The 115490-nt window shown below is 39.8% G+C and overlaps 1 protein-coding gene across 1 annotated transcript; it reads right to left on the bottom strand.

The window, feature by feature from the left end:
• Positions 1-38256: 38256 nt before the first annotated feature.
• On the bottom strand, positions 38257-103953 carry SPTLC1 (serine palmitoyltransferase long chain base subunit 1). The gene is made up of 15 exons (NM_001034749.1): positions 103857-103953; positions 100926-101033; positions 97956-98050; positions 82017-82110; positions 81050-81122; positions 72005-72137; positions 60831-60960; positions 57462-57551; positions 52283-52390; positions 50017-50112; positions 49557-49653; positions 48256-48310; positions 43412-43529; positions 41255-41328; positions 38257-39544 (listed from the first exon to the last, which is right to left on the bottom strand). Exons 1-15 carry the CDS (start codon positions 103911-103913, stop codon positions 39451-39453), a joined length of 1422 nt encoding a protein of 473 aa, NP_001029921.1. The 5' UTR covers positions 103914-103953; the 3' UTR covers positions 38257-39450.
• Positions 103954-115490: the final 11537 nt, after the last annotated feature.

Genomic DNA, 115490 nt, shown 5'->3' with positions numbered 1-115490 from the left:
ACAGACAATAGAAAATTGATAAAACCAAGTCTTTGAGGTCAATAACACTGATGAATCTCCAGCTAAAGTGACACAATGCGACAGCACTAGAGATTATATAGACATTAAAAGGATACTAATGGGATATTTTAACAACTTTATGCCAATAATTTCAACAACTTAGATGTAACAGGTTAATTCCTCAAAAGACATAAATTACCAAAGCCCACTCTGAAAGAAACTAAATAACCCTATATCTATTAAAGACATTGAAATTGTAGTTAAAAACTTCCTCCCATTGAAAATGCCAGACCTAGATGATTTTATTGGTGAATTCTGAAAATTATTTAAGGAAGAAATAACAGCAATTCAATACACAGGCTTCTATAAAATCAAAAAGGAGGAAATAATTCTCACCTCAATTTCTGAGGCCAGCATCATCCTGATTACCAAAACAATATGCATTACAAAAACACAAAACTATAGATGAATACCTCTCAAGAATTCAACGTAAAACATTCTAAGTAATATTTTAGCAGATCAAATCCTACAGGTATCAAAAGGATTATAAATCATGATCAAATGGAATTTACCCCCAGGAATGCAAATCTCATTATGGAATACATTGGCTTTTAGTCCCATAGAGCTTCTTGGTCTTCCATGCCATCTTTTCCTGAAGGTCTGTTACTTTCTTCCAGTTCCTTATTGCAAAATAACAAACTACAGCAAAACTTGGTGGCTTAAAAGAACCATTTGTTTTTAAGCAACAATTTAAAAACAACTGTTGTTTTTAAAACAAAGATTTCATTTTGCTCACAATATTGTAATTCACAATTTTTGGAAGAGCTCAACTGGATACTCACTCTCTGAGCTACATAGGGTCAACTACGGTCCCTGGGGCTGAGGCATTCCTTCCAGATGGCTTCTTTATTCAATGTGTTTCAGTGGTCACTGGTCTTTCTTGGCCTTTTTCTCTTTTCACATAGTATCTTACTCTCCAATGAGTCTTCTCATAGTTGGGCTTCTTGTAATGGCCTTAGGCTAGTCAGACTTCTTACATGGCAACCCAGGGCACCAAGAGGACAAGATAGTAGGTAATGGTCTTAAAGGCTATGCCTAGAACTGGCATAGCTTCATATCTGTCATACTCCATAGGACAAAACAGGCACAGATCAGCCCAGATCCAAAGGGAGGGAAAAGACACCCAGTTCTGTGGGAAAGGTATCAAAGAATTTGTAGCCATCTTTAGCCTGCCTTATACGTTTACTCCAGGGGCTTCCCTGGTGGCTCAGATGGTAAAGCATCTGTCTGCAATACAGGAGACACTGTTGTGAGTTGAGGGGAAATAACTGATTTTTTAAAAAAATACCTTTATTAGGTTATAATTTATACACCACACAATTCACCCATTTAAAGTGTACAAGTCAGTGTTTTTTAATATATTTAAAGTTGTGAATATATCATCATCACAATCTAATTTTAAAACATTTGTCTCCACTAAAAGACAGATTTCCCAGCCCAATTTTCCCTAAACCTCCCAGACTTACGCAGTTATTAATCTACTTTCTGTCTCCAAGGATTGGTCTATTCTAGACTTCTAAGTAAATGGAATACAATATGTAATCTTTAAGACCAGTTTATTTTGTTCAGCAAAATATTTTCAACATCTCTATGTGTTGGAAAAAAATCAATTCTCCATTTTTATTTTTATTGCTGAATAAATTTCCATCCAATGACTAGACCACATTTCATTTACCCATTCATTTATTGACAGACACTTGGGTACTTGTTAAAATTTTTTAAATTAACTTCTAGGTTACATTTAAAATTTTTTGACCAGCAAGCCACATTCTCAATTACTTTTTAAAAATCCTGTAGTAGTTTTGACATTCTGCATTCTTATTTCAGCTCCTGCTGAAAACAGGTGTCCTGTTTGTGGTCTACTGAGCACCACGTTTTTCTCATTTTTGTGCACAACACTGAAAAGCTGTCTGGTGTCCTAAGCACAGTAAGGCTGTGATGTGTCATATAAGCTTCCTTCACCCATGAGTTACAGTGCTGCCGGTTGTGAGTTCAATGTTCATGAATCAACAATAAGTATTAAATACAGTGTCTTTAAATAGAAACACACATAAAACAAGGTTATGTATAAAGTGTGTGCTTGTGTGGGCTCACTCAGTCATGTCCAACTCTTTGCAGCCCCATGGACTGTAGCCTGCTAGGCTTCTCTGTCCATGGTGTTTTCTAGGCAAGAATATTGGAGTGGGTGTCCATTTCCTCCTCCAGGGGATCTTCCCAACCCAAGGACTGAATTCATGTCTCCTACACTGGCCGCCAGACTCTACCTGGGAAGACAACACCTGGGAAGCCCTTATGTACTAAGCAGTTGGTGAAAATGCGACTAGTTTCACAGGAACCTAACTCTGTATTTCCCTTAGGAGCAAATGGTTCAGGATTTGTTAATTCACTGTTGGAGGTGACTTCATAGAACATTATTATAATAATGAGAATTGACAGTATATGTAAATGCACATATAACTTTCAAATTTGCATCATATAATGCATTGTTTTCCAACTCGATTCTCTTAATGAATGCATGATGGAAACATTTTCATATCAGTGCATTATATCAAATGAAATCTTTTAAATGCATGGCAAACAACCTATAGTCAAATCTGACCTGCTGCCTCTTTTTATAAAAGAGTCTTATTGAAGCACTGCCTTGTTCATTCATTTCATTATTGCCTATGACTACTTCTGCATTCCAATAGCAGAACTGAGCAGTTGAATCTGAGACCATGAGGCACCCACAATCTACAACATTTACTTACTGCCCCTTTACAGAAAAAGTCTTAACGAAACTCTGCTTCAAACTGTTGTAGGAGATTCTGTGGCATAGCTATTCAACAATTCAGTCATTCCTTTATTCGAAGGATTATAGGTACTTTATTTATTTATGTTATTTTAAGTAATTCTACACGGATCACTGTCAACATTTATTTGTGTGAACTAGTGCAAATATTTCTTAAATTTTCTTAGAAGGGGAATTGCTAGTTAAGTGTGTACATGTATTTGAATGCTTGAGAGATACTAGTAAATCTCCTTCCAGACAGCTTGTACATTTACACTTCTACAAGAGTATATTTCTCTTTACCCCTACTAAAACTCAAGATTATCAAAATAATTGTTTGCCAAAATGATGAATGAAGACATTTTTTCTCCTTGTTGTTTTATTACGCTTTCCCCTAATGATCAGTGAGGAAGAATTGCTCTTTCTCTATATTCATAATTATACCACTACCACTTGGGAAAATATATATACTTTATAATTTGGAGTATAAACATATGTGTTTACTCTCCTACTTTTTAAGATTAACTCACTTCTGTTTTTGCTGGCTTTTAACTATCTTCACTCTTCTTTTTACTTCTTTCTTCCGTATTTCACTGAAATAATCGGGAATTGCAATTCCAGGCTATGGTTCGCTTATTTAAAAAACAAAAACAAAACAATATTTGCTCCTACTTTTTAAGGAATCCTTATTCAAAAACAGAAGTCCACTTTATAGCCATATCATTTACAACTGTTGATATACATGTATGTTTCTTTGCTTACCATTCTTCTTTGATTTAGGCATCATCTTTTTCCTGAAAGTTTTTTTCCTTTATATTGGAGTATATCCTCAAATTATTTGTTTTGGAAGAGATATAACAGTGTGTATCAGACATTGTTATTTGGCGATCCAGTACCTTTCTTTCCTTTTTTCTTTCAAAGAAAACTCTTGTGAGGTATTCACACTCCTCTTCTGCTTAAACAATATGACTCAGGGTAAGTGATCCCCGTTCCCACTTTATGGATTAATTTAAGATAATCAGCACATCACCGACTCAATGGACATGAGTTTGAGTAACCTCCAGGAATTGGTGATGGACAGGGAAGCCTGGTGTGCTGCAGTCCATGGTGTCGCAGAGTCAGACACGACTGAGCAACTGAACTGAACTAAATCAGCATATATTATATTGTTTTCGGGACACACAGCCTGAGTCAGTCCCATTAGATTGCAGAGAAGGAAATAGTTTCCACTCTTTCTCTCCCAATGTATATAATTTAGGAAACTTGACATCCTAATGGAAACGAGTCATAGAATGAAATGGATGCTTGAAATGGTAGAATAGAGAGATGGACAGACAGTAACAGGCTTTCTAGGGCCATCATTAAGCCTTGAAGCAATCCCATGTGACCTCAGCCCTACTTCAGGGTTCCTGCTGCTGCTGCTGCTAGGTCGCTTCAGTCGTGTCCAACTCTGTGCAACCCCATAGATGGCAGCTCACCAGGCTCTGCGGTTCCTGGGATTCTCCAGGCAAGAACACTGGAGTGGGTTGCCATTTCCTTCTCCAATGCATGAAAGTGAAAAGTGAAAGTGAAGTCGCTCAGTCAGCCCACCAGGCTCCTCCGTCCATGGGATTTTCCAGGCAAGAGTACTGGAGTGGGGTGCCATTGCCTTCTCCAGGGTTCCTGCTACCTGCAATCAAAAGCTTACCTTTTCAAGTCCAATGTTGTCTTTGTCTCTCTTCAAATTTCACTGATATTTTGGCTGTGTCCTGGAATCTAAGATCAAAATAGTTTCCCCTGAGAAGGAAAGCACTGTCTCTTTATCTCCAAGTGTCAGGTAAAGCACGAGATAAAGACCTTAGTCTAAATCTCATTGTTCATGAAATACACTGTTTATCTCTTTGAAAGTTTTAGGATTTCCTCTTTATCCTTGATGTTAGGAGTTTCTCCAAATTGTACCTAACTGTGTGTCTTACAAATTTTTGGGGTACTTGTTGGCCTTTAAATCTCAAAACTTGTTCATCTCTAAGAAATATTTGTACATTTTTTTTAATTGTTCCTTATCTGCCTATTGACCCCAATCTCTTCTTCAAGGAATCTAATCAATTTGTTTGGCTTATATACATATTTTGATGCCTTAAGTTTTCTCTCACTTGTAATTTCCTTGATTTTACCTTACAGACCACAAATAATTCCTTCCTTACCTACTTTAAGTCAATAATTTAAAACTTCAGATGAAATCTCTAGTTATAATAATAATACATATGCTTAATTATATATATATATATATATATAAAACACATAATTTTTAAAACTTCTAGAAACTTTTGCTCTTTTTTCCCTAGCAGCCTTTTCTTGTTTTATTGATGCAGTATGCACTTAAATCTATCTAAGGATCATGATGGCAATTCATGTTGGCAAGATGATTTTCTTAGAGATATGTATATAAAATAATGTGTATTTTCAAGATAATAAGGCTTTTAATATAAAAATTTAGGGGCTCATACAACTATTAAAAGGTGAGGGAAAAGCTAAGTGAAGCATCCATTAAAATTTTACACTGGGTCCCCCAAAATGGGTGACTCTCAGAAGATTCCCAGGATGCTGCTGCAATTCTCATCTATCTTTGGAAGCTCCCATCAACTTTCACTCTGCCATAGTGAGGTGGGTGGTTCTGCACAGTAATCTGGGAAAATGTTCTGAGTTCAACATCTGTTCATATGTTTAATTATAATTGCCACCTCTAATGGTCTCTCCTCTTCCATCTTCCTAATTTCTTACCCATGTCTTTCATGAGCAGACACTATCCCAGAACCATCCAAAAAAGGAGATTCTGGATGTGGTTCCTGGCTCTATTGCAAATGTGGAGGCCATGAATAGAAATGTTGTTGATAATACACTGTCAAGCCCATGCTCAAACTACCACACAATTGGACTCATCTCACACACTAGTAAAGTAATGCTCAAAATTCTCCAAGCCAGGCTTCAGCAATACGTGAACTGTGAACTTCCAGATGTTCAAGCTAGTTTTAGAAAAGGCAGAGGAACCAGAGATCAAATTGCCAACATCCGCTGGATCATCAAAAAAGCAAGAGAGTTCCAGAAAAACATCTATTTCTGCTTTATTAACTATGCCGTAGCCTTTGACTGTGTGGATCACAATAAACTGTGGAAAATTCTGAAAGAGATGGGAATAGCACACCACCTGATCTGCCTCTTGAGAAACCTATATGCAGGTCAGGAAGCAACAGTTAGAACTGGACATGGAACAACAGACTGGTTCCAAATAGGAAAAGGAGTAGGTCAAGGCTGTATATTGTCACCCTGTTTATTTAACTTCTATGCAGAGTACATCATGAGAAACGCTGGGCTGGATGAAGCACAAGCTGGAATCAAGATTACTGGGAGAAATATCAATCACCTCAGATATGCAGATGACACCACCCTTATGGCAGAAAGAGAAGAAGAACTAAAGAGCCTCTTGATGAAAGTGAAAGAGGAGAGTGAAAAAGTTGGCTTAAAGTTCAACATTCAGAAAACTAAGATCATGGCATTGGGTCCCGTCGCTTCATAGCAAATAGATGGGAAAACAGTGGAAACAGTGGCTGACTTTATTTTGGGGGGTTCCAAAATCACTGCAGATGGTGATTGCAGCCATGAAATTAAAATACGCTTACTCCTTGGAAGAAAAGTTATGACTGACCTAGATAGCATATTAAAAAGCAGAGACATTACTTTGTCAACAAAGGTCCATCTAGTCGAGGCTATGGTTTTTCCAGTAGTCATGTATGGATGTGAAAGTTGGACTACAAGGAATGCTGAGTGCCAAAGAATTGATGCTTTTGAACTGTGGTGTTGGAGAAGACTCTTGAGAGTCCCTTGGACTGCAAGGAGATCCAACCAGTCCATCCTAAAATCAGCCCTGGATATTCATTGGAAGGACTGATACTGAAGCTGAAACTCCAATACTTTAACCCCCTGATGAGAAGAGCTGACTCATTTGAAAAGACCCTGATGCTGGGACAGATTAAGGGCAGGAGAAGAAGGGGACGAAAGGATGAGATGGTTGGATGGCATCACCGACTCAATGGAAATGAGTTTGGGTGAACTCCAGGAGTTGGTGATGGACAGGGAGGCCTGGCCTGCTGCAGATCATGGGGTTGCAAAGAGTCGGACACGACTGAGTGACTGAACTGAACTAAACTGAACTGAACTGCAAGCCCATACTGCTGTCTGTATTGTCTGTTTCCTTCCAAGTCTGTTGTGTTTGCTCATCTTGGTCCTTCTCTTTCATGCATGCTTCACATGTTTTAATGACAGAAGGCAACTGAGCAAGCCTTCTGTGTGTTTCCTTAACAACTTCCCATCAGTCTCCTTTCCTGAAGGTGTTCTGGGGAGAAGGTAGGCATAGCAGGGAGCCATATAACTGTCGATGGCTCTTATTCAGGGCATGGTGTAAGTTCATATACCTCTTACCCTTGGGGTGAGATAACTCTATTTCCTTCCAGTTTCCTGTCAGTCCAAAATCACCTCACTCTCTCCCATGCTTCTCTAAGGGAAAATCATCCACTCTGTCATTTCTCTACATTGTTTAGATCCTTGGGTAATGAATGAGGGGCTTTAATTTTCAGATAAACATCTCTGTTGCCAGCTAATCGTTTGTAATTAGGCACAATGTTCAATTCCCTGATACACCCTTTTGCTGTTTTTCAGCAAGCTGATGAATTTGTCATTTAAAAGTAAATTTTATCTCATTTTGTGGAATTTTTAAGGGAAGAAATACTGTGCTCAAGACTCCATCTTGAAGTGGGAACCATAAAGTAACTTTACCAACATGTGGATTCTCTAAGTCTTTCCTGTGCTTGGCACAGCAAGCTAAGGGGGAGACGTGGATGTGGGGGAGGGTCAACTGAACTTATTAATAGAGTTTCCTTGGGAAAAAATAAGAAAAAGTCTTGTTTATATTTTTATTGTCATATCTAGAGAACATCTGGAAAACATCGTTGTCACTAATTCACTCCATTTGTATCATTTCATAAAGAAGTAAAAACTAAAAGGAAATCCCAAATAAGTGTTTTCTTTTTCAGGGCCAAACATTTTTTGTTATTATAGACATGTTTGATTATAGCTCCTGATAGAGCTCTCAACATTTGGTAAGCCAGGATTATAGTGAGTATACACTGTTACAGATTGCTGATTATAACAGTTGCTACTGTTGTTAATAAGAAGTATTCAGTAAGTACCTCCTATATATGCAGTGTGATGCTCCAGAGTACAGGAGATACAAGCATTTATATGTGGCTTCTGCCTGCAAAGGACATATGGTTTGGTTGAAGGGATAGTATTAATGGCCCTAGTGTAGTCTGAAATCATGAACTGTGTGGTTCTGACAATGAAGGATCAACAGAGACTCAGGGCATTAGGGTGCTAAAGCATACTAAAGTATTTAAGCTGGTCCTTGAAGACTGATTAGGCTTGAAGTATGGAATAACAGTATGTGGGTTGTAGTCATTATCTATTGCTATTTCATATATCAGTTTAGAACAATATACATTTATTATCTCATAGCTCCTGTGGGTGGGGAATCCCTGTGGAGCATAGTCGAGTGATCTGACTCAGGGTCTCTCATAAGATCAAAGTGTTAGCCAGGACCAGGGTCTCAACTGAGGCTCAAACAGGGAAGGAATCAATTCCAGGCTCTCATGACTCTTGACAGGCTTCAGGTCGTTGAGGGCTGTTGGACTGAGGGCCTTATTCCTCCTGGCTGTTGGTGGAGACTGCGCTCAGTTCTTTACCACATGAACTTCTCCAACACGGCAGTTTGAATCATCAGTCAGCAAGAGAGAATCTCCTGGCTAGATGGAAGTTACTGTTGTATGTAACCTTATCAGGCCAGTGACCTTCCTTCACCTGTGCTGTATTTCACTGGTCAGAAGCAAGCTCCAGGTCCTGTCCACATACAAGGGCCATGCTACTGTGCTTACTACTGTGGACCAAGCCTACAGGAGAAAGATGAGCACTGAATAGAGCATAACACACACAGAGGCATGGAGGGGACCATGAGATGCTTCAGATCAGGTACAGGGACAGTGTGATATGGGCAAGAAGGGGAGGCACAAGTCCAGTGGCTGAGAAGCTTGCCTGCAAATAAAAGGTGGCTCAGGGATCTATGTGACCAGAAAACGCCATGAGAAATACCCACATGGATCTCCTACAGTGTTCTTGCTAAAAACATTTAAACTCAAATCTCATCAAACCTTTAGACATAACTCCAGTTATAGGAAATACAGGGACAGAGGACCAATAAAATAATGCCAGCAGGAAACAATCTGGCAAAATCCTTGCTGCTTCTGCTGCTGCTATGTCACTTCAGTTGTGTCTGACTCTGTGTGACCCCATAGACGGCAGACCACCAGGCTCCCCCGTCCCTGGGATTCTCCAGGTAAAAGTACTGGAGTGGGTTGCCATTTCCTTCTCCAATGTATGAAAGTGAAAGGTGAAAGTGAAGTCACTCAGTCGTGTCCGACTCTTAGCGACCCCATGGACTGCAGCCTACCAGGCTCCTCTGCCCATGGGATTTCCAGGCAAGAGTACTGGAGTGGGGTGCCATTGCCTTCTCCAGGCAAAATCTTTAGAGTGAGAGGTTTCTCATAACAAGTGGTCTGGTCTCTCCGACAAACCAATATTATGCAAATATAAAGGTTTAGGAAGGCTAGTTTAGATAAAAACAGAACGCAATACTTGGATCATGGTTCTAAAAAACAGCTATGGGAGACATTCGAGGTGGACATTTACATTTGGAAATTATTAATTATGAAGCATTGAAGGGTAAAATGTCATGAAAACCATAACTTATTTTAAAATGGTTCAGAAAATACACATACATAGCCTTGTGTTGGAGAAGGCAATGGCACCCCACTCCAGTACTCTTGCCTGGAATATCCCATGGATGGAGGAACCTGGTGGGCTGAAGTCCATGGGGTCGCTAAGAGTCGGATACGACTAAGCGACTTCACTTTCACTTTTCACTTTCATGCATTGGAGAAGGAAATGGCAACCCACTCCAGTGTTCTTGCCTGGAGAATCCCAGGGACGGGGGAGCCTGGTGGGCTGCCGTCTATGGGGTCACACAGAGTCAGACACAACTGAAGTGACTTAGCAGCAGCAGTAGCAGCTTTGTGCTGGGAAGTCATAGCAGAAAAAGCAAAATATTATGAGACTTGGGAAGATGACAACACCCTCAAATAGGCTTTGCTATAAAATTTCAAAAAAGCATCTTCCTTGATGCCTTGTCTTGGTGAAAAGGCATCTTTCTCCTCAAATTAACAGTGTTCTGCTCAGAGCAATTGTTCCATTATTTCTTGTTACATGGAAATGTTCAAAGACATTAAGCCACCTCTGTGCTCAAAATGCCTTCAAAAGAGAAGGACTTCTTACAGAACAAGTCTGGAGATAGCCATCGCTGTGCAGGTTCAGCTGCTCTATGATGTTCGGTGAGATCCTGGATCACTCTGTCTCCCTGCAACTCCATGATTAGTGATGGATTTCACATTCACGTTTGCTGCCCTGTCTGCAGGTGGCGGCAGTGGCCTTCAATGCAAGAGGAAAGGGAAGCTTCCCATGGAATCTTCACTGACTTATCTTTGGCCATAACTGCTCCCATGAGCTGCAAGGGAGTCTGGGAAACCAGTATCGAGCCATTTCCCAACTCCTCTCCCAACTGAAATATTGTTGAATTGGCTCTGTGGTAAAGAATCTGCCTGCCAGCAGGGGATGCTGGTTCGATCCCTGGGTCGGGAAGGCCAACTGGAGGAGGAAATGGCAACCCACTCCAGTATTCTTGCCTGGGAAATTCCATGGACAGAGAAGCCTGGCAGGCTACAATCCATGGGGTGACAAGAGTCAGACACAATTTAGTGGCCAAACAACAACACATCAATAGTTGAATTGTAATGTTGTGTTAATTACTGCTGAACAGTTCATTCTTTTTCATGTTCTTTTCCATCACGGTTTGTCAAAGGGTATTGGATGTAGTTTCCTGTGCTTTTCAGTAGGACCTTGCTGTTTATTCAAGTATTAAGCCATTCTAAACTCTCTTAGCAGGAAGCTAAGGAGTTGAGGTTATGAACTGGATTCTGGAGGAGGAGCTAACAAGCAGGTTTGAGCTCCAACTCTTTCCTACCAAGTCTACAAGTATCTTCTTAGTGGATTTCTTTAGCAAGTATCCACACACAAAGGAAAACAAAAAATTGGAAAAAAAACTAATTTGACAAGTTATTGCATTTAGTGTGGATAGAGCATGAATTCTTTCCATAAACATTTCAGAAGGCCCTGGCTACACACCAAACACTGGGCTGAAATCTGTGGAGACGGGGATGAATGAGGGATGTGCCATATCCTCAGAAAGTTTACAGTGCAACTGTGGAAACAGGCCTGTAAGTGGATTATTACAATATAATGTGGGAAAGGTCCTGTAAAAGAAAGTCTAAACAGACAGTGATAAACTAGCCCAGAGACTCAGAAGTGTTCAAGGGAAAATTTGGCTCAAGTGAAGGCCTGGTGATGAGGACAACTTGGAGCCCGAGAGCTGTGAATAGCATTATGTGACCACTCTTGTGAGGACTTGAGTGTGTTCTAAAAATTTTCCTCTTTCAGCTTTGCAGAAAATGTGCAAGATGTGGAGTCAAGAGTCTCCTTCTAGTCCTGCTACTGATGAGCTGTGGAAGCTCAAGCTTGAAACTCAACTCAGGGAGTCCCTTCATTTAGCACCTCAATCCTAGAATGATTCCCGTCCTGTAAGAACACCGGTGTTATGTGCTGGTTCTTAACTGCAGAGCTGCTGTGGTGGTTGGAATGGCAGCCATCTGCCAGCACTGGGTAAATTTTGGGGGTAGAACAAGCCAGACAGAACTTACTATGGCAAATCTGTACCTGGAAATCACGGCATTGTGATGGCAGACAAGCCCTGTGGTCTTGGAGGAGTCTCACCAAACTGCGAAGTAAAACCTGAAGGATTTCCTGGGACAGCACTGGCTTTCCGATGACTAGCAGCACCAACACCAACCATGACCAGGAGGAAAACACTTTAAATCAGGAAATACTGAAATAACTGTATCTGCCAAATCCAGAGAGAGAGGAGAGAGACTGCATGCCATCATCGGAGCTCTAATTTCATTTATTTATTTATTTTCAGATAGAAAGCCTTCACCTCTCCTTTTTTGGCCCTTTAAGCTTTCCTTGCTGGTGGTTTGAAAATGTCTTTTATTCCATGACATTATAGGAAAGGCGCTTTTGGAGCCATAGTTTAGTTATAAATGACTCTCACACAACTGTTTTTTATTTCCATTTTGTTTCACTGACTGAGAATGTAAATTGAACTTTAGTGCTATTGTGCTTTGTTCTGCCTCTCTTTGTGGAAATGTGTTCTGAATTAAACCCCACGAATAAACCAGAGCGGTCCCAAATATTGCCCTTCAGCTTTTGACTAGCCTGAGAGCCAAGAAAAGATAGAGAATGTGGTTTTATGAGCCCCAGATGGCGTAGTGGGTGTCATGATGTCTTTATGCAGAGAGGTCACGGGTTCAGTCTCCATCTGGAGCCCGCTCAGAGCTACTTTGTATCCAGAGGAGTCAAGATGGGATCTTGGGAAGGGGATGTGGTGCCCCCTCCACCTCCCCACGCGACCTTGATCAGGGTCCATCATCTGCGCCTTTGATGTAGAGCAAAACACTATCCTGAATGATTTCCCCACAATCTCTTGTCTCCACCGACTTTATCTTTGCTACGAACCCATGTTAGCTTCTTCCCTGCTCATTCCTGGGAAACTCACAGCATCCTTTTATTTACTCACTCCTGAAGCAAGTATGAAACTCCAAAGAAATACTTTCTGGACATTCTTATGCTATAGTGCTTGGGGAAGGAATAGCTAAAAGAAATTTTCTGAGACCATTTTCTGCTTCTCTCCAGAGCAAACATAAATCTAGACATAGTGATGGCTTGGTTCTTAAATAAAACTGATATGGTAAAATCATAATTGATTTGTGTCATTGTTATTAATTAGTATACCTTTTTTCATTTTTAATTAAACATTTTTTTAATTGTGGTGAAATACACATAATGAAATTTACCATCTTAACTATTTTTTAAGCATATGGTTCTATGGCATCAAGTACATTCGCACGGCTGTGTTACCACCATCCCTCCACAGAACTCTTTTCACCTTGCAAAATTGAAACTCTGTCCCCATTAAACACGAAGTTTGCATTCACCATTCTCCCCAGCCCTGGCAACCTTAATTCATGTACATTTGCTTGACTTTCAGGAATAAGCTGCAGGGAAATCATCTTCCCTCCTATACTCACCCACAGCATTCTGAGCTTAGCCCAGAAAAAAAGGGATCTCTTCCCCTTCACTTCAGTCACTGCAAGGGAAGAGGGAGACTTCTCTGATGGGTGTTTGGAGCGCGGGGGAGCTGAGGGCATCTGGATCATGCATGATTTGGGAGATAACAGGCTCTCCAGATCTGGTCATTGGGCTCCACAAAATCTGGTCATTGGGCCCTGCCTTCTCAGGGACTGTAGTGGCTCAGCTCTGCCCGTGTCTGGGGGTGGGGGAAGACAGATATTAAGAAAAAGTCCTTAGAAAGTAGAGGAAAAACCCTTTTCTTCAATCTAACACTCGTGAAACTAATATTTTGATCACTGATTGTCTTATTTGTCAATTTGTTCAGAATTCAGGAGAAGAAAAGAGAGGTGTTAATTTTTGCTCCCTCCCAATCTCAACACAAGCTTGAGAACATTGAGCATGTCTTCCATTTTAAACTATGAACAAATTTAGTCAGTTTGTAGGCATATCTTTAAGATTCCTTTAATTCAACTTTCTGCTCAAGTCATACACCAATCTTGGTGAGAATGAGCCAGTTTCTCTTATTATTAATAACTCGCACCTTCCCATTTTGCACAAGACTAAATAAATCTTGGCCTCAATTCTCCTGGGACTGTTACTGCTGCTCATGAGAGAAGCAGTCAGGTCACTGATCAGAAATCCATGCCAGCCATGGAGAGCAACCCCCCATGGGACTTATGATCTGGTGCTCAAGTGGGAGGAAATCATTCTCTCTGCTGCCATGTTTCTTATCTTTATATTTTGACATATTTTTAGTTTTGCAGAAAAGATGCACAATAGGGCTGAGAGTTCCTACGTACCCTCACCCAAGCCCTGCTATGTTAACACCTTCCAAAGGATGGTGATCAAATCCAGGAAATAAGTGTTGATAAGAGGCTACTAGACAAACTGTTCAGTTCAGTTCAGCCGCTCAGTTGTGTCCGACTCTTTGCAACCCCATGGATCACAGCATGCCAGGCCTCCCTGTCCATCACCAACTCCCGGAGTTCACCCAGACTTACGTCCATTGAGTCAGTGATGCCATCCAGCCATCTCATCCTCTGTCGTCCCCTTCTCCTCCTGCCCCCAATCCCTCCTAGCATCAGAGTCTTTTCCAATGAGTCAACTCTTCGCATGAGGTGGCCAAAGTACTGGAGTTTCAGCTTTAGCATCATTCCTTCCAAAGAAATCCCAGGGCTGATCTCCTTCAGAATGGACTGGTGGTAGACCTTATTCAAGTCCCATGTTTTCCCACTATGTCCCATCTCTGTTGCAGGATCCCACCTGGCATCTAGTGTCAAGACTCCTTAGTCTCCTCTGTTTTGGGACAATTCCTCAGTCATCTTTATCCTTCATGACCTTGACACTGTTTTGAAGAGCCCTGGTCAATTCCTTCTATAAGATGTCTCTTGATTTGGGTTTGTCTGATGCTTTTTCATGATTAGACTGAGGTTACATTTTCAGCAGGCATACCATCCAAATGGTGTTGCGCCTTTCTCAGTGCAATGTCCCCTCTCTGGGTTCATCATGTGGGTCTGTCTAATTGTTGATGAGATTACCCTCAGTCCCTTGGGAAGGTCATCTGTTGGGGTCCGCACTGTGCCGTGTCATTGTTAGAAGGGGGATATTTTGAGATAATACAAATATCCTGTTGCTCCTCAAACTTTACCCCAGTAAATTTCACATCCATCAGTGGATCTTGCCTATGACAATTATTATGTCGGTATCTGACCCCTCCCAATCTCAAGCTTGAAAGCTTAAGAACATTGCTAATTTTCTATTTCCCTCATTCTTTATACCATTGTTAATTGGAATTCGTCTGAAAGAAAGAGTTACCACTACTTCCCCACTTATTTACTTACTCAAGATTTTATTTTGTATCAGTATGAACTTTCAGATATTTATTTGTTCAAAGAGTTAGATTTCATTATGTAGTTGAGTGCTCCATTTGTCATCCCTTGGGTTCAAATTCTGATGCCCTGTCTCCCTCATGGCATGTGTGTAATTGATGCAAATTGGTCCTAAAGTCAGAGGCAGCCTTTGCTTTATGTTAGTTAGTATTGCAATTGGTGCTCCATGCCAAAGGCACTGGACTTTTTATAATATCTTAATATAATATCCTGCCAATTAATCTGGATTTAATGATTAAATTTTTAGTTATAAAAAGTTTGTTATTCATGAGGTTTTGCCAGGTTTTTTAGGGAATCAAATAAATCCTTGACAAAGTATAGGGGTTCATTAAATGCTAATTGTTGATTATGGTTATTGCTCTGATTTCTCAGGAACAGTATTATGCAAGCAGAAAAAAATTTTTTCTGAACTTCATTCAGAAAAAAATTCCTCATTTATATATCAGGGAGAAACATAGAAAGTCGCTCAGTCATGTTTAACTCTTTGAGACCATATGGACTGTAGCCTGCCAGGCTCCTTTGTCCATGGAATTCTCCAGGCAAGAATACTGGCGTGGCTGCTGCTGCTGCTGCCAAGTCGCTTCAGTCGCTGTGCGACCCCATAGACGGCAGCCCACCAGGCTCCCCCGTCCCTGGGATTCTCTAGGCAAGAACACTGGATTGGGTTGCCATTTCCTTCTCCAATGCATGAAAGGGAAAAGTGAAAGTGAAGTCGCTCGGTCGTGTCGGACTCCTAGCAACCCCATGGACTGCAGCCCTCCAGGCTCCTCGGTCCAAGGGATTTTCCAAGGCAAGTGTACTGGAGTGGGGTGCCGTTGGCTTCTCCACTGGAGTGGCTAGCTATTCCCTTCTGTAGGGAATCTTCTCGACTCAAGGATCAAACCCCGGTCTCCTGCACTGCAGGCAGATTCTTTACCATCTGAGCCTATCAGTATCAGTATCGTGTTCGACTCTTTTCGACCCCATGAACCACAGCACGCCAGGCCTCCCTGTCCATCACCAACTCCCAGAGTCCACCCAAACCCATATCCATTGAGTCGGTGATGCCATCCAACCATTTCATCCTCTATCATCCCCTTCTCCTCCTGCCCTCAATCTTTCCCAGCATCAGGGTCTTTTCAAATGAGTCATCTCTTTGCATCAGGTTGCCAAAGAATTGGAGTTTCAGCTTCAGCATCAGTCCTTCCAATGAATATTCAGGACTGATTTCCTTTAGGATGGACTAGTTGGAGCTCCTTGCCGTCCAAGGGACTCTCAAGAGTCTTCTCCAACACCACAGTTCAAAAGCATCAATTCTTTGGTGCTCAGCCTTCTTCACAGTCCAACTCTCACATCCTTACACAACCACTGGAAAAACCATAGCCTTGACTAGACGTACCTTTGTTGGCAAAATAATGTCTCTGCTTTTCAATATGCTGTCTAGGTTGGTCATAACTTTCCTTCCAAGGAGTAAGTGTCTTTTAATTTCATGGCTGCAATCACCATTTGCAGTGATTTTGAAGCCCAGAAAAACAAAGTTAGCCTATATAAACATATAATTTTGCTTTTAAGTGTTACATGGACCATCTTCAAACACGTCTTCTTTAAAGGTTATTCCCCTCTCCCCTGAGCTAACTATATCACTAATCAAGTTACTCTTTTCATTGTTACCTCTGTGGAGAAGATTAAGCGTGATTTTTGTCCTTGTCGTTCTCCTGAACATTTGAAGTTTTTATACAATGAACACATATTTTTTTTCTATTATAATAAAATGTCATTTAAAAGATTTTATAATGTAATCCTTAAGCCCTGCTTGAAATGAAGTAGAAACCTCACTTTTTTGAAGAGACAAGACACCTTTCCTGTTCTGCTCCTTGTATTGAAATGCTCAGTTGTTTTTCCCTTGGGCACACACACTTGTTAATTTATACATCAGAATGGTGTTAGGGAGATTATTTTGTTAGCTTGTAACATACACACAATTGGATTCATCGTTCTCCTTTTGAAAGCAGTACCACCAGGAAAATGTGATCTGTTCAAATTTCCCCAATACAGTAAAGAATTTTAATTTACTTATGTTTTGGCTTTAAGAAACAGGATTGCTTAAACAAACTCCCTCCAGACCTTGGAATGCTGTGGGCCAAGTATTGGATTAAATTCAACAAGCGCGTTTCCTTACCTAACTGTAACTGTATAGGCATATTAGCCCTGCTTTAAAACAGTATTTGATCAACAATTTCTGTTACTATCTTGAACGGAGTTTTAACCTAGATGGATTTAATTCAGAAAACTCTACGGAAATAAACCTCGAAAGCATTGTTATTCAAGAAAACCTTTGAGATACAGCTGCCTAGGCTGAATTCCAGGTGAGGTGGAACGAACTAAGCTTCTGTAAGCAGTGTCCCTGATGGTTCAGGAAACACTGGAGGGGCAAGGGAGGCCCTGGCTCTGGGAAGGTTCCCCCAGGGACCCAAATCCCATGGCCTCACAACTTCTGGTCACTGAGCTGATCCAAGTCCCCAGAGCAATTATTTGTATGAAATATCCCTCTGGTTAAAATCTCCAGGCTGTTTGCTTGTTTAATGAAATTGAATGACCCTGTCCTGGGAGAAGGCTGGTGGGACAGAGAAGGTGGTGTTGGTAGTGGTGATGGCGACATCTCTCACGGGAAAGACTCTGATCTTTGACCCGCTGATTATTTTGAACTGAAACATTTGAGAAACAGCAGATGAAAGCAGGGCTCTGACCTTCTGCTTCCCACCTAAAAACAGGTCATCGATTTCCAGTGATAAAGTGCCCTCTCCATACGAAGTAGAGAATATTCTTATTGCCTGAGACAGAGTCAACACAGAGATGGATCCTTACAAACAAACCTTACTAAAACTACCGTTATCTTCCATTCGTTTCCCTCATAGATTTATCTTCTTGCAATTCACTGCCCTAGAAGCATAAATGTCTTTCCCTTTGTCCTATTTCCATACTCTTTCACTCTTCATTAAAAATGGTATATAAGCTCCCTTAAAAGTGGCCTAACCCCATTGGGTTTGGGGTTTTCATTTTATTTCTGTGAGGCTCCCTCATATGGATATAAAATAAACTTTTATCTCCTCCTAATATGTTTTTTATTTGTGTGTGTGTTGGTGGGGGGATGGTGGTGGTGTTACTTTAATTTGCATTGTCCCAGGAACAGAACACAAGAGGGTGTGGAAAAGGATTTTTCCCTCTCCTTACAACATCTTTTTTTTTTTTTTACAGCATCTATTGACTCTTCTTTATCCACTTGAGTAAAGCTTGCTCGTGGAGCCCCTGCAGCTCAGGGAAATTCGAGCTCTTGTCATTGTAAAAGTAAAAAGAAGAAAGCTCCATTTGTTAGTTTTTGGGGGGAGCTTAAGATTTAGACTGGTAAGTTTAATGAGTAAATTAACCTTGTTTGGGATGATGGGCCCTTTTGAGAATCTGACGGAAGCTACAGACTGTCTTCCCAGAAGAACCCGGTTGTGTATAACGAGGGTGGGTGGTCCCTCCTTATTGCATTCGAAGGCATTTCTTGCTAATTTATGGGAGATGATCAGGGAACACTCCCCAGGGCACTGTGGGCTTGGGAGGAGGACTCTAGCTGACACCTCATGTCTGGGTCCATGGCTCCTCATATGTTGGTGTGGGCCTCAACCAGTAGTTCTTTAGAAACTTGAGATGTCCCTGCAGTAGCTAAGGAGTGGTTATCAGTCCTTTTCAAATGATCTCTTGTCTAAACAACATTTCTTCAAAAAACTGAATTGTTGTGAGCACTCCTCCCAGTAGATAAAAGAGTAGAAATTGTAACTTCACCTTGCCTGCCCACTCCAAGATGTCTTGGGCAAGTGTCCTAGTCTCTTTGTTTCTCAGTTCTCTCATTTGTAAAACTGGGGTAATAATAGTATCATCAAATAGCATTGTTGGGAGGATCAGATAGGCTAATATGTGTAAAACTCAAAACTGTCCCTAGTACCTGGTAAGTGTTGTCTAAATAGCATTGATTTGATGGTCAATGGACTCAGCGATTTCTAAGGTTCTTTCCTGCTCTAAAAATCAGAAAAGCTACCTCTGTATATTAATCTACTACCCTGTTGACATACTTTGTTTCACTTAATTTCCTGAATAATCCTGAGTTGGATTATATTGCCTTGTTAGAAGAGAGGAGGCTGAAGTTGAATAATTTGCCTAAGATAACACAGTGGTTGGTTCAGTCTCAAAGATGACACAGCCAATCTATCAGGGAAAAGAATCTGAAAAGAAATACACATACACGTATAACTGAATCATTGTGCTATACACCGTAAACTAACATGACACTCTAAATCAACTATGCTGTGTGCTAAGTCGCTTCAGTTGTGTCTGACTCTTTGCGACCCTATGGACTGTAGCCCACCAGGCTCCTCTGTCCATCGGGTTCTCCAGGGAAAAATACTGGAGTGGCTTGCCATTCCCTTCTCCAGGGGTTCTTCCCGACCCAGGGATCAAACCCACATCTCCTGCGTTTCCTGCATTGGCAGGTAGACTTTTTACAATTGAGTCACTGGGGTAAAAGGAACAAATAATTCAGTCTTGAAATGCCTACATACTGGATGATTCTGACTGTACCACATTCTTTAAAAAGCAAAACAATGGAGATAATAAAACACTGGTGGTTGTCATTGGAGGCAGAGGAGCAAGGGATGAACAGGCAGAGCTCAGAATGTTTTTAGGGCAGTGAAACTATTCTGTAAAACACTATCAGGATAAACATACACTTTAATATATTTGTCCAAACCCATAAAATGTACAATACCAAGAGTGCACTCTAAGGTAAACTGTGGATTTGGGGGTGATGATAATGGGTTAATGTTGGCTCCTCCTTGGTAACAAATGTACCATTCTGGTGAGTGATGTTGATAAGAAGTTAGAGGATTTATGAGAAATTTCTGTACCTTCTTCTCAATTGTTACAGGCCTAAAACTACTCTAAAATAAAAAGTCTTTAAAAAAAAAAAAATGACACAGCCAAAATGCTATGTCATTTAGCCCTAATCTCCCTAAATCACAGACTGTGAGAAGTTATTTTCAACATAGAGAATAAGGGGTTAGAACCTGAAGAAAAAAGAAAGCTTACACATCAATTAGGAAAGAGCAGGGAATTCAAAGTGTATAAAATGAGTGGACAGTGGACAGTAGAAGAAGAAATCTACATACATGACCAACAAATCTGTGATAAATGCCAAGCCTCACTGGCTATCAGCAAATTCAAATTACAATGAGAGTGGGAGGGCTTCCCTGGTGGTCCAGTGGTTAAGAATTCACTTTGCAATGCAAGGGTCACCGGGTGGATCTCTGGTCCAGGAAGATTCCACATGCCATGGGGCAACTGAGCCCGTGCTAGAGCCCGTGATCTGCAAAAAGAGAAGCCATGGCAAAGAGAAGCCCACAGACCACAACTAGAGAAAGCCTGTGTGCAGCAACAAAGACCCACCATAGTAAAACAAATAAATAAATAAATCTTTAAAAATAACGACACTGAGAAACCATCGGATAGACCATTTGAAGTGCTGGTGAGGACAGAGGGAAATGTGACTTGTCTCTACTAATCTCTCACTAGCTTTTAACTTCTCATATGACTGCTGTAAAGTTCCATGCTACTGTTATTTCTGATTCTTTGTATGTATATTAATTAAGCTGTGTTAGGTAGCAAGGAATTGTAGAGGAGGAAAACCTTTATCTACCTTCTTAGTTTCTGTAGTTGCATTTTCAAATTAAACTGGCAAAAGACTGATTAACAGGAGGAAAAAGCACATACATTTTCTTTGATGTTAATTTAAATTTTTATGTGTACACAAAGAACTTTATAGAATAAAAGTAAGGACCCCAAGGGGTGCATAGACCTGGAGGCATATATGTCATTTTAACAAAGAGTGATAAATTGTGGACATGCAAAGAGATAAAGGAAAGGGGTTTAAGTTAGGCTTCTAGAGGTAGTAAATATATGGGAGAAAGCAATGAAAGATAAGGGTTATTTAGTAAGACTTGTTTATGCAGACTTATCACCTCCATCTGTAGTAATAAAGGTGATTCTTCCCTCCTGGTACGGGAGAAGGGTACACCTTCACAAACAGAAACTTCTGCCCTGTTTTTAGGTAGACAGAGAGAGGCTAGAGAGCTTTTCCTACAGCTGCCGCTTCTCAACTGCCTTCAGTTCAAAATAATTCTCATGCCAAAGTGATATATGTTAGGGTGTATTCTCCAGATTCTTCCCAGAACATAGCATCTGTCTAAAAATAGCACAAATACCTTGACTGCTCCCTTAAAGAGAAGTGGAAAAGGAAGCAATCTTAAGGTTGGATTGACAACTTTCCATGTGCTTCAAGGCTCTAGGCTCCTTCCCGCTCTGCTCCTCCATCAGTGTGTTAGCAGTGGTCTTCATTGGGATAAGATGGCTGCACCAGCTCCAAATATCACAGCCTGAGTAACAAGGAAAGTAGCAGGAAGTTTAAACCAGTCCCTGTAGTTGTCTCCCTGCCTTTTCTTGGTCAGGGCTGTGCCACACCACACCCCATTGAGTAACTGACCAAGGCACCCTGGATGATCGTGCCTGGCCATGACTCTTTCCCTGGGAGGGGCCATACTATAGGCCTCTGTTCCGAGGACAGCCACAATGACTGTCACAATAGAAGATCTGTGTTTTCCCTCTATGGAAGTTCAGGATTATCAATTCTCCCTGGTGTTCTGGGTAGAAATAGATAACTCTAAACCTCCTGTTCTTTAATTCAGCTTTGGCTAGAACATTTGGTTGAAGCAGAAGTATTCAATAAAAGAAACCTGAGTGAATGGGAATCCATTAAGCTTTAAAATTTTTTCAGTTGTTTCCTTCTATGCCCTGCTGTGTGTGCATGCTCAGTCATGTCCGACTCTTTGTGACCCCTCGGACTGGATGTAGCCCACCAGGCTCTTCTGTCCATGAAATTTTGAAGGCAAGAAAACTGGAGTGGGTTGCCGTTTCCTTCTCCATCTTTATTTCTATCTTTAGTTAATTAGATGCTGTTCATCCAGACGGAGGAGCCTGGTAGGCTGTAGTTCATGGGGTCGCTAAGAGTCGGACACGACTGAGCAACTTCACTTTCACTTTTCACTTTCCTGCATTGGAGAAGGAAATGGCTCCAGTGTTCTTGCCTGGAGAATCCCAGGGACAGGGGAGCCTGGTGGGCTGCTGTCTATGGGATCGCACAGAGTCGGACACAACTGAAGTGACTTAGCAGCATCCTAGAATGATTTTCTAATTTTCTTCTATTTTCCATTTCTGTCTTTCTTACCCTGATATTTCCTTAACTTTATCTTCCACTCCACCTACTGAACTTGCAAAAAAAATTAGGCTATTTTTTGATCTCTGATAATCATTCTCAACTCACAAATGCAGAGTTTTCTCTACTATTTCTGATGATACCCAACCATAGAAATGTGTGTATAAATAATTCTTTACCTGATTATGTTTGGCTGGTTCATTTGTTTTGGACGCTCCCACAAAGGCAATTTTCCTCCATCTATTCATGTGGAAGAGTCAGGGGCTGAGAAGCTGGCTGTTCGTGTGTGAAGGAGGCTGTGGCTGGTATCCCCAGTAAGAGTGTTCCTGGCAGGAAGCCAGTTCTTTCACTCCACATGTCAGCACATGGAGGTCTTTTCTCCAAAGAAGTACCCTCAGAGGGAGTGGCCCTGGGCAGTGACAGCCTGCCTACCAGAATTCTAGAATGTACTGGACAGACAGGCCATCCAGTTACTCCTTTGAGGAAGGGCTTGTTGCCCCCAGCTGTCAGTTGCTTCAGAGTCTGTCTCAGTTGTAGGAAGCCCTTTACCTCAGGAGCAGCAGCCCTCCAATGCCTGACCAGGGAGAGAATCTGCTGTCTGTGACTGGACTTGAACTTGAGTGGCAGGCCAGGCCTACTCACCATGAAGAGAAGAGCCTGGCAGGGAGCTTCTGGTTCCTTCAAAGTCCTAGGTTTAACTCTGTGTTCAAAGTGACCATTGTCTCCTTGGGGACTTGGTAAATGCTGAGTTCTCTCTTGCAAAACTTATAGTAGCAGTCATAGCAGATATTGTTGATGCTACATTCCTTCAGGGCTCATATCTGCCCCTCTGTGACCCCTACAGCAAGTGCCCATGGCTGTAGGAGCTTGTACAGAGTAGGCAAGAATGTGTGGGGCAGCCCTCATTCAGAGGGACAGGAGTGGGGCCATGACTGAGCCTTCTGGCTCACCAGTCAACTGGGAGGGTCCCAGCAGGACGAGCCCCTGATGCCTCCTGCTATCCAGCAGGTGCTTCTGGGGATCACTGCCCAGATACACTGCTGTCACTTTAATCCTTATTTCAGGGTCTGTGTTTGGGGGAGCCCAAACTCAGCCACAGTGAGTCAGTAGCTATTCAATGGGCACCAGGTTAGATGCCCTGGACAACTGGCTTGATGCTGGTCACGGGCATCCATTCTGTTTGGCTGTTGGTTGTGAGCATCCATTCTGAATGGCTATTGCTGGAATCAGGGCTCTGTGCTTAGTGTGCTGGGTATCCTATCACCTCTGCCCTGTGGAACGGCCACATATCACCAGGAAGCTGCTTGTCTTACCTCATTTCACAGAAGGGGAAACTGAGGTTCCAAACATTGCTTGAGGTCACAGAGCTAAGAAATTGAGTCTGTTATTGAAATTCCACCTTTTATTTCCAGAGTTCATTTTTGTTCTTATTTTTTTAAATCTTTTAGCTGCACTGTTTGTGGGATCTTATTTCCAGACCAGGAATTGAAAATGGGTCCCCTGCAATGGAAGCATGGAATTTTAATCACTGGAAGTCCCCAGTGCCCTCTGTTCTTAATATGGAAGTCTGCTTTGCCTGTCCAGAAACAGATGAAAAGTGATTCAGAAACAATATTCCATGAATATTAATAGTGATTCCAAGACTCATTTATGAGTTATTTTGATATGCAGAAGAAAAACAAACAGACACCATCATTTGAAGGAGAAAAAAAATCCCAAATTTAAAAGTAAAAGGTGGGACACAAAGAATGTTAACACTTCAGTGGGACAAAAGAAGGTCATAATGGATTAGAAGACAAGGGGGATTCAAGGGCCATTTTGGAAATTATTGTTTTCCCAGGATTTGATCTTCCAGGGCTGTTTTTAGCCCAGTTTGGATTGCTGTGTGATAGAAAAGTTTAGCAAATGGAGTGAACAGGAGTCAAGAACAAGTCTCGGTGACATCCTGGCAGTAGAAAGATAGGCAAGTCAGTTTCCTTCATTTCTCATCTGTTAGTAGATTTTATGGAGGTTCAGATGAGTTGCAATTTCTTGGAGAGCTTTGAGACATAATACTACAGATGTTAATAGTCTACAATCTTGGATGCTTTTAATCTAAGTCTTGGGGAGCAGAATAAGTAAGTGGGATAAAATTGTGTTACCCTGACATGTGTGCGTACAAATGAACATCGGCATTCCAGATCTTCTCGGTGCTTGATCTCTTCCCAAAATATTTGTTAAAGAGGCCTTTCAAATTTGAAAGCTCATCAAAATAACCCACTCGTCTTTGAAACATAAACGCACTTGGAATTTGGTTTCTATGAAATTATTTAAGAAATGGCTGTGTGACTATTTCTGAAACAACATAAAAGAGGAAATACGGACAGTCGGTAAACTCTTTAGATGTTAAAGTGTCTTTTTTCCCCTCTTTAACCAGACTCTGATTGCGAGAAAATAAACTTTCAAATATAAACATTCTCGAAATCAGAAAACTGTACACATGAGCTGCTGAAAACTGGGTTTAAACCCAATTTTCCACCCTCTTTTTGAACTCCTGACCACTGAAGATGCAAAGGGAGTGAAGCTGTTGGACATGGTGTGCAGATAGCCACGCAGCCGCCCACGCACCCCCCGGAACACACTCGCGTGTTCTTAATGGTAGGTTATTTGGGGGTAATTTTCCATTCATTTAATAAATATTTACTGACGAGCCTATTTAGTGTCACTTATGCCTCTGAAGGTACAAGTTAAATATTAATAAAATGCTCCAGGTGTAATTTATCTTTGGCATGAAAACCATCACTACCAATGAAAGATAAAAGGTGACATTCTAGAAGCTTAGAAAAATGGGATACTGAAACAACAAAGTTGATAATTAACATAAATTTTATTTCTAAGTATTCAGAACTCATCTAATTTCCCATATCATCTTGGGGAACAAGGGCTGTCTGCAGTAGCAGTTTCGCAGGGGAGTGGATGCCAGCGCCACACAACCTAATTTAAAATAATCAAGTCCAGATGCCATCACCAAAAAAGAGGTTTGCACCATTCACCGCTGTGACCTGGATCATATTTCAAAAGTGTCAAATCAAAGCTGTCCCACCAAAGCCTGATTTCTTAATGAATTCCTTATGTGTTTCATCTCTTGAATACAAAAAATAGGGTATCCGTTGAGGAGTAAAATTCAAATTTACAAAAACAAAACCTGTGGGTGTGATCCACTGTGAAGCACACCCCTCACAGATGATCCCCTCACTGTAGAGCTATTTACTGCTTCATTAAGATGCTTTTATTTTAAAAGCCACATCTGAGAGGCATCGTAATATTCACAGGGAAAAGGGACTATAAGCTGAAGGGAATCTCATTTAAATCTCAACATTAATGTCTTTAAAAAATGCAGACATTCTGTCATGTCAATCCAGTGTTATTAACAGCAATTTTTAAAAAAATATTAACATTTCTGTATCTTAAATACTTGACCTTTTTCTTGAAGAAAGATTCAAGCTAAGAGGGTGTTTTTGAGTCCTTACTATGTTAAGCTGTCTGAATACTGAAGAGTAAGTTTTCTTCCTTTTGGAAAAGAGAAAACAATAATTGCTCCTTGAGGTGAAAAAAAAAAAAATATATATATATATTTATATATATATATACACACACACACACACACACACACACACACATATATATATATATAGTAGTGTCATCAGCTTTTAGAAAATAGCAGTCTCCTACCTCAGGCTACCAGTTCATTATGGTCTTTTCTCAGAAAGATGAAGCCTAAAAGCCTTGAGAAGTACTTGTCCAAGAATTCAGGGAAATGGGGCTCTGGCTTATATATGCCTCTAGGACATTGATATTAAAGTATGAAAACTCCATTTATTCATTCATTCAACGAATAATGATTACAGAATGCCCACTCTATACCAAGGCCCAGCAGTAGCTCCTGTAGCCATGCAATTTAAGTGGTTCATTCTGCTTTCCATGTGCAAAATCTTTAATAGCATTTTCAGTTCCAGAACAAGAAAGTGTAGGCTCACTTATCCCTCATCCACTTCACTGTCAAACTAAATAGCCTGGAAATAATCCAACAGTCAAGAATAAAGGATTCTGAAAGCTGGAAAGAAGAGGTTGACTAGTTAGAGACCTCAGGACTGATGATGTGGTGAGTTCCTTTATCTCTCATATGCCTCATATGGGGCCAGAGAGACCTGAAACCTGGGGACACTAATGTACATAGACATACAAACAAACAAAGGCACTGGCCAAAGAATCAGAAAGGAGAAACCCAACAGAGCCAAAATGGGGTGGGGGGTGCTAACTCCTACTTCACAAGGGGCACGTCAGAGGTCTCCAATTGCCCTCAGAGCCACACTGGAACCCCTTCTCCACTCCCTCCTCTGGGTACTGGTGAGTAGACTGATCCACTGCAGGCAGCATCAGCACAGCCTAGCATGGCTCTGCCCTCCACCCAATGGCATGAGAAGATCCAGGCCCAGTGGCTTCAGTCTCTCTACCTCCCTTGGCTGAAGGTGGCCTTTCACCTCTGCACGCCCCAGGAAAGCAACTTCCACTCCTTCAGGCAGCACCTGTAGGGACTGAGCGAGAGCCACATAAATGCCAAAAGAATGAAGCAGACGAGAATAGAATGCCAAGGGCTCTGAAAACTAAATGGTCACTGGACTATAGCCTATGAAAATAGGCTAGAACCTAGATATTAAACTTAGAAAGGGTGAATGTCTAATAAAATAGATTTAAAGAGCACTTAAAAGTCTCCTAATATAATAACCACAATGTCTAGGACACAATAAAATTTCACTCATCACACTGAGAACCAGGAAACCAACACTTTTAATGAGGAAAAAAAAACTCCAATATTGAGATGAGAAAAAATGCCAATAATGAAATATTTGACAAGGATTTTAAAAGTTGTAATAAGAATGCTTCAATAAACAAATATGAATTCTCTTAAAACAAATGAAAAAATAGAAAATCTCAGTAAAAAATAGAAACTACAAAAGACAGCCATATGAAAATTACAGAACTGAAAAATATAATAGCCAATATAAAAAAAAAAAGCCTCAAAGGGTAAGCTCAATAGGAGAGTAGAGATAACAGTGGCTAGAATCTGTGGACCTGAAGGGAGGTCAGTTGAGTTCATGCAGTATTAATGAAACAAAAAAGAGACTGAAAAAAATGAACAGTGCCTCAGGGATCTGTGAAACAGATATGGAACTAAATATATAACGAAAAACTAGAGACAAAAAAATTAATTAAAAAAATCTTAAAAACAATCAGAGAGGAATGATGTATTAACTCTACAGGAAGACTGAATTAATGACTCTCGATTTCTGAAACCATCAAGCCAGAACTTAGTAGCACAACACTTTGCAAGAGATAAAAGGAAAAAACTAAATGAATTCTATATCTGGAAGTTCATACTATTTGATAGAACTATGAGAGATAAAATCAACAGGAACACAGAAGACCATCAGCGTAGTGGATCTAACTGACACTTATAGAACACTGCACCCAACAATAGCAGAATGCTCATTCTATTCAAGTGTTCACGGAACATTCATCATGACAACCATGTCCTTCCTAGGTCATACAACAAACCATAATGAATTTAAAAGAATTGAAATCATACAGAGTATGTTTTCTGTCCACAAGAAAATCAATAAAAAGTCAACAACTGAAAGACAACAGAGAAATTTCCAAATACTTGGAAATTAATACACTTTTAAATAATCCGTGGGTCAAACAGGAAGTTGCAAAAGAAAATTTAAAAATAAAATTAAAAATTGTATAAATGAAATAAAAATACAATATATCAAAGTTTGTACGGTTTATCTAAAGAAGGGCTGAGAGGGGAGATTTATAGCACTAAATCTTTACATTAGAAAAAAGATAATATATCAATAATCTGAATTTCTAGCTCAAGAGACTGGAAAAAGAAAAGAAAACAACAACAAAAAGAAAACAGAAAGAACAAAACAAACAAAAAGCAGAAGTCAATGAAAATAAAAGCAAGAGAGAAAATTAATGAAACAAAAACTCATTTGTCAAAAAAAATCAATAAAATTGGCAAACTTATTGACAAAGATATAAAAAGAGATTATACAAATCACCAATGTCAACATGAAAGAAGGGTATCACAGTGGATCTTTCAGGCATTAAAATGATAATGAATAAATACTACAAACAACTCAATCCTCATAAATTGGACAGCTTAGAAGACCAATTCCTTGAAAACCACATCCTAGTAAAACTAAGCAAGATAAAATAGATATATGAATAGTCTTATAACCATTAAAGAAATAGAATTTGTAATACAGTTTCCTGAGAAAGAAATCCCCGGGTTTCAGGTATTTTCAAATAGAGAATTTCTCCAAACATTTAAGGAATTAATAACCAATTTTTATAAACTCTCTCTAGTAAAGAGAAGAGGAGGGAACACTTTCCAACTCATTTTGGAGTAAAGGCAAATATGCCCACTACCACTGCCACCATTTAGTCTTGTTTTGGAGATCCTGGACAATGCTATAACAAAAGAAAAAGAAATAAAAAGTATAATCTACTTGAAAAAACAAAAGAACCAACAAATGATTCAGCAAGTTTTCCAGATACACTTACAAAAATCAATGCTTTCTCTACACCAGCAATAACTGACTAGAAAGATAACAAAAGTAAAATACAAATTACAATAACCAAAAGTAAAAAATATCTAGAAATTATACAAGACACCAAAAGTGCCTCAATGCGAAAACTTAAAAACTCAAAGGAGATTGAAGATCTGAATAAATACAAAGACATCCCATTCTCTTAGAACAATTCAATACTGTAAGATATTGATTCCTAAATTAATCTATGAATGAAATGCAATATCAGACAATTCCACTTGGATAGTTTGAGGAACTCAACTAAATCTACTTAAAAACATACATGAAGGAATAAAAACCTATGAATGGTGAATTCAATTTCAGAGAAAACAAAGGGTGAATGTGTCCTGTCAAATAATAAAGGTAGGTTAAAAGACTGTAATTTAATAAAGACAGTGAAATTGGCATGAGAACAGCTGAAAACAGCAAAGGAACATAGTAACTTAAAGACTGACGCTTGTATTAGACTTAATATAAGATAAAGTATAAAAATAAATTTAAGGGGGAAACAAGAGATTGCTTAGTGAATGATTTTGGAAGACAATCTCACCATATGAAGAAGAATAAAAATGAAACTGGACTTCTACCTAATCCTGATACAGGGTTAGCCTTCAGATGGATTAAAGACCTAAATATGAAAAATAAAGAACTGAAATCAGTGGGGAGCTAAGAGTGTTGAAAAGTCCTTAACTAAACTTCAAAAGCACAAACTGTAAGGGAAAAAGAAATCAATAGCTTTCATTACACCAAATGCAGGCAGCTAAGATATAGATGACAGTAATGCAACTGCATGAAATTGTAAGGGCTTATTACTTGGCATAAACTAAGAACTCCTAGAAGAATAAACAAGTGGAAGGTAGTAATTCAAATAAAGAAATGAGGAAAAGATATGTAGAGAATATTTTCAAAATAGGAGATCTTAATGAAGGCTGATGAATGAGGAAATGGGGCATAACAATATATAGACCAATACTTGGTTCTCTAGGAGAAATAAAGAGGAAAAGGTTTAAGTGGACTGCCTCTTGAGAGTGTGGCTGAAGGTGGAACAGCTGGGGTAGAAATCCTTCAATATAATTTGATTTTTAAGTTTTGAAAGAAAAAGAACTAATGTCAAATAGCCTCATCCATATTTTTCAAAAAGTTAAAGGAAATGTCTCACTTAGAGTAATCTAGTCAGTAATAATTACACTGAAAATGCTGCATAAGAACAAAAATTTTTAAATAATTTCAAAAATGATGGCAACATACTGTTTACAAAATAGAAGGATTTAACTGGGTAAGGATAAGTGTTTGACAAATAAAAAACAGGTCTAACAAATCTTACGTAGCAATTAAATATATCATGTTTTAAAGATATTTTTGGCATATTACAAGAACACAAAAAAACATTGAGCAGAGAAAATTAGATTGCAAATGAAATAGGTATGACATGCAAAAGTTAGCATGTATAGAAATCAGTTCAGTTCAGTCGCATGGACTGCAGCATGCGAGGCCTCCCTGTCCATCACCAACTCCCAGAGCTTGCTCAAACTCGTGTCCATCAAGTCGGTGATGCCATCCAACCATCTCATTCTCTGTCATCCCCTTCTCCTCCTGCCTTCAATCCCTCCCAGCATCAGGGTCTTTTCCAAGGAGTCAGTTCTTCGCATCAGGTGGCCAAAGTATTAGAGCTTCAGCATCAGTCCTTCCAATGAATATTCAGGACTGGTTTCCTTTAGGATTGACGGGTTTGATCCCCTTGCAGTCTAAGAGACTCTGAAGAGTTTTCTCCAACACCACAGTTCCAAAGCCTCAATTCTTTGGTACTCAGCTTTCTTTACAGTCCAACTCTCACATCCATACATGCCTACTGGAAAAACCATAGCTTTGACTATAGAAGCTTTGATATAGAAATACAAACCAATAAATGTTTGGGGTGGGGCAATAAAACAATGGTAATTTATTCTCTCAGAGTTCTGGAGGCCAGAGTCCAAAAGCATGATGTTGGCAGGTCTGCACTCCCTCCAGAGGCCTTGGGGGAAGATCACCAACATCCAGCAGCTGTTGGTCATCCCTAGTACTCCTTGGCCTGTAGCTGCATCACTCTAATCTCTGCTTCCGTCTTCGTGTCTTGTCTCATTTCCCCTATGTCTCTCTTCTGAAACCTGTCATTTGACTTAGGTACCCCCCCCCCACTTTTTTCTAAATAATTTGAAACATTCACAGATTCCTGGAATTAGGATGCAGAAGCGTTTTTCAAAAATTAATTTTTAAAATTGAAGTTTAGTTGATTTACAATATAGTGTTAGTTTCAGGTGTACAGCACAGTGATTTGTAAACTAAATCTTTTATTTCTAAAGTACTTTATAGATTCCAAAGCATTTTCCTTTTGAATTTGAATTAATATCAACTGAACATCACTCCAGACAACTTACTCTGGAGATAAATATGTATCAGTGAGAGGGGCATCTAAGATCCTTAGGAGCCTCAGACACGTATCACCAAGAGAGAGAGCACAATGAAAATGTGATCTTGCATGAAAAGATGTGTGATTTGAGATTTGAGCGCATAGATGTTGGAACCCAAATACCTGGATTCTATCTAGATTCTACCTCTTTCTGGCTGTGTGATGATGGGCAAGTCACTCCACATCTCTGTATCTCAACTTTCTCAACCATAAAACATGAAGTCAATTATCCCCACCTCACAGGATTTCCTTGAGGACGAAAAAGAGGTTAGAACAGAATCTGGTATATTGTAAGCCTTCAGTTAAGGATCACTGTTTTCCTTGGTCTGATTTCTGACAACCAGAAGGTCTTTCTGACAACCAGAAGGCCAAGAAAGAGCCTTCTGGCCTTTCCAGGGTCTTTTCCCTGGTAAGGACAAGGAAAGAAGGAGGGGATGTTGTTGGGTCTGGGTTCTGAACACACTAGTGCAAATTTGTCACGTTTTATTTATTTATAATATTTATTTATTTTCAGCTGCTCTGGGTCTTTGTTGCTTTGCATAGGCTTTTTCCAGTTGCAGTGAGAGGGAGCTACTCTAGTTATGGCGCATGGGCTTCTCAATGTGGTGGTTGCTCTTGTGGCAGAGCGCAGGCTCTAGGCATGTGGGCTCAGCTGTGTGGCATGCAAGTCAGTAGCTGTGGTTCATAGGCTCTAGAGCGTGGGCTCAGTAGTTGTGGCTTAGTTGCTCCACAGCACGTGGAATCTTCCTTAACCAGGGATCGAACCCATGTCCCCTGTGTTGGCAGGCGGCTTCTTATTCATCGTGCCACCAGGGAATTCCTTGTCAGATGTCTGAAGCAGAGATTCAGCCATCATTTGAGGAGGTGTTTTACTCCCCCAGGTCTCAGGTTGCTCCCTAAAGCTTCTGAGGATCCTGAGAAGTACCTCTCACTTCTTTTCAAGTTTTTTGTGGGTGGCTGAGGGATGTATAGCAGACAGTTGAAGAAGAATGTTTTAATTTCTTGTCTAGCTTTTACCCATCGTTCCACCCTGCTCTCCTTTTCATTTTGTTTTGTTAGGATGTTTTACTTTACTTTTTCCTAGTGCTCTGGCACTGCATGGTACTCATTTAGTTCTAGAATCCCCCTGCGAGGTCGGCAGAACTTGTAAGACTGTGGCCATACTACTGATGAGAAAGCCAACTATCATAGAGTAAAGCTATTTGCTCAGGGTTGTACATGGCTATGACTTTCCAAGTGATGCGAGTGGTAAAGAACCTGCCTGCCAATGCAGGAGACAAAAGATACTCAGGTTCTATCCCTGGATCGGGAAGATCCCCTGGAGGAGGGCATGGCAATCCACTCCAGTATTCTTGCCTGGAGAATCCCATGGGCAGAGGAGCCTGGTGGGCTATGGCCCATAGGGTCACAGAGCCGGACACAACTGAAGCGACTTAGCATGCATGCATGTATGTGCCTGTGAGAAAGAGCCAATGCCATGAGTCTGTACCAAGAGCTTACTGCTCTTGTCCTAGAATGTCTTCACTCAATGTTTATTGTGTCAATGAGGATCTGGTTGCACTGATGCAGGGGGCAGGGGGGACAAAGATGAGTAAATATAGTTTTTTCCTGCAGAGCTTCTAACCTAGCATGCTCAGAAGAGGCTTCCATTAACATAGCTGTGTGGAGCATTTGATGTCACCAGGCAGTTTGCATCCCAGACAATAAAGGTCTCTATCAACATGTTTGAAAGCAGTATGATGCAGACACAACCACTCTGATTTTAAAATATGGTAACCTGAATCTTACAGTCTTCTGCAAGAAAAAAATGAAAGAATGTCAAAGCATATTTTGAACTAGAGAAAGATAGGAGACTTGTTCTACCAGACAGGGACACGTATCAGAAATCAACAACAGTTGCAGTGTTCTGATGTTGGCCAAGATAAGACAAACAAGCTCACAAAGTAGCTACGGATCCATAGGAAGAAGTATTTGAAGGAGAAAGGACAACTTTCTTGTAATTCTGGAGTGTGGACACCTCTTTTTAGCAAGCCAGAATTTCTAGGCCGTATGGAAGAGACTGGCAAATTCGATAGCATAAAAATTTGACACAGCTGTAAAGAGAAAAATAACACAAGAACAGCAAGAAAAGAGAAAACCTGCCATATAGATACCTGACAAAACTATTTGCTGGTATTTATACAAAGAAAGATTTTGCAAACTCCTGGGCTCAAGATTCCAGTTCTAGAAGTCCACACCATGGAAATTCCACAGAAGCACATTGTTACATGTCTGAGGATGTTCATTTCAACATTGTTTGCCATAGGAAAAAAATAAGAAATTAAATGTCTACAAAAAGAAAACTAGTCAAATAAATTGTGACACATCCAAACTACAGAATACTCTGCCCAAAGTAAATGGAATGAGGTGCCGTCACAGAAAAATTCCTACCTTAAGTCAGAACAAGAACTATGCAGTTGTTCTGTGCTTCTAAAAATCCACTTGAATATAGGTACACATGCAAATAGAAATTGTTTCTGGAGGATCTCTAACAAACTTTGAATAAGAGTTACCCCTGGGGAGTGGAATTGGGTGGAAGTAGGATTTTCAAGTTTTATTCTTCGTGCCTCCTTATATTTTGGATGTTTAATTTGAACATATAATCACTTGTGTAATTTAAAAAATGTAAACAACAAGAAAGCAAGGTTCTTCATCCCCAGGAATGAAGAATAAGTTCTTTGCATGTCCATTTAAGCTGGGGAGTCAGACGAGTCAGGAGGCCAGCCAGATGCTAAGGGACAGGAAACAGATGTGGAAGAACAGTGGGCCCCGAGCACTCAAATCCCTATTGCTCAGTTCTAAGCAGAGACTGTGTGTCGACTGCATAGGGTGAATGAGGGTTTCCTCTTCACTTGAATGAAAGAAATCAAGAATATGGAAGAGGCAGATGTGACAGCCATATAGCATGATGTATCACCTGCAGGTCTGAGGCCCTGGAGCTGTCCCAACTCAGCTCAGCTCAGCAGCAGCAGCGTCAGGACACTCAGAGACATCCCGGCAGAGGACTCAGGCCTGCCTGCATGAGGCAGCCTACTGGGAGGCCTGGCCTCCAGATCTCACTTACTAGTTCTGGGCTTGTGAGCTGAGGAAGGGCTGAGCTGCAAATACAAGTCTTTCTTATCTGGGAGGAGCTGGGAAACCAAACAGCATATCATACTTTATCAGCCTTTCATTTTCAGTGCCATCAGTGACTGAAGAAACGCACTGGGAATTTGAACAGAGGGTTTCTCTCTTCAGCTCTAGTTGCCAGGATGGGTGGGGCACTTTCTCAGGTTTCTATCAGTCCCTGTGTGGGAGATGAGGGGCGGGCCTGGAACTGACTGCCAGATCTGGATTCTCAACAGAACGTGTAGGAAGCTGGTTCTAAGCCATACATGTGAGTTAAGGAGGCAGAAATACCTTTCTTCGAAATCTTCAATATTTGGAGTGGCTTCTGTAAACCAGTTGCAGGAAAAAAAATCACAGACCTGGATGTTATGTGAGTCCCAAGTCCTTCTGGAATGACTTCCTACTGGAACACGTAAGCAGGAAGATAGGCAAACGTTTTGCCAACTTGTCTCCATTATTATCATTAATAACAACATATATTCTGTACTCAGTACACATCAAGTGCACTTTAAAGTATTTGCATGTATCGTCGTACCCAATTCTCACCATGGCTCTACAGGCTACAGCACAGTTACTCTCATTTTACAGACAGAGAAACGAGGCGCAGTCCGTTTAGGTCACTGTCCGGGCTCACACGGGCGGCAGGTGGTGATGTTGGCCCTTCTAGGTGTCCAGACTCTGGGGCACCCTCTGCACTGTGCGTGGAACCCTTGGCGGCCTCCTCAGATGTTGCAGTCTGTGGGATAAATGTGAGAGGAAAACGGGGCCTGAGGTGATGCACAGCATGGGGAGTGCCTCCAGGGAAATTCTCGGATGCCATTAAGCAGGGGAGAGACGGCTTGGGGTTTGAGGGAACAGAATCACTCGGAGGGTAAATAGCAACAACCAGGGGAATGGAATCCAGTCTTTGAAGTTTTCTGGCTTGTGAGTTTTCATCAAAATAGGATATTGATTGGTGTGAGTCACATTCCCTGTGGGAAAAGTGTGCACAGGTAGTTCTTTCTCAGTGACAGAGGTTTCTCTGGAGCCAAAGAGAATTTTCCAACTTGGCTTGGGAAACACTGTGACAGCAGGAAGATTTAAGATAATTCAAATATAGTCCGTCAGCCCAACTCTATTTCATAAAGAACTTGTTCAGTGAGGAGGAGGGTCCTGTCCAAGGACTCATGGCTACTGAGCAGATAAGCTAGGACCAGACCCTGTTCTGCTTTCAAATTAGCCTTGAGCTGCCTCCTGTTCTATTTTGGCATACTGTCCTTTGCTGCTGAGACCTGCCACCCCATCCACGTCGTGGACTTCCAGATGTTCATCAGGGTCAACACAGATAAGAACACATTTGCTGAAATGACTGGAAGAGTCAATTGATTAGTAATTATGTTCATTACCACAGATTTGTACTTGATTCAGTATTGCTGTTGTTCAGTCGCTAGGTCGTGTCCGACTCTTTGTGACCCCATGGACTGCAGAACACCAGGCTTCCCTGTCCTTCACTAACTCCCAGAGTTTGCTCAAACTCATGTCCCTTCAATCAGTGATGCCATCCAGCCATCTCATTCTCTGTTGCCCACTTCTCCTGCCCTCAACCTTTCCCAGCATCAGGGTGTTTTCCAATGAGTTGGCTTCACATCAGGTGGCCAAAGTATTGGAGCTTCAGCAACAGTCCTTCCTATGAATATTCAGGATTGATTTAATATTGACTGGTTTGATCTCCTTGATTCAATGCTTTCTAGTATATTCAGAGTTGTGCATCCATCACCACAATCCTATTTTAGAACATCTCCTGCAAAGGTCCCCTGTGCTGATAAGTTTTCATCAGTCAATCTCAACCTCACCCCCAGTTGCAGACAACCACTAACTTTTTATATCAGCTTTCTATGGACATTGACTATGCATAGTATTACATAATTTCATGGTCGTTTTCATCTGTTTTTTTCCAAAAAATTTTTTGACTTTTTATTACTAACTTGTATTCCATTTTATGAATATACCACTTTCTGTTTATTCATTCAATCATCAGCTGGCAGACGTTTGGATTGATTTATGGCCATTATGAATAGCGCTTCCCAGGTGGTGCCAGTGTAAAAAAAAACCTGCCTGCCAAAGCAGAAGATGTAAGAGATGCAGCTTTGATCCCTAGGTTGGGAAGATCCCCTGGAGGAGGGAACGGCTACGCGTCCAGTATTCTTGCCTGGAGAATGAATGAACAGAGGAACCTGGCAGGCTACAGTTCATAGGGTCAGAAAGAGTTGGACATGACCGAAGCGACTGAGCATGCACACACGCACGGCAAATTTATGTTAAACTGAAGAAGCCGCCAGAGTGTTTTCCAAAATAGTTGTACCATTTTACCTTTCCCCCAGCTATGCATGGGGTGTCCAATTTTTCCATATCTTGATGACGTTTGGTATTATCTATCTTTTTTATTACAGTCATTCTAGTGAGCCTGTAATGGTATCTCGTGGTAGTTGTAATTTGCACTCCTCTGATGACAAATCAGATCAAGTACGTTTTCATGAGTTTAGATATTTGAATGTCTCTCTTGGTGAAATGTCCAGTCTTTCACCATTCTAAAATCATACTTTTTCATTTCTTATTTTGGAGTTGTGCTCTTTACATTCTTTATGGATACATATCTTTTCTTATATATGACTGGCAAATATTTTCTCACAATCTGTGGCTTATTTCATGTCTTTCAAGCTGTCCTCTGAAGAACAAATTAAACAAAAAAAAATTAATGAAGCCTATATTTACCTATTTTTTTCTTTTATGGCTTATATGGCTTATGGCTTTTGGTATTATATCTATGTTTGCCTAACCAAAGATTTGAAATATTTCCTTCTCTGCTTTCTCTTAGAAGTTTTGTAGTTTTATCTTTGTATTTAGGCCTATGGTCCATTTTTCCTAACCTGACTAAAAGTCCCACTTTTCCTGAGCTGGCGTCTCCTATAGACAACAAAAAGGGAGCAGTCGTGTGCGGCTTCTTCCTCCCCTGGGGGCAACCACTGAGTGGGAATCTGCTCCAAAGCTTTCCACGCTGCTCACCTAGTCACTGCCTTTCTAAACAGAGGACAACTGACAGAGCACTTCAGACCCTCTCACTGTCTCTAAAACAGCAATGTGCATCCTGCTTTAGACTTGAGATACTGTTTCTCAACGTTTCACTTGTTTTATACAATTTTTTTGTTTCTAATAGGTATTTTTTTGTGGTGTCTATTACTGGATTGTGGTCACTCTATAGCTTTAATTTAGGCTTTGTTTTTGGTTCATGTTGATGTGTTTCAAGGATTGAAGTTAAATAATATGTGCTGCTCCATCATTTTTTTCCAGGAACTTCCAATCATTTTTTAAAAGTAGCAATAAAAATCTAGATATTGCAATTTTGACTTTGAAAGGTTACAATCTTAATTTGCCTATAAAAAGAACAGGCCTTGTATTTTTGTAGTCATATGGGGCCAAGGCTTAAATCAGTATGAACCAATGAAATTTCTGATACTATATATTGAAGAAAGGCATTAAGGAATTAAACACCCCCATAACATACACACACACTCACACACACAGACTACCACCCTAGGTCTGCAGAATTTAAAATTAAGAGACCATTCTGTTGAATATATTACATATACAAATAGACTTGATTATCAGGAGTGTAGGTTTATTTAATTAAAAAACAAAACAGAACAGATTCATCCCCCAGAGTACTGTATCTTTTAAAGCAGCAGCAATCACAAGGCACATATGTACAAAATACCTCAAGCAAAATAGAAACCAAACATTAAAAAATATGTTATCTAAAAAGATGTTGAGGACCATTTGTTAATATGAACATATACTATAAAAATGATATTTTCAATATAATTTTATTCTTTTCCCTTTAACAAGAGATGGAATAATAATGTAATATCTATGTACTATCTTGTGGCACATATCACAAACATTTATATCACCCAACTTGGTCTGCTAAAGAAAAAAACAGCTAAAGCACAGATTAAAAATTGTATTTTCAGTGCTTTCACATCTTTTTCAGATATCTGGAATTCATTAAGCTGAAAAGAAATAAAGGTCTCATTTTCTTTAGCTTAGAAAAGCCCCATGGTTATATGTCCCTAGGCAAACCCACTATACAGAAAAGAATACATTCAAGATATTCTAAAATATCAAGGACATGATTTCCATTTTGGGATGATCACAGTAACCCTCTTCAGAAAACAGATTAGAAATCAACAAAGAATAAATGTAAAGGTCAATTATACTAAAATAAAATAGTATTTGATGTAAATTATTGCTCACTTAGGAAGTATAATGACTGTTCTCTGGTTAGGGATGCTAAGATTCAGTGTTAGAAATGGTGCAACATCATAGTGTATATAAAAATTCTTGGATTCAAATATATTATAATGAAAAGTTTATAATAATTACACAAAAGTGTTCCTTTATATATCAGCCACCACTGCGCTTCACATGACAAAGACTGAAAAACATGTGGTTGGATTAGATCTTCAGTACATTTTGTATCATATATGCTGAAGTGCCTCTAAGCTTTACCGGTGTAGACAATTTTGTCTAATTATTTAGACAAATAGTACTAACTAGCACAATTTAAGGATCAGTTAGACACTGTCATTAGTTTTTCCTTTAAAAAAAAATTAGATTTTGGGTTTTCGGATGTTTTCCTTTAAAAAGTCACCAGGATCCATCTCATGGTCACACAACACGTTGACATCCACACCGTCTAGAGACACCTTATCGGGTAACTGCAAGGCACCCTCTGCTCGCTCGGCCATGATTCTGAGGCCTGAGTGTGGTGTGTGGAGTGGCCACCAGGTCCCAGACTAAAGCAGCACGGTCTGGGCCACCTCGCTGATCGTGGACGCAGCTTTCTCCAGGTCCTCTTCTGTTTGTTCCACTGTGACCACAACCCTAATGCTGAGAAACCACAGGGACACACAAGACAGTCCAATGAGAGTCTACACAAAGGGTCGGCGGCCATCTGTTTTTGTGTGTAAAGCTCTTCTACTGGAACACGGCCTACAGTCCACAGCCGCTTTCTCACTGCCCCGCCAGGGCTGAGCAGTCGTGGCAGGGACCTTGTGTCCTGCGAACTGCAAGTACTGACTGCCACTTACAGGAGTGACTGTTCCTCCCCGGACTACCAGTGATCTGGTCAAGGTAACCCTGCAGTGGGGCTCTGCCAGAGCTTTAAGCCTACCACTGCAAGCAGGACCAGGTTCAAAGCAGGAAGTCAACATTTCTCAAATTAATGAGTCTGTGGTGTTCACAATTTTAATTCAGTAAGTCATACAGAGTTCTACAATATTTTGATGCAAGGCAAAGGTTTTCAAGTTTTCAAGAAACTAAAGATAAGAAACATCAGCCTGACAGCTCAACACTACCTCTGTGCCTCTTATTCTGCTCTGCAAATATCTGCATCAGCCACTGGACACATATGGGCTGAGGTGGGCTGGGCTTGGAGTCCCGAGGGCACAGAATTAGGGTGGCCCCTGTCCTCATGAAACACAGGCTCATAACTCGGGATGGTATGATTAGAAGAGAGAGAGCAGGATCTTCAGGGTGCGTTCCAGCTGCTGCCAGAACAGCCTTCCAGAACCCAGCCTGGTGCTCCATGTCTGCATGGTGCTCTGACTCCATGTGCTCTTCTGGGTCTTTCCCAGGCTCCCTCTCAATGGTTCCTCTCAAACCTGTGCTCTGGGCTCCCCTGATGCACCTGTAGATCTCCATAACCCTGCATTCCCTGCTGGAAGGCCTCATGCCCACCCCAGCTTGTCTGATACACTCAATTTTCCTGGTTTAACTTATGCATCACCTGCTCTCGGAAGCCTGAGTCCCTCCCAGGCTAGAATTAACCATATCCTCCTCCTCTGTGACCTGTGTCATGACCTTGAACACTCGATGTTCTGGGTATCTACCTCCTTGGACTACCCTGTAAAGGCTTAAGGGCAGAATAAGGATGTTTTGTTCAATGAACACTGATTTTATTTATTTTTAAAAATTAATTTAATTGGAGGCTAATTACTTCACAGTATTATAGTGGTTTTGCCATACACTGACATGAATCAGCCATGGGTGTACATATGTTCCCCATCCTGAACCCCCTTCCCACCTTCCTCCCCATTCAATGAACACTGATTTTAAATCATGAGTCAAGGTACTTTCCCTGGGGGGCTGCTCAACCCTCTCTCGATTTTCCCCACTGATGCTTTGTTTTTCCTTAGGAGTTTAATAAATGTTTGTCAGATTAAGTATCACACACAGTGCTTGGGCCAGAGGTGAGATGACACCACCAACCAGACCGTGCCCTTCCCTGCAGGACTGTCCGCGTGGCAGAAACGGCTGCCACAGCACAGTGGCAGGTCGTCACCGGTGGGAACCTGGGCTGTCCCAGTTCAGTCTCGAGATCACAGATGTTTCATTTACTAGAGTCCTGAGGGATTTTCAGTTAAAAATGGGAAAACATCTAGTTTAAGAACAACAGGTGATATACTATTTTTTTAATGATACATATTCTTCCTTATCCTATGATGATCTTTCAAAAAATTTCAAAACATAATATATTTCAAAAGAGCTTAAAGTAGTAAACAAAATGATGCCTCAGGTCATATTTTAAAGTCTACTAACCTCGGAGGGGGGAGGTACTTTTCTTCTTTCTCCAAGTAGCGTGCCTGAGTCAATGCGATGCCTCTGTCCATGCACTGTATGGAAAAGGAGTATACCTGTGACCCCAACTGAAGATGCGTGTGGGTGCTAAGCTGCTTCAGTCACGTCTGACTCTGTGCGACCCTACAGACTGTAGCCCGCCAGGCTCCTCTGTCCATGGGATTCTCCAGGCAAGAATCCTGAAGTGGGTTGCTGTGCCCTCCTCCAGGGGACCTTCTCTACCTAGGGATCCAAACCACGTCTCTTGCCTCCTGCTGGCAAGCGGGTTCTTTACCACTAACGCCACCTGGAAAGCCCAGACCACAGACACTGGTCATTAAAACAGGAAGGTACACTGAAATGTCACCCTCAATAGAAGTTTTAATTCATTTTTCCAATTATAACTACCAAGACAAAATAACTACAAAATCATCCTGAGCAACACTGTTCTACAGAGCCTCCTGCAATGAGGGAGGTGTTTACTCTGCACCGTTCATGGGCAGTCAGGGACCCATGTGGCTTTCGGTCACTGAGACATGGCTAGCGCAACTGTGACACTGAGCTCTGAGTCCGACTTAATTCAAATAGCCATAGGTAACTAGGGATTACCGTTTTAGGGAAAGCAGAGTTAGGACAAGGGCAAACAGGACCAGCAAAGCCCTACAGGCTAACCAAGAGCTGGATTTAATAATGCCAGCAGAATCACTTCAGAAATTGCTCACAGGGAAATGGCAACCCACTCCAGTATTTTTGCCTGGAGAATACCATGGACAGAAGAGCCTGGCGGGCCACAGTCCGTGGGGTCGCAGAGAGTCGGACACACCTGAGCAACCAACACTTCAAATGCCAGCGACACCTCTGATTCCCATGTGCACACTTGGGCACGGTGCTACCAGGCACAGAGAAGTCTGGTATCACACGTTTTTTGAATAGTTTTCCGATACATTAGCCATCTGTCAACAATTTTAAAAAATTAATGATATCAAAATAAAAAAAGCATAAAGTCAGACAAGGGTAATGATTTATAATAGTTTCTCTTTGAGGTGATGAAATGTTTTCGAATCAGAGCCTGCACAACCCTGTGAAGATACTAAAAACCACTCAACAGGATACTTTAAAGGGTGAATTTTACAGGTGAATTGTATTTAAACAACAACAACAAGACCCAATCAGAACAAGAGGTGCTATAAAAGAGAGAACAAACACAGCCAGCCTGTGGCAGCCATCGGCCTGAAGAGGAGCCACTCTGTCAGCTGTGAAGGCAGGTTTTCCTCTGCTAGGAAAAGATAGAAAACAACGGCAGGCAGTGACGTTTGCTAATTCTACATTCTGGAAGTGTACTTGGAAAAGTTAACTCCTTCTGCAAACATCTGGACTGGCTCTGCTTCCTCGCTAGTTAAGAAACATTATAAACCATAGCTCAGTTTGTAAAAACAGTTGTTTTGTCAAGCAATTCAACAAAAACTTGGCAGAACCTCCTCTCAGTTCTACAAAGCTTAAAAAAGAGCTACTGTGTCATAATTTTCTTTTCTCTATCAAATACGGAAAAGAAAAGACAAAGAGGAACAAAGGCTTTTAAGGTGGAAGCTGTGATGATGCAAAAACACTGTAAGAACTGCCTCTTCCTTCTTACAGATGCAGCTTTCACAGAGTATTCTCTTCCCTGCTCCAGAGCCTGTTCTCTCCTCATGCGACTCTCAAGATGATTTCCCAGAGACAGCCAGTATCGATCAGGCCCACAGATACTACTTTGGGATCTGTGAACTGTCCACAGACTCACTTTTTCTTTTAGTTACGAAGATAAGCTATGTTAAGTACAGTATGGAGTCAACTGATTCACATGCCCTCTTCTGAGTCTCCCTCTGGAACAAAGCAGCAGTAAGACTAGCTGTTGCCATGAATGAGAAGAGGACAGAGGTGAGTCTGATCAGAACGGACACTCTGGCACCTAGACAAGGCCCACATCCCATGACACAAATAATGTGTGGAGAAACATTACTATTACCCTGACGCCTGGCAGCACAGATTCAGGGCAGGAGCCTCAGAAAGGAACTGTCAGGACAAGCAGGACAAGGAAGCAGAGTGAGTCTGTTTTCATTCGCAAGTATGTATGTATTCACCTAATAACTGGATACTCACTTGAGTTACTATTTCCTGAAGCAGTTTAACATCTCTTTCTCGACACCCAGTGGTCTCTTCCAGTTGGAGGTGCAATGCTGGAGAAATAGACTCCCCCACTACTTTTAGTCCAGGAATGCTGAAAGGGAAACATACAGACGCATAATTCCCCTTCCAAGCTCAGGCTGTGCTTGTGCTTAGTTGCTCAGTCAAGTTCAACTCTGTGTGTCCCCATGAACTGTAGTCTGCCAGGTTCCTCTGTCCATGGGGATTCTCCAGGCAAGAATACTGGAGTGGGTTTCCGTGCCCTCCTCAAGCTCAGGTTCCTCACGTATTAATAATCATATGAAGTCTGCATTAATGAATTGACAGAAACTTGGAACTTTCATGGGAAACACCATGTGATGGGATTCTAGATCTGACAAAGCAAGGTAAAAATACATGCTCTGGGCAGTGCTTCCCAGTCTAGGACACCCTGCAGCACGGCTGGGAAGACGGTTCACTGGCTGGAGGGTCCCCCTGGGTTCACATTTCACAAAGAACACAGACATCGTCTCCAGCCTCCCACCAGGTGGTCTGCACGCCTCACCCCACTTGGCTGGGACTGCCCTGCCTCAGTGGGGCCCTCACAGGTCCCACGCGGGTCGTGGGCCCCGGGCTTACAGCTTCCTCTCCTCATCTCTTCTCTCCTGTCCTCCTGCTGGTGCCAGGCACGCCTGGTCCCGGCCCACTGCCACTCCCCTGAGGGCCTCCCTCATCACCCACTCCAGGAAAGCACCTTCAGTTTCTATTATTTTGTTTTCTTCATGGACAACTTATTATAGTTGATAATGTTGCTTCCTTATTTTCTATCTTTAGTTTGTGTCTTGTTTTTCACAAATCACAGGAATGGCTTCTGACACTGAAATTTTATACTCTGACCACCAGCAACGTTCAGGTTGTAAAGCTGCCTGCTTGTGTGCATGTGTTACTTGAATTACAATTACCTTCTTCTTTCTTAGGATTAACAGTACAGAAACCTGCTCTTTCTCAAGGAGAAAGAGAGATTTCTTTAGAGGTGAAAGTCTATATTTTCACATGATTATTATAGATGTTATGAGAACTGCAGGCCATAGTACTTAGTCAGGAATGGTATGATTTTTGACCTATCTCGGGGGACAGAAACCGTAATACATGTCTATTCGAAACTGGGCCAAACATTTTAGATTGCTTTCATTTAGTGTGCTTTACTTGGAAAGATTTGCTTTTCCCTTAGAGTAAAATGAATACAAAAAGTACTTGGTAGCATACTCAATTCCTCAAATATTTTTAGGACTCACCACGCTTTTCCTGAATGACTACTTGTGCCAAATAGCACGTGAGGTGGGGAGGCTAAGATCACCTGCTTTTCAAGCCAGCCTTGAACATCATTAATTTATGCCTACTTTCTTTACATGTAATACACCATTCTGCTGCTGCTGCTGCTGCTAAGTCGCTTCAGTTGTGTCCGACTCTATGCAACCCCAGAGACGGCAGCCCACCAGGCTCCCCCGTCCCTGGGATTCTCCAGGCAAGAACACTGGAGTGGGTTGCCATCTCCTTCTCCAATGCATGAAAGTGAAAAGTGAAAGCGAAGTCGCTCAGTCGTGTCCGACTCTGAGAGACCCCATGGACTGCAGCCCACCAGGCTCCTCCCTCCATGGGATTTTCCAGGCAAGAGTACTGGAGTGGGGTGCCATCGCCTTCTCCGAATACATCATGCTAGGATCTCTCAATAAACCAGGCTGCAGATTTGAATGGAACCTTAGACTCTAGGACTTCTAGAATACTGGGAAACCTTATAGATCAGTTGTTTACTAATGTAGAAACTAAGTAATATGCTTTCAAAACCCATTTCCTAGGTGAATTTTGAATGTGTTAAACTGTATACAAAGAAATATCAATTATTTTAGGTCATATACTCTCAGAGAGAACTGAATATATTACTTTCCAAATAGCATTTCCTATGAATAAAATGGCCTGGATTTTCCTTGTTAATAACAAGGCACCTAAAAGCCCAATCAAGCTTCCTATTTGATCAAATGGGCTCATTTCACATGTTGGGTGGAGCAAGCTGGTGGGAGAGGAATGAAACAAAATGGCCTCTTTCTGGCTGCCTGGATACTGATGCGTTAAAGTTTAACTAAAACCAATGGACATAATTATAACTCCAGTTCAGAAACTTAGAAGCTGTGTTTCAGAGCCTGAACGGAGAAGGCAATGGCACCCCACTCCAGTACTTTGCCTGGAAAATCCCATGAATGGAGGAGCCTGGTGGGCTGCAGTCCATGGGGTCACTAAGAGTTGGACACGACTGAGCAACTTCACTTTCACTTTTCACTTTCATGCATTGGAGAAGGAAATGGCAACCCACTCGTGTTCTTGCCTGGAGAATCCCAGGGACGGGGGAGCCTGGTGGCTGCCGTCTATGGGGTCACACAGAGTCGGACACAAATGAAGTAATTTAGCAGCAGCAGCAGCATACTTAAAAAATCTTTTTGAAGACCTTATTATCTACCATTTTTTTTTTACCAAATGGAAATCCTAAGCATTGATCTAAGTCCCATGGACAGGACAGTCAACAATTCAGACATGGTCTCTATCATGTGCTTACTGTGGGGAGAGCACTGGGCATGAATAATTATCTGTCGGAATTTAAGGACTTCAAGATTCCAGCAAGGACTCAAACTAGCATAGGCCATTGACTTCCTCTCCCAAATGCAGTCTCAGAGATGACAGCAGCAAATCTCTGATCAGAAGAGATTTAGAAAATTACTTAGAACTGAATGTTGGAAATACTGCCTTTGAAAATGTTTATATTTAAGACATTTACTGGAAAATAATAAAACCAATAAGCTAAATGTAAAAAGCTAAAAAAAAAAAAAAAAGAATAAAATCAAAATTCAATGAAACAGGAAGGTAGGAAAATAAGGGGAAAAAAAGATCAATCAAAGAAAACAAAATCAAACTTAAAAAAAATATGCTGGGCAAAAATCCTGGAAAAAGGAAAAATTACAGAAACAGAAAATAAAAAGAGGAAATAATACAGACACAGGAAAGATAATCATAGACTACATGCCCAACCCAAAGGCCCCAACTCCAGAGAGTCTGACAGAGGAGTCTTGCTCAACTCTGAAGAAATAAATCATCAAGCCTGGTCTTACACAGTAGCTCCATAATACAAGACAGTGGAAAAATTATTTCACTGATTCTTAGGTTACGTAAGGCTGTTGGAACCAAAGATTGTAGCCCCATTTAAATCACAGATATGGATATAAAAATTCAAAATTTTAACAGTGAAGAAAAACATACTATAATCAAGTAGGGGTTTACTCAGGAATACAAGGATGTTTTAACATCAAAAAATACAGTCATGCCTTTGAGTGACAGGCACATGGCTGGGTAAGGTGCAGGAGCAGAGGTGGGTTTCAGTAGTTTCAAGTGTACATGAGAGGTGAGGATGCAGAGAAGGCTAAACAGTGGGGAAAAGACTGACTACACAGAGAAGCAGAGCAACGGGCTAGTTACTACAAGAGAGTGTGGGGTCATGGGAAAGAAACATTTAAGACAGGGCAGAGCTAATCAAATGACTCAGGAAATGGGAGAGACTGCAGAGAAAGGAGAGAAGACAATCAAAGGCACTCGGTTTTAAGAAAGAAGAGCTATGATGGATGGAGGAACACTTCTCTGGCTGTAACAGGAGGGAAGGCTGGCTTGGAAACCTGCAGGTGTACAAGTTTGTGAGGGAAAATGAAGCAGTTCCCAAGTGAAAGCATGAGACAGGGCTGTCAGCTAAAAGTGGGTGCAGTGAGACAAGGGTGAGGGATTTTAGAGAGGAGAAGTGTGAAAGAGCTGGGAACAATGGAGGATTGGACTTAAACATATTAACACTGCTAGACAGAATAAAGGGCATCTGAGGCATGTGTTCATGAGCTGACAGTGACTCCGTGGTGCTGGGCTGAGCAGGTTTATTAATATTTCATAAACCAATGTAACTGGAAACAATAACAACAATATCTCTCTACCATAAATCATGCAAGAACTTTTGCTATGATCATAAAGTCAGATCCAGACTTTAATTATTTCTGCCCCTATAGTATCTGGAACATCTGTGACCTGCTTATTTATCAACTGTCTTTTTCTTTTAGAAAAGTTTCTAGATTCCATATCTGGGAATAGGGATAGGACTTCCATGACTGAGAAGGCAGGTTTCAGCTTGGAAAGGCAAAAAGAAACACCACAGGCAAGGTGAGATAATTTTCTATAAGAGCCTGAGGATGTCACCAGCCTTAATTCCCCTCTCCCCCTCAATTCTCAAGGAATTTTAAAGAACTACTCTTGTATAGTTAATATAAACAAAAATAAACAGAATACACATAAGGTTCACTTCACTTTCACTAGTTTAAGTAATTTAAAATAAAAGAATAATTTTCTAAAAAGTAACATGGACAGTATGAACCCACCATCATCTAATACATCCTTGTATCCCTACAGATGTGCAGAGATTCTCCAATGTTTATCAGTTATTTCTGGTGGTCAAATGTTCTGTTATTTGTTAGTTTTCATCTTTATCTTTTGTCCTGCTTTAATTATTTTACTAATGAACTTATTATCATTTTTAGAAAAACAAAGCTATGATTCTTTAAAACAATGGCAAAATGGATGTTTTGGATTCACACAAAAAGAAATTTGAATGAACTGTGTTTTTGGTTTCTTGGCTGCAATTTAGTCAAATTGACCCAGCCGATTAAATGCACTCAAAACCAAAGACGTGACATTCAAAATTTTTCATGAGTTGTTTGAATGTGGTGAAGATAAACTTCAAGATGGTTGAAAAGGTAACTCACCCTTGTAAAGCTTTATGAATTCGTTTGCATTTTTCCTTCAACACTGCAAAAATACCTGAATGAAACAAATACATTTGATAGTACATTTGGAAAATTTGGTATTACTAATCTAAAAATGTTTTTAAAGACCCAGTTCATCAATTTATTTTAATTAATTAATTTTCCTTTTGGCCATGCCATGTGGCATGCAAGATCTTAATTCCCCAACCAGGGATGGAAACCATGCCCCTGCAGTGGCAGCGCAGAGTCTTAACCACTGGACCACCAAGGAAGTCCCCAGTTCATCACTTTCAAATGCTGCAAATCCTTCTGCCTACTAGTAACACACAGACAGCTGGTAACTCCTCTGAAGACGCCCAACTTTCATCTCTGGCACATACTAGCCGGCACCTTCTCACCCTACTTTCAGCAAAATCCGGGAGGTTTTCAACAACAAAACAAAGGCTCTTTTTCTTACCAAGATTCTATACATTATCTAGCTAAGAATAAAAGGGTACAAATCTGATTTCTGGACCCTAAAGAATTTGGGAAAACACAGACACTGTGTTAATGTTTATGATCTCTTTCTTGATACTTTTGCTTTCTTTTAAGGAAATTTCACAAGCTGAAATATCGGAGGAGATGAGAGTGGCGGGCTACTGATAAGCAAGCATATGACTATGCACAGAGAAATGTTCACTTTTACTGATTCTCTGAATTAAAAAAATCAACGCTGAAACTTTAGAAATTTAGAAAATTTAAACTTTACAAAACCCAGACCTGCTCTTGCATTTGTGTTTTAGCCCTTGGTGAGGAGGTGTTATCACAGCCTAGAATCACATTTTAAATTGAGTCACCTGCCCATTAAGCAAGCTTTAATGGCTGGTAAACCAGTTTGACTTTGGTACCAACTCATGGTTCAAAGGCTGGAGGGGACAACCAGACAACAGCTATAAAATTATATGTACCAAAAATTAGCATACTTCAGCAAATTTCTCAAAAAAATAAATAAATAAACTAAATCACCATGACTGGCCCAGAGGTAACCCTCCTGTTTCCGGCATCTTTGCCCACCAAAGGAGCCAGCTCTGCTGTGGCTCTGGCTTCATCTCCAGAAACGAGAGAAGCTCTATACCAAAACCCTGGGGGCAGGGACAACTTCTTCACCATCATCCTTCCCATAGGTTGCCAGATAATCTAATTCTGAGCCAGAGCTTTGTCTAGGAAATAATTCCCTCCAGCCAATTTCTCAAAAAAGCAAACCAGGAGCATGGCTAACATAACCTGTGACATCTTTGATTTCCTGGGATTAAAGGTTATACCTGGATTCTCTTCCATGATGTTGAGAGCCTCAATCGCAGCAGCAGCTAACAGGGGAGGTAACGAAGCTGAAAAGCAGTATCCCTGGCCAGAAAGTCGCTGAAAAGAAACAAACAAGTCACAAAGCATATATTTGGTGGGGGGTGGCGGGGACAGAGAGGCTAAAAAAATCTAAAGGCACTAAATCTCCGTACCACCTACCAAAAAGTGTGTACAACTGCTAAGGTGGTAAAACCCAGGCATGTACAGAAGTTATCATGTAACAAAAACAAAACCTTTTTTTAAAAAGGGAAACAATTTCTAAATGTAAATATTTTGAGTGATTCTTTAAGAAATCTATTTCTAAATAAAAACTGTATGATAAACTAAGAATGAAATTTTGCGAAAACAGTTACATGTTTGGGTGACTCAAATGGAGCAGTAAATTTCAGTTTTTGCTCTTTGTTTTTAAAAAGAACCCACCTGATGGTCAATTACGAAAGACCTGCCACAGCAGAAACCCCCAATAGATGCCAGTGAGTTCTCCATGTTGGCACTGATAAGATCAATATCATCAATCTGCCAGAAAAGAGGAACAGTGGGAGTTACTTCTCAATTTAAAGAAAAGGGAAAAAAAAAAGGCCAATGTCAAGCTTAGAGACAAAATTTCAGCAGTGATGATGTCAACATCTGGATTCAAACCACCTCTATGAAAATAAAGGATAAGTCATACAAAATCAATTGTTAAAAGGACTGTTGCTTCACAACCCACCTCTGAATGTCTCATTTTATATATACTTTTTTGCATTTTGTCATGCATTGACAATTTATTCACAGATAATAAAAGATGAAATCTAAAGCTGTTCGATACTCAACATACTCAGAAGCACAAGATAAGATCATTCCTTGCTAAAACAGTGGTCTCAGCTGGCCTTCTCCATAGAAGGTACTTGAGAGAAACAAAAAGGAATCTTTTGAGCATTTTTGGAATGTGTACTACATTCATCTTTTCCACCTTTCCAAAAACGAAATCAATTTATTCAAACATGAAGGCAATAGGTTCTTTGAACAAATTAACCAATTTGGGCAGTGGATAAACCTAATGTGCCCAGTGGGCTCCTGAACACCCACCACCTTTTCAACAGCTCAGCACTCCTTGGGTCCTCACGTTCTGCTCCAGCCCCCGGCACCAAGTTCCATCCTGTGCACAACAGCCATTCAGTAACTACTCACTGGTGGCCATAATAACTGGTCAGATCACACATGGTGTTATTCTAAGTGTTCCACAGATCCAAAAAGGAAACCTGTGCTCTCTTATTCTTCTTCATCCTTTCCTTATGAAAAATTCCAAACATATATTGGTATTACAGAATTACCACCAGATTCAATAATTATCAACTTATGGACAATCCTGTTCTATGAACAGCCCCCTACTGCCCTCTTCATTTCTTTGGAGCAAATTTCAGACTTAACTTGTTTTCATCCATAAATATTTCAGCGAGCATTTCTAAAAGATAGGTACTCTTTCAAAAACATTATCAAAATTTCTTATATGTCAAACATTGAGGGTTCAAGTATCTGTTTCACAAACCTTGTTTTCCATGATATTTGTATGAATCAGGATCCAAATAAAGTCCACACATTCTGTACTTAAGCTCTTATAAATAATATCTCTGAGACAACTGCTAAGAGCAGTCAGAAAACCAGAAGAGTGAAATTATATGGTGCTTTTATCTTCTTTAAAATCTTCATGTCTTAAAAGCTGCTCTAGTGTAAATTTTACTTGAATTACATTTCCATTTTTCTTAAATTCTTTAGGGCATTTAGTTGCCAAATGTCAGTCTGTCTCTGGGGAGCATGCTTCAGTCAAGTTTCTGTGATATTCATTCTGCTTTACATTTTTCTCTAGTTCTGTATGGGTAGAGGGATGCAAATATAATTGAAGGTGATTTTATGTTGCATAAGTTCAACTTTTTAACATGTTGTGAAAATTTTTATACACAAGATTTGGAGAAAAGCTTCTTTAACTTGACCACACAGTGGAGGGCAAGGACAGGCTATGGCAGTGGTGAATGAAGACAGACTACAGCAGCGGTGAGCGAGGACAGAGTACACAGTGGTGGGCAAGGGCAGGCTATGCAGTGGTGAGTGGTGACCAGTTGTGCAGATGGGCCCGAGCTGCTCCTCCTTCCTGAAGATCTAGGCACTCACACCACCAAGGGTGGGGCTAACTGAAGCTTATTTTCCTTCAGCAAAAGAAAAACATGACATACTCCAGTTGTCTGGGACCTTGTGGGGCTTTTCTGTGAATACCATATTGGTAAGGGTTTCTGATATTGTACATATTAAAATCATCCCCATATATACATACTACACAGAATATACAATTTTAAATATTAGAAAGAACATCTTTTCACTGCTATAATAAATATTTTCTAAGGACAACTTGAGGAATTCTTACTGATTTTAAGGGAAAAAAAGGTAAATTTAACTGTTTCTAGAGATACTGAAAGCTGGGATCAAATGCTACCTTTTAAACAGAACACAAATCTATGATTAGCCACTCTGAGTTCATAGATTTCAAGGGAAGATGGGGCTCTGGTGTGGCTGAGCCATCCTCCATGGACTCAGTGAAGTGCTGCCAGTGCACACTGATGAGGAGCACTGTCTTGTATCCATGAAACCTGCCCAGCAGGGTGGAACTGCATGGTTACTATATGAGGGAATGTTCCAAAAAAGGAGAGCTTACACTGATTCCAAAATGTTCCGTGACTCCTCGGCCATGCTCTCCCAGGACTCCAAATGAAAGGCTTTCCTCCAGAAAGATTCTTGCTTTATATTTATATTTTAACTTAACCTATGTGGTAAATAAACACAACTTTAAAATACTGATAATTAGCAGTGCACAGAACATATGGTTAAGAACAAAATTAAACCTAAAATAAAAAGGAGAGGAAAAAAACGTACAGTGTATCCTCATTACTGGTGGATTCATATTTGTGAAACTGCCAATTTGCTAAAATTTGTGACCCCAAATTAATACTTAAGGCACACTTGCAGAGTGGTGAAAACTGTGAGTCACCTGGAACACACTTTCCAGGCGAGCTAACAGGCTACTGCTTCAGCTCATACTGTGAATAAGTGTCCTCTTCACGTCTTGTTTACTGCCACATTTTTCACATTTTGTTGGTGATTTTGTTATTTAAAATGGACCCCTAGCACAGTGCTGAAGTCTTGTCTAGTTTTCCTAAGTGCAAGACGGCTATGATGTGCCTTATGAAAAAAAATGTATCTTACCTAAGTATCATTCAGGCCAGAGTTACAGTACTGCTAGCCATGAGTTCAATGTGAATAAATCAAAAATATATATTAAATAAGGTGTCTTTTAACACAAACACATATAAAACAAGGTTATGTATTGAGCAATGGATGAAAACGTTGTGATGAGAGGCCTGCAGAAAACTAACTCTGTATTTGTCCTAGGAGCAAAAGTTTAGTATTTGATAATTCGGTACTGGCAGCATGTTAACAGAATGTAAGTAAACATACCCACGGGTTTCCCTGGTGGCTCAGACAGTAAAGAACCTGCCTGTAATGCAGGAGACCCGGGTTCAATTCCTGGGTTGGGAAGATTCCCTGGAGAAGGCCATGGCAACCCACTCCAGTATTCTTACCTAGAGTATTTCATAGACAGAGGAGCCTGGCAAACTCTAGTTCATGAGGCTGCAAATGACTGAGAGATTAACACACACACTCTCTTCATAGATCAGAACTGCCATAAAAAATGAAAATAACGAAATCTGGATGCTCTAAAATGATTCAATTTAACTCAAATAAAACAGACAGCACAATGCCAATTTTTTAAAAACGAACTGTTTAGGCCTTGTAAGTACAGACTTGTAATATATGTGTCAAATATTGGTCTAATTATGCATAGAACTTCCTAGGGAAATGTTGTATACATTCTTTCCTCAGAGGCACTATGTTTCAGTTTAGATTCATTTTTTTAATGCAGAAAAAGTTTTCATTAGTATGGTTTTTAATCTTTTTTTCCCTCCCCCTATGCTTTCTGGCTTGTACAAAAGTCCTTTCCCATCAATGGTTTAGATGCATATTTATCTATACGTTCTTCTAAGTATTTCATAAATTTTTGGGTGTATACATTGGGAAACACACAAGTATACAGTTTTGTTTCTTTTTTCTCCTTCTGATGTCTAATTGATTTACCCCTTTACAATATGTATGTGATCAGTTTTACAGCTGAATTAAAATATAGTGATTATCAACCACTAAATTTTTATATATGTGACATGAGAAGTTGGGTCATAAATCCTTCCATGACTCAAGTAATCTTCTCTTGTGCCACAATCATACTTTTAATTATCAAATTTTAATTACTAAAAGACTTTTCCCACTGAGACTATAGAACTAATGCACAAAAATATATAAGACTCTTGTATCATGAGTCTCTGATAATTTCTTTTTTAACCATAATCATGCTAATCAATATCAAATTGGGAAGGGATCCCCACTGGGCTTTTAGATAAATTTTCTTAACAATGAACAAACCAATTTGGGGTGAATTACACTTTTTCAACACTGACTCTGTGTCCTATCCATTAATATGAGATATTATCAAATGAATAGTTTCTAAAAACTATGTTTTAGAAAATGTTTAATAATATTATTACAGTACTGGTACACAAACAGACAAGTGTAACAAAACAGGAATCCCTTTGTCAAACCCTAATTTGTATCCTATAATTTTACATATCCAATACTTACTGTTTCTACACTTCATATTTTTTCCATTGGCTATATATCTGCATGAACACTGCTTTCTTACTGCATTTCTGTAATATACACTTCTAGTATCCTGTGGCCCACTCTTTCTCCCACATTATCCTATCAGGCTTTGACACAAAAGGAAGCAGAGGATAAGAAATCATCTCTTTTATTAACATTTTGGATGTATCTAGATTTCCTCAATAAATAGGGAAAAATTTTAAAATAAGATACGAAACTCTTAATTGTAAATCCTTATTCAATTGATGGACTCACAGATTCAGACTTTAATGGTCAAATGCAATGGTGGTTTACTACAGGAAAATCAGTGTAACAAACCATACTAATAGATTGAAGGAAATTACATGATTAACTTAACTGATGCAGAAAAAGCATCTGACAAAACCCAAATCTCGTATGAGAAAAGCGCTCAACAAATTAGAAAAAGGAGGAACTTCCTCAACTTGATTAAGGGCATTTATGGAAAACCCACAGCTAAAATCTATTCAACGGTGATGGCCTGAAAGCTTCCCCTTAAAGATTAGGAATGAGACAAGGATACACACTCGTGCCACTTATAGTCAACACTGTACTGGAAGTTCTAGCCAGAGTATTAAGGTAAGAAAAGGAAGACAACTAGACTGGAAAGAAGAAGTAAACCTATCTCTGTCCACAGATGACATAATCCTAAATATAGAATAAGATCCACAAAAATAGTATTTCAGCTAATAAACAAGTTCAGCAAAAGTTGTACAAGACCAATACACAAGAGTCAATAGTATTTCTGTAACCAGCAATGAACAATTCAAAAAGGAAATTAAGAAAATAATCCCATCGATAACAGCATCAAAAAGAATAAAATACTTAGGGATACATTTAACCAAAGAGAGATAAGACCTTACAGTAAAAAAAAAAAACCACAAACAGTAATGAGAGAAATTGAAGAAAATAAAAATAAATGGAAACACATTCCTTGTTCATCAATGAAAAGACTCAAAGCCTTTGACTGTGTGGATCACAATAAACTGTGGAAAATTCTGAAAGAGATGGGAATACCAGACCACCTGACCTGCCTCTTGAGAAATCTGTATGCAGGTCAGGAAGCAACAGTTAGAACTGGACATGGAACAACAGACTGGTTCCAAATAGGAAAAGGAGTACATCGAGGCTGTATATTGTCACCCTGTTTATTTAACTTATATGCAGAGTACATCATGAGAAACCCTGGGCTGGAAGAAACACAAGCTGGACTCAAGACTGCCGGGAGAAATATCAATCACCTCAGATATGCAGATGACACCACCCTTATGGCAGAAAGTGAAGAGGAACTACAAAGCCTCTTGATGAAAGTGAAAGTGGAGAGTGAAAAAGTTGGCTTAAAGCTCAACATTCAGAAAACGAAGATCATGGCATCTAGTCCCATCACTTCATGGGAAATAGATGGGGAAACAGTGTCAGACTTTATTTTTTTGGGCTCCACAATCACTGCAGATGGTGACTGCAGCCATGAAATTAAAAGACGCTTACTCCTTGGAAGGAAAGTTATGACCAACCTAGATAGCATATTAAAAAGCAGAGATATTACTTTGCCAACAAAGGTCCATCTAGTCAAGGCTATGGTTTTTCCAGTGGTCATGTATGGATGTGAGAGTTGGACTGTGAAGAAAGCTGAGCACCGAAGAATTGACGCTTTTGAACTGTGGTGTTGGAGAAGACTCTGGAGAGTCCCTTGGACTACAAGGAGATCCAACCAGTCCATTCTGAAGGAGATCAGCCCTGGGATTTCTTTGGAAGGAGTGATGCTAAAGCTGAAACTCCAATACGTTGGCCACCTCATGTGAAATATTGACTCATTGGAAAAGACTCTGATGCTGGGAGGGATTGGGGGCAGGAGGAGAAGGGGACGACAGAGGATGAGATGGCTGGATGGCATCACTGACTCAATGGACGTGAGTCTGAGTGAACTCCGGGAGTTGGTGATGGACAGGGAGGCCTGGTGTGCTGCGATTCATGGGGTCGCAAAGAGTCGGACAGGACTGAGCAACTGAACTGAACTGAACTATCATTAAGATCATAATACTTCCAAGAGCAATCTAAATATTCAATACAACCCCTATAAAAAAATCTCAATGGCATTTTTTACAGAAATAGAAAAGCTGAATTTAACATTTAAATGGAATCTCAAGGTACTCCAAATAACCAAAAGAATCTTGAAAAAGAACAAATATGGAGAACTCACATGTCTTGATTTCAAAGCTTACCACAAAGCTACATGAATTAAGCAATTAAGCATGGTTCTCACATAAGGCTAGACAGACAAATGGAATAGAACTGAGAGTCCAGAAAGGAACCCATATATTTACAGTCAGATGATTTTGACAAAGGTGCCAAGACCATTCAATGGGAAAATAATAGCTTCTTCAACAAATGGTAGAGGGACAAACAGATAATCACATCCAAAAGAATGAAGTTGAACCCCTCTCTCACAGAATATACAAAGACAAGTAAGAAGAAAAAGTTAGATAAATTGGACTGTGCCAAAATTAAAGACCTTTGTGCATTATAGGTCACCATCAAAGAAATGGAAAGACAATCTACAGAATGAGAGAAAATATTTGCAAATCACATTATCTGATAAGGGTATAGTATCCAGAATATACAAAGAACTTAACAAAAAAGACAATCCAATTTAAAACTGGGCAAAAGGCTTCTACAGACATTTCTCCAAAGATCAACAACGAGCCAACACAAGAAAAGAGGCTCAACATCATTAATCATTTAAGAAATGATCCTGAGGGATCCTCTGGAGTGACAGAAATGTTCTATATCATGACTGTGGTGCTGGTGATACAGTGGTGTACACCTGTCAGAACACATCAAAGCACACACTTAAAGTAAGTGTATTTTATTATGTATCCATTACACTTCAATAAAGTTGATTTTAAAAAACTCAGTCGTGATTACTCTTTAAATGTCATGGTTGGCATTTATGTTAATCTACTTCCCTAATATGATCAGATTGTGCTTATGATATCTATTAAGCAAAGCAGTGTAGATGTTATACATTTAAAGTGGTCATCAACAAAAGGTATAACTGCCAAATAGTCTGAATTCTCAAATAATTAATAGACATAGTTGCTCACCAATTCTGGAAGAGGGCAAACAGTTCCAGTATTCATATACAATCCTTCAACTATAATGAAACGTCGAGTTACACGAGCCTTGCGAGGATTCTTTAAAAGAAAAAAACAGACATTTTAAACTTTAGTAACTCCAAATATAAAAATCTGTTAGGTGCTTTCTAGCACTTTCACATTACAAGATGTATTCACCAAGATAAATAAATAGACTAAATTAATTTCAAGTTTAAGGTTTGCAATCCTGTTACTATGAGATGAAAAACAGTGCTTTCTTCTCCTAGGTATGTTTTCAGGTCACATAGCCAATGAGGGCTTCATATACAATCCTTCAGGGCTTCCCTGGTGGCTCAGAGGTTAAAGCATCTGCCACAATGCGGGAGACCTGGGTTCAATCCCTGGGTTGGGAAGATCTCCTGGAGAAGGAAATGGCAACCCACTCCAGTGTTCTTGCCTGGAGAATCCCATGGATGGAGGAGCCTGGTGGGGTACAGTCCATGGGGTCACAAAGAGTCGGACACGACTGAGCAACTTCACTCACTCACTCAGCCAAAGAGGAGGCCTCACCCACAAATACAAACTGTTTAGAATCTGAGAAAATTAAAACAAAAACACAACCCTCCAAGCCCAGAATGACTGGGAAGGGACCCAGGGCAATCTTCCGGGGGAGAAGTGGATGTTTTACGTCGTGACAGGGGTCAGGACACCTGGGCTACATAGGCATAGTGAAAGTGAAGTCACTCTGTCGTGTCCGACTCTTTGCGACCCCATGGACTGCAGCCTACCAGGCTCTTCTGTCCATGGGATTTTCCAGGCGAGAGTACCGGAGTGGGTTGCCACTGCCTTCTCCAGTGGATCTTCCCGACCCAGGGATGGAACCCAGGTCTCCTGCATTGTAGACAGCTGCTTTACCGTCTGAGCCACCAGAGAACTCCATACATAGGTAATAACCACTGGTCAAAACTGTATGACTAGGATTTATGTATTTCAGTGTCTGTAAATTTTACCTAAAGTAAGAAGAACTATAATGATGATGACAATCATCATCTTCACAGAGATGGGGTGGGAAGTTAGGTGAAGGTTCAGATGACACAAGAATGACAGAATTTTGAAAACAGAGCTGAGAGAAGGGCACAGGGAGCTTCACTCTACTACTATTTCTTCTGAATGTGCCAGATCTTTCAATAATAAAAAGTTAAAAAACAGACAAACCTTGATCTCCCTTGTCAACCAAAAAACAAATGAAACCTTTACCTTTCTTATTTCTCAAAACTGAGTCAAGTGAAACTGACTATGGCTTCATCCAGTGATGTTCAAAGGTGGTGCAGTGGAGGGACTTTTTCAAATAACACATGCCTTTCCACACCCCACTGATCTTTGACACCATTTCTGATTATCTTATCTTCTAAAGATAGAACTCCAGAGGATACAGGTATTTAAGAATCCTAGAATATATGCGCCCATTTATCCTCTAGAAAGGCTGTCACAACTGAAACTCTCATCAGAGCTATAGGAAGACCCTTTGTATCATCACATACATCAGTGTGGCACTGATTACTACCATAAAAGTTTTCCCTAATTGGACAGGCAAAAACCTTTACCCTAATTTCTGTAATTGTTAGTGAGGTCAGACTATGTTTTATTTGCTCAGTTGTTTGTATTTCTGTGAACTGCTGTTTTTAATCTACTGTCTTTTTTTTTTCTTAAAGAAGGATTAATATGGGATACGAGAACTCCATAAGAAAAGGAATGAAAAAAAATATGAACCCCAATAAGTTGGGAAATTTTTGACAAAAAAAGTTTGATCCAAATCCAGACTAAACGGCAATATTTTAACTCACTTTCAAAGTAAAAACAAGCACCTAAATAGAAAATATATAAAAATTTAAATATTAAAATAAAATTTTAAAGTATTTATTTCTAAAAATCAAAATGTAAAGTAATTTAGAAAGCTTACTCTCGGCAGGAAAATATGGTAGAATTAATTAGTAAAAAGGTAAAAACTATAAAATGGAAATAAATTTTAAGATAATTCCTGGTTATTCACTTTAAAAAAGTTCCACAGATTGTAAATCTTATAAAATACATACACACAAAACTTGAGTATGTGGTCTTCCAAATTTGTACAATGTTAACTTGGCAAAATAACTCCACAGCAGACCAGTTCATTGGTCATACTTTCTACGGCAGCGTTCTTCAATATGGTAGCATTCTAATACTAAATCATAATAAGGGGCATCATTTTACAATTTGTAGAAAGAATTCATAGGTGGTATGGTCTCAATTTTAAGCTGTTCCCTAACATCTATAGATTTTTCTAAATTGTATAATTATAAAACACAGCTTATAGCACATCTATCGCAGAATAGCAGAAGAGCAGAATCTATGCATATTCACCACAAGAATGTGTATGATCATGTAGTGCTGCTCCTAGACTATCACCTAAACAAAGACAACTGAATCCAAAAGAAATAAAACAAGTGTCTAGAAAAATGGGAATTAACACAAAATTAAGAATGTGATGAGCATCTTTATCAGTTACTCTAGCAATGGATGAGTTGCAGTGGAAAAGTCCACTTGAAAGTGGTGTTTCAAACCACGAATCTGGTGACCAGGTTATTAGTACATCTACATACAGTGGTTCCCACTGCAGAACCACAGACCAGAACTACCTTCTCCATCCCTGTTGTCAGGGGCAAATAAATGCTAATTCTAACGGTGATGCTTTGAATACATTTCCTCTATTTCCTCCTTTATCAGAACAATAAGGAGCAAGTTCCACTCCCCCAATTCCCTCCCTGCCCCAAGGACCTACGCAGGTGCTTGAGAAGTGTAAACAGCCTGCAGGAGGGAAGGAAACCATGCTTGAGGCAGTTGCTTCCCATAGGAAGCAGTGGCTCAGAGCTCTGGGATGAGGCTGGGGTCAGAAGTCTCACATAAATTCATAGATTAAGATACGCTGCCACTGTTTTTTCCAGTGGACTGATACATGATTTATTTTGATATGAATAAGTGTGTTTTGAATTCACTAGGTATATCCTGTTAACACTGTAATGAAATCTGGTGTTATTTCTGTAGAGTTGAGTATATATTCCTCCATCTCCAAAGTGCATGCTGTTTTTCTTTTTCTCTTTTTAGAAAGCTGCCTAGATACCGTTTTTCCAAATTTGCCACATATAATGATGACAATGATGAGGCAATTACTATCAGACTTGGCTTTCTAACCTGAGGTACATTTAATAAGCAAGAACACTTTTATTTATTACCCAAATGTGATCCACAGCCAAGTTTTCATTACAAATTACCATTTCATTTATACTTTAGCTGGTTAGAAAGTACTAAAGAACTGTATCATTTTCTTCAAAAGAATCATACCTTTTGATCTTCAATCTCTTGTTCTTTTAGTAGTCGCTCCAGGTCGTCCATATCATTATGGTTAAACACCTTAATGTCACTACGTGATGCCTGTAATCCCTTCTGAATAGCAAAGCAGGCAGCTTTATCTCTGAAAGAAAGACAGACCCACCAGAATGGGGTTTAAAGAGTCTTGTCAACATTCTCAGAAAAGGAATGCTTGTTTTTATAACTTGACCAACATCCACTTGTTAAACTGAAGAGGGTAAATAGATAAAATACGTTTGAACATTAATACATCATTGTTTGCACTTCACTCTGCCAAGTCTTTCCACCTAACTACCATACTGATTCTGTTCCAAGAACCATACTCTTGCCATATTTTGCTCTTTGAAAAATCAGCATGCATCTTACTGTATGGATATTCACAGTAATTTTCTCATTCTGAAAACTAAATGAAACATTGATGTATCTTATCATCAATAACATCTCTGATTTGACTGGCCACCACTCTGCCATTACTTTGCCATGAAAATGAATACTGGACTGTTGACTCTATATAACCCAGGGGAGAATGCTGAGTCATATAGATTAAACTTCAGTACGATCTCCCAAATTGAGTTATTTGTGGTGAGAGGGTGGAATATAGTTTTTTTTTTTTTTTTTTTTGGAATATAGTTTTTAAATTAAGTGTATTATTTAAAACTTCAAACAAGACTTCTACTTCTGGGGAGAAAGACATTATTAATTTTTCCTATTTTTCTCTCTGGGTAAAAGCAAAAATCCTTGACATTGTATATAAAACAAATATAAAACAATACTGAAAAATAAGAAAAAGCACACAAGCAAGGGATGTAAGAAATGACATGGACAAGAAAGCAGTGGTACATATACACAATGGAGTATTACTCAGCCATTAAAAAGAATGCATTTGAATCAGTTCTAATGAGGAGGATGAAACTGGAGCCGATTATACAGAGTGAAGTCAGTCAGAACGAAAAACACCAATACAGTATACTAACGCATATATATGGAATTTAGAAAGATGGTAATGGTAACCCTGTATGCGAGACCGCAAAAGAGACACAGACGTACAGAAGAGTCTTTTGGACTCTGTGGGAGAAGGCGAGGGTGGGATGATCTGAGAGAATAGCATTGAAACATGTATATTATCATATGTGAATCAGATTGCCAGTCCAGGTTTGATACATGAGACAGGGTGCTCAGAGCTGGTGCACTGGGATGACCCAGAGGGATAGGATGGGGAGGGAGGTGGGAGGGGGGTTCAGGATGGGGAACACATGTACACCCGTGGCAGATTCATGTCAAGTATGGCAAAAACCACTACAGCATTGTAAAGTAATTAGCCTCCAATGAAAATAAATAAATTAAAAAAAAAATGACATGAAACAAGTTCCTGGATTTTCCTGATTTGGAACTGATGCAGCAGGCAAACTGGAAATGCCAACAGGCATAGACAAAAAAGGTCTGACAAAAGTCTGCTCTCTGTAGCCAAGGACAGGAAAGGGGGCAGCTCAGCAAATGATAATGTCTGTGTGTGTTCTTAGTCACTCAGTCATGTCCGACTCTTTGCAAACCCATGGACTGTAGCCTGCCAAGCTCCTCTGTCCATAGGGATTCTTCAGGCAAGAATACTGGAACAGGTTGCCATGCCCTCCTCCAGGGGATCTTCCCAAACCAGGAATCAAAGCCAGGTCACTCATACTGCAGGTGGATTCTTTACCTTCTGAGCCACCAAGGAAGCCCAATAATGTCTCTATTGCAGCCAAATCAAGAACAACCTGGGCCTGTCCCCTCCACATCAGCAAAGGCTCAGGGGGAACCTAGACTCTAGCCTTTACAGGGCCATAACAAGGCTCCCCAACACCCCCAACGGAGTTGTCACAGAAGACAACCAGGACTTGTATGTATCCCTACTGGATAGTAACAAGTGGCTCCCACTGTGAAGACCATGTGGAGACCCAACTTCCAACCCTCTTGCATGAGAGGCACTCTCCCCTCTCTATGCTTAGGGTATGTCAGGGGAGGCTCAGAGAAAAGTAGGACTCTCATCAACAACCAGCAGAAATGAAAATAACCCCATGTCAGTGTCAATGGAGGCCCAGTGGAGACCCTGGACTTGTATTTCCATCTGGCAGTAATGAGGCAGCAGTGCCCCCTGCCCCTGTTGGAAGACTGTCAGAGAAACAATTAGAACATTTAAATAAAGCATAAACTATAACAGCATAATATGAAAATGTTGTCATACCAAGAACCAAAAAACATCAAACAATGGAAAAAAAATCAACTAGTATAGGTACTGAGATGACAAAGCTGTCAGGATTATGTGTCAATGATTCAGAGCAGTCACAATGAAAATGCTTCAATGAGTAATTACCAACATGCTTGAAACAAATGAAGAAACAGGAAGTCTCAGCAGAGAGAGGGAAGAAATAAATAATCCTGTGGAGATGTTAGAATTGAAAAACAAAATAGTCAAGAGAAAAAGCATAGTGGATGAGCTCAAAATCAGAAAGCTAAAAATACAGAACAGAAGAAATCAAGTCAATGTAGATAGCAAAGAGAAAACAGACTGGCAAGAAAAGAACAGAGTCTCAGGGACCTGTGAGACCACAGTAAAATATGCAACATTCAACTCTGCGGAGTTCCAAAGAAGAGAACCAAATAGGTACTTAAATAAATAATAGCTGAAAAAAGTCCCAACTTTGGCAAGAGGCTTAACCCAACAGATTAAAGAAGCTGAGTGAAATTCTTGCAGGTGAACCCAAGCATATAAATGCCAATACAATTTTAGTCAAATTTCTGAAAACTAGTGACAAACAAAAAATTCTTGAAAACAGCATGCAAAAAATGACGTCTTAGATATAAAAGAAAGTTGAGTGGCAGTACATTTCTCATCATAAACCAGAACAGAGCGCCACAATGTATTTCAGATACTGAAAGAAAAGACTGGCAACCAAGAATCCAAAACTAGGCAAAATATTCTTTGCTAATGAAGAGAAGATGCCATTCTCAGTTGGAAAAAACTATGAGAATTTTTCTCAAGCGGGCCTCCCCTAAATGAATAGCTAGGGAAAGCTCTCCACATAGAAATAATAAATAAATAAAATAAAATAACTGTACATTCTGATGAAGGAAGAAAGAACAAAGTAAAAAGTATGAACACACACAGTAGGCTTTTCTTCTCATGAGTTTTCTAAATTATTTTTGGATGGTTCAAGTAAAAATTATAACACTATCTCATGTGGTTCTCAAGGTGTTTACAAGAAATACTTAAAACAACTGTATTATAAAAAAAAGATATGTGATTGTATTATATAAACAAGATAAATAAAAATGGAACTCCCAAAGACATTCAATTAACCCTGAGAAAGGCAGGAAAAAGAAAAAGGAAAACAAAAAACAAACAGAACAAGTAAAAAATGAAAAATAAAAATTGGTAGATCTAAGCTCTCAGATGGTTAGATAGCATTACCCATTCAATGGACATTAACCTGAGCAAACTCCATGAGATAGTGAAGGACAGGGAAACCAGGCATGCTGCAGTCCATGAGGCTGCAGAGTTGACACAACTCAGCAACCGAACAATAAGCTCTCATATACCAATGATTACATTAAATGTAAATGGCTTAAATATACAATTTAAAGACAGAGACTGGCACAGAGGATTAAACATACTGCCTATAAGAAATTGCCTTCAGATGTAATGAGATAGGTAGGTAGTAAGGGAATATGTATGTATGTTATATATAATAATACAGGCAGTGAACATATTTATTACATACAATAAATCCACCACACAAAACTTTCAAAAGGGAAGCAGAGTGCCTGTGTTATTAACTGATAAAGACAACTCTGGAACAAAGAAAATTATCAGAGACAGAGAAAGTCATTCAGTTCAGTTCAGTTGCTTAGTCATGTCTGACTCCTGCAACCCCATGGACTACACCATACCAGGCCTCCCTGTCCATCACCAACTCCCAGAGTTCACTCAGACTCATGTCCATTGAATCAGTGATGCCATCCAACCATCTCATCCTCTGTCGTCTCCTTCTCCTCCTGCCCTCAATCTTTCCCAGCATCAGGGTCTTTTCTAATGAGTCAGTTCTTCGCATGAGGTGGCCAAAGTATTGGAGTTTCAGCTTCAGCATCAGTCCTTCCAATGAACATTCAGGACTGATTTCCTTTAGAATGGACTGGTTGGATCTCCTTGCAGTCCAAGGGATACTCAGGAGTCTTCTCCAACAGCACAGTTCAAAAGCATTAATTCTTTGGTGCTCAGCTTTCTTTATAGTCCAACTCTCACATCCATACATGACTACCGGAAAAACCATAGCTTTGACTAGACGGACCTCTGTTGGCAAAGAAATGTCTTTGCTTTTTAATATGCTGTCTAGGTTGGTCATAACTTTTCTTCCAAGGAGCAAGCATCTTTTAATTTCATGGCTGCAGTCACCATCTGCAGTGAAATTTTGGAGCCCCAAAAAAGTCTTTCACTGTTTCCACTGTCTCCCCAACTATTTGCCATGAAGGGATGGGAACTGGCTACCATGATCTTAGTTTTCTGAATACTGAGTTTTAAGCCAACTTTTTCACTCTCCTCTTTCACTTTCATCAAGAGGCTCTTTAGTTCTTCTTTTCCTTCTGCCATAAGGGTTGTATTATCTGCATATCTGAGGTTATTGATATTTCTCCTGGCAATCTTGAACCCAGCTTGTGTTTCATCCAGCCCAGCATTTCTCATGATGTCCTCTGCATATAAGTTAAATAAGCAGGGTGACAATACACAGCCTTGATGTTCTCCTTTTCCTATCTGGAACCAGTCTGTTGTTCCATGTCCAGTTCTAACTTACTGTTGAGCCATTATATAATAATAAAAAGTATTAATTAGTCAAGAAAACTTATCCTAAACATGTACCAAGTAACAGAGCTTACAAAAGGTAAGAAACAAAAAATGATAAAAATGAAAGAAGAAATAGACAAACAACAACAGTTTGATAGACCTGTAGCACTAGTAGTTTGACAGAACTACCAAACAGAAAATCAGCAAGGATACAGAAGAACTCAATAACACCAATCAGGAAGATTTAATTGTCATTTACAGAATACTCCATTCAGCAGAATATTGTTTTCCTATTTAATGACAGGGCTTCCCTGGTGACTCAGATGGTAAAGAATCCACCTGCCAGGTGGGAGACCTGGGTTCGATCCCTGGGTTGGAATGATCCCTGGAGGAAGGCACGGCAACCACTCCAGTATTCTTACGTGGAGAATCCACATGGACAGAGGAGACTGGCAGGCTATAGTCCACAGGGTCACAAAGAGTCAGACACGACTGAGCAACTAAGCATAGCACAGCACATTTAATGATAATGGAGAAAAATAATTTTCCTCAAAAGGTAAATAAAATTTCATGGAAATTACTCTTTGTTTCACTAAAACTATGATATATAGAAATATATCTTAGGAAGTTGACATGTAAAACTACCTCTCTCTCTGAGTGGATTGTAAGATAGAAGTGGCAAATAAATCTTTTGTGTGGTTTCTTTTGGTTTTAATTTGTGTATCACTGACTTTCAACAAATAATGATCAGTACAACATTTGATCACTGAATACTATCATATGAAAAACCGAAATGCGTAAGGAAGGAAATTAATCACATGTCCTGTCACGAAGTGACGCGTTCTCACTGTTGTCCTCATACGGGATTTTCTCTGTATTTGCCAAAACATTCTTTTTTAAAGTGACTATGGAACATATTCAAATACTTATATCTTTCCTTTTCTCCTTTGCTTTTCACTTCTCTTCTTTTCACAGCTATTTGTAAGGCCTCCCCAGACAGCCATTTTGCTTTTTTGCATTTCTTTTCCATGGGGATGGTCTTGTTCCCTGTCTCTTGTACAATGTCACAAGAAGAGATAAGAAAGCCTTCCTCAGTGATCAAAGCAAAGAAATAGAGGAAAACAACAGAAAGGGAAAGACTAGAGATCTCTTCAAGAAAATTAGAGCTACCAAGGGAACATTTCATGCAAAGATAAAGGACAGAAATGGTATGGACCTAACAGAAGCAGAAGATATTAAGAAGAGGTGGCAGGAATACATAGAAGAACTGTACAAAAAAGATCTTCACGACCCAGATAATCACAATGGTGTGATCACTCACCTAGAGCCAGACATCCTGGAATGTGAAGTCAAGCAGGCCTTAGAAAGCATCACTATGAACAAAGCTAGTGGAGGTGATGGAATTCCAGTTGAGCTATTTCAATCCTGAAAGATGATGAAAGTGCTGCACTCGATATGACAGCAAATTTGGAAAACTCAGCAGTGGCCACAGGACTGGAAAAGGTCAGTTTTCATTCCAATCACAAAGAAAGGCAATGCCAAAGAATGCTCAAACTACCACACAATTGCACTCATCTCACACGCCAGTAAAGTAATGCTCAAAATTCTCCAAACTAGGTTTCAGCAATACGTGAACCGTGAACTTCCAGATGTTCAAGCTGGTTTTAGAAAAGGCAGAGGAACCAGAGATCAAACTGCCAACATCCACCGGATCATGGAAAAAGCAAGAGAGTTCCAGAAAAACATCTATTTCTGCTTTATTGACTATGCCAAAGCCTTTGACTGTGTGGATCACAATAAACTGTGGAAAATTCTGAAAGAGATGGCAATACCAGACCACCTGACCTGCCTCTTGAAAACCTGTATGCAGGTCAGGAAGCAACAATCAGAACTGGACATGGAACAACAGACTGGTTCCAAATAGGAAAAGGAGTATGTCAAGGCTGTATATTGTCACCCTGCTTATTTAACTTGTATGCAGAGTACATCATGAGAAATGCTGGGCTGGAAGAAGCACAGCTGGAATCCAGATTACTGGGAGAAATATCAATAACCTCAGATATGCAGATGATACCACCCTTATGGCAGAAACATCTGGTCCCATCACTTCATGGGAAACAAATGGGGAAACAGTGGAAACAGTGTCAGACTTTATTTTGGGGGGCTCCACAATCACTGCAGATGGTGACTGCAGCCATGAAACTAAAAGACGCTTACTCCTTGGAAGGAAAGTTATAACCAACCTAGAGAGGATATTCAAAAGCAGAGACATTACTTCGCCAACAAAGGTCCATCTAGTCAAGGCTATGGTTTTTCCAGTGGTCATGTATGGATGTGAGAGTTGGACTGTCAAGAAAGCTGAGTGCTGAAGAATTGAACTGTGGTGCTGGAGAAGACTCTTGAGAGTTCCTTGGACTGCAAGGAGATCCAACCAGTCCATTCTAAAGGAGATGAGTCCTGGGTGTTCTTTGGAAGGACTGATGCTAAAGCTGAAACTCCAATACTTTGGCCATCTCATGCGAAAAGTTGACTCACTGGAAAAGACTCTGATGCTGGGAGGGATTGGGGGCAGGAGGAGAGGAGGGTGACAGAGGATGAGACGGCTGGATGGCATCACAGACTCAATGGACGCGAGTTTGGGTGAACTCCGGGAGTTGGTGATGGACAGAGAGGCCTGGCGTGCTGCAATTCATGGGGTCGCAAAGAGTCGGACACAACTGAGTGACTGAACTGAACTGAACTCATGGAATATATTCCAAGAAAGACCATATCACAGGCCACAAAACTAACACATTTACATTTTCCAAAGGTTTGGAAACTAAACAACACACTTCTGCATAACCTATGGGTCAAAGAGAGTATTAAGGAAAATAAAATCCAAGGAACTACATGAAAATGAAAATAAACACATCAAATTCATGGAACACAACTATAGCATGATTAGGTAAATTCATAACACTAACACATTAGAAAAAAAGAAAAGCCTCAAATTAGTAATTGAAGCTCCCACTTCAAGAACCTAGAATAAGATAAACTGAAAATGAGGAGACAAGAAATACACCAGAAATTAGCAGAAATGAAAACAAAAATACACTGTACAAAAAAATTCTATGAAACAGAGTTGATTTTTTTTTTTTAAAGATCAATAGAATTGACAAATCTCTAGCAAAAATGACAAAAAAGAGAATAGACAAAAATTACCAGTCAGGAAGGAAATGGGCTTCCAGACATTTGTACTTTGGCCACCTCATGCGAAGAGCTGACTCACTGGAAAAGACTCTGATGCTGGGAGGGATTGGGGGCAGGAGGAGAAGGGACGACAGAGGATGAGATGGCTGGATGGCATCACTGACTCGATTGAGTCTGAGTGAACTCCAGGAGTTGGTGATGGACAGGGAGGCCTGGCGTGTTGCGATTCATAGGGTCGCAAAGAGTCGGACACGACTGAGCAACTGAACTGAAGTGAAATGTATACCGCGTTAGAAGGATAAGAAAGGAATACCACAAAGTATGCTATACATATAAATTTGATGATTCAGAAGAAATGGACAAATTCCTTGAAAAACACTAGCTACTACATCTCAGTATTTAAATAGCCTTATAAGTACTAAGGAAATCAAATTCATAGTTAAAATACTTCTAAAACAAAACAAAACAAAACAAAAAAACTCCAGGCTCAACTGTTTTTACTGGAGAATTCTAACACATGTTTATAGAATTTCTCCAGAAAATACTAGAAGAGGAGAGAACACTTTCAAATTGACTTCAGAAAGTATTCTGATGCCAAGACTACTGCTGCTGCTGCTAAGTCGCTTCAGTTGTGTCCGACTCTGTGCAACCCCATAGACAGCAGCCTACCAGGTTCCTCCGTCCCTGGGATTCTCCAGGAGAATACTGGAGTGGGTTGCCATTTCCTTCTCCAATGCATGCATGCATGCTAAGTCGCTTCAGTTGTGTCTGACTCTGTGCAACCCCACAAACAGCAGCCCACCAGGCTCCTCTGTTCACAGGATTCCCCAGGCAAGAATACTGGAGTGGGTTGCCGTTTCCTTCTCCTATGCTAAGACTAACAAAATCTAAAAACAGTTAAGTATGGCTAGTTATCAGGAAACATAAACTAAAACCACAATGAGATATCTTTATACACCTACAGAATGACTAAAACAAAAAATAGTGACAACACCAAATGCTGCTGAAGATGTTGGAGAAACCACATCACTTATATACTGTTAACAGAAATGTGAAATAATATAGCTACTCTGGAAAAGTTTGGCAGTTTCTTGAAAAATGAAATGTGTAACACTGCATGACCAGCAACTGCACTCTTTGGTCTATATTCCAAAGAAATAAAATTTAAGCTCACAGAAAAACCTATACATGAATATTTATTGCATCTTTACTTGTAATATTCCTAAACTAAAAACAACTCTGATGTCCTTAAGAGGTGAATAGTTCAACAAACTTTGGTGTATCCGTACTATGGAATGTGGCTCAGCAATCAAAAGGAACAAACTCCTGTTTTATACAACAACTCTAAAGAATCTCTGGAGAATTCATTCAAAATGAAAAAAGGCAATCCTCAAATATTACCTACTATATGATTACATATGTACAGCAATCTTGAAATGATGAAATTACCGAAATGGGAGAAGAAAGCAGTGGCTGCTGCTGCTGCTGCTGCCAAGTCGCTTCAGTCGTGTCTGACTCTGTGTGACCCCATAGACGGCAGCCCACTAGGCTTCCCCGTCCCTGGGATTCTCCAGGCAAGAACACTGGAGTGGGTTGCCATTTCCTTCTCCAATGCATGAAAGTGAAAAGTGAAAGTGAAGTCGCTCAGTCATGTCCAACTCTAGCAACCCCATGGACTGCAGCCCACCAGGCTCCTCCGTCCATGGGATTTTCTAGGCAAAAGTACTGGACTGGGGTGCCATTGCCCTCAGGGGTTAAAGAGAAAACAGGATAGAAGGGACATGGGTGTGACAAAACCAGGGATTATCTTGACTTTATCAGTGTCTACATTCCAGTTTGAAACTGTATTAGAGTTTTGCAAGAGGTGACTTTTGGGGAAGACTAGGTAAGGGGTCCAGAAAATCTCTGCATTTCTTACAGGTGTACGTAAAGCCACAATTATCTCAACATAAAGCATTTCATTAGTAAAGGGTACATAAAGTAACAGAAAGATAAAGTAACAAGGAAAGATTTAAGTATATGAACAACCATTGCTCTGAGATCTGTAGACAAAGCATTATCACAGTTTACTACAAAAGAAAGAAAATGAAACCTCAGGCATATTGCCTATGCCTAATGAATTTATCAAAAACAATTCATTAAATCATTTGCTAAATACCATTTTTACCTCCAGTGTGCCTACCTTCAAATAGACTTCAGGTGGAATATTTAAAATTATGTACAAGGAAATAATTAAGTTTTCTAATGATGTACTAGAAATTTAAGTTCTAAGACACCAAGCATAAGACTTGAAAGTGAATTTAGACTAGGTTTCCCAGCAACTAAACCAAAAGGACAATATAGTATTTATTATCTGACAAAGGAAGTATACAAGTTCAACTGTTAACTGTAAGCCTTTTCTGGACTTTAAACTCAAAAAGGAATTTATGGGGTGGTACTTGTACAAAGCAATACTGGATGACACTGTAGTTGTAACTATGCTTTATTAAAAATCTAGTCCCTAGTTGGGGACTTTCTTAACTTTCCAGAAGCAAACATACATGGGCACTGGATGTGTGGTACTGCTGTTTACCATAGAAGGGAGGAGCAGAGTGAGGGCTGGCAGAGCCCAGGCAGCAGGTTACAGGCAGCATCAAAAGTACCTGCCGCTAGCCCAAGCCTCTGTTATCTTCTGCGCAGATTATTAAATAACTTTTAATTTTAGGTCTCAGACTGACTTTTGCTTCCTCTTTAACACTGTAGCCAGAATTTGGTTTTGTCACACTTCACTTAATAGCTTCCATTGTTCATAAAAATAGAGACACAAGTCCTTATTATGAGTTCCCAACTCATGACTTCAGTATTCTAAACAACCCATGGGGCAAGATCAGCAGAGACCAGGAGTTGCAGCGTGGGTACTGCGAAGTGGAGTGACTTCAGCAGGGAGTGTGAGTGGGTTATGATCACAGACTCACAAGGATACCATGCTGTCAGGAGCTGCATAGGGAAGGCAGAAGGCTGGCCCCTTCCTGCAGAAGTTTGACCTTCTCAATGTTAAAAAAAATATCAACATTTTAAGTAGATGATCTCTAACAGAGACATTTTCTAGGAAGGCCAATATTATTTCCAAAGGAATTTTGAAATGAAGGTAAAGGTAACTTACACAAACACAATGTCCCCTCTCTTAGAGTAAGCAGGAATAGCACTGGCTATGGTGGCAAATCCATATGAGTATATTATGGCTTCTTCTGTCTTCATAAATTTTGCCAGGCGGTCTTCTAAATCCAAGTGCACATCTAGTTCAAGAGTAAAAAGTTAAATGGTTAAAAGGTCTTTTAATTCTTTTTCTTTGACTAAAGAAGAAAGAAAATAACATAGGCAGTTTAGTTATTAGTAGTCACCTTGTGGTCAAATGTAATTGTTTTTAGTTACAAGTTATACAGTATCTACTAAGATAATTCCAGGCCCAAACTATGTCTATACTCTGTGAACTGAGTCAGCTACTCATCTGTCCGTAAACACGTAACTGAGATGGCTCTGACTCGGTTTTGCTTTCGTATTACTCTAGCAGTAAGAATTCAAGGCCCTGTCACTTTGCCCACTTTAACTTCTCTCAATCAACAGTGCTGAGGTGTTATCAACGTATGTTAATTTATTAATGCCTTTTTGCATTTTAGCAGAAGTGACCAAACCAGGCATTAAGACAACTGTCAAGCAGTTTTTAAAAGGAAAAGAAATACAAAAGCAAAGTGGTTAAAAAGAACTCCACACACTCTGCATTGAGAGGGAGCCTTTCTCAACTATGGTGGTCACTCCGCTGACAGTTTGTGTCAGCATTTATTGGTGGCACCTGCCATTATACTTTAGGACTGAGCTTCTGTCTGAATTTTCTTTCTAAGAGTACTGGTGAATCCAAATGTAGAATACAAAGAGAAATATGGCCCTTTTATGGAAGCAGCTTAGGAAGAATGTTGATATAATTATAGGGATAAACTGTAATTATTAAACTGTTTTTTTTCTTCTCTCTTACATCATGGTTCCATATAGCCTTTCACCTTCCTAGACCCTCAGATGAAAAGACCAGCGATATCCGGAATAAACAGTATACTGACTGGCTTTGAACTGGAAAACTTTAAGGCGTCTTGAAGCATTACCCAAGAGCAGAAAAATTTTTTTAACTTCCTTTAGCTCTTTTAACTACAGCAGGACCCAAGCCTGGAGAACCAGATCAGCGTTTTACCCATGCCCTGTGCAAGGAGAACTCAGAAGCTGATACAGGGAAGACGCAGCCAGGCCCCTCTAGCCTTGCAGTTTCAAGAGAAAGAGGACGAGCTCAGAGCAGTAAAGGCAGACTTTCAGACAGAGCTGGGGTATGTCCACTGAGAGGAACTCAGAAGCGCAGGCAGTGGCAGAGGACCTAGATGTTCTCCACTAAGGGCTGAAGAAGGCTGATGGCCCAGCAGAACCCTCCCTTCAGCCTACATGTCGAGGACCTGTAGGTGGGAGCATCGCACTAAGAGCCCCTTCAGCATCAGCCTTCCCTGCGGTATGCCCCTCCCCACCAGAGCATTCCTGGTGAGAAAGGGGAGAAGAAAAAGACCTGAAGGACTGAGATATACAAAAGAAACAACCCAGCCCACGGTAAGGGACAGGGACCTAGTTAATTATAAAGCTTCCATCACCTTCCAGGGAGGGCTAAGTTCAGCAATAGGAATAAACCACTTTTTAGAACATTTGACTAAAGTGTCTAAACTCTGTAAACCCACTTACTGATATATCAGAGGCAAGCTAATCTTATTGCGATGCCTTTTAATTAATGAGACGAAATTGAGAATTATAAAAGATACAACTTCACAAAGGACTACATTTTAAAAAGGAGATGAGGGCTGTCTAACAATCTCGTTAATTCAACTTTAAATTAAACATTTAGTAAATATCACATAAAGATACTGTGATAAGCACTGGGTCAGGGAGAAATACAGGGCTCCTGTCACCTGACAAAGTGAGACAGCTAAGAGAGGCATCTGGCAGTTTTCAATGGAGAACTCTGAGCCTACAAGGGAGACAAAAGACTAAGCTGTGCCTTTGGTCTCCTGGTCTGAAGCATCTGGGTCTCTTCTACACTCAGAACTGCAACACCTCCGTAGTGACTTCTGACTAAAGGCAGAGGTCCCTCAATCATGAACTGAAGGCTGCAGGGGTGGGAGCCAGTCATTGAGCGAGAAATGAGACAGCACAGAGGGTCCAAACTAAATCCCAATTTGATGGCAAGAGAGGTACGGTGAGGAATTAGAAAATTTAGCAGCAATATCCGAAAAATAAAATAAATCAAAGTCTACTTCATAGACTTCTTAAAGAATGATACAGAATTGTGAAAATGAACTATTTACCCCATTCTAATCAAGCAATGATTTTAAAAAAATCTAGGCATGCTTCTGCCCATTTATAAGTTTAAAAGTATACCAATATAGCCTGAAAGTGAAAGTCACTCAGTATAGTGTGCGACTCTCTGCAACCCCATGGACTATACACAGTCCATGGAACTCTCCAGGCCAGAATACTGGAGTGGGTAGCCTTTCCCTTCTCCAGGAGATCTTTCCAACCCACAGACAGAACCCAGGTCTCCTGCACTGCGGCAGATTCTTTACCAGCTGAGCCACAGGGGAAGCCCAAGAATACTGGAGTGGGTAGCCTATCCCTTCTCCAGCGGATCTTTCTGACGCATGAATCGAACCGGGGTCTCCTGCATTGCAGGTGGATTCTTTAGCAACTGAGCTATCAGGGAAGCACTCCCATATAGCCTATTACATAAAAAATACATGAAATATCATTTGATTTCCATTACCAGTCAAATAGTTATTTTTATAAACTGATACTTTAATTAGATCAATATTAAATAAACATGAGATTTCACAATAACAAGGTCTAGAAAGATGCATCCTGGTTGATCGAAATAGTACCAAAGGAATGCTTAGCTTTTCAAGCATCAAACCTGTGATAGCAACACCACCAAGACTACAGACTTGATTTTGCTCCTCCCTGCCCACCATTCTATAAGGTGTGTTGCCAGGGAAAGGTTTCAGGCAAAAATCTGACAAGAACAAGGAAAGCAGAAAAGCACCAGACATCCAGCTTCCTCCAGGCGGCTGAGCACGAGCATGTCTCAGGTGTGCCTTCCTTTTCCTCTGTTAGTGTCCTCTGAGCACCTTCCCTACACGAAGACCCCCACCTCTCCGCTGCCTCTCATTTCTGATCAGATGAGAGAGCAGGTCCCATGTAGGAGGCCTCCTTCAAATTACCATGCTACCTCTAAATCGGGAATTATCTATGGCAAGTCTCAACAATTTAGCTAGCAGAAGTACTACCCAAGTCACAGTGAAATGCTTTCATTCATTATCTCCATTTCAAAAAGAAAAAACATGCTGTGCATACAAACTTTCTACCAACCACAAAAAGGGATTTAAAGTCATTCTGTAGATCTAAATGATTCTCATTGATTAGCAATAAAACAAATAAAAATAAATAAAACAAATACATCTTGGCTCTGCTTTAAGGGTTTATAGTTAGCAACTCAGTTGATAAAAAAATTATGTTAATACTCTCATCACACATACTCATAACCATTTTTATGTCATTACCATGAAGTGGTAAGAAGAATCTCTCTACAATAAGTCAGTGATTTACTGGTTCTTGTCTAGTCCCAGAAGCTTAAATAAGACAGGCCTTTTCTCCTAACTAAAAACACTGGGCTTTAGCTGATGTCAGCCTTGCAAAGCAGGTTTTGTGACAAGTGAACAAGGATAGCTGTATGACTTCTTTTTATGTATGATATTACACTGCAATGAAGAAATTCTCAACAAAAGGGCAGGGGAGGCAGCAAACAGAAAAAACTGCCAGGGCATGTTCTTTGACTCTGGATGTCTATCTTCTGTGTGCACGATCCCTTTCAACAATTAGATTCATAGATCTGCATGCGGCATTTTTAAATTCACTGCTAGGAAACAATATGGCAGGCAGGAGGCTATGGCAGGAGGTGACCAGAAGGCCTCCATGTCCTCTCTGCCCTTTCTGCTGCCCTTGCTGGCACTTGCTCCCTCACCAGAACGTAACAGATGGGAGGCAAGGCTAGGGCAGGATGCCCCACACCAAGCACAGAGCCTGGCCATGGTGGTCATCACAGGGGCTCAGATCTGGGCTCCCTCACTGCCAGCTGTGAACTCCAGACAGGCCTAAAACTGTTCTGTCCCTCTCAGGTCCTTCCTCTGTCAAATGGCAACAGGTGTACCTACCTGAAAGGATTGTTAGGAGAACCGCAAGAGTTAATGCTCATAAACACTCAGAATAATGCCTGGCATGGAAAAAGCAACATACTGTGTGTTTGTTCAACTAAATTAATATTTGTAGAATAAAAGAAAATGTTTTCTTCTTTTAAAAGGAAATATCAGATATGTTATCTTCTAATGAAGCTATCCAAATCCTGGATATCCAAATATAAGGGCTACCTTATATTAAAGCCACTCAGTTCAATTTCCTATTTATCAGAATAAAAGGAGGTATTATGGCCAAGTTCTAGTTTGTTGTTTAGAGGAAAAACCATAAAATTGCCAATTTTAAAACAGTTACAACCTACTATATTTTCTCTTTATATCTCCATATTTTTATGTTACATACTTTTTTTAAATACCTGAGACTTGGACAATTTTTCTTAAAAGTACAAATATCACATATGTACTCATTAAAATACAAAACAGTGCTGAATGTTTTCCAGAATGCTTTTGCATGCAGTATTTTTTCACAAACAGGATCTTACGTGATTCTTACCAAAATGTTCTAAGTTGCACAAAGATCATTCCCTGCCTACACTGAGAAAACTACAATCCCATGACTGGTAGAAGGAAGTGGCAAATCTAGGAATTTTATGACCAAATGCTTTTCCTACTAAAACATGTAGTCAAGATACTATACAACAGAGAAAAAATATCTTTAAAATAAACAAATGAACAGTTCTTTACTCTTTTCTCTAAAACACAATTAAATGTCACTATCTCTCACCATGAAACCCTGCCAGTAACTGTCTTTTGATTCAGTTTAAGACCATAGAGCCAAGTATGTATTACATATGCAAGGCAGATCCCAGGCCTGAGGAATAAACAAATAAATGAGATCTGAATGCATTACAAACAAAATAAAAAGGTTCAACAAGAGCAATTATCAAAGGCACTGGGACTGCATTAGCCTTAGAGAAAAGGAAGGCTCCACAACTTGATAACACCATTTGATTGATTCTAAAATACACATTAAAACAGTAAGATGAGAAGGTGGAAAAACCTCTGGTTCACATGGTCCTTTACTATATAAGACAACTTGCTGGGCCTTTAGGAGGCAGGTAAACATTTAGCCTAAGAAACTAGAAGAATTTTAATTCAATTCTCAATTTTCTTTTTTCTGTGTTAATCACCTGCTGCTGCTAAGTCACTTCAGTCATGTCCGACTCTGTGCGACCCCAGAGACGGCAGCCCACCAGGCTACCCCGTCCCTGGGATTCTCCAGGCAAGAACACTGGAGTGGGTTGCCATTTCCTTCTCCAATGCATGAAAGTGAAAAGTGAAAGTGAAGTCGCTCAGTCGTGTCTGACTCTTAGCGACCCCATGGACTGCAGCCTACCAGGCTCCTCCGTCCATGGGATTTTCCAGGCAAGAGTACTGGAGTGGGGTGCCATCGCCTTCTCCGGTTAATCATCTAGTATCACCTAATTTTACTATCAAACAATAAGTGGAAAATGTTTTAATAAGGACATTTACTTTTCCAATAAGTGATTTTCATTCATTACTTGAAATGTTGAGAAAAGAGCTAAAACAGGCAACATTTTCTTCACTGAAAATAGATGCCTGAATGATCCTTTCAGGAAAAAGACAAAATTAAAAGCAACCTTTCGCTGGGCCAGGGAAAGAGACCCTAGTCTCACAAACGCACAAGCTACTAAAATGAAAGGAAAGGGGTCTTTCACTTCTGCTTTAATGCTCAGTGCAAAGGGTTAATGTACCATAAAGATTTTGAATAATTTAACTGTAGAAGGTATTTTAGAGATTTAAAATATAGCCTTAGCAGATGTCAGGTAGCTTCCCTAAGCTTACCTACACTGAAATTTCAAGGTAATGTAATACAACTACAATAATTTAAGTGATCGGTTCCAGAATAAGGAAAAATATAGAAAATATCGTATTGAAAAAAAAATAAATAAAAATATATGCAATATACATATAAAGAAAGGAAAAAAGATGATAAGCAAGCATAGATAACTGCTGAAAAGGAACAAAGCAAGTTAATAGGAAGGACGATATACTCAGAAAACACACCAGGCAGGTTTGGTGTCTTATATTACAAAACCATCACACTGCAAATTAATCTTCAATCTTTATCCAGATACCACAGTCTGTTTGAACCCTGAACTACAATAGGATAAGAATGATACGTGTGAGTGGGCGTGTGCTGTCATTTAGTCGTGTCCAGCTCTTTGAGACCCCATGGACTGTAGCCCACCAGGCTCCTCTGTCCATGAGATTTTCCAGGCAAGAATACAGGAACGGGTGCCATTTCCTACTCCGTGGGATCTTCCTGACCCAGGATGGAGCCCACGTCTCTCGCACTTCCTGCACTGGCAGGCAGATTCTTTACCTCTGTGCCTGCCACCTGGGAAGCCCGGAGAAAGACACAGTGACAAATAAAGCTGTTCACAAAAGAGCTGATAACACAACCATGTGTTTATTACATTCAGACATATGAGAGACTAAATTTAAAACAAACTCGAACAGCATACTACATATATATGGTATGCTATCATTTTTGTAAAACTGGGGTGAAAAAGTATGAAATGGTTTGCATACACTGAAAAAAAGTCTCTGGAAGAATTAACAAGAAACTACTGACAGTAGCTGTCTTTTCTGGGAGGCAGAATGACAGTGGGTAGAGACTTCACTATCTTTTTAAACCTTTTTGAGATTTATATCATGGACTGAATTATTCAATCAAGAAAATTAATTTAGGGTTTTATGAAAAGTGAAATAAGTCAGACAGAGAAAGACAAACACCGTATGATCTCACTTATATGTGGACTCGAAGAAACAAAACAAACAAACCACAGTGAAAACAGATTCATAGATAGAAGAAATATGTGGCTGCCAAAGGGAAAGGGGATGATGAGTGGGGATAATTAGGTACAGGGGGTTAAGAGGTACAAACGTCCTGTTATAAAATAAATAAGCAATGGGGATGTAATATACACCATAGGGTATATGGCCAATAATATTGTAATAACTTTAGGGAAAGATGGTTGCTAGACTTGTCATGGTGATCATTTCATAATGTATGCAAATGTCAAATCACTATACACTTGAAACTAACAATATTTTTTGTCAACTACATTGCAATTTAAAAATTAATCTAAAAATCATTAAAGACCCCCCCCCCACACAAATCTGGAAGCACACAGCATCCTATTATGCATATTTCAGGCGATTCAAATGAAAAATTGACTGGGCGATTACAACAACATATTTCCACAGTTCTGGGAAAACTGGTCTTAAAGATTCGAAACTTTTTTTTCACTAAATTTTACAATAAATCTCTTATTGGTCTTCTCAGATAACTCTCGAGCAAGAGTCAAGGCCACATGGGCAAATAAAATCTGCTAGAAAGAGAGAGTTTTAAGAAAGCAAATTCTTTACCCCAGCAAGCAGATCATGGAAAGAAAGGCTTGTTGATCAGATTACAACAAATAAACCTGTAAAAACAAAAAGTGCCTTTTCTAGTTTTCTAATTCTTATCAAGGAAATAATACCCTACCAATAAAAAGCAGGCAAACAACTCATGTTTGCATTAGGCTAGAAGAAAGAGGGAGGTTTTGATCTAAGCTCTTTAAAGTCTTTGATCTTCCCATTACGACTGCAAATCAAGAAACTTGTTTTCTAGTTTTAGGGTTGAAATTAATTAGCAGTGTGCCCATGAGGAAGTCACTTAACCTCTCTGAGCTTTCTAGTTTTCTTCTGAATAGCTGGGATGCAGGAATACAAGATTTTAAAGATCCTGTCCAGCTGCAGGATTCTTGGACACTAACTCCCATCATCTGTTTCTAATACAAATAATTCAACCACTAAACTAGCTAAAGGATAAAAAAAGGTGCTCCCTTAAATAAAAACATCTTAACTGCAGAAGTGAAAAAAAAAGCACAGACCAAGAAATGAAAATGAGCAGAGAAGACTTTAAAAGAGACTTCCTTCCCTGACCTCTTTCCCCAGCCTCTGACATTTCGTAAACCAGAATGTTGTTTCCAGTAGTATACTCACTTGAACAATTATATAACAACATTTCTGAAATTTTCAGAAGCAAAGAACAATATACATTTAACAAAAACCATCATAAAATTCCAAGGTCTTCTTTGATGACTCTGATTTAGGGAGTTTACTGTGTTTGAAATCATACTCATCCTAACAGGTAGTTAATCCATCCCCAGGTCATCCACACATAAGGAAATCAATGATCCTTCATCTTCATTCCAGAAAGAAAAGGGCTATACAGTTGATCACTGCCCCCCGTACCTCCAATCTGTTCTCACCTTGCTCCTGGCATGTGGTTGTCCAGCTAGGGCAACTTCCCAGTCCCTCTGCTGGAGGCATGATCCAAGTTATGTTTTCACCAATGGAATGTGGGCAGAATGATGAGCAATACCACCTGCCCACCCAAACGGGTACAGCAGCCCTGCACTCCTGCTCCCCCATACTCATCATTTGGCTACAGCCACGCAGACCAGGAAGGTGCCCCTATTAGGCCAACAGCAACAATACAGGGAAGATTTGGGTTCCTGCACAACTATGAAGAGCAGAGCCATTCAAACCAGATGCTTCCCATCACAAATGTCACGCACGGCAGACAGTCTCCTCACACCATTGTCTCTTGGGGCAAATGCAACAAGAGCTCAGTCTTCGTCCTACTGAGACAGTGCGCCTTAGGTATCCATGGCCCTTCAACACAAGGGACAGTCAGCTTAAGATCAACATGTCTCCCACCAATGGTCTCAAACACAAAATCTTCTGGAAAGTTCATTTGCTTATTACCACAACTAATAAAGGATACCTTTTCCAAGAAGTTATGAAATCAGATTGGATCTTAATTGTTGGAAGCAGCAGTCTAAAAAATATGACAGAAAACATACCAAATGTGCCATAAAATCCTCTAGGTCCACAAGTTCCCACACCATACTTCTTTAGAGATGCCAAAGCTGCTGCCTTTGTGGAAAAAAAATATATATTGTAATAATTTATCCTTAAGAACTCAAAAATGAAATTTCCTGTTTTTTCACCCACATAGCTCACATACCTCTCTAGTTGCCTGGCTTTTCCTCCTTTATAAGAACTAAGACAATTCTGACAGGATATAAAGAAAGGAGGGATGGAAAGATTTAGGCATATGACTAAGAACATGGAAAAGTTATATTAGCTTGACCATTAAAACCTGGTTGTTAGTCACTCAGTCGTGTCCAACTCTTTGCGACCCCATGGACTGTAGTCTACCAGGCTCCTCTGTCCATAGGATTTTCCAGGCAACCGTACTGGAGTGGGTTGCCATTTCCTTTTCCAGGGGATCTTCCTGACCCAGAGATCGAAATCAGGTCTCCTGCACTGTAGGCAGACACTTTACCGTCTGAAAACCTGGTTAACTCAATGCATTCGCACTTTTTGGCATTTTGGGCATAAGTTTTACCTCAAAGTTCATGGACATGAACTTGTACAAACTTTGGGAGATGGTGAGGGGCAGGGAGGCCTGGCGTGCTACAGTCCAAAGGGTTGCAAAGAGTTGGACGTAACTGGGCGACTGAACAACTTTCCTCAAAAAATGTTTACTGGCTCACAATCCCAAAAGGAGATGAAGCAATTTCCTGGACACATCTCCAACTATTACCAGGTTTGGTTCATATAGTTCTCTGGCTGTCACCTAACACTAGACCACATTAGGACACTCCTGCCTTCCCTTGTTGAAAACTAGGTTACAGCTCTGTCAAGAAAGAATAATGATAAACATTTACAAAGCCCTTTCAGATATTCTGCATTTGTCTCTTATTTTATGCCCAGTTGCTCAAGTCAGTCATGTTATCTGTCCACTTCAGCATATGTGCTACCTACCTTGAGCCTAGGGTTATCCAACAATCCAAGAAAATTGAATGAAGCAAAGTTTATACATTCTTTTCCATTCACCACGATGTTATGGCTTGGAGGGCTGGGGAAAGAGACAAGAGTGGTATACTTCAGTCATTTGTGTTGCAGGACACACATTATTATACTGTCTCGGAGAGGGAAGGGGACAGGACACACAAGTGTGTCATTCTACTCTATTCGCATACTCCTATCTCTCTTTTTATTCTTAAAAAGTAAAATTATAAAATGGTATATTAAAAATCAGATACTTGGTAATTAACTCTACTCTTAATAGGCCCCTCTATACTACTTAAATTAAAAAAAGGTGAGCTAGAATTTCAAGATTTTGGATAGATGAATGGCAAACCTTTGCTTGGTTTTGAAACTCACTTAAGTTGCTAAATAAAGTACCTCAGGAAAACATAGAAACATCAAGATCAAAGGCATGAAGAGACAGAGCGAGTCACAGTCTTACAGACAAGAGTTTAAAAATACATGTTATCTACAGGAAGCCACCACATGAATAAGTAAGTCATGGCCCCCATTTCTAAAGTTAATGCTGAAACGCTATTTAAAAGGAATTCCCCACCCCTCCACAAAGGGGTAAAACAAAGAGTGCCCGGTTGCACAGAGCACAGATCTGAGTTCAGCTGAACAGGAGATGGGCTCTTACTCAGACAACCTATCGTCCTCTGCTGAAAAGTACTCGAGCTACAAGTCATGCTTTAAAAATACAGGCCAAACTATGGGACACAAGCTATTAAAGGGTGTGATTAATGGATCACAGCCAGCCTATTTCACCTAAAGGAAATCGTAAGAATAAAGAATAGAATGGAATAGAAACATACCACACAGGGCCAGGGAAAGGACAGTGGCACAGAACTGATTCTGTTTCACAAACTCACTGCTCTGTCACTGGGCTGTTCTGTAAAATGTACTGCGGCCAGAAAAGACTAGGGAACACCACTCTCACCAGTATATTCTAACAGAACTAGTTTTCTGCGAGAAAAATAATGAAAAAATGCTGGGAATCCAGGGAAGGAAAAGAATGACTACTAGAAGTAAATTAACAAAAGCAGATGAACTCATACAAGACTCTGAAAAGAACAGATGTAGATCAGTCAGGCAGATTCTGTCTGCATTGTGGCTAGTGACGGCTTCAGAAACTCAGGGGTGTCACTTGGCCTCCATGAGCCTGTTTCTTCATCTATAAAGTGGGGTGAGAAGCTATGGCTCAACTTGTCATTATAAAAAGTGCTCATTAACTATCTTCTTTCTTCTCTATGGCTTCAAGGGCTTTTTCTCTTTCAAATCATCCACTATGATTCTAAATCCACTATGTCACTTGTTTTCCCAATTTCTGCTGCTGCTGCTGCTGTTAAGTCACTTCAGTCATGTCCGACTCTGTGCCACCCCAGAGACGGCAGCCCACCAGGCTCCCCTGTCCCTGGGATTCTCCAGGCAAGAACACTGGAGTGGGTTGCCATTTCCTTCTCCAATGCATGAAAGTGAAAAGTGAAAGTGAAATCGCTCAGTCGTGTCCAACTCCTAGTGACCCCATGGATTGCAGCCTACCAGGCTCCTCTGTCCATGGGATTTGCCAGGCAAGAGTACTGGAGTGGGTTGCCATTGCCTTCCCAATTCCTAGGACTTCTTTAGTTTCACAAAACTGAAGTTTCATAAAATTTCCTGAAGTGGTGGAGCTGGCACCCACAAGAACATGAAAAAGCAAAATATCCATGTAGACAAGGGCTGCACACAAAAATCTCAAACATTCCAGAATGGAGGGCAGAATCAGTAATATGAAAGGACCTACTCACTGATCTTAAGAGACCCTCCCAGAGAGGCAGGAGGCAAATGGGGCTTAATATGGAGACAGAGATAGTGGCAGCCATCATTTTGGGAGATCATCATACATGGCAACACGGCTGCTGACAAGTGCCATTTTGGAAATCCCACTCTAGCTTATTAGCACTGAAACTGAGCTCTGTCTACCAGCCAGTCAGCACTAGTACTGGGAAACGCCAGGCCAAGGGATGAGATGGGCGGAAACACAGTTCCACCTACTAGCAGGCAGGCTGTCATAGGACCCCATGAGCTGCAGGAACCCCAGGACTAAACCTGCCCACCAACACTAGGTAAACACTAGCTCTGGGGCTCCTGGCCTTCAGTCAGCTACTTCGTAACCTGGGCCCACCCACCAGGGGGTTGGCACCAGGACTGGGACTCCACTAGCCATGTAGCCAGCTGTGCAGGATCTGGACATGCCCATCAGGGGCCAACAACTTCTGCACAACTTCTGTGGTAACCAACTAGACCAAGGACCAGCCATGGCTACCAAGTATCCATAGGAGTCAGTCCACTGAAACAGACTCACTTAGCACACACAGGGCATGCTCAGAACATGTAGCTCTGGTGGCCAGATGGAAGAATGCTGTTGCAAGTTTAAAGCAATACAAGAGTATCTCAAGAAACAAAAAATCCCTCAGATAAATGACAACCTTACACTTAAAGGACATAGAAAAAGAACAAGCAAACTCCATAGTATAAAGAATAAAATGTCACACACGAAAAATCACAGAAATTTCACACAAAAAGGACATTATAGACCGGTATCATTGATGAACATAGATGCAAAAATCCTCAACAAAATATCAGCAAGCTGAATCAAACAATACATTAAAAGGATCATACACCATGATCAAGTGAAATTCATCCCAAGGATGCAAGGATGGTTCAATATCCAAAAATCTATCAACATGATCTATCATATTAACAAACTGAAGAATAAAAATCATGATCATCTCAACAAGGAGACAAAGTTTTGACAAAATTTAACATCCATTTATGATAAAAATACTCTCAACAAAGTGAGTACAGAGGGAACATACCTCAACATAATAAAGTTCACACAGAGCAAGCCCACAGCTAATATACTCAACTGTGAAAAACTGAAAGCATTTCCTTTAAGATTAGGAACAAGACAAGGATGAGCAAGGAATCTAAATAGATATTTTTCCAAAGAAAACATACAGATGGCTAACAGGCACAAAAGATACTCAACATCACTAATCATCAGGAAAACACAAAACAACGATGAAATACCACCTCACACCTGTCAGAAGAGTTATCATTAAAAAGATAAATAACCAGTGTTGGCAAGGATGTGAAGAAAAAGGAACCCTCATGCATTATTTGTGGGAATGCAAATTGGTACAGCCACTATGGAAGACAGCATGGAATCACTTCAAAAATTAAAAATGGAGCTATCATATAATATAGCAATTCCAACCCTGGGTATTTATTTAAAGAAAACAAAAGCACTCATTAGCAAATATTTTTCCACGCTTATGTTTATTTCAGCATTATTTACAATAGCCCAGATACGAAAGCAATCTGAGTGCCCATCAGTATGGAAAAAGAAGATGTAAGGAGGAGTATTACTCAGCCAAAAAATAAAGAACAAAATCTTGCCACTTGTGAGAACGTGAATAGATCTACAGGGTATTATGCTGAGTGGAATAAGTCAGAGAAAGACAAATATGTATGATTTTACCTACATGTGGAATCTGAAAAGCAAAACAAATGAACAAACATAACAAAACAGAAGCAGTCACAGAGAAGCAGAGTCATAGCCAGAGGGAAGGGAGGCTGGGGGAATGAGAAAAAACGGGTGAGGAAGATTCATAGGTACAAATTTTCAATTATGAAATAAATGAGTCATGGATATGAAATGCACAGTGTGGGGAATACACTTAATGATTATTGTTGTATCTTTGTATGGTGATAAATGGTAATTAGATTCATCATTGTGATCATTCTGAAATGTATACAAATATAAAATCACCATGTTGTATACCAGGAACTAATATAGTGTTTTAAGTCAATCACACTTCAAAAAGAAACAAACTCACAGGAAAAGAGATCAGATTTGTGGTTACCAGAGGCAGGTTAGGGAGAGGGGGTATTGGACTAAGGTGATCAAAAGGTACAAACTCCCAGTTATAAGATAATTAAGTACTGGGGATGTAACAAGCTTCCCTGGTGGCTCAGATCGCAAAGAATCTGCCTGCACTGCATGTACAACATGACAAATATAGTTAACACTGATGTTAAATTATATATGAAAACTGTTGAGAGTAAAACTTGTTTTCCTCAGAAGGAAAAAAAAATTGTTATTTAATTTTGAATCTGTATGAGATGATGTATGTTCACTAAACTTAATGTGGTAATCAATTCATGATCTATGTAAGTCAAATCATGCTATACACCTTAAACAGTGCTATATGTCAAGTATATCTTAATAAAACTAAAAAAAATTATTTTCTAATTTTTAAAAGATACTTTATTGCTAACAAATGACAACCATCATCTGACAATACAAGGTTGCCACAAACTTTTAATTTGTAAAAAATGCAGTATCTATGGGAGTGCAATGGAATTCCCAAGTGGTAGAGTAGTAAAGAATCCACCTGCCAATGCAGGAGACACATGAGACGTGGGTTTGATCCCTGGGTTGGGAAGATCCCGTGGAGCAGGAAACGGCTACCTGCTCCAATATTCTTGCCTGGAAAATTCCATGGACAGAGGAGCCTGGTAGGCTATATAGTCCATGGGGTCGCAAAGAGTTGGACATGACTGAGTGCGTGCACACACACACACACATACACACACACAGGAATACAACAAAGCAAAGTGCAATAAAATGAGGTATGCCTATATATAAATACCTGCAAACAGCAGCAGCTGCACCCACTAAGTTACACATATTTTGTTCTCAATGGGAAAAAATAAAATTGAATAACCATATACAAAGGTGAATTCCAGGCATTTTAAAAGCCTAAAAAGTACTCTGAAAAAGGTAACAGAAGAAAATTTAGAAAGTCTTTGTGACCTCAGAATAGGAAATGATTTCTAGAGCAAGTCTCCAAACACAAACCATGAGGCTAAAATGGATGGATGTGACTAAGTCAAAACTAAGAATTTTGGTTCAATGAAGATACCACAGACAAAACTAACAGATGGGTGATAGAAATTTGTTGTATTTCATGAATGCAAGATGGCATCAACTGTATTTTATCTACCACTAAGGAAGAAAGACATGGCCAATTAAAATGTAATGACAGTTTACTTATTATATGTGTTTCAGGTTATATTTAATGAAAAGGCATTCCTGACACAGATTTTTGTCATTCTACTTTTGCACCTATGTATGGAAAAATATAAACAAGATGAATCAGTTAAGACATTCCTAATTTTTAGTCAGCAGTTCTGACTGACTGCTCCCTGCTACATCATGGATATCACAGGTATTCACACTCCCTGCTAACAGGAGTATCCTGGTATTGCTTAGGAGGATGCTCTGCTATCATCTCTGAGATTACCTGACAAGTCACCCATTCTCTAAATTTCGTGCTGGAACTTTCCTATTGGACTAAACTCCTAATTTAATCTTTTCTCAACTGAATCACGTGTTTCTAGAAAGTAAGCTCTTATTATCCAAAGGCAGCAGGAATTTGACAAAGGAATGCTCAAAGCCATAGTCCCAACAGCCTCTGTTCATCCGTCTAGAGGAATCTGAGCATTTCTCCTTCCATCAGCTGTCTTATACGACCTATGGCCACGTAACTCAACTGAGGTGTTGGCAGTGAGTACAGCCATGACCAAGTTCATCAGTGCTAAGAAACGATACCACCCCAACTGCCCCCAGGTAAGAATGGCTCCCAGCAGCTGTAAGATTCATATCCATTTCAGAGATCTTAAAATAGAAAGAAAAAAGTTTCTTAGAATCATTGTAATAAATCACTACACAAGAACTGATCAAGAATTAAAATCTACACAATAATGGGGATTCCTGATAATTGAAAAGTAGGCTGGGAATTAGGTAGAAAAAGAAGTAGAAGATACTAGTAGGCATTCACAGAAGAGAAAAGCCCCAACAGCTAATAAGTAGATAAAATTATACTTAATGGCTCAAATAATCAGAAAAATGCAAAATAAAACAATGTTGTCCAGGAATTGGGTACTGGTATACGCCTGTCTCATTTCCCTCTGGGACTTTCCTACATCATGATTCTCCTGCTGGGCCCACACCCCTAGAGAGACTCAAACAGGTCCACAACAGGATGTCAATCAGGTTTAATAACCACACTGTTTGTAGCAGTGGGGAGTAGAGGCAGCTGAGGTATATATCACAAGGAAAATGGCTAAGTAAAACATGGTAGCCATATACAGCAGAATAATATGTACCAGTCAAAAGAAATGAGAAGTACACTTAGCAATTCCACCTCTCTGTGCTGCCGCATATTTCTTTATACCACTCAACACCAGCTAACACTATATTTACTTCATTTTTGGTCTGCCTGGCCTAAGAGAACTAAGATTTTGATTACTGCACATACTCAGCATATTCCTTGAACACAGCAGGAACTCAAACATTTGTCGAAAAATTGTGTTGAGTAGAAAACTTGTTTAAAAAAAAATCAGAATGGAGTCTAGAGCACAAAATTAAAAACACATTCATAAAACATTAAAAATAGTTTCAAGAATCTATACATGCTAAAAATAATAAAATACATGTTTTTAATGACATAAAATAATAAAAGAAAGTAAAATACAAGCATTACAGTGAGATCCATTACTGGTGGAGAACAGATGCAGGTGCTGGGGATAAAGGAAACCAAGAAAAAAGCAAATGAGAATGCTGTCTTACATGAGTGCTGATGAGAGCAGTGCTGAAGAGGAGGTCAATACCTGTGCCTGCAAGAAAGGCCCAACATGAAGAAAATAAAAGAGAGACTGAACTAAACCAGAGGACAAACCTTTAGCAAATCTGAGTGAGAAAGGAGACACAGATGACTGTAATGCAGACACAAACCCCACAGATGTGTTGTTCTACACATCTGTATATAAAGTTGTGTGTGTATGTATATATATATATATATATATAGCATATATATTATTTTACATATGAGGAGGACTTCCCTATAGCTTAGATGATAAAGAATCTGCCTGCAATGCAGGAGACCTGGATTTGATCCCTGAGTCAGGAAGATGCCCTGGAGAAGGAAATGGCAATCCACTCCAGCATTCTTGCCTGGAGAATCCCATGGACAGAGGAGTCTGGCGAGCTATAGTCCATGGGATAACAAAGAGTTGGACACGACTAAGTGACTAACACACACATATATATATTTTATATATATATATATATATATATTTTTTTTTTTTTTAGTCCATGGGATAACAAAGAGTTGGACACGACTAAGTGACTAACACACACACACACACATATATATATATATATATTTTTTTACATATAACTGTTTGAGAAAATTCTATGAACTACTTCATGCAAAAGCATTTGAAAACACAAGAAATGAACAATTACTAAATAACAATAACCAAAACTTACTCATAAAGGAAATAGAAACGGTTTTACAAACTCACTGAAGACATTAAATTCATGATTAAAAATCTATGCTCAACAGAACAAACAACAAATACATATTATTGCCAAGAAAATTACAAGACTACTAAATTTCTGATACCAAACCTGGGCCAGCATAGTAAGGGAAAAGAAAAGACTAAACTCGTTTTCTAATACTGATACTAAAAGTGCCAAATATTAGCAAAAAAAAAAAAAAAAAAAACCCCAACAATTAATAAAAATTAACCAAATAGTCATGCTTAAATAGGGTTTATCTATCACTAAGTTGTAAGAGTTTTCTAATATATACTTTGGATACTAGCCCCTTAACAAATAAATGACTTGAAAATATTTTCTCCCATTTTGTAGGGTTTTGTATTATTTCTCTGATAGTGGACTTTGAAACACAAGTGTTTTTAATTTTAATGAATTGCAGTTTATTTTTCCTTTGGCTGCTTGTGCTTTTTGTGTCATATCTAAAAATCTTTGCCCAACCCAAGATTACAAAGAATTACTCTTTTGTTTTCTTTCTTCTACTAAGAATTTATAATTTTTGCCCTTAAATTTGGGCCTGTGATTAATTCTGAGCTAATTTTCACACATGTTGTGAGTCTGAGGTCTGTCATCATTCTTTTACACATGTCTATCCAGTTGTGCCATCACCATTCGCTAAAAAAGACTATTCTTTCCCTACTGAATTGTCTTGGCACTTTGTTGAAAATCAATGGACCATAATTTAAGGTTGTCCACCCATTTTTAAGAATAAGACACTGAAATGCTAACCAGAAAGAAAAAAAGTGAAAGTGTTAGTTGCTCAGTCATGACCGATTCTTTGCAATCCCATGGACTGTAGACTGCCAGGCACCTCTGTCCATGGAATTCTCCAGGCAAGAATACTGGAGTGGGTAGCCATTCTCCAAGGGTTCTTCCTGACTGAGGGATTGAACCCAAGTCTCTCTTATTACAGGCAGATTCTTTACCATATGAGCCACAGGGAAGCTAATTGAAGCACTGTGTAAATAGGCCTGGCTTCTTGACTCACAGTGGGCTTCACTCTATAATAATCAGACACGAGTTCATCTGTGGAAACCCTAAGCTCAAAATTTTCTGTTTTTATTCTCTTGACTTCGAGTTTCACCAAAGAGAACTCCTTTGGTATATATGAGGTATAAATCTGGTTTCCAACTTTCTCTAAGAGCTGAGATGGAGGAAATGGGATCAGCATCCTACTATTCATTATAAACATTTTACTTACATTCTGTTTTCAGAAGGGCACCCGTTCCCTAACACATCCTTCGGACTTTTCACTTATATTTAGCCTTTCCAGAGGGTAAATCTCCACCTTTCTGCAAATCTACCAAGCTAGAATCTGAGTGACGATGAGTGGTGTGGCTGCTTGCAATTTCCTCGAGAAATTTTATGTATATGCTTAATTACTGTAAAAAAATCAACCAGTACAATTTAAAACAGTAATGGATTAGAGGAGAAGAGTCACAATCATCTCAACAGATTTAATAAAATTTAATACTCTGATTTTAAAACTAACAAAAAGTTCCCTTAGCAAATTAGGATGAGAAAGGAAGGCCTGTAACACCATACAGGTTATCCCTTAAAAGCTATCAGGAACAGGACACAGAAGTCTTTGTTACCACTCCTATTCAACACTGCATACAAAGTATCCCAGCCAGTGTAATAACACAGAAACAAGAAGAAAATGATGCTCTTCATGACAGAAATGAAAACTCTCTGGTATCTAGAGATAAAGCTATTAAAAGATATGCAACGTCAATTTCCTGGCTGTGATACTGTACTACAGTTAAGCAAGATGTTACCACTGGGGGACATGATGAAGGGTATATGGAATCTATCTGTATTATTTCTTATGACTTCATGTGAATCTATCATGTTTCAAAACAAAAAGTACGAAAAGTTAAGCAAAATCTTTACGAAAAACGTTATCCAACTTTTCTCAGAAACATGAAAGACCTAAATATACAAGTTATACACAAGATACATGGTGATGAGATTCAGTATTAGCAATATGCCAATTCTTTCCAAATTAATCCACAAATTCAATGCATTACTCGTCGAAAGTTCAAATTCATTTTCTGGTGAAATCTGATCAGCTAAACCTAAACTATTAGTGAAGAGTCAAAAAACAGCCTAGACAATTCTAAAGAATAAGAAGGTTAAGGATCCATGCTAGCCAAGACCTATTATTAACCTAGTGGTATAAATGAAGTTCTAGCATAAGAAGAACAAATAACACTGTGGACGGAGGTTTGTAACACTGTACAGGAGGCGGTGTCAAAAACTATCCAAAAGAAAAAGAAATGCAAGAAGGCAAAGTGGTTGTCTGAGGTGGCTTCACAAATAGCTAATGAAAGATTAGCAAAAGGCAAGGGAGAAAGGAAAAGATATGCCCAACTGAATGCAGAGTTCCGGAAAACAACATGAAGAGATAAGGGCTTCTAAAATGAACAACGCAAAGCAACAGAGGAAAACAGTACAATGGGAAAGACTAGAGATCTCTTCAAGAAAACAGAAGATATCAAGGAAACATTTCATGAAAAGATGGGCAGGATAAAGCAGAGAAACAATAAGGACCTAACATTAGCAGAAGAGATTAAGAAGAGGTAGCAAGGAGATGGCAAGAGTGAACGTCGACATTCTAGGAATCAGTGAACTAAAATGGACTGGAATGGGTGAATTTAACTCAGATGACCATTATATCTACTACTGCAGGCAGGAATCCTTTAGAAGGAATGGAGTAGCCATCATGGTCAACAAGAGTCCAAAGTGCAGTACTTGGATGCAATCTCAAAAACGAAAGAATGATCTCTGTTCGTTTCCAAGGCAAACCATTCAATACCACAGTAATCCAAGTCTATGTCCCAACCAGTAATGCTGAAGAAGCTGAAGTTGAACGGTTCTATGAAGATCCACAAGACCTTTTAGAACTAACACCCAAAAATGATGTCCTTTTCATTATAGGGGACTGGAATGCAAATGTAGAAAGTCAAGAAACACCTGGAGTAACAGGCAAATTTGGCCTTGGAATACGGAATGAAACAGGGAAAAGGCTAATAGAGTTTTGTAAAGAGAATGCACTTGTCATACCAAACACCCCCCTCCAACAACATAAGAGAAGACTCTACACATGGACTTCACCAGATGGTCAACACCGAAATCAGACTGATTATATTCTTTGCAGCCAAAGATGGAGAAGCTCTATACAGTCAGCAAAAACAAGACTGGGAGCTGACTGTGGCTCAGATCATGAACTCCTTATTGCCAAATTCAGACTTAAATTGAAGAAAGTGGGGAAAACCACTAGACCATTCAGGTATGACCTAAATCAAATCCCTTATGATTATACAGTGGAAGTGAGAAACAGATCTGATAGATAGAGTGCCTGATGAACTATGGACTGAGGTTTGTGACATTGTACAGGAGACAAGGATCAAGACCATCCCCATGGAAAAGAAATTCAAAAAAGCAAAATGGCTGTCTGAGGAGGCCTTACAAATAGCTGTGAAAAGAAGAGAAGTGAAAAGCAAAGGAGAAAAGGAAAGATACAAACATCTGAATGCAGAGTTCCAAAGAATAGCAAGGAGAGATAAAAAAGCCTTCCTCAGCGATCAATGCAAAGAAATAGAGGAAAACAACAAAATAGGAAAGACTAGAGATCTCTTCAAGAAAATTAGAGATACCAAAGGAACATTTCATGCAAAGATGGGCTTGATAAAGGACAGAAATGGCATGGACCTAACAGAAGCAGTAGATATTAAGAAGAGATGGCAAGAATACACAGAAGAACTGTACAAAAAAGATCTTCACGACCAAGATAATCACAATGGTGTGATCACTCACCTAGAGCCAGACATCCTAGAATGTGAAGTCAAGTGGGCCTCTGGAAGCATCACTATGAACAAAGCTAGTGGAGGTGATGGAATTCCAGTTGAGCTATTTCAAATCCTAAAAGATGATGCTGTGAAAGTGCTGCACTCAATATGCCAGAAAATTTGGAAAACTCAGCAGTGGCCACAGGACTGGAAAAGGTCAGTTTTCATTCCAATCCCAAAGAAAGGCAATGCCAAAGAATGCTCAAACTACTGCACAACTGCACTCATCTCACACACTAGTAAAGTAATGATCAAATTCTCCAAGCCACGCTTCAGGTATATGTGAACCGTGAACTTCCAAATGTTCAAGCTGGTTTTAGAAAAGGCAGAGGAACCAGAGATCAAATTGCCAACATCCACTGGATCATGGAAAAAGCAAGAGAGTTCCAGAAAAACATTTATTTCTGCTTTATTGACTATGCCAAAGCCTTTGACTGTGTGGATCACAATAAACTGTGGAAAATTCTGAGAGATGCGAATACCAGACAACCTGACCTGCCTCTTGAGAAACCTGTAGGCAGGTCAGGAAGCAACAGTTAGAACTGGACATGGAACAACAGACTAGTTCCAAATAGGAAAAGGAGTACATCAAGGCGGTATACTGTCACCCTGCTTATTTAACTTCTATGCAGAGTACATCATGAAAAACGCTGGGCTGGAAGAAACACAAGCTGAATCAAGATTGCCGGGAGAAATATCAATAACCTCAGATATGCAGATGACACCACCCTTATGGCAGAAAGTGAAGAGGAACTCAAAAGCCTCTTGATGAAAGTGAAAGAGGAGAGTGAAAAAGTTGGCTTAAAGCTCAAAATTCAGAAAACTAAGATCATGGCATCTGGTCCCATCGCTTCATGGGAAATAGATGGGGAAACAGTGCAAACAGTGTCAGACTTTATTTATTTAGGCTCCAAAATCACTGCAGATGGTGACTGCAGCCATGAAATTAAAAGACACTTACTCCTTGGAAGGAAAGTTATGACCAACCTAGAGAGCATATCAAAAGCAGAGACATTACTTTGCCAACAAAGATCCGTCTAGTCAAGGCTATGGTTTTTCCTGTGGTCATGTATGGATGTGAGAGTTGGACTGTGAAGAAGGCTGAACGCCGAGGAATTGATGCTTTTGAACTGTGGTGTTGGAGAAGACTCTTGAGAGTCCCTTGGACTGCAAGGAGATCCAACCAGTCCATTCTCAAGGAGATCAGTCCTGGGTGTTCTTTGGAAGGAACGACGGTAAAGCTGAAACTCCAGTACTTTGGCCATCTCATGTGAAGAGTTGACTCACTGGAAAAGACTCTGATGCTGGGAGGGATTGGGGGCAGGAGGAGAAGGGGACGACAGAGGATGAGATGGCTGGATGGCATCACAGACTCTATGGACGTGAGTTTGAGTGAACTCTGGGAGTTGGTGATGGACAGGGAGGCCTGGCGTGCTGCAATTCATGGTGTCGCAAAGAGTTGGAAATGACTGAGCGACTGAACTGAACTAAACTGAGCAAGAATGTATGGAAGAACTACACAAAAAGGTCTTGACCTGGATAACCACGATGGTGTGGTCACTGGCCTAGAACTAGACATCCTGGAGTATAAAGTCAAGAGGGCCTTTGGAAGCATTACTACAAAGTTAGTGGAAGTGATGGAATTCCAGCTGAACTATTTCAAATCCTAAAAGATCATGCTGTTAAAGTGTTGCACTCATATGTCAGCAAATTTGGAAAACTCAGCAGTGGTCACAAGATGGGAAAAGGTCTGTTTTCATTCCAATCCCAAAAAAGGGCAATACCAAAGAATGTTCAAACTACCCTAACACTGAGTTCATTTCACGTGCTAGCATGGTTATGCTCAAAATCCTTCAAGGTAGGCTTCAGCAGTACATGAATCTAGATACATAAGCTGGATTTAGAAAAGGCAAAGGAACCAGAGAGCACATTACCAATATCTGTTGGGTCATAGAGAAAGCAAGAGAGTTCTAAGAAAAAAAAATCTACTTCTGCTTTATTGACTATGCTAAAGCCTTTGACTGAGTAGATCACAACAAACTGTGGAAAATTCTTAAACAGACCAGACCACCACACCTGTCTCCTGAGAAACCTGTATGCAGGTCAAGAAGCAACAATTAGAACCAGACACGGAATAATGGATTGGTTCAAAATTGGGAGAGGAATACAACAAGGCTGTATTGTCACCCTGCCTATTTAACTTATATGTGGAATACATTATGCAAAATGCCAGGCTCGTTGAACCACAAGCAGAAACCAGGATTGCTGGGAGAAATACCAACAACTTCAAATATGCAGATGATACCACTCTAATGGCAGAAAGTAAAGAGGAACTAAAGAGCCTCTTGATGAGGGTGAAAGAGGAGAATGAAAAAGCCAGCTTGAAACTCAACATTCAAAAATTAAGATCATGGAATCTGGTCCCATCACTTCATGGCAAACAGAAGGGTAAAAAGTGGAAGCACTGACAAATTTTGTTTTCCTGGGCTGTAAAATCACTGTGGACAGTGTCTGCAGCTATGAAGTTAAAAGACGTTGCTTCTTGAAAGAAAATCTATGAGAAACTTAGACGGTATATAAAAAGCAGAGACATCATTTTGCCAACAAAGGTCCGTATAGTCAAAGCTATGGTTTTTCCAGCAGTTGTGTATGGATCTGGAGTTGGACCATAAGAGAAAGCTGAGCTTCCCAGAATTGATGCTTTTGAATTATGGTGCTGGGTAAGACTCTTGAGAATCTCTTGGACTGCAGGGAGATCAAACCAGTCAATCCTAAAGGAAATCAACCCTGAATATTCATTGGAAGGACTTATGTTGAAGCTGAAGCTTCAATACTTTGCCACCTGATTCGAAAAGCCAACTCACTGGAAAAGATCCTGATGCTGGGAGAGACTGAAGGTAAAAGGAGAAGGGGGCAGCAGAGGATGAGGTGGTTAGACAGCATCACTGACTCAATGGACATGAATTTAAGCAAACTTAGGGAGATAGTGAAGTACAGGGAAACCTGGTGTTCCGTAGTCTATGGGGTTGCAAAGAGTTGGATATGACTTAGCGACTGAACAACATAAACGAGGTTCTGGCACAGGGAGAACAAATATACCAAAGAACAGAAATAAAGCCAGAAATAGATCTTATATAAGGGAACTAAACATAAGAAGGCTTCCCTGGTAGCTCAGATGGTAACGAATCTACTTGCAATGCAGGAGACCCAGGTTCGATCCCTGGGTCAGAAAGATCCCCTGGAGAAGGATATGAAAAAGGAGTCCGACACGACTGAGTGATGAACATGACATATGAAAGTAGGGAAATTTCCAATCAGTAGGTAAAAAATGGATTATTCAACCAATTACGTTGGGACAAGTGACTGTCATACAGAAAACAGGCAAATTAGACGTCTGTGGTAGAAAGGATTTTATGATCATAACATTAATGATTGGTAAGTTTGATTTAAGAACAAGTAAAACTTTCGTAAGACCAAAGAAATTCACCAAAGTGAAGAATACAAGCCTCTCCCATGTCAGACCAGAAGTAGAAGGACAGTCTCAGGAGAATGTTGCTCAGTGGTGTCTGATTCCTTTCGACCTAATGGACTGCAGCCCTCCAGGCTCCTCTGTCCATGGGATTTCCCAGGCAAGAATACTGGAGTAGGTTGCCATTTCCTTCTCCAGGGGATCTTCCTGACCCAGAGACTGAACCCACATGTCCTGCATCAGCTGCACTGGCAGGCAGATTCTTTACCACTAAGCCACCTGGGAAGCTCTCTCAAGAGAATATGCTGCATCGTATTTTATAAACAAATACTGAAAACTTTCATGGCAACAGGCATATTGTAAAAGCATAAATATAAGCAAAGGAACATCCACCAACTTTGAGATTGTAAATAGTAGTAAAACCACTATCTGGAGGGATGTGTTAAAACCATGTATCTGGAGGGCTGACTGTAATTTAGTTGTACGTTTTTGACTTCATGGAGGGTCAGCACCCCTGCCATACTGTTCAAGGATCAACTATATTTCTAATGCTCTATTTCTTTTAAAAAACAGATTTGAAGTAAACAGCAAAATGTTAATACCTATTACTTCTTGATGATGGATACTATGTGTCTAATATTTTCTCTATACTGAAACAGAAGAACTAAAAATATAAACAGATAAAACACTGGAAGCCAGGAGGGACTAGTGTGAGTTGAAGTTTCATAATTCATACTGTGAGAGTCAACAGGGACTGTCTGTCTATACTAATCAATCAAGAAACAGTGGTGTAAGCATACCATTACTATCTACTTATAAAGATCTACAACAGATCTAAAATCAGAAACAAACCAGGTGGCAACAAGGAGGAATGCTGTTTTTCATTTCACTGTCTCACCATCTGAAATACTATATGTCTGTATTACTTTGAAAAATAGATATGTATTAAAGAGATAAACTCTGAAACCCAAGCTGGAGACTATTAAAGAGCATGTCCGATCTCCAGAAGTTTCTGAACGTCTTATTTCAGTTAAAAAGGGAATACTATATAAACCAACGTATACTTTGCTGAATTTACTTTCAGGAAACCAAACATCAGCCCTTGACTAACAAAACCAATTTACCCTGAAACAATGTTGTAGTTGAGAGCAGGATGGTCTTTTGAGACAGGAGGAACAAGAGGCTCTGGTTGCCACTCTTCAATCAATTCTTCCTTTTCCTACAAGAGAAAAGCAGTTAAAATACAGTGCAGTGCTACTTACTGGACAGCAACTCTAGCAGTATCTAAACTGTTTGTTGTAATGATGCCATCGTAATGAACACGCTGCTAGAAAGAGGTCCAGACGCTGTGGCTGGAAATGACACTAAATCACCACTGAGTTTTGTGCACTTAACCCCTTACCTCTTTCCTCAACTCAGACTAAAGGCTCTTTTCCCATGAAACTTCCTGGGTGATGGAAAATTTTTTTTCATTTTATTTTTGTTCAGAATTTTTCACTGAAGGAAGTATAAATGCTACTGATGATAAAACAAAAAGTCTACAATACAAAGATAAGAAGCACGACTGCAGGTTAAGTGACCTCAGCCTCTTGCAAAATATTACAGACAGCCACACCTTAGGTTCTTATAGGCATGATAGTCATAGGAAGGGATCAACTAGACTACAAAGCACTGTTTCTATAAGCCACTGGCAAGGATTCAGAAGCAACTGAAATATACCAAAAGACTCTCTAATAATGATTATTATAATAGGATTTAGTTGTTTGGAAATTTCTCACAGAAAGCCACTTTATTCCTTTTACCTGCTATTTCTTACATTACAGGTATTTTGACTATTTTGAGTTTCCTATCCTTTCTTGAACTAGAAAAGGCAGTGTAATTTTGAAAATGTACTCTGGATGTATACGATGAGATGAGGCACACCTGATGAACATGACAGAGACAGGAATTCTAGCCTTAGATAAGCCCACTCTTAATATTTCTATTTCCACACTCCTGTTAAATGCTTCTGTGTATGTTTCTCCTAATAGACAACTCTAGGGCATGGCCAGGAGCATACTCACTTAAGGCTCAGGAACTCAAAAATGCTTAGCTGAATAAATCAACTGCATGGAAGAACAGTAGCCTGAACAAGCCTAGAGCACGTGTGATACATATACACAGTCCACTCGCTACCATGGAGACAGATTTCAGAATCAATTCAAGATTGCCTGGTATTCAAGAGACTCTGCACATCTGCAAAACTGAGAAGGGCATTTCTTCTTTGCTGCCATTAAGTTAAGCTTTAGAAATGCTCACACAGTTGTTTTTTTTCCTTCCACAGCTTTTAGGGTAAGATGTCAGTGACTACTGAATCTTGCTCTAGGTAAGCTTTGATTTTAGAGGGTTATCCTAGAATTATGTTTAGGCATTATTCTTTCAAAATGCACATTTGTGTGGACTGATATGCTTAAACTTAAATTAAGAATATTAGGAATGATCAACCCCTTAAACAGCTGGGCTAGAAATCTGTTCCATGGCCACGTAATCATTCACATGGAGTTCCTAAATACCAAGGGAAAAAAAGAAAACAGGATTTCTGGGCTGGAGGACTCAATCTTACTGTAATACTATCAAAAGAGTGTTCTATGGTACACTAATCCCACAAGGATCAGTGTGCCATAAAAAAAGGCAGGGGTGGGGATCCGTGGTCAAGTTTAGGGTATCTCTCCAGAGGTTCAAATAGCCACTGGTGTATAAAAAACCTTTTATATAAGAAATCATGCAACAAGACACCTCTTTAGTTTGCTTTACTCAGGTTTCCTAAACTTATTTGCCCTAAGAGTCACTTGCTGCATATCCCCTAGAGGGGATACTGTCTGACCCTCTCATGATAAACATTAATGATCAAGATAGCAAGGGCCAGCCAGTGAAAACAAGGCAACACTTGCCACACTGCTGTAATTCTATCCCACTTGAACCTTCTCCTGTGAATGCTCCAGCAAGCAAAGAAAGGAGCAGTGTCCATCTTTGTGCTACACTTAACGCTGCCTTGTGAACTCCTGAAGTTGTAGGCACTTTTGTGGGAAAACACCTCTAACTGTACTTGTCTCTAAGTATTCTGGCATATTGCTATAGAGGCTGGACAGGGAAACAATCAAAGTCACAGAAACCACGCTGCAGTCAAAACTGCTCTTCCCCTCTCATACCTGGGGCACAGTTACTCAGTGTTCCTACCCACACGAGAAGGTGGGGGATTCCACAAACCCCTTGGTCCTCCATACTAACAGCCCCCAGAGGGCAGCACTGAAAGTCCTCTTGACACTTCTTCCTAAGGTTTGCCGAACTTGGGCTTGAGCTGGATTCTTTACCATACAGAACACATGAAAATTCGATTTGGGGTGTGAAGGTGGAGAGTGGTGGGATGGAGAGGATTCTCTCCGACTCTGAATCTCCTTTATGAAGACCACAGGGAAAACGTTCATTCACACTTCAGAAACAGTGCTGCTTTTCCCAAGCAACTCATGAAACCTTATAGGTGGACACTGGCAATTCAGCAGTAGCCCAAGTCTCCCTTCCAGCATCTAGTACGTTTCCAGACTGCTGTTTACTTCTAGCAAAATACAAAGGCCTGTAACATGGTACTCCTTTGGACACTTACTTTATCCCTGGATTCCTTGTAATTCGTTTACCCTGATATTTCATTCCCGTTTTCCTTACATTCCAGAAACATTTTAACATATATATATAGTTGGGCCACCACAAGTCCTTTTTGAAAGATGTAGCAACTATAATTGGAGAAGGCAATGGCACCCCACTCCAGTACTCTTGCCTGGAAAATCCCATGGATGGAGGAGCCTGGTAGGCCGCAGTCCATGGGGTTGCTAAGAGTCAGACATGACTGAGTGACTTCACTTTCACTTTTCACTTTCATGCATTGGAGAAGGAAATGGCAACCCACTCCAGTGTTCTTGCCTGGAGAATCCCAGGGGCGGGAAAGCCTGGTGGGCTGACATCTATGGGGTCACACAGAGTCGGACACAACTGAAGTGACTTAGCAGCAGCAACAACTATAATCATACACCAAATAATAAAATAGAAATTTAACTTCTCACCTTGAGTGTAAGATCAGATCGTTCTTGTAATTTGTAAGTTTTAGAGAAAAGAAGTCTGATTATCCAGAGTATTAAAATTCCTTCTAAAATAAGATGATAAGCAGGAGCCTAGGAGTCAAAAACAAAAGTAAAACACAAACAAGAAATAAACAAATATTTCCAAACCTGCACATATAATTTAATGCACCTGCATATACTACTACCCATGACCCTTACAAAACCTATTTATTACTTCTGGAGATTTACTTCCAAAGCTCACTTTATTTCTGCTCATTCCATTTCCCATTTCTAACAGAAGGCATGTCTCCTAACATGAAAAATCTCTAAAACTGCAGCTTTAAACCATCTTTAGGAATAAAAATTAATTTTTAAAATAAAATCTGACACAGAATTTCAATAATTAAACAATATTAACTATCAGATCCTTCAGGTAATTTGTATTTTTACTGGTAGGAAACAACTGTAACTAACAAACATTTTGCAGCGTCACAAGCTTTCTGTCACCTTCACATATCACTGATGAACTGAGAATTATTTGGAAACCAGTTTCCACAATTTTCAAAGAATTTTGCACATCTTACTACATTTTTCGTATCCCTGATAAGCCTCTTTAAATTCTCCTTGGAACATGGCAGAAAGACTTTATTAATGCTTAAAGAAACAGCATGTCTCTTTTCTACCATAGTTTCCCAAAAGTATGTAGTGTTTTCCATGTCAGCAGGCAAAAAGTTACCTTAATGAAATTATCCATGTCAGGTTTTCTTTTCAACTGTACATTTCCAGGATAAAGGCCAAGCTAGCTGACTTTTATGTTTTATACAACTAAACACACGAAGTGCATGTAGAAGATTCCAGGTATCAACTAAACCACCATCAGTCAGTTATGGAGTGCTGTATTCCAATAGGTTATCATTGGAAAGTCATTTAAAAGAGGTATTTAGAAATGTAAATACAAACTACTGTAAAGCATTAGACAGAAAGTGATGAGTCACAGTAGTTCAAAAAATTCTGAGGTGGTGACAGGGAAACTGCTGACAAATGCATACATAAACTTCCAGATCACTGCACAGGTACCTTTAAAACTCCACACATGTTATCTATGTATAGGTACACAACAAGACTCCTTAAATTCTACATCCAAGGTACACAGAAATTAGAAGCAAAACCAGAAATCTCTGTAAGATTATTTTTAAAATTTGCTGATCCCTCCTGAATATAATTCATTTAAGAATAAGGGCTCTACTAAAAAAACCCTTTTGGTTTTATCAATAATTGGACTATAGCTGACAAACAAATATCCAAGTCACTAGTTAAACATTCCACCCCACAAAGACATCATCCTAAGAAAAGCTGAAATGTCTACTGAATTAATAAAAATTACAAATGCAGGTTCTTTTCTTCCCTAGGAAAGACATCCAGGAGGACTCCTCTCAAGGTTCACTCATGGTCAGGACTAAGGCATGAGAAGTTACACAATCGAAGGCAGTCTTCAGAAAGGCAGCAACAATATACAGTAGAAGTTACATTCATTTCTGAAACACAAATCTTAAATTTCACTGGCTCTTCTTAGTCACTGATAGGTCAGTTGGTAAAGAGTCCGCCTGCAATGCAGGAGACCCCAGCTGGATTTCTCGGTGGGGAAGATCCGCTGGAGAAGGGATAGGCTACCCATTCCTGTATTCTTGGGCTTCCCTTGTGACTCAGCAGGTAAAGATTCTGCCCGCAATGCGTGAGACCTCGGTTTGATCCCTGGGTTGGGAAGATCCCCTGGAGAAGGGAAAGGCTACACACTCCAGTATTCTGGCCTGGAGAACTCCAGGGAGTTGCAAAGAGTGGGACAAGACTGAGTGACTTTCACAGTCACTATGATTAACCTATGGTTGGACATCTCCTAAGCCATATTCTCTTTCTTAACTATTGTTGTTTTTTTTTTTTTTTTTTTCCAAAAAGTCCTGATGGGTCCTGATGCATCTTTCATCATCACCGCTGCCAGTAAGTGCAATATTAAGTTTTAAGAAAATTATCGAAAGAAACTGAGATTCACTCTACATGAATGTGAGATTCATAAGCACAGCGACTTTTACCTGTTCGCACACTGCACTGCTTCTAGCATTTACATCTGTGCTCCCCAATATTATAGTCACTAGCACCATTAAACTACTTAAATACACATCTAACGTAAATGAAAAATTCACTCCTTTAGCGGTACTCGCCACTTTTCAAGTGCTTAATAGCCACATGTGTTTAGTGGCCACTGAACAGCTCAGTACAGTGCAGGGAAACTCACTAAATGTCGAATGAACGTTTTACACAAGAACGACATTTAAATTTTATATTATCTTACTACCTGAAATGGCTGGCCTTTCAAAAAACATCCCTTAACTAATCTTTCTTCAAAGATTTACTAAAGTCGTTGTATCTCTGCAAGACAGAAAATGGGACGTATGCGGAAGAATGGCTATTTCACATTCCTAAATCATTCGGCTTCCTTTCCAACAAATCATTCGGCTACCTCCCAACAAAAACAAACTCCAACTTATTATTTTTTCCCCTATTATCTGCTCCACAGTTCCAAGTACCTGTCTTCCCTAGGACCTCTCCAGACTGAGATTTTCCATTCTACTTCCATCTCTCCCGTTTTAACAGTCCTGGCTTTTGACTAGTCTCTCTCCTGTATCCGGACAGGACCTGGAGAGGGCTCTCCACTAGCTGGAGAGCAAATCGAGACCCCCCAGTTCGGCTCCCACCCGCGCCTCCCTACATTCCGCCGCTGGGAAATATGTGCCTCTGAGCCCTTCCAGGGAGCGACGCCGAAGGTCCGGGCGTGACTAGGCCAGGCCCGCCTAGGCCCTCAGCACAAAAATCCAGACAAAACGTCCCACTTCCCCAGGGTTGGGTGTGGTCGTAAGCCCCTGAAGTCGCCAAGCTCACCTCGTAGAGCGCCTGGACCATCTCCACCAGGACCCACTGCTCCGCGACGGTCGCCATAGTCAGCGGCCGGGATTCCCTTCCGGAAGGCAGATCGCAGGCCCTTCAGATACTGAGCGGCGCTGCCCAATGACGTCTAGGAGCCCGGGAGGCGGGGCTGCCGGGAGTGAGTACCGCCTTCTCGCGCCTGCGTTTTGTATGGCTGGCAGCTGCGTCATCTGAGGGAGAATTAGCATGGTGTGGTGAATGTTGACTTTAGGATCTCCCTGGGGTGTGGGGAATGGTGAGAATCGGCAGGCTGGTCCCCGCAGCATGTGTTCAGAGCCAGGCCATTAACTGCTGGATCCCGTGCTGGGCTCTTGGGATGGAAGGGTTGTAATAAATGACCCTCACGCTTGGCAGGTAGTTGGGTTCAGGGAGTTGTTAATGCAATCGCAAACATATTCTTTACTTTTAAATTATGTAAGTAATGCAAGAATGCATTATAATTAAAAAAAAAGACAACTCTTATTATTACCATTTATCATGTAAGGCTTTGTACATATTAAGCCGTATAGCAGTTAGCTGTGGAATATTCAAGAGCGTAGGTATCCAAACGTGATGTGCGCATATTTCGGTTGAATTTCTTAAATGTAACTGGGAGCATAGGGATAATACTGTTGCACAATTGTCTTCTATTCTTTTTTCTTCTTTGGGCTATAAATTTTATATTTATGATCAATGAAGACTATTTATTGTAATTTATGTGTATTTCTCATTGCATTTTATTTAAACATTTTTCTTTTGGGGGGCTTCCCTGGTGGCTCACTTTCTCCCCGCCCCGCCCCCGCCGACCACCATTTTTTCTCCTGTTACAAACAATGCTCAGTAACCATGGATGTATGTATGTCTTTCTGTGCATATTGGGGTATTTCCAACAAGTTTCCTCAAAGTCAGATTTTACTCAGTGTGCATGTTAATGTCAGTAAACACTGCCATACTGCTCTCCAGAAGGGCTCAATCAATATTAAATATTTGAAAGTGTTGTTATTCTGTTGTTAGTCGCTAAGTCCTGTCTTTTGAGACTCCATGGTCTGTAGCCCACCACGCTCCTCTGTCCATGGGATTTCCCAGTCAAGAATAGTGAAGTGGGTTGCCATTTCCTTCTGCAGAGGATCTTCGTGACCCCAGGGAGTGGATGTCACCTGAAGTTTTCAAAGGTGATCTAAATATAATCTGGGGGGACAAATGATTTAGATGAAAATAAGTGAGATAAAACTTTAAAATATCTTCCAAAATCATTTGGTAACTTAAAACTGTACAGCTTTTCTGTAAATAAAATTAAATGATGAAAATTCATCAAAAGTCTAGATCATTTCCAAATATGATAAAATATTGAAGTATTAATTGCTAAAGTTTCTTACTTACTTTTGTCTTTTTATTATAGCAAAACTAAATATGTTTACATTTATTAGAAACATGTCATGTACCAGATTTAAAAAATTATTATGAGGAAATGTATGTTTCTGGAAATTATGAAATGTATTCACAAGGTTACCAACCAAAAAATATTGGTATAACAAGCAGTTCACAATCAGTTACTGCTGTTTTCTTAGAAATTAAAGTTTCTAAGAGTTCAGTTCAGTTCACTTAAGTTCAGTCGCTCAGTCATGTCCGACTCTCTGCGACCCCATGAATCGCAGCACACCAGGCCTCCCTGTCCATCACCAACTCCCGGAGTTCACTCAAACTCACATCCATCGAGTCGGTGATGCCATCCAGCCATCTCATCCTCTGTCGTCCCCTTCTCCTCCTGCCCCCAATCCCTCCCAGCATCAGAGTCTTTTCCAGTGAGTCAACTCTTCTCATGAGGTGGCCAAGGTACTGGAGTTTCAGCTTTAGCATCACTCCTTCCAAAGAAATCCCAGGGCTGATCTCCTTGAGAATGGACTGGTTGGATCTCCTTGCAGTCCAAGGGACTCTCAAGAGTCTTCTCCAACACCACAGTTCAAAAGCATCAATTCTTCGGTGCTCATCTTTCTTCACAGTCCAACTCTCAACGTCCGTACGTGACCACTGGAAAAACCATAGCCTTGACTAGACGGACCTTTGTTGGCAAAGTAATGTCTCTGCTTTTGAATATGCTATCTAGGTTGATCATAACTTTCCTTCCAAGGAGTAAACGTCTTTTAATTTCATGGCTGCAATCACCATCTGTAGTGATTTTGGAGCCCCCAAAAATAAAGTCTGACACTGTTTCCACTGTTTCCCCATCTATTTGCCATGAAGTGATGGGACCAGATGCCATGATCTTCGTTTTCTGAATGTTGAGTTTTAAGCCAGTTTTTTCACTCTCCTCTTTCACTTTCATCAAGAGGCTCTTTAGTTCCTCTTCACTTTCTGCCATAGGGGTGGTGTCATCTGCATATCTGAGGTGATTGATATTTCTCCCGGCAATCTTGATTCTAGCTTGTGCTTCTTCCAGCCCAGCCTTTCTAAGGGTTAGGAATTCTAATTAATATGCAATTAAAATTAATAAGGAAAACATCTTCCTATGTATGGAAAAAATGTACAAGGAGTAGAAATACATTTTGCTAAGGGGAACACATGTAATTTTGTCCTCAAAAGTTTTTAAAAAAAAAAAAGAGGAAAGGAAAGCACAGGACAAATTTTGAATATATAAAAGAAAGAAATTATATAGAGGCTTATGGAAAAGAAACCCTGAGAAAAGTTTTGTGTGTGCTTAGGACTGGCTAGGTTAAAATAAATTTAATTGGATGAATGAATTTTAATATTAAAACTAAGCTGTTGCTGGGAGTTCCCTGGAAGTTCAGGGGTTAAGACTCTGTTTCCACTGCAGAGTGCGTGGGTTTGATCCCTGGTCAGGAACTAAGATCCCACAGGCCACTCAGGGTGGCAAAAACCACCAAGCTGCTGCAAAACTAGAATTTTACTTTCTCTGTCTGCTAAGAGGGCAAAGTTTTCTTGCAATATCAATCTGTTTGATAGCAGATTGTAGAATTTATTTACCTCTTAAGTAGTTTTTTGAAATTTTCTGTATTTGCCTTTGAAATATTTTATTGTCACTTTGGTTAAGTGAATATTCATTTATACTGATGTATGGTCCTATTTGAATGAGTGTTTTAAAACCTTTTGATATCTTTGACACATTTCCCAAAAGCAAATTCTGGATAAAGTCTTTTTGACCTCAAGCTAAGTTTGAGATTTTTCAGCAGGCCCCTGGAAAAATCTCAAAAATGTGATATTAAACTTATTAGGTTGCAGAGTTCAAAAGAACAGCAATGAGAGATAAGAAAGGCTTCCTATGTGATCAATGCAAAGAAATAGAGAAAAACAATAGAATGGGAAAGACTAGAGATCTCTTCAAGAAAATTAAAGATACCAAGGGAATATTTCATGCAAAGATGGGCTCAATGAAGGACAAAAATGGTATGGACCTAACAGAAGCAGAAGAGATTAAGAAGAGATGACAAGAATACACAGAACAATACAAAAGAGGTCTTAATGACCCAGATAACCATGATGGTATGATCACTCACCTAGAACCAGACATTTAACTTCTATGCAGAGTATATCATGCAAACTGCTGGGCTGGATGAACCACAAGGTGAAATCAAGATTGTCAGGAGAAACACAAATAACCTCAGATATGCAGATGACACCACCCTTATGGCAGAAAGCGAAGAAGAGCTAAAGAGCCTCTTGATGAAAGTGAAAGAGGAAAGTGAATAAGTTGTCTTTAAAGCTCAACATTCAGAAAACTAAGATCATGGCATCTGGTCCCATCACTTCATGGCAAATAGATGGGGACACAATGGAGACAGTGAGCGACTTTATTTACCTGGGCTCCAGAATCACTGCAGATGGTGACTGCAGCCATGAAATTAAAAGATGTTTGCTCCTTGGAAGAAAAGTTATAACCAACCTAGACATCATATTAAAAAGCAGAGACAATACTTTACCAACAAAGGTCTGTATAGTCAAGGGTATGGTTTTTCCTGTGGTCATGTATGGATGTGAGAGTTGGACCATAAAAGGCTGAGCGTTGAAGAATTGATGCTTTTGAACTGTGGTGTTGGAGAAGACTCTTGAGAGTCCCTTGGACTGCAAGGAGATCCAACCAGTCAATCCTAAAGGAAATCAGTCCTGAATATTCATTGGAAGGACTGATGCTGACTTCAAAGAGCTGACTCATTGGAAAAGACCCTGATGCTGGGAAAGATTGAAGGCAGGAGGAGAAGGGGACAAAAGAGGGCAAGATGGTTGGATGGCCTCATGAACTCAATGGACATGAGTTTGAGCAAGCTCTGGGAGATGGTGAAGGACAGGGAACCCTGGTGTGCTGCAGTACATAGAGTTGCAAAGTCGGATACAACTGAGCAACTGAATGACAATAACAACAGGTTTATTTGGTATGTTTAATTACATTGGAAGCACTGTCAAATGAGTAATGATAAGCTTTAGGTTGTATTATATGAAGGTTACTAATATAGATGTTGTAGAAATTATATAAAATTCTTAAAACTCAGATATGTCCTGGTATAATATTATCAATCACAATTCTAATAATTATTTTAAAAGGCAAAAGTTTTATTTTGAAGAAAAACATGAGTAAGAATCTAGTTATGATTTTAAAATATTGTATGTTACAGAAATAACCAAATTTCCTTGTCATTTGAATTAAAAGATATTTAACCATGCCATTTAAAGTATTTTGTCATTTATAGACAGTTTTACTGTCTTACTCTGATGCTTTCTCAAAAATGCTTCCTCTGCACGAAGATTTACAGAAAGGATTTTTCTGAGAAATGCAGATTTCCCAATAACTTTCAAATCATACACTTAATTGAATAAGGAATTAACAAATAAAAATCCCCTACAGTAGGACTTCCCTGGTGGCTCAGGTGGTAACGAACCTGCCTGCAATGCAGGAGACCCAGGTTCCATCTGTGTGTGGGGAGGATATCCTGGAGAAGGAAATGGCTACCCACTCCAGTATTCTTGCCTGAAAAATTCCACAGACAGAGGAGCCCAGTGGGCTATTATCCATGGAGTGGCAAAGAGTTGGACATGGTTGAGCACCACACAAGTAAGTATCCTGTTTGCAGATTTCCCAGCAACCTTACCAGCTGACTGAAGCAGGCACAAGAATCTTAGGATATTTGGGGGACCTCAAGAAGAGAAGAATTCACCCAAATATATAGGTATTACAGGGAAACCTGATGGCAAGTCCTTGATATGGCTTCATGACTTTGTGGCCTCCATAGGCAAATAAAAATTTAACTTGGAATTCCATGTGAAAAATTCCAGCAAAGCAAATTTTAAAAAGCCTTTATGGTCAATCATCATTTTTTTTGGACATATTTAAATATTCAGGCCAGGTTTAATGAAACTAAGCTTGTTTCAAAAACTAGTCTTTATTCAGCTATCTTTGTTAGAAATGAAGGTGATATTAGAGAAAAATGTTTTTCAGTAGAACTTTAATACACAGTTATAGATATTAGATTCTAGTTCTGTTAGTTATCTTCAAGGTTTTGCTTTTCCACTTATTAGCTGAATTGGATCCTGAATTCTAGTTTCCTCAAAAGTTTTAGTATAACGTTCAAACTAATGTTTCAATATTTCTCCCACTTTTGACTTGGAATCACTGAGAACTAAAACTTCCCTTTTCCTAAATCTCTGTAAACTGAAAATGAATAACTCGATATAAATTTAAGAGAGATGACCACAATAGCCCATGTTTAGACAATCTTTGTGCTTATTGCTATGTAAGCCAACAGAAAAGTTACCTAAACACCCAAAGACATCCTCAGAGACATTCCAAACTGCAAAAGATGCTTCAGACCTGACACTGAGGAATCTGGACTGGCAGCACTCAGGACTGAAGACAGTGGGTTTACAACGTGCTCCAATCATTAAGCATTGTTTTTCTTTCATCTCCATAGAAATGCCTCTTATTAAATACCTGACTGCCCATGCCCTATAGACCTAACTTTGAGAGCCCACCTGTATCTCCGCTTCCTGAAATAAGTAACTAAACTGATCTGTTATCAGGACTAAGAGACTGATTCAAAGAGATATAAAACAATCTATCAATTTAACTTCTGGACCGTGAAACTTCAAGTTTCAAAAATGGGACTGCAAAGGAGCAAAATTTACCCCCTCCAAAATGTTTCTTTGGCATGCAGATGATTTTGAGCTGAAAAAAGTCAAAGCCCAAAAGACTCAGAAAGAACCTTTGACCTTCCTCCTAACTGCTTAAAGACTGTAGATAAAAGAGCAGTTACCATAGATAACTATGGTATGAACTGGGCATGTAGCAGGAACCTAGCAAAGTGCTTGTTAGAATTCCTCTCTGTCCCACTCTGCATGACCCAGCAGACATTTATTTATCAAACATTTGCTTTTCCATATCCATGTAAATTGCTTTCCTCCTCTTTGAAGTCCCAAACCACTACCCACAACATCCTATTTTGTCTCCAGCCAAAGATGATATGTAAGGTGAGGGTTTCTGCCATTTTGCTGAGTTACCCAGTTTTCCTGGGTCTCTACAATGTACACATTGTTATTAAATTTTTGCGTGATTTTCTCCTGTTAATCTGTTTAATGTCAATTTAATTCTTAGACTAGCCAGAAGCATCTACAAGGTTGAAGGAAAAATTTCTTCCTGGACAGAGTGAACCTGCAAAACCCTAAGCACCCCAACCTTGGACCCTAACAAAGGCAGAGCCCCAGATTCTCTCCAAGTTCTCTTTCTCTCTCCCCCTCTCCCACCCCATGGCTTTACAGTATGGCCCTGAAGCATGCTGTGGACTCTCCAAAACCTGTGAGTAATAATCTTGTTCTTTAAAGTTCTCTGATGGTTTCTGCTGAAGTGCATACTGCAGTCATAATAAGATTCACAAGGGCTGGACCAGGGACGTTGGCTCAGGTCAAGAAAATGCCTGTGGAGGCTGCCACAGTAATACAGGCCCTGGGCAAATCTCTCAGGCATTGTTAACCAACAGTATCTCTATCAGTAGGCTGAGACTAACACAACATACACATACAAGTATAATTTTTAGTAATGCTAAACATTTTTTGTTTATTTTGCTGGGTACCAGGTGGTTTATTTCAGGCTGAAGCATCATGTCTTTCTTCAGTTCTAGAACAATTTTTTTTTTTACTATTTCTATTTCATTTATGTGATTTTTAAAAAAAAATTATTTATGGGAGAAATTATTTGCAAACTACATAACTGGTAAGAAATTAACATTCAGAATAAAGAACCTCTACAACTGAACAACAACAAAAAACAAGCTACCGAGTCAAAAAAAGGACAAGAGATTTGAGCTGACATTTCACCAAAGAAGATATACAAATAGTCACTTAGCACATAAAAGAATTCTTAATGGTGTTGAATTACACACTTAAAAGTGGATAAAATTGTAAAATTTGTTATGTATGCATGTTGTGCCACAGTGAAGAACTGCTTTTTCTTTATATGTGTATATTTATATTTTATATAAATTAACTTTTTCTTCAAATTTCCAATTTTTGTCCTTTTAAGCTTCATTTTGGTAAACTTCCTGGTGTCAACTTTCTAATCCACTTTATTTATTTTTAGTTGTTCTTATTCAGCGCATCTGATCATTGATTTAAAATCTAATTTCAGTGATCATTTTTAATTTCTAGAAGTGCTGATTGTTTAAAATTCTAGATGTGGAATTCATTCCACATCTATTTGTTGAGCATTTACTTCCTAAGGCACTGGAGCATAGAAATGCACAAAATACTCACATCCCTGCCCTCCTGGAGCTTACACTCTAACTAATAGATAATAAACAGATAACATGGCTTAGTGTTATGAACTGCTATGAAGAAAAGGAAAGTATGTACAGAGAGAAAGAATTACAGAGAGTGCACAGGGAAGGCTCTCTGAAGAGATTTTGTTTGGACAGAACTCTTAATAAAGACATGAAATGTATGAATCTTTGGTGAAAGAGTGATCTAGATAGAGGAAAGACCAAGTGATGAGATGTTTTGGGAATTCAAGCAACACCAAAGATGTGAGGTAATTGTATGGTAAAGGTCAGTTCAGTTAATTCAGTTGCTCAGTCATGTCTGACTCTTTGCAACCCCATGGACTGCAGTATGCCAGGCTTCCCTGTTCATCACCAACTCTCAGAGCCTACTCAAACTCATGTCCATTGCGTCAGTGATGCCATCCAACCATCTCATCCTCTGTAGTCCCCTTCTCCTCCCACCTTCAATCTTTCCCAGCATCAGGGTCTTTTCCAATGAGTCAGTTCTTCGCATCAGGTGGCCAAAGTATTGGAGTTTCAGCTTCAGCATCAGTCCTTCCAATGAATATTTAGGACTGATTTCCTCTAGGATGGGCTGGTTGGATCTCCTTGCAGTCCAAGGGACTGTCAAGAGTCTTATCCAACACCACAGTTTAAAAGCATTAATTCTTCAACTCTCAGCTTTCTGAGAGTTGAACTCACATCCATACATGACCACCATGGCAGAAAGCAAAGGAGAACTAAAGAGCTTCTTGATAAAAGTGAAAGAGAAAAGTGAAAAAGTTGTCTTAAAACTCAACATTCAGAAAGATAAGGGAAGTTCCTGCAAAACTCCTGACTTAGATGCAGTTGGTAAAGTTGGATGAGGTGAGAAGCCATTATTCCAGAGACATCATCTGAAGGTAGAGCTGATAGGATTTGCTTTTGGGGGTTGGGAGAGAAAGGAGGGTCAGGATGCTCCAAGGTCTTTATCCTGAATCAATGAGTAAATGGCAGTACCATTTCCTGAGATGGTAAAGATAAGGTGAGCAAGTTGGAAAGCACATGGTAGATATATATGTGGAGATGTCCTGAAGACATGTGGATGTTTGGATCTGAATTTCAGAGGCGAGATCAGGAATAGAAATGAAAACAAATGTAGATACAGAAGAAAAGAGGTATAAAGGCTATGCCTTAAAGCACTCCTTTCTGGGTGTATTAACTGCATTTACTTTAAAATTGTCTTCTGTTTTCTCCATTATCATATTTCCTCAGATATTACTTCTATTTGATCATATTAGGTATTAGTACATTTGAAAAATATTTCTAAACTTAAAATTTCTTTCTAAAATTTTAATTTTTTCCTACCTTGGACTGCTGCCACTCAGAGATTGAATAAAATGAATATTAATATAGTGAGAGACTTTACTGTAGCCTCTGAAAAGACTTTTTAACTAAAGCCCAGTAAAATCCCATTTACTTTATGTATCAGGATTTCCCTAACTTTTCAGTATGAATGGCCATCCAAGATTCACCACAAAGTTGAAAAAACCTTTAACATGAAAGAAAAACACTAAAACAAGGAATAAAAAGGACTTGACCCAAGTGACTTTTTTAGCTGTGACAAATGTACCGTACAAGTGTAAGCTGTTTAATAATAGGGGAACTGGTTGTGAGTTATGTATGCCTTTTACTACCTGCACATTTTTTTTCTGTAAATCTAAAACTATTGTAAAATTACAAAGCTTATTTAATAAAAGAACTTGGGGGAACACAGTTATTATGAAATGAAGAAGGAAAAAATATATTTTTAGGGCAAAAAGAAGAATATAATGCAACCACAAGGCAAGAGCCATATGTCATAAAAATGAACATCTAGCTAATAAGGAAGAACTCTTCAGAATTAAAGCATGGAAGCAGAAATGAGAGAATGTACTAAAAGTCTTGAAAGATAAAATTGAAGCAATGTTCCAGAAAGCAAAACAAAAGCGCAGAGATTTTTAAAATTAGGGACAAAAGACAGAGAGATGAGAGAATAAGTTTAGGAATGGAAAGATTTAAAAACTTGAGTTCCAGAAAGGTAGTGCATGAGAAAAGGTAGAGAGGAAGCAAGCTAAGACATAATATAAGAAAATTCCCCAAAGGACATGAGTTTTCCAGACTGAAAAACTTCCTCAAGTGCCCAACCCGCTGAATACTAGAAGTCCCACAACTACTTATACTTTGTAAAGGTTAAGAAAAATGAGAATATAGAAAGCTCCTAAATCTCCTAAAAGAGGAGATAAAACAGTCACACAAAAAGGATCAAGTGTAAAATGGCATCAGGCTTCTCATTAATATTATTAGAAACTAGACAGTGGAGCAGGGCCTTCAGACTTCTGAAGGAAATGATTTCCAACAAAGGATTCTATCATTAACTGTCTATAATTAATAGAAGTAGAATGAAGATACACAGTGTGTATAAATTAGGATCACCTAGGTGATGCTGCAGTAACAACCATCCGCCAAATCTTTGTGGCTTATTAAAACCAGTTTATTTCTTATGTATGCTACATGGAACAACAGACTGGTTCCAAATCAGGAAAGGAGTACCTTAAGGCTGTATATAGTGGCCCTGCTTATTTGATTCATATGCAGAGTACATCATGAGAAATGCTGGGCTGGATGAAGCACAAGCAGGAATCAAGATTGCCGGGAGAAATATCAATAACCTCAGATATGCAGATGACACTACCCTTATGGCAGAAAGTGAAGAGGAACTAAAGAGCCTCCTGATGAAAGTGAAAGAGGAAAGTGAAAAAGTTGTCTTAAAGCTCAACATTCAGAAAACTAAGATCATGGCATCCAGTCCCATCACTTCATGGCAAATAGATGGGGAAACAACGGGAATAGTGAGAGACTTTATTTTGAGGGGCTCCAAAATCACTGCAGATGTTGATTACAGCCATGAAATTAAAAGACACTTGCTCCTTGGAAGAAAAGCTATGACCAACATAGACAGCATATTAAAAAGCAGAGACATTACTTTATCAACAAACGTCCATCTAGTCAAAGCTATGGTTTTTTGAGTAGTCATGTATGGATGTGAGAGTTGGACTATAAAGAAAGCTGAGCACTGAAGAATTGGTGCTTTTGAACTGTGGTGTTGAAGAAGACTCTTGAGAGTCCCTTGGACTGTAAGGAGATCCAACCAGTCAACCCTAAAGGAAATCAGTCCTGAGTATTCATTGGAAGGACTGATGCTGAAGCTGAAACTCCAATACTTTGGCCACCTGATGCGAAGAAGTGACTCATTAGAAAAGACCCTGATGCTGGGAAAGATTGAAGGTGCAAGGAGAAGTGAACGACAGAGGATGAGATGGTTGGATGGCATCACCAACTCAATGGCCATGAGTTTGAGTAGGCTCCAGGAGTTGGTGATGGACAGGGAAGCCTGCAGTGCTGTAGTCCGTGGGGTCACAAAGAGTCGGACACAACTGAGTGACTGAACTGAACCGAACTGAACTGATGCTACCTCCCTTCATAAATTTGAGATTAGAGGAGATTCTGCAATGTCTCTCTTCTTCATGTTCCAGGCCAACACAAAAGCCACCATCCTGGACATCACCTGAAATTGTGTCACTGCCAGGATCACACTAGCAATTAGTGTTCTGGCATTAGGTGACATGCCCTTTTTATTCATATGGCAAGAAGGTGTGTTGCTAGCCCATGTTTGGAAAACAGAGCCAGAAATATTGGTGAGTAGCACTAATGCCTGGCAAACAAGTTCTTAATAACTGATATACTTTGGTACTTTTTCTCAGGAAACTCCTGAGTGATATGCCACACCCAAATGAGTAAGCAGAACAAGAAAGCAGATGGCATGGGGCACCTC

This window comes from Bos taurus, chromosome 8 (genome assembly GCF_002263795.3).
Source record: "Bos taurus isolate L1 Dominette 01449 registration number 42190680 breed Hereford chromosome 8, ARS-UCD2.0, whole genome shotgun sequence".
In the NCBI taxonomy this organism is placed as follows: Eukaryota; Metazoa; Chordata; class Mammalia; order Artiodactyla; family Bovidae; genus Bos; species Bos taurus.
Note: the sequence above shows the minus strand (reverse complement) of the source record. Positions and strands in the feature narration are given on the sequence as shown.

Bases quoted from the DNA above. Each gene is read 5' to 3' on its own strand.
- SPTLC1 (NM_001034749.1), bottom strand. From the start codon at position 103,913: ATGGCGACCGTCGCGGAGCAGTGGGTCCTGGTGGAGATGGTCCAGGCG. The intron at 101,034-103,856 runs GTGAGCTTGGCG...TTTGACTCCTAG, and splicing joins TGGTCCAGGCGCTCTACGAG to GCTCCTGCTTATCATCTTAT. The intron at 39,545-41,254 runs GTTAGTAGACTT...GTGGTTTCTCAG, and splicing joins AAGTACCTCCCCCCTCCGAG to CATTAGGGTTGTGGTCACAG.